Source organism: Puma concolor, chromosome A2 (genome assembly GCF_028749965.1).
Source record: "Puma concolor isolate L17-30 chromosome A2, mPumCon1.1.hap2, whole genome shotgun sequence".
Lineage (NCBI taxonomy): Eukaryota > Metazoa > Chordata > Mammalia > Carnivora > Felidae > Puma > Puma concolor.
Genome location: NC_141668.1, coordinates 57,686,057 through 57,830,235, shown reverse-complemented (window position 1 = coordinate 57,830,235; position 144,179 = coordinate 57,686,057). Strand labels below are relative to the sequence as shown.

General features: G+C 37.2%; 2 protein-coding genes across 7 annotated transcripts; both read right to left on the bottom strand.

Annotated features, from left to right (window-relative positions):
- Positions 1 to 45,113: 45,113 nt before the first annotated feature.
- POLR1F (RNA polymerase I subunit F) lies at positions 45,114 to 77,136 on the bottom strand. The gene is made up of 5 exons (XM_025929677.2): positions 76,837 to 77,136; positions 51,178 to 51,319; positions 48,035 to 48,243; positions 46,171 to 47,153; positions 45,114 to 46,139 (listed from the first exon to the last, which is right to left on the bottom strand). The coding sequence occupies exons 1-4, from the start codon at positions 77,088 to 77,090 to the stop codon at positions 46,757 to 46,759; spliced, it is 1,002 nt and encodes a 333-aa protein (XP_025785462.1). The 5' UTR covers positions 77,091 to 77,136; the 3' UTR covers positions 45,114 to 46,139; positions 46,171 to 46,756.
- Positions 77,137 to 89,051: 11,915 nt separating this feature from the next.
- Positions 89,052 to 141,701, bottom strand: TMEM196 (transmembrane protein 196). 6 transcript variants are annotated; one of them, XM_086694718.1, is made up of 5 exons: positions 141,415 to 141,701; positions 100,500 to 100,556; positions 96,207 to 96,461; positions 94,968 to 95,041; positions 89,052 to 91,805 (listed from the first exon to the last, which is right to left on the bottom strand). In XM_086694718.1, exons 3-5 carry the CDS (start codon positions 96,459 to 96,461, stop codon positions 91,799 to 91,801), a joined length of 336 nt encoding a protein of 111 aa, XP_086550844.1. In that variant the 5' UTR covers positions 100,500 to 100,556; positions 141,415 to 141,701; the 3' UTR covers positions 89,052 to 91,798. The 6 variants fall into 6 exon arrangements, with proteins under 6 accessions (XP_086550844.1, XP_086550814.1, XP_086550822.1 ...); XM_086694688.1 differs by lacking the exon at positions 141,415 to 141,701 and adding an exon at positions 141,129 to 141,363; XM_086694696.1 differs by lacking the exon at positions 141,415 to 141,701 and adding an exon at positions 141,135 to 141,363.
- Between the last annotated feature and the right edge of the window lie 2,478 nt (positions 141,702 to 144,179).

Sequence of the window (144,179 nt, the reverse complement as noted above, 5' to 3'; positions counted from 1 at the left end):
GTACTTTGGAGAAATATCTGTTCATGTATTCTGCCCATTTTTATTTGGATTATTTTCTTTTTTGGTGTTGAGTTGTATAAGTTTTTTTTCTTTAATTTTGGATATTAACCCCTTACCATATTCATCATTTGCAAATATCATCTCCTATTTGATAGGTTGTCTTTTTATTTTGCTGGTTGTTTCATTTGCTGTGCACAAGCTGTTAATTTTGATGTAGTCCCAGTAGTTTATTTTTGCTTTTGTTTCCCTTGCCTCAGGAAACATATCAAGAAAGGTGTCTATATGGCTGATGCCAGAGAAATTGCTGATCTCTTTTCTATGATTTTTTTTTTTAATTTTTTTTTTCAACGTTTATTTATTTTTGGGACAGAGAGAGACAGAGCATGAACAGGGGAGGGGCAGAGAGAGAGGGAGACACAGAATCGGAAACAGGCTCCAGGCTCTGAGCCATCAGCCCAGAGCCCGACGCGGGGCTCGAACTCACGGACCGCGAGATCATGACCTGGCTGAAGTCGGACGCTTAACCGACTGCGCCACCCAGGCGCCCCTTTTCTATGATTTTTATGGTTTCAGGTCTCACATTTGGGTTTTTAATCCATTTTGAGTTTACTTTTGTATATGGTGTAAGAAAGTGATATAGTTTCATTGCTTTGCATATAGTTGTCCAGTTTTTCCAGCATCATTTGTTGAAGAGACTGCCTTCCCTATTGCATCTTCTTAGCTCTTTGTAGTAGATTAATTGACCATATAAGTGTGGGTTTATGTATGGGATCTCTATTGTATTCTAATGACGTATAAGTCTATTTTTATTCCAGTTCCATACTATTTTAATTACTACAGCTTTGTAATAGATCTTAAAAACTGAGATTGAGTTACTTCCAACTTTGTTCTTCTTTTTCAAGATTGCTTTGACTGTTCAGGGTCTTTTGTGGTTCCATACAAATTTTAAGATTATTTTTTCTACTTCTGTGGAAAAGACTGTTGGTAATTTTTTAAGTGTTTGTTTATTTTGAGAGAGAGTACATGCAGAAGGAAGGAGAGAGAGTGAGAGGAGAGAGAGAGTCCCAAGCAGGCTCCGCATGGTCAGTGCAGGGCCTGATGCAGGGCTTGATCCCACAGACCGTGAGATCATGACTTGAGCCTAAATCAAAGTCGTACACTTAATCAACTGAGCCACCCAGGTGCCCCAAGACTGTTGGTATTTTGATAGCGACTGCATTAAGTCTATGGATTACTTTGGGTAGCATGAACATTTTAACAATATTCTCCCACTCCATGGGAATGGAATATCTTTCCATTTGTTTGTGTCATCTTCAAATTCTTTCATAAATGTTTCATAGTTTTCAGAGTGTAGTCCTTTCAATTCCTTGCTTAAGTTCATACTTAGGCATTTTGGGTGCAATTTTAAATGGGATTGTTTTCTTAATTTCTTTTTCTGCTACTTCATTATTAGTGTATAGAAAAACAACAAATTTATGTGCATGGATTTTGTGTCCTGCAACCTTACTGTATTCATTTATCAGTTCTAGTAATTGTTTGGTTGACCATATATAGTATAAAGTCATCTGCAAATAGTGAAAGTTTTACATCTTCCTTACCAATTGTGGTGTCTTTTATTTCTTTCTGTTGTCTGAAATCTGTGGCTAGGACTTAAGGTACTTACTATACTGAATAAAAGTGGTGAAAGTAGACATCCTTGTTTTCTTCCTGATCTTAAGGGAAAAGCTCTTGCTTTTCACCATTGAGTATGAAGTTAACTGTGGGTTTTTCATATATGACCCTTATTATGTTGAGGTGTGTTGCCTGTAAACCTACTTTGCTGAGGGTTTTTACCATGAATTGATGATGTGTGTTGTCACATGTTCTCTTGCATATATTGAAATGATGATAGGGTTTTTATTCTCTCTCTTTTTGACGTGACCTATCACATTGATTGATTTGTGAATATTGAACCATCTCAGGAATAAATCCTACTTAATCATGGTGAATGATTTTTTAATGTATTGTGAATTCAGTTTGCTAATATTTTGTTGAGGATTTTTGCATTTATGTTCTTAGCGATATTGGACTGCAGTTCTCTTTTTTTTGTAGTGCATTTATCTAGTTTTGTATCAGATAAATGCAGCCCTCACAGAATGATTTGGAAGCTTTCTTTCCTCTTCTACATTTTGGAATAATTTGAGAAAAATGGCTTAACTCTTCTTTAAATGTTTGGTACAATTCACTTGTAAAGCTGTCTGGTCCTGGACTTTTGTTTATTGGGAATTTTAAAATTTTGACTCAATTTCATTGCCAATAATCAGTCTATTCTATTTCTGTTTCTATTTATTCCTGAATCACTTTTGGGAGGTTATATGTTTCTAGGAATTTATCCATTTCTGCTAGATTTTCTAATTTGTTGGCATGTAATTTTTCATAATATTCTCTATTATCCTTTGTATTTCTGTAATGTTGTTATGTCTCCTCTTTCATTTCTGATTGTATTTATTTCAGTCATTTTTTTTGGATGAGTTTGGCTAGTTGTTTATCAATTTTGTTGATCCTTTCAAAGGACCAGTTCCCGGTTTCATTGATGCATTCTATTGATGATTTTTTTTTTTTTTTTGCTTCTATTTCATTTGTTTCTGCTCTAATCTTTATCATTTTCTTCATGCTACAGTTTTGGTTTTGGTTTTGTTTGTTCTTCTTATTTATCTCCTTTAGGTGTAATGTTAGGTTGTTTATTTGAGATTTTTTTGCTTCTTGATGTAGGCCTGTATTGCTATAAACTTCCCTTTTAAAACTGCTTTTGCTGCATCCCAAAAATTTTGGACCATTCGGTTTTCATTTTCATTTGTGTCTTTCATCTATATTTGTACTTTTAATTTCCTCTTGATGTCTTAGATGACCCAGTCCTAGTTTGGTAACATGTTATTTAACCTCCATGTATTTGTGTTCTTTCCAGATTTTTTCTTGTGGTGGATTTCTAGTTCATAGTGCTGTGGTTGGAAAAGATGCATGGTGTGATTATATTTTTTAATTTTTTGAGACTTCTTTTGTGGCCTAACATGTGATCTGTTCTGCAGAATGTGCCCTGTGGACTTAAAAATAATGTGCATTCTGACATTTTAGGGTGGAATGTTTTGACTTTATCTGTTAGATCCATTTGGTCCAATTTTCATGCAAAACCACTGTTCCCTTGTTGATTTTCTGTTTGGATGATCTATCCATTGATGTTAGTGAAGTGTTAAAGTCCCCTACTATTATTGTATTACTATTGACTACTTCCTTTATGTTTGTTATTAGTTGCTTTATGTATTCAGATGCTTCCATGTTGGGCGCATAAACATTTATAATTCTTGGGGCGCCTGGTGGGCTCAGTTGGTTAAGTGTTCGACTTCAGCTTAGGTCATGATCTCACAGTCCCTGGGTTCAAGCCCCGCATTGGGCTCTGTGCTGACAGCTTAGAGTCTGGAGCTTGCTTCACATTCTGTGTCTCTCTCTCTCTCTCTCTCTCTGCCCCTCTCCCACTTTTGCTCTGTCTCTATCTCTCAAAAATAAACATTAAAAATTATTTAAAAAGATTTATAAGTCATACATCTTTTTGGATTCTTCCCTCAATGATTATACAGTGTCCTTTGTTTCTTGTTACTATCTTTGTATTAAAGTCTATTTTGTCCCATATGAATGCTACCCATGCTTTCTTTTCACTTCATTTGCATAATAAATGCTTTCCATCCCTTTACTTTTAGTCTGATTGTGTTTTTTGGTCTGAAATGAGTCTCATGGAGTCAATATATGGATGGGTCTTGCTTTTTTAAACATTCCATCACCCTTTGTCTTTTGATTGGAGCATTTAGACTATTTTCACTCAAAGTAGTTATTGACAGGTATGTACTTATAGCCATTATTTTGCTTGTTTTATGATTGTTTTATACTTGTCTCTGTTCCTTATTTCTCCTGGTCTCTTCTCTCACAGTTGCTAGTTTTCTTTAGAGGTATACTTGTACACTTTCTCTTTATTTTTTGCGTATCTATTATTGGTTTTTGATTTATGGTTGCTATTAGGTTTATATGTCTTATGCATATAGTGGTCTGTATTAAGTAGATGGTTGCTTAAATTTGAACCTATTGTAGAAGTACTAAATTTTTATTCTTCTCCCCCCATGTTTTAGGTAACACATTCTTTTATTTTGTGAATCCCTTGACTGATTTTTATAGATGGACTTATTCTTACTGCTTTTGTGTTGCCTATTTTTCTTACTCCAGCCATAGTCTTTCCTTTCCACGCACAGAATCCCTTTTAACATTACTTGTAAGGCTTGTCTGGTGGCCATGAATTCCTTTAACTTTTGTATGTATGAGAAACTCTTTATTTATTCTTCTATTCTGAATGACAGCCTTGCTGCATAGAGTATTTTCGTTTGCAGGTTTTTTTTTTTTTTCTTTCAGCACTTTTAATATATCATTCACTCCATTTTGGCCTGCAGTTTATCCTTGGGTTGATTTTGTTTGGGGAATCTTGAGCCTCCTGAATGTGGATTCCTGTATCCTTCCCTAGATTCAGGAAGTTTTCAGCTATTATGTTTTTAGATAAATTCTATGCCTCCTTTTCCCTCTCTTCTCCTTCTGGGATCCTTATAATGCAAATGTTACTATGTTTGATGGTGGCACTGAGATCCCTTAATCTATTCTCATTTTTATTAATGTTTCTTCTTTCTCCTCTTCAGCTTGTTTTCCATTACTGTTCTCCAGGTCTCTGATCAATTCTTCTGCTTTCTCTAGTCTACTATTTATTCTCATTTATTTTTAACTTCATTTATTGAGTTCTTCATCTCTCTTTTTTATGTTTTCTATCTCTTTTCAGGGTCTAGCTGAGATCTTCCACTTTTGTCAAGTTCAGTGAGTTTCTTTATGACCATTACTTTAAATTCTCTATCGGTTATATTACTTATCTTTGTTTCATTTAGCTCTGCTGCTGTGATTTTGTCCTGTGTTTTCATTTGGGACATATTCCTCTGTCTCCTCATTTTGTCTCTCTGTGTCTGTTTCTCTGTGTTAGGAAAGTCAGCTATGTCTTCTCTTGAAAGCAGTGGCCTTATGAAAAAGAGGTCCTGGAGTAACCTGCAGAGCAATGTCCCCTGTTCACCATAATCTGGCACTTAAGGGGTACATCTCCTTTATGTGTTGTGTGCACACTAGTGTTGTTGCTTAGCCATGCTTTCCTTCAGTCCAGTTGTCTGCAACGGCTCTTTTTGCCTATTGTAGGCAGAGTTTTGTCCCTGTGTTGTTATTGGGCCAGTCTTGGCTGCCTTGGGCTTGAGTTGGGTGAGACCAAGAATTTGCTAGAGATGTGGTTTCACAGAATTGCAGGGTACTCTCCCTCTGTTGTCCTTGAGAAACCTTCAATGGTGGACATTGCCTACAATAAACCAGATGTCTGCCCCCAGTGCACTGATGAAGTTCAGTGGAACTGGTGTGTGTGTGGTTATCTTCCCCTTTTCTTGGGGCAGGAGTTACTTTGGAGTGGTTCTGACTCCTTTTGGTGCTGCTTGTACACTGCCATGCTTATGGTGTTGCTTTGGATAAACACCTGCAGAAGGCATGTTGGAGGGCGTGGGTTCACAGAACACGGGGGCAAACCAAGCAGTGTTAGCAAGGATTGCTCTGGGCTCTTTGTGAAAGGGACCTGGAGCAGCTTTAGTGAACTTCTGAGGACAGGTGGGAGGAGGTGGTTCCACAGAAAAGTGGTGGGCAGGGGCATGGTGTTAGCCAACTAGGTGGAGAGTGGACACACTATGCTGGTTCCTATAGGTGTCTGTGTATCTAGGCTGGAGGGCAGGGTAGGGAAATGGCACCTTCCAGTTCTTTGGTTCTTGGAGAAGTGTCCCAAAGATCCCTGCCCCTCCTGCCCATGCTCTAAGATTAGTGAACAAATCTCCCTCCCATATACGCCTGAGTTTTCAGACTCCTGCTTCTGTGCTGTATCTCAGTAGGGATGTTGTTAATACTGTCTCTCTCTTTAAGGGTGGAGACTCAGTTTTCTATTGCTCTACAGCTCTCCCAGAGCCAAGCCCACTGATTTTTAAAGTTCCTGGTGTTAAACACCTCTAATTATAAGAACTCACTAAATTGAGCCCCTCTGGTTTTCAAAGGCAAATATGAGGACTTATCTTCCCAGTGTGGGTCACCTGTGCCTGGGGTGACTGGTGTGGGGTTTGCTCCTTTCCCTTCTCTCTGCCTGTGGTTTTCCTCCCTCCCATGGACAATCTCACAGGTCAGTTTAGTTCCTGACAGTATATCTGTCCAATTTACCCTTTCCATGCGGCCTCTTCTCTACATCTCTGCATTTCTTAGCTGTGGAGTCTGTTCTACCAGTCTTTAGGTCATTTTCTGGGTTTATTTATACAGATGTGAGTGTTATCTAAGTGTATCAATGGGACAAAGTAAGCTTAGGGTCCTCCCACTCCGCCATTTTCCCCAGAAGTCTCTAACACAAAAGTTTTAATATTTCTAGGATAAAAAACTAGGAATTGGATTACTGAGTCATATTTTGAATGCATTTTTAAGTTTAGAGGAAACTGACCATCTGTTTTCTAGAGTAGCTATACATTTTTTATTTTTACCAGCAATCTATGAGATATTTAGTTGTTCTGAATCCTTCCTAGCATTGTCAATTTGTTTTATTTTACATTGTTTGTTTATTTTAGCTATTCTAATAGGTGTGTTTTAGCAGCTCATTGTGCACAAAATTGCGTTTCCCCACACTAATACAATGTTGAATATCTTTTTCATATGCTAATTTGCCATTCCTCTATCTCCTTTGGTGAAATGTCTGTTCAAAATATTTGCCCCTTTCCCTTTTTAATGGATTTTTTAAAAATTTTGTTGAGTTTGAGAGTTCCTTATATATTTAGGATATAAATCCTTTGGTGGTTATATAATTTGAAAATAGAACCAATCTTCCTTATTTGCAGATTCTATGTCTGCACATTTGATTACTTGCCAAAATTTATTTGTATCTCTCATATCACTACATACCATCTTGCTATGGTCATTCACAGACATGCACAGAATGGTCAAAATTTTTAATTGCCTGATATGCATGTTCCCAGCTGAATTCGAACATGGCCAGATCCTTCCTTCTTATTTCAGCTATAAAAAAAGGGTTTCTATCTTGGTTTATTTAGTGCCACGTTTTAACATTTTCTCTCTTTTGTTGGTAATTTCACCATTTAGAATAGCCCCCATTCATTATGATGAAGTCTATCTAATGTTCCTTAGCATAAGAAAGTTGTGATGTGTGTTATGGAGAAAATATGTATGTTAGATAAAATTCACTCTAGAATGAGTTACAGTGCCATTGGCCATGAGTTTAGTGTTAATGACTCAAAAATATTTATTGAATAAGATGTCTTTAAAGAGAAACATACATAGAATAAGGGTATATATTAATCGGTCAATGAAAATATTGTGACCAGAGACTCATAGCAAACTAACTCTGTATTTCCTCTAGGAATAATTTGTTTAGTATTCATTAATTCAGTGTTCATAGTACTTTATAGAGAAAACGACTGTGAATAATGATAATCACCTGTACTTTCTTCCAGTTTGTAGTTTGTCTTGTCATTCTGCCATTAGTATCTTTCACGAAGCAAAAGTTTTAAATTTTTATAAAATTTAATTTACATTGTTTTCTTTATGGATCATATTTATACATATATTTAAAGTTTAAAACCAAAGACAAAGACAAAATCTTAAAAGTAACTGAAGAGAAATTTAAAAAAACAAAATTTCACCTGTAGATAATGACAATAATTACAATGGTCTTCTCATCAAAAACCATGCAAGCAGGAAAAATTGGTGCGAAATAAAGTGTTAAGAGAAAAAACACCACCAACCTAGGACTCTGTATCCAGCAAGGTTGTCTTCAAAAGTGCAGAAGATATAAAGAATTTCTCAAACAAAAATTGAGAGGATTCATCAAAAACAGACCCATTCTGTAAGACAGGTTGTAAGGAGTTGTTCAGGAAATAGAAAAATTATATAGGACAAACACTGAATTTGCATAAGAAAGAACATTGAAGAAGAAATAAGTGAGTAATATAAAATGTTTTATATTTGATTGGAGCAGTAACTACTTTCTTAAATAAGAATATTTTTTGATGTTTATTTTTGAAACAGAGAGAGAGAGAGAGAGAGAGTGCAAGAGTGGAGGAGGGACAGAGTATCCAAAGTGGACTCTGTGCCAACAGCAGCCTGATGCAGGGCTCAGACTCCTGAACCATGAGATCATGACCCAAGCTGAAGTCTGCTGCTCATCTGACTGAGCCACCCAAGGGCCCCTCTTAAATAAGAATATTAATAATATACTGGCTGGTTAGAGCATAAGTCAGAAGATTAACAAAACATCTAAAGGAATGAGAGCAAACTAGGACTACCTGCATGACACAAGAAGTATAGTTACTTGACAGCAGACATAGATTAGTTAACAATTTACATTGCAAATACTACCGAAATCACTGATTTTATTTAAAAGGTATAATTGATACTTTAAGATAAGATATAGAGGTTTCATATGAAATAATTAAAACTGGACAAGGTAGAAGATATAAATTTAAAAAAGGAACAAATGCAGTGAATAAACAGATGATCTAAGTATGCCAACTAAAAGGGGCATATTGTCAGAGTGAATAAACAACAAGAACCAAATGCTATCTATAAGAAACAATGATAAAGATATATTTTCTTCTCTATATGCAGTGGAAATACCAATCAGAAGAAACTGAGAGTGGATATATTAATATCAAAAAAAACTTCGGAGCAAAGAAAATGATCAGAGCCAAAAAGGGAGTTCGTATATTGACCAAAGCATCAATTCACCAAGAAAGTATAGCAAGCCTAAATATGTATGTAACAAACAATAGAGCTACAAAACATGTGAAGTCAAAATTGATAGAACTAAAAAGGAAAACAGACAAATCCCTATTTATAACTGGAGTTTTCGACACCCCTCCCTCAATAATTAATAGCACAACTAGACAGACATCAGCAAGATTAGAGGCACTCAACAATATCCTCAACCGACAGAGATTAATAACATTTATAGAACACTCTCCCCAACAAGACAATACATTTTTTTTCAAGTGGCCATGGCACATGTATCAAGATAAACAATAGCATGAGATAGAAAAAAATACAGATAGGTTTCAAGAAAAGGAAAGGAGAAAGGTACATCATGCTACTACTAATCAGAAGAAAATGAAAGTAGCTGTGCTAATTTTAGACAGCACAGAGAGACTTCAGAACAAGGTCAGTCATCAGGAATAAAGAAGGATATTAAATAAAGGAGTCAATGCCCTAAAAAGAGATAACAATCCTAAACATGTGCACCAAACAAAAGATCTTCAGTATAAATGAAGGAAACTGAAAGGAGAAATAAATAAATCCACTGTTATAGTTGGAAGTTTCAATATCCCTCCATCACCAACAGATAAATCAAAGGCAGAAAATCAATATAAATTTAGATGTCCTAAACAACACTATCGATCAACTTGATCTAATTGACATTTATAAAATATTCCATCAAACAACAACAGAATACACATTCTTCTCAAAATCACATGAACCTTCACAAAGATAGACCACATGATGGACCATTAAACAACTATGAATAATCAACAGTTCAAAAGGAAGCCTCAAGAAAAGTCAAAAATAGAAAAAATATTTGACATCTAGTAATGGATAAAGAAGATGTGTGTGTATATATAATACACCATATACAATGGAATATTAATCAGTAATCAAAAAGAATGAAATCTTGCCATTTGCAGCAATGTGGATGGAACTAGAATGTATTATGCTAAGAAATAAGTCAATCAGAGAAAGACAAATATCTTATGATTTCACTGATATATAGAATTTAAGAAAACAGATGAACACAGGGGAAAGGAAAAAAAAATGGAATAAGATAAAGAGAGAGAGGGAGGCAAACCATAAGAACTGTTAAATACCGAGAACAAACTGAGGGTTGCTGGAGGGAAGGTGGTGGGGGATGGGCTAAATGGGTGATGGGCATTAAAGAGGGCACTTGTTGGGATGAGCACTTGGTGTTATATGTAAGTGATGAATCACTAAACTCTATTCCTGAAACCAATACTACACTATATGTTAACTAACTTGAATTTAAATTAAAAAAAAAAGAATACTTTGAATTAATGAAGTAGAAAATATGACCTTATAAAATGGGTGGGATGCAGTGAACACAGTGCTTGTAGGGAAATTTATAGCATTAATCACTTATACCCCAAAAGAAGAAAGATCTAAAATCAATCTAAGCATCCACCTCAGAAAGGTAAAGAAAGAAGAATGATTTAAGACTAAATTAAACAGAAGAAAATAAAGAACAAAAATTCGAGCAGAAATCAATGAAATTGACAAATAAAAAGAGAAAAATCAATGAAAACAAAAGCTGATTCCTTAATATAATCAATAAAATTAGTAAACCTCTAATGAAGAAAAAAAAGACCCAAATTATCAATATTAGAAATAAAAGAATGGTCATTACTATTGATCTCATGGGTATTAAAATTATAATAAAGAAATACTATGAACAACTCTACAAATTTGTCGACAAATTTGTAGTTTAAGTGAATAGTTTAAATGAACAAATTACTTGAAAAACACAAACTAAGGAAACTCACTCAAGGAGAGATAACTGTAATAGCCCTAAACATATTTCTGAAAATTAATAATTAATAACCTTCAAAAGGAAAACACCAAAGCCACTTTGCTTCACTGGTGGATTTTATCAAACATTTAAGGAGCAAAAAGTACTAATTTTCCATAATATTTTCAGAAAAAAAAAGCAGAGGACAAACTTCTTAATTTATTCTATGAGGCCAATATTACCGTATTTCAAAAACCACATAAAGACATTAAATGATAGAAAAACTACAGACTGATGTATCTCATGAACATAGAAATAAAAATATTCAACCAAACATTATCAAATTGAATTCAGTAATATAGAAAAATTATACACCATGACCAAATGGGATTTATTAAACATATGCAAGATTGTCTCAACATTCAAAATTCAATTAATGTAGTCTGCCTTATCGAAAGGCTGAATAAAAACTATAGCATATTAATTGATGGAGGGCAAAGCATTTGAAAACATCTGCTGATTCATGATAAAAACTTCCAACAAACTAAGAGTAGAGGAATTTTCCTAACTTAGTAAAAATATCTAATACCTTTTTGAAACAGGCTTGAAAGAGGTTTATTCTATAAAAATCTAACACCATAGTTACTGGTAAAAGACTGGATGCTTTTGCCCTAAGAGTTGGAAAAAGACAAGGATGTCATTTCATACCATTTATATTCAACATCACACTAGAATCCCTATTTAATGCAATAAGGGAAGAAAGGGAAATACAAATATGCATATTAAAATGCATATTAAATGGAAATACAAAGTATGCATATTAAAAGGAACAAAGAAAAAATGGTTTTTTTTTCAACGTTTATTTATTTTTTTTGGGACAGAGAGAGACAGAGCATGAACGGGGGAGGGGCAGAGAGAGAGGGAGACACAGAATCGGAAACAGGCTCCAGGGTCTGAGCCATCAGCCCAGAGCCGGACGCGGGGCTCGAACTCACGGACCGCGAGATCGTGACCTGGCTGAAGTCGGACGCTTAACCGACTGCGCCACCCAGGCGCCCCGAGAAAAAATGTTTTTAATGCACATGAAATCATGGTCTGTGTAGGAAAACCAATGAACTTACACAGTAATTCCTATGACAAATGAGTGAATACAGAATACAAAGTCAATATACAAAAGTCACAGAATACAGAGTCAATATACAAAAGTCAATTTCTTATTTATATACCATCAATTAACAAATGGAAGTGAAAATTAAATATTATATTTATACAGCACCAAAAATGAAACACTTAGGTATAAATCTATCAAATTATGAATAGCATCTGCATGCAGAAACCACAAACCACTGAAGGAAGAAACTGAAGATCTAAATAAATTGAGAGATATTTTATGTTTACAGATTTGAAAATGCAATGTAACTAGGATGTGAATCTTCTCAACTTGATCTTTAGAATTAATGGAATCCCAACAAAATTCTCAGCACATTATTTTGAAGATGTGGACAATCTTTTACTAAAGTCTTTGTGGAAAGGCAAATGACCTAGAATAGTGAATACAGTATTGAAAAACAAGAACAAAGTTTGCAAACTCACACTACTCAATTTTGTGACATATGGCAAAGCTCCAGAAATTAAGACAACAAGGTATCATTGAAAGAATAGATACATAGATGGAAGATAATGGAACATAACAGAGAGCCCCAAAGAGATGCATGCCTATTGAGTCAACTGATTTTTGGCCAAGGTGTAAGGCAATTCAAAGGGGGAAAAATAATTTTTTCAACAAATGGTGCTGAAGTAATTAGATGTTCATAAGTAAAAATAATACATACCTAATCACAGACTTTACACCTTACATAAAATTAACTCAAAATAGAACATAGAAGCATCAAATACAAAATTATGATTCCTATAGGAGAAATTAAAGGAAAAACTATTTGAGTTTCAATTTGGTGATGAAATTTCAGATGTATTACCAAAAACATCATGAAAGAGAAAGTGTTGGATTTTTTAAAGCTAAAATTTCTACTTTTTGATAAACACTTGAGAATGAAAATAAAAGCCACAGATTGAGAAAAAAAAATATTTGCAAAACATATATGTAATCAAGGAATTTTATCTGTATGCAAAGGCAAACAACAAAATTCCAAAACCTTAAAACTCAACAATAAGGAAATAAAACCTCTCAATTAACAAATTGGCCAAAATAAAAGCAGACACCTCTCCAAATATATATATACAAATGGCAGCTAAGCGCATGAAAAAATGCTAAATTTATTTATCATACGACTGGAAGTTTGTACCCTTCAACCACCATGGTAACTACACTGAATAATACTGTGTTATATATTTGAAAGTTGTTAAGAGAGTAAGTCTTAAAAGTTCTCATCACAAGAAGAAAGAATTCTATGTGTGATGTTAGATGTTAACCAGCCTTATTGTGGTAATTATTTTGGAATATATCTAAATATCAACCATTAAGTTGTACATCTAAATCTAATACAATATGTCAATTCTATCTCAGTAAAAAAATGATGCTCAACATCATTTGTCAGTAGGGAAATTACAAATTAAAACAAGATGAGATACCACTACATAACTATTAGAATGACTAAAACACAACAAAACAAAAACCCGACGTCACTAACTGCTGGAGAGGATGCAAAGCAACAGGAACTCTTATTCACTGCTGATGTGAATGTAAATTCATATAGCTATTTGGGAAGACAGTTTGGAAGTTTCTTGCAAAATTAAAAATAGTCTTATCATAAAACCCAGCAATTGCTTTCCTGGGTATTTACTCAGCTGGTTTGAAATGTTGTAGCAGCATAATTGCCAAAAATGGAAGCAACCAAGGTGTCCTTTAAAGGGTGAAAGGATAAACAAACTGATGTATCCATACAGGGGTGAATATTAAATGTATGTTGCTAAATGAAAGAAACCAGGGTATGTATTATCTAATTCCAGTTATGTGGCTTTCAAGAAAAGGCAAAATTATAGAGATGGCATAAAGATCTGAGGTTTAGTGGTAGGGGGAGGGTTGAATACAACACTCACTGGGGACTGTATCTATTTTATATGATACCATAATGATGGATACATGAAACTATGTATTTGTGGAAACTCAAAGAACTTTACAGCAAAAATGGAGAACTTCATGCATATTTGTTTAAAAATTCATTTGGGAGTTCAGAGGGGTCCTAAGGTAGAATGCAGAATGTGACAAAACGATCTAAGTATTACAAATACATGAAACAGCTTCATGGAAGGGAGTGGAGGGAAAAGTGCTGACCTATGTGACTTTGACAGTGAGATGAGCCTGTAACATTACATACAAATGAAGCTACACATAAGCACAATACTCTGGTTGATAAAGTTGTTTTCCATAGGAATGTCAGTTAACAACTCTGAAAATACTATATATGCTATATATGTATGCAGAAATTGAACAATTAAATGTACAGTGATTCAGGTTTCTTGTTGGAGAGGGAGGGTATAAAGCAAGGGAGAGGGTTAGAATCATGGTGATAGGTTACAGTTGGAGACATGAGTAAGAACCCATGTTTACCCTAATATAGTACAGACGTAAGTATTTGTAGACACATACACCTCTGTGGGTTACTATACAACACATGTGTCTCCTGGATGTGTCACCTGAGAAGGCCTAAATGGAACAACAGCTCAGCAGCAGTGAGCACACCTGGCACCCAGGTCCTGGTTTCTAATACCATTCTGTAATGAGTAAAAGAAATGAAAGCACTCCCAATGGCCAAAGCTAGAATAATTTAACAAGAAAATAATTAAAGGAATATAGAATTACAAACTGAAGTATTAAATCAATCTCCGTAAGTCCATATTGTCATAATTAATGATTGAGTAAGTAAATAAATAGAGAATAGATTTCCTCTGCAGAAGAATTCCAAATAAGAATTATACCCTTTTTTTTTGAAAAAAAATTTTTTTCAATGTTTATTTATTTTTGAGATAGGGAGAGACAGAGCATGAACGGGGGAGGGTCAGAGAGAGAGGGAGACACAGAATCTGAAACAGGCTCCAGGCTCTGAGCTGTCAGCACAGAGCCCGACGCGGGGCTCAACTCATGGACTGCGAGATGATGACCTGAGCCAAAGTCGGATGCTTAACCGACTGAGCCACCCAGGCGCCCCAAGAATTACACCTTTAAAGATGTGGAGCAATTAGAAAAGTACTAATCGAAAGGGACACATGCACCCTGATGTTTATAGCAGCATTATCTACAATGACCACATTATGGAAACAGCCCACGTGCATGGATGGATGAATGGATAAAGAAGGTGTTGTATATATATACAACGGAATTTTACTCAGCCCTAAAGACGAATGCAATCTTGCCATTTGCAACAACATGAATGAAGCTGGAAAGTATTATGCTAAATGAAATGAGTCAGAGAAAGACAAATACCATATGATTTCACTAGTGGAATTTTTGAAAAAAATATTTATTTTTGAGGGAGAGAGTGACAGAGGGAGAGTGGTGGGAGGACAGAAAGAGGAAACAATCTGAATCAGGCTCCAGGTTCCGAGCTGGCAGCACAGAGCCTGACATGGGGCTTGAACTCACGAACTGCAACATCATGACCTGAGCCGAAGTCTGACGCTTAACTGACTGAGCCATGCAGGCACCCCTCAGGTGGAATTTAGGAAACAAAACAAATGAGCAAAGGAACAAAAAGGAGAGAGACACAGTGAGAAACAGACTCTTAACTAGAAAGAACAAACTGATGGTTTCCAAAGGAGAAGTGGGTGAGGGGATGGGTTAAATAGGTGATGGGGATTACTGAGTGCACTTGTGATGTGCTCCATTTGTTGTATGGAAGTGTTGAATCGCTATACTGTACACCTGAAACTAATATTATACTATGCTAACTAATTGGAATTTAAATAAAAGATTTAAAAAAAGAGGTGGAGTATAACTCCCTATTCTTTAAATGTGAGCTGTATGTAATTTAGACTTCCGTCTTAAGAGAAAAGTTGGAAAGCAGGAGCAGGCTGGGGTGAGAGAGAGAGAGAGGGAGAGAGAGAGAGAGGGAGAGAGAAATCCCTTTACAGTGGAGAACCTTGAAAAACACCATGTCAGTCAGGTGATGAAGGTCAATATCAACAGTGGTGAGTGGTGTTGATAGTATGTCCCCTTGACATGTTAAGAACAGTACTTTACCCCTTCTTCACAAAAAATCCATAATTCTGGTCTAATCATGAGAAACATATCGGAAAAGTCCTGAGGAATATTTTAGAAAATACCTGACTAGTACTGCTCAAAACTGTCAATGTCATTAAAAATAAGGAAACTGTAAAAAAAACTTCACAATCAAGAGGAGACTAATGGACATGATGATTATCCCGAATGGAATACTGGAACAGAAAAAGGGTGTTAGGTAAAAACTAAGAAAATCTGAATAAAGTATGGATTTTTAGTTAATAATAATATGTCACTACTGGTTCGTTAATTGTGACAAATGTGCCATACTAATGTCAAGTGTTAATTGTAGTAGAGAGTGGATTTGGGTACACTGGAAGGCTCTATTATCTTTACAACTTTGCTGTAAGTCTGAATCTGTTCTAAAATAAAATGTTCATTAATTTAAAAAAATGGGGACACCTGGATGACTTAATCAGTAAAGCATCCAGCTCTTGATTTCAACTCAGGTCATGATCTCCTGGTTTATGGGTTCATCAGGTATGTCTCTGACAGTACACAGAGCCTGCTTGGAATTCTCTTTATCCTTTCTCTGCCCCTTCCTCCACGCACACACGCACTTTCTCCCCCCGCCCCCCCCCATATCTATCTATCTATATCTATCTATCTATCTATCTATATCTATCTATCTATCTATCTATCTATCTATCTATATCTGTCTCTCTCTCCCCCAAAATAAATAAACTTTAAAAAAATTAAAAACTTTTTAAATCAACTGGCCATATTTATGTGAGTCTATTTCTGGTCTCTTATTTTTCATTGATTTTGCATCTACCCCTTTGATACAATAGTCTGATTATTGTCATGATATATTAAATATTTAAATGGGGTAGTGTCAGTTCTCTAACAATTTTTTTTCCTTTTCTATTTTTTTTTCTATTTACTTTATCTTATCACACAGAGTTTAGAATCTGTCTATAGTTTCAAAACTATTATACTAGGATTTTGATTGGGTTTACATCAAACTATAAGTCAATTTGGAAACGTAAGAATTTTATTTTTTTAATGTTTATTTACTTTTGAGAGACAGCACAAGCAGGGGAGGGGCAGAGAGAGAGGGAGACACAGAATCCAAAGCAGGCTCCAGGCTCTGAGTTGTCAGCACAGAGCCCATCGCGGGGCTTGAACCCATGAACAACAAGATCATGGCCTGAGCTGAAGTCAGATGCCTAAGCAATTGAGCTGCCCAGGTGCCCCAAGAGTTTAATTTTTAATTCTTCATTACTAGTGTATAGAAGTATGATTGAATATTTTTGTGTTAGCCTTATATCCTTTAACATAGTAAACTAAAATATTATTTGCTTTTTGGATAAATATCTAGGGATTTTCAGGGTGCCTGGGTGGCTCAGTTGGTTGAGTCCAACTCTTGATTTTGACTCAGGTTATGATCCCAGAGTCATGGATCAAGCCCCAAGTCAGACTCTGTGCTGAGCATGAAACCTGCTTAAGATTCTCTCTCTCTCTCTCTCTCTCTCTCTCTCTCTCTCTCTCTCTCTCTCTCCTCTCTCTCCTCTCTTCTCTCTTCTCTCTTCTCTCTCCCTGTGCCCCTCCCATGCCTGCCCTTTGTCTCTCTCCTTATCTCTCTCTCTCTTAAAATATAAAATCAATCAATCAGTTTAGGGAATTTTGGTGTCAATCATGATATTTCAAATAGGGACCATTTTATTTCTTGCTTTCTAATTTGGATTCCTTTTATTTCTCTTTCTTGCATATCATTGCACTGATAAGGACTTCTAGTACTATATTGATTAGGAGTGGTCGGAATGAACATTTTTGACTTGCCACAAACCTAGGAGGAAACCATTCTTTCATTGTTACATAGGATGTTAGCTGTGGATGTTTTCTGGATTCCATTAATCAGAAGAAAAGAAGTTCTTGTTTGTTTGCTGAGAATTTTTTTTTTAATAATCAACGGATGTTGAATCTTGCCAAATGAATTTTCTGCAACAATATGATCTTGTAGCTTTTCTTAGTTTGTTAATATGATGAATTACATTGTTTATTTTAGGAATATTGAAATTGCCTTGCATTTCTAGTACTAAGCCCACTTGATCATGGTGATTAGACTTTTTATATATTAATTTAATTTGTTTACATTTTGTTGAGGGTTTTGTGTCTGTTCACAATAAATATTAATTGGTAGTTTCATTTTCTTGTATTTTCTCTAGTTTGGAGTAAATCTAGCTTCATGAAATGAACCAGAAAGTGCTCCCTCTTCTTTTCTCTGGAAGAGATTGTGTAAAATAGCATTATTTGTTCTTTAAATGTTTGGTAGCATTTGTTAGTTTGAAGCATTGAGTTCCTACCTGCTTTCCGTGCCCTGTAGTTTCAATGTGACTCCAGTTTCAGAGTGCTACCCAATAGCCAATAGGAGACCTGAGTGGTAGTCTAAACTGAGTGTTTAGTTTTTAAAGACTTTGGTATATATTTTAGAGTTGGATCCATGCTTGTGTAGCTAGAGAGTAAGAGAAAAAGCTAACACACAACTTTAGGGTATTGCCTTCTTAAGTTTCTTCCTCTCTGTACACTGCCATATGTTTGGGATTTTTAGAGGTCCCTCTTACTGGTCCTCCTTATAAAAAAACTGTGGCTTTAGTTTCCCTACTCTGCCAAGCATTCCTGAAAGTGTCTTCCACCAGAGCCAAATGGTGAGAAGGTAAAGAGTAAAAATAAAGCAATGGACATTCTCCCCATGCTCTTTGAGACCACAGTTCTGGTCAAAGGAAAAAAATTCCTCTGCCACCACCTTGGAAGAGGTGCTTGGAAGTCAGCTCTTTGGATTGTCAGCTGTAGGAAGTCAATCCTACTTTTTGGATTGACGAGAAATAGAAATTTTCTCTTGCAACTCTGTCTGCTTGCAATGCACAATGCTTGGTTTCAGGACTCTTTCAAGTGTAGACCAGAAGATAACCAGGGAAAAAGGAATGACCAAATTCATTATTGGTTCAATGGTACATTACTTTCTGCTTTGCTTCCCTAATCTACCCGCTGCTACTACTCTCCAGAGTCCTCAAATAGTTGTTCTATGTATTCATCCAGGGTTTTTAATTAAATTCAAATAGGGTGGATCTTGCATATTCAGTCTTGACCATAACCAGAACCACCTCTAAAAACTTAAAATATAATTATTTTTAATTTAACAGCATTTTAGTTAGAATATGTTCCTGAAGGGTTGAGGTGTACTTTATGAGCTAGTTTCCTGCCTTACCCCCACCCCATATGATAATCTTAAGGATAGAAGAGAATGAAATAGAGAAAATGCAAGTGATAATTAATTTCTCATGTGTTAAGGATATTAAATTACGTTAAATTTTCTCATGTATTAAGGACTTGGTAGTGAAACATTAATAAATAAAATAGTGATAAGTTCATTGAACTATGATTTGCAGGTGGAAAGACTAATCCAAACAAAATTAAATTAAATGAAGAAATTAAGAAATAAATACTTCAAGTCTCCAAGTGAGAATGAGGAGAATAGAGAGCTCTCATCAAATATATTAGTGTTTGTGTTTCTTTTGTCCTTTATAAATATTTTTCTTTTTAATTTTTTATTTAATTTTATCTTCCTAGAGCAATTTTAAGTCCACAGAAAAATCAGAGGGAAGTTACAGAGATTTCCCATTTATTGCCTGCCTCTTCACATGAGTAGCCTCCCACGTTATCAACATCCCTGCTAAAGTGGTACATTTGTTAAAATTGATGAACATACGTTAACACATCATTATCATCCAAAGTACAGAGTTTACCTTAAGGAGTAGTCTTGGTATTGTGCATTCTGTGGATTGAGACAAATGCATAATAACATGTATCCATCATTATAGTATCATACAGAGTATTTTCACTGGCCTAAAAGTCCTTTGTGCTCTGCCTATTCCTTCCTCCCTGTGTGTTCCCACCCCTTTGCACCTACTGATCTTATTACCATCTCCATAGGTTTTCCTTTTCCAAAGTGTCATATAGTTTGAATCACATAATATTTAGCTTTTCAGATTGGATACTTTCATTTAGTGATAGGCATTTAAGTTCCCCCCCCCTCCCCCGCCCATGTCTTCTCATGTCTTGATAGCTCATCTCTTTTTAGCACTGAAAATAAAGACATCTTGGTTTCTTGCAAGTTTTGGCAATTATGAATAAAGCTACTATAAATATCCACGTGCGGGTTTTTGTGTGGATATAATGTTCAATTCCTTTGGGTAAATACCAAAGAGCATGAATACTGTACTGTATTGTAAAAGTATGTTTAGTTTAATAAGAAATTTTCTTTTCTAATACATGTATTCCATGCTTTAAGTTTCCCTTTAATAATTCGTTTCACTGCATCCCACTAATTTTGACAAGCTGTTTTTGTTTTCATTTGGTTCAAGATATTTTTCAATGTCTCCTGAAATTTCTATGGCCCATGGGTTATTTATAAGTGTGTTGTTTAATATATGTTTCCATATATTTTGGGATTTTTCAGTTATCTTTCTGTTACTGATTTATAGTTTAATTCCATAGTGGTCTGAGAGCAGACATTATATGATTTCTATTCTTTTAAATTGTTATGGTGTATTTTATGGCCCAGATTGTGGTCTAGCTTGGTGAATTTTCCTATGTAACCCTGGTAAAAATGTGTATTTTGATGTTGGATGAAATAGTCTGTAGATGTCCATTGTATACAGCTGATTGATAGTGTTGTTGAGTTCAACTATGTCCTTGTTGATTTTCTGACTGTTGGGTCTGTCCCTTTCTAATAAGGTATGTTGAAGTCTCCAACTATAATAGTGAATTCATCTATTTCTCTTCGCAGTTCGATCAGTTTTTGCTTCACATATTTTATGCGCTGTGGTTAGGCACATACACATTAAGTTATATCTTCTTGGAGGAGTGACCTCTTTTTCATGTAATGTCCTTCTTTATCCCTGATAATATTCCTTGTTTAGAGTCTGCTTTGCCTAAAATTGATTTAGCTGCTTCTGCTTTTTTTTTTAATTGAAGTGTAGCTGACAATGTTACATTGGTTTCAGGTGTATGACAGTGATTCAACAAGTTTGTACATTATGCCATGCTCACGGTAAGTGTAACTGTTATCTGTCACCATACAAGGTATTATAATATCACTGACTATATTCCCTATGCTGTGTCTTTTATTTCTGTGACTTATGTATTCCATAACTAGAAGGCTGTATCGCCCACTTGCTTCCACCCATCTTGCCTATCCTCCACACCCCCAGGCATCCAGTTATATTTAATTAATATGTGTCTTTATATCTAAGGTGGGTTTCTTACAGACAGTTAGTTGGGTCTTGTGTTTTCATCCAGTTGTACCATCTCTTTTTTACATTTAGACCATTGAAGTTCAAAGTGATTAGTGATATAGTGTATTTATATTGACCATATTTGTTACTGGTTTCTATTTGTTTGCCCTTATTCTTTGTCCCTATTTTTGTCTTCTATTTCTGCCTTTGGTGCTCATAACTGAGATTTTTATATGATTCCATTTTTTCTCCTTTCTTAGCCTATCAGTTAGAATTCTTTCCTTCTTTTTTTAGTGGTTACTCTAGAGTTTGCAATATACATTTACAACTAAATATAGTACACTTCAAGAAACAGTATATACTATTTCATGAATAGTATGAATGCCTTATAACAAAATAATTCTGAATTCTACTTTTTATTCCTCGTATCACTGTTTTTATTCATTTTACCTATATAAAGCATACTTAAGTGTGTATATATACATAAACAATAACAAAATATTAGCAACAATGTATTTGATTAGGTATGCTCATGTATTACATATGTGTAAAATACTTATATATACTTACAAGTTTTATATATATATATATATATACACACACACACACACACACACACACACACACACAGGTGTGTGTGTGTGTGTATATGTGTGTGTGTATAACATAAGCATTCCTAATCAAGTACATTGTTGCCACAATTATTCTGTGGTTTTTAAAAAACTTTTTATTTAAATTCTAGTTAACATACAGTGTAATGTTAGTTTCAGGTATATAATAGTATACAATATAGTGATTAGATACTTCCATACATCACCCGGTGCTCACCACAAGCACATTTCTTAGTCCCAATCAGCTATTTCACCCATTCCCCACTCACCCACCATCCCCCTCATTTTGTTGTCTGTAGTTAAGAGTCTGCTTTTTGGTTTGCTTCTCTTTTTCCACTTGATCATTTGTTTTGTTTCTTAAATTCCATATTTGGTTAAAATCGTATGGTATTTCTCTGATTGACTTATTTTGCTTACTGTAATAATCAAATACATTGTTGCCATTATTATTTTGAACAAACTCTTGTCAGATCGATTAAGAATAGGTAAGTGCTCTTTATGTATATGTGAGTGTTTGGCCTATATTACTTTCCTTCTCCTCTGAAGAACTTCTTTTAACATTTCTTGCAAGGCAGGTCAACTGGAAATAAATTCCCCCAATTTTTGTTTGTCTGAGAAAGTCTTTTTGTCTCTCTCCTTCACCTTTGAAAGATAATTTCACAGAGTATAGAATTCTAATTTGGTGGTTTTATTCTCTCAACGTTTCGTTTCAAATATTACCCTCCACTCTCTTCTTATTTGCATGGTTTCTGAGGAGAAATTAATGATATTCTTATATTTGGTCCTCTATAGGTAAGGTTTTTTTGTTTTTTTTTTTTTCACCCCCTCTGGATTCCTTTAATTTTCTGTCATTTGAGAATGATATGCCTAGGTGTTGATTTTGGCAATTATCCTGTTTTCTGTTCTGTTATCATCCTGGATCTTTGGCTTGGTGTCTGGTATTAATTTGCATAAATTCTCAATCATTACTGTTTCAAATATGTCTTTTGTTTCTTTCTTCTGTGATTTCCATTATGCATACACTACCTTTTGTAGTTGTCCCATAGTCCTTGGATACTAAGTTCTGTTTTTTTCAGTCTTTGTACTTTTTGCCTCTCAGGTTTGGAGGTTTCTACTGAGATATCCTCAGGTTGAGATTCTTTCCTTAGCGGTGCCTAGCCTCTAATGAGCCCATCAAAGGCAACCTTCATTTCTATTATAGTATTTTTGATCTCAGCTTTTCTTTTTGGTTGTTTGTTTGGAGTTCTGTCTCTGTGCTCACATTGCCCATCTGTTTTCATATGCTGTCTACTTTATCCATTGAAAAGTCTGAGCATATTAACATAGTTTTTTTTTTAATTCCCAGTTGGGTATTTCTAACAGCCCTGGTATATCTGATTCTGATGCTTTGTCTCTTAAACTGTATGTTTTACCTTTTAGCAGGCCATGTAATTTTTTCTTGATATCTAGGCATGACGTACCAGGTAAAAGGAACTACTGTAAATATGTCTTTAGTAATGTGGTGATAGATATGGGGAGGAAGGGAAGCATTCTGTAGCCTTATGATCAGCTCTCTGTTTTAGTGAGCCTGGGCCTCTGAACTGTAAACCTTCTAATGTTTTCAGGGTTTTTCTTTTCTCTCCCTAGGTGGGACAGGATGACTAGAGTGGGCTGGAGTTAGGTATATTCCTTCTCTTACATGGAAGACTAGAGCTAATTGTTGGTTAGTTTCCTTCCTATGAGTCAGTTAGGCTCTGATTATATCCCAGCAGGTTAGGGTCTCCTTAACTAGTTGCCCCTGAAGGCAGGCCTTATTAAGAAGAACAATGTGCTCTGGCCTCTTTCAAAATGGTTTCTTTCCCTTTCTGATGTCAAAAGAACAGTGGGTTTTTCATGGATGTTTACTATGGGAACATGGTCAAGCTTCTGGAGATCTTACAATATTGTGGAATCCTCCCTATGACTCCCTCCCCCTGGAGTTTTTAACTTTTAGATTTGCCCACCCTGAGCCTCCAGCAGTTCGTCAATTAGAGTTTAGGTTTTCCTCCCTGAGCACTGGTTCTTCGGGGTGGTTTCCACTTAGGAGTCTCTGCTCCGGAAAGCTGTGGCTCACTGTATTCACTTGTCAGCCTCTATGATTTGGGGGCAGGAGTTTGCCCTGTGTCCTCTCCTCTCATATGGATCCAAGAAGAATTGGTGAGTTTTTAGCCTTTTCAGCTTTTTACTTATTGTTAGGATGGAGTGGCCCCTTATATGTAGAACCTGAAATTGGAAGTCCTCCCATATGTTTATTGATTTTTAAGATTCTTTTGATTATTTAAAATTCACATAATTTAAGTACATTTATGAGGAGTCAATTAATTAGAAGGATATTATGAAAAAGTAATTATATTGTAGATCTATGAACTGGAGTGGATTTCAAGGGACCATCTGCCATATGAATGATTATTTCCAATATACTAAAAGATTCAAGTATGGAGAAGTGAAGGAAAATAGGAGGAGGGGCAGAGAAATTGATATGATGAAAAAGAGTATCAATGGAAAGATAAGAGAAAATGAGAGGAGTTAAGAGACAAGAACAGTAAGAAAGGTGTTCTTTTTGTATCCTGGGAATTGTGAAATCAGAACGTTAATTTAAAATCTCTACAGAAGCAAAAAATTAAAAAAGTAATGGAATATATTCTTTCTAGCCCAAATAGGAGAAATTAAAGATCCCTATTCATGTTCCTTCATCTTCACTCGCTCATAGTGTTGGGAGGTCCCAAGCAGACTTCTCTTTCCTTGGCCTCATGCTGTTCATAAAACTGCTGACCTCATTACCTTTGAGAAAAATTATATGATGCCCTATTCATTTTGTTTCAGATCTTAAAAAATGATAAAAAAAACACATTTGACTTTGAATGAATAAAATCACTTCTTCTAGATGATTATCAGTTCAGTTATATTTATCATTGTGGTTTTACCCAATGTTTCATGTGGTTTTGTCCATCTTATGCTGTTATAATCAGTTTTATTTCTATCCTAATTTTTACATATCCAAGTTATTTTAGTGATTACTGTCATCCACTTAACAGTAATTAAGTACTATTATTGACTTATTAGATTATTTTAATCTTGCATAAATCTATCTGGTCCTTGGTTATTTCTGTTCTTCTCTGAATAACCTAATAACAAATAACAATTTGTTAAATTTGTTAACTATATCTGTATCTTTGATATATAGCATTATAACTTTTACCATAATAGCATGGCTTTTGCTTATAATAATTATAATTTAATAAAGTAATTTTAATGTGGTAACTCCTTGAAAGCTTTTAAGGTCTTTTTCGTATTGACTTTTAGAGTTGGGCATAATTTGCATTAGAAAAAAAAATATATATATGTGTGTGTGTGTGTGTGTGTATGTATATATATATATATATATATATATATATATATATATATATATTATTGCCAAAATGTAGGTCAAAATATCTTCCTCTCCCACATTCATCATATCATAGATTTGCTACCTGAAAAACAAAAATTTAGGACTAATATTTAATAATGTTACTGACTATATTACAATGTAGTAATAAAAAGTGAGGATAATGTTTACTGTAAACACTGTTTCATCTTACAAAATAATTCCTTCATTTTTACTTCAGACATCATACAGTATTTCTCTGATATCATTTACTAATCTAATAGATGACCAGTTGATGATTAAAACTATTGTTAGACCTCCCCTTGGCCCTCCCATACATGTGTTTTATCTGTTTTTTGGTTTTGGTTTTTAAAAAACTGACCTAAATCTTGCTACTGGTTGAAGAGTTTCTTAGGATCTTTGAGAAACTTATTAAATGTTTATAAAAATGTTATAGTAACTTTAAGATTTACCCCAGAAATCTTAGACATTTTGTGAGAAAGTTAACATAGTAATTTCCTAAAGGTGAGTCTCCACCCTAAGAGAACGTTAACTGATCTGCATTATTTGGCCGTCACAGTGAACAAAATTTGATTGTAGTCACACAGTCCAGAGCATGCCATTGCTTTTCAAAAGATTTTCTTTACCTCAAAAATTCCTCTCTAGGGAATGGAAGAATATGGATACCACCTGTTAATCATATTTGTAGCCCTCTGTATACTTAACATAAAACTTGCAATTAGTACCTTTAATACACTATTTTTAACGTGTTAAAAATAAAAATTACAAAATCTTTTCTCTCATTGGAGTTTTCCATCTACTTTAGTTAGTTTGTTACAAAATGGGGAAAGAAAGGGGAAAAAGATATTTACAAGGGAAGTTGTTATACTTTCAAATTACTGAAGAAATTAAGACCCATTCACATCTAGATGAGAGTTATTAAAAGCCTACATGTTTCCCCCAAATAGTGAGTATGCTACACACTCACAAATATGACTTCACAGTGCCCAAATATGGCAGGATAGTCACTAAACTTGACTCAAATGAGGAAGAAGGAGGAAAAGCTGACAGTCATATCAGTTGTGGATACCTATTAGAAATCCGAGCAACTTTTTACTATAAACAATATTTTAAAGACTGCTTAAACAATGCAACAAGTTTACTTACTTGACCTAAGTCAAATCCTTACAATAACCAGTCTCTAACAATAGTAAAGGGCTCTTTGGTTGCAAGAACCAAATTTGAACCTCATAAGGGTGCAAATTAAAAGGATGTTTATCATAAAGAGGAGAATATTCTCATGGCAACCAACAGCAGGAAATGGAGGTAGGCCTTACATGAAGTAGAAATTTGGCTGGCAGCCAGTCTCTCAAACGCTACCCTTCTGGGAGTAATCTGTCTTCTCACAGAAAACCACCTCTTTGTAATGTCCTAATTTTTGCTTTTCAGTAATTGTATCTTGCACCAGAATCCACCTGATTATTTTTCTGACATTATTTCTACTCTCGATGAATTTACAGCTCCAGTCTCCACTGAATATGCTGATTTAGTCTCTATTTCTATATTCCACAGTCTTCAGAAAGATACATTGATTTCAGTTTGGATCATTGTCCATCCCTGATCGAATCAACATGGCTAGAAAACAAAGGCTTGCCCTTAGTGGAATTGTGGGCCAGACCTGACTGGGTTAAAGAGGGTGCACATGGGAAGAGAGGAACTTCATTTCTAGTTATACTTTTTTTTTGAGAGAGAGAGAGAGAGAGAGGCGGGGGAGAGAGAGCATGTGCGTGTGTGTGCAAGAACGTGGGGAAGGGCAGAGGTAGAGATAATCTTAAGCGGGCTCCACGCCTAGCATGGATCCCCATATGGGGCCCGATCTCACGACTGTGAGATCATGACCTGAGCTGAAATCAAGAGTTGGACACTTACCCACTGAGTCACTCAGGTGCCCCCCTTTCTAGTTATACTTAAGGTGCATTTCTCTTATCACTTATTTGCAATAGGATATTAAGTTGCATATTCACCTCCTTATTCTGTTAAGTCATCTAGTTTCAATGCAAGCTATCAGACTAGGTATTTTCACAGACTTTTAAGTATTATACATGTCTGTGCTTTCAAAGAAAGCATAGGCAATCATTTAAATTCACTGGAAGATAAAATACCAAAAAAAATAACATCTGGAAGCTACTACATCAATATTAAACATAAGGAATGCTATTTGATCTTATTATGATATACAAGTTAAAAACCTATGAATATTTCTTTTGTAATTTGAAACTAAAACAGGTAAGGCATATTTAATGTGACACTTAATATTTTAAATATACTTTCCAATTACAGGTCTTCATTTATCCTTGATATCATTGATATTCAAATAATTATTAAGCAAACACCATTAACTGCTTCAAAGTAATTTCTTTAGATTATTGGCCAAGATTAAGTGATGTCAAAGATGCAAAGATGTAAAAGGAAAAATTGTCTCTGAACTCATCCTGTGTCATCTTCAACTTGCTCACTCTGCTATAGCCACATAGGTATCCTGGGGCTGGAAAACTTTCAGAAATATGAAACCCAGGATACTTTTCCTATCTTTAGGCCTCTTCAGTGACTATGCCCCAACTCTGAAATTCTCTACTTCTGGATTCCCTCATCTTTAGATTCTAATTTCACCTTCTAATGATACTTTAATTCACTATCCTATTTAAAATTGCAATTATAATTGTTTTTTAAATTTCATTGATTGTTTTCCTCATCTCTAGTTGGTTCTTTATCTCTTTGTTAAGTGTCTCACTAGTGCCCTCTACTCTTTGCTCAAGTCCAGTGAGTATATTATGACCATTACTTTAAATTCTCTATCAGGCATATTACTTATCTCAGTTTCACTTAGGTCTCTTGATATGGTTTTGTCCTGTTCTTTCATTTGGGACATATTTATTTGTCTCTTCATTTTGTCTAATTCTGTGTGCTTCTGTGTGTTATGAAACTATGCTAGATCTCTTGCTCTCAAAAGTAGTGGCCTTACGAAAAAGAGGTCCTATAGTACCCTGAAATGCAATGTCCACCTGTTTACCAGAAACTGGGGCTTCGGGAGTGTCTCCTAGATGTATTGTGGGTGCCCTGTTGTGTCTGAGTCATTTTTCCTTCAGTCCAGTTGTCCGCAGTGGCTCACTTTGCTTTTGTGGGGAGGGTTTTGTCCCTGTTGTGTTGGTGGGCCAGTCTGGGGCCACTTTAGGCTTGAGGTGAGATAGACCAAGCATTTCCCAGAGATGGAGTAGCACAGAACTGCATGGTGCTTTCCATGTGTTGTCCCCTGAGAAGCTTCATTGGTGGGCAGGACCTGGAATCAGATCAGCCCACTGCTGGAAACACATTCTGACTGGTTTGTGTAGTTACCTTTCCTTCATGTGCCTCCTCCAGGGCAGGAGTCATGTTGGAGTAGTGGAAGCTACTTGGGGCTGTTTGCACACTGACAGGCTTGGGGACCTGGCTTGAGTGGACTCTGGCCAAGAACAGTATCGGAGGGGGGCAGATCTGCAAAGTGTGTGGGTATGCAACACACTGATTTGTATATCCATTTGCAAGCCGGTCCTCAGTGAGAGGAGACCCACTGCTGCCAGGACCCAGGACCCACAAATACAGGTCAGCAGTCAGGGTTGTGGTAGGATTTGAGTTGTCCTCTGGGAGAGGGCACACGTGGTGCTGAGACTGAGGCAGGCCTGGGTGAAAGGGGTGGATCCCCAAGCCCCAGAGGACAGGGCAGAATGTAAGCAAGTTAGACAGTGAATGTCCACAGTGCTGCTTCCTCCAGGTGGCCCTGTGTTTATATGAGGGAGCTGGGAGTAAAATGGCACCTTCTAGCTCCTTTGTTTTTGGAGGAGTCTCCCAGGATCTCTGTCCTTCCGGGGCACACTCTGACATGAGTAAATCATTCTCCATTGTGCCCCAACTGTTTTTCAAACTGCTGCTTCCACGCTATATCTCCATGGGCTGTTTGTTCTGCTGTCTCTTTAAGGGCAGGGTCTCAGCTTTCTCTGGCCCTCTGGGCTTTCCAGAGCCAAGCCCACTGATTTTTAAAATTCCAAGCTTTAAGTCCTGCTAGTTGTAAAAAAAAAAACAAAAAACAAAAAACAAAAAAAACAAAAAAAAAAAACAAAAAAAAACAAAAAAAAAACCCATGAAATTCGGCCTCTCTGGTTTTCAAAGCCAAATGTTAAAGGGATCTAGCTTCCTTCTGTGGGCTTCCTGGTATGATAATGTTTCTTTCTCTCCCTTCTCTGTGCCTCAGGGTCCCTCCCTCCCTTAGACAGTCCCAAGGTCCTTTTTGCTCCCCACTGTGTCTCTGCCCTTCCTACCCTCTTCCATGTGGCCTTTTGTCTACATTTACTTGTGGAGTTTATTCTACCAGTCTTGGGGCATTTGCTGCATTATTTATACTGATGTGAATGTTATCTAGTTGTATCCCTGGGACAAGGTGAGCTTAGGGTCCTCCTACTCCATCATCTTCCCAGCAATGACTTCATTTGTTTTTTGAATGTGTCAGCAGTACGGGTTTTCCATATTTTGAAATAATTTGAACTCAAATGTAGAGACAGTTAACAAATGAACCCAGATCTAGGTGTGTGTACTTATTCTTTCTTCCCCCATCACATGCGTGTTGGTAAAATATACAGAATCTCCAACATTCAGCTGGATGAAAACAATACCTCTCTGGACTTGTCTTTAATCTGACTACACCCACAAAGGCACTTTGGCAGTCCCCTTTATTTTTTCATTTGTTTTTCTTGTGGTGTGCCAGCACCACAAGCCACAGCCTCAAGGGCAATGAATACAGAATCAAACAAATGAATGGGAAGAATAGAATAAACGCACTGTCCCAGGGATGGCTATAATTAATGAGTGATTTTAAAAATAAATAGTTTCTTTCTCTTTTAAAAGAATTTTTTTTGAAAGGACGAAATGAATGGGCCATGTATTTCATAGATAAAATACAAACTTCGAGTACTGTATCGTAATAAATTTGTAAATAAATTTGTAAATGTCTCTGCTAATCCTTCCACCACTTATGACCCCTTGTGATGACTAGGATGTTACTTTTGAGTTATAAAAACAGAACCTACATCGTCTCAAAGCTAAATGTTCCCAACTTGACTGATTCATTTAGCAATAGCCTGAGCCATCTGTTGGTAGATTCAGATACTAATAATACATGGGTTAGGATCATTCTATGACTCTTGAATGTTGTTATTTCTATCCCATGCCTTTTTCACTGAACAAAAGATGTCATTCAGTCAGGAACTCTGTGGGGAAAGAAACAATACAAAAAGAAAATTTTACCATTTCAAAATGCTTATTAAGATAAAAATATTATGTCTATTGGGTACCAGATATAGAAGTCACCTTTTGGGATATCTGCCAGATAACAGTGATCCCCTTTTGGGAGGACTTGTTTGTACAAGTCTTCACAAGTTGTAATAAATTCTCACAAGTCAGGATGGCAGGCAGCCATGTTAGTACTCCCAGCAGTGGACACCAGCTCCCACCTGGGCCAGATTCTTTCCCCTGAGAATTTGCTATTGGGACTGAGGGCCAAGAATCACTCTCTGTATGGTTGGGGCTGTAAAATGTTTGTAGAGAAGGTCTGTGAGTGATCAAAACTCTTGGTACTGTGCAGTAACTTCGAATCTTTCTTGAGGTCCAGCTTCATACTTGTCTTGGAATTCCTACACCAATGCTGAATTCATATAACAACTCTCACTTTTCTTTAAGCTTAAGTAAATTATAGTAGGCTTCATTTACTTGGGAATAATTATAAATGATGGGCTTATGGGGAGAGAAATCTATATATTGCTTGTGAAGTTCTTGTGAATTCTTGTGAATTTTTTGCTGCAACAGAGCCTGTCAAGGTGGAAAATGTTAATTTGATGGGACAAGACAATGTGGGTCTGAAAAACAAAGCAAGAGAAAACATGTTGTTATTGGCATAGAGCTCTACAGAGAAGAGCAAAGCTGAATTGTATCATATTAAAGTAGACTTAAGTGCTTTTCTCTCCTAAGGGTAGATTACTTGGACCCTTAAAAAGAACATTAAAAAAGAACAAACAAAAATTCTGCCCATTGGATCTCCTGGACTGAAAGAATACACTTGGCTCCATGGCTATCTTTTATATCTCTATAATAATTCAGCTTCAGTAGTTAGAAGTTACAAGGAATGGAATTAGAGTGTAATTTTTTCACTCATTCGACAAATCTGTATTTAGTGCCTCCTGTGTGATCAGCAGTGTACTATCTGAAATTCAGGGGCAATGTTTCTGCTCTCCTGGAAAGGGAGAGGGAGAAGAGAGAGAGATTTCTTGGTTTGTGGGCTGCAGACGTTCAAGAAGATGTTTCTGACTTTAGGTTGACTGGTTGTAGGCATTCAGATTATTATAACTTCTCTCCATCTCTTTGGCTCTGTTGTCCTGTTTTCCTGAAAATAGGTTAATTCCACATGATCGTCAAAATAGTTACCATCACCTTTAGAACCTAATAGCTAGGAATCTGTATTACTCAGCTCCACCACAAACAGGCACTTAAGCACAGTTAAACATGCAAGGATTTTGTTAGGGAAAATGCCTGAGAGAAAGAGAGAATTGGAGGGAACTGGGGAAGACAGGGTAAGCTGTCAAACCGCAATGCAAGTCTGACAGAGAAGGAAATAGAGAGGTAAGGAAGGTTAGGTAGAGATGTTCTAGGTTGCTGTGTATTCTAAAGGTGGCTCATAGAAGGGCAATTAGGGAGTCCTCAAGTCAAAGCCAGTTGTTAGGGAAGTCCTGTGCCTCCCAGGAATGACTGTCTTACATTCATGCTACCATGTCATCAGTGCCGGTAGTAGAGAGCATGGCCTTGTGTAAATGTATGGATTTCAGAGTGCAGCAGCTAGGGCAGTTAGCTAATAAAGCTCCCTGTTTGGGAGGTCTGTGAGATGTCTATTCCCAAGGAGGTTGAATGATCTCCAAGATAAGAAAACAAGCTTCTCTCCTACAGTTTCAAAATTAGTACTCCCAAAGCTCACTGGTCATTTGCTTCATCAGTTGGTTATTTTGTAAACCATAATTGCTGGGATGGGGTCACATGGAGCCCCAATATTGGGTCCCATGATTTCATAACCCCATGTTAATCCATAGAGGAGAGGAGAGGTGTTTTCTAAGAGGGATATGATACAGAAAAATTAGTAGATCTCCACTAGTATCTGTGAATGTATATATGTGTGCATATAATGACCAAGACGTTAGCACTTTATTTGACATTTAGTTTTAAAATAAGACAAATGACATAAACAGTAAGCAACTTGAAGAAAAGTTTTCTAAAGGTGAATCCATAAAATAAAAAATATTAGTTAAGTTTGATACTAAAGTTGAGATCATGGGTGCTATAATATGAAAATATCCCTGTATACATCTGTATATATTATATCAAACTGTAGTGATATATAGTATATGTATAAAATATATAAAGGATATAAATTTGCCTTACCTTTTGAGAAGAAGTGATGTCAAGAGACAGTTTTCCACAGGTCTCTTGCATTTTTGCACGTCTTGTGACCAAGAGTCACTCAGCTTCTGGTCCAGACTAACTTTTCAAAGTTAGATATAGCTAAAGCCATGGAAAGTAAAAAGCGTCTTCCTTCATGTCAGAGGCCATGTTGGTTTGCTGTCTACTGTAATAATAACATCTCCCTCTGGGGCAAAGGTTGGGCAAGTGTGCCTGCAGCCATTATAAATGCTTAGAGTCCCTAAGCATAGGGTTTCTTAGCTGTAACACAAGCTTGCCTCAGGCACAACATCTATCACAGGCCCTCAGCATTGTCCTCAGGGGACTGGCAGGGCAAAAGGAACTGACAAAACAAGAAGCTCAAGCTTCTTGGTGTGCCATGAATAATAAAAGTCCCATGTTCCTCACCTGAGAGTCTCATGTTATGCCAGCATTCCATGAAACTATGGCAAACCAACTTGTTAGCTTGCAAGTAGGTTGAAATGTCACTCCTCACTGTTCTTAACAGATTCAAGTAAAGGAATGAGATTCCAGGTATGTAATAAACTATTTGAGATATGCAGCAGTACACATGACATTTAGGGTTTTAAACTGAAAGAAATCTTTAGATCATCCAGTCCCCAACAGAATGTTATCATTGTGCATCAAAAAGAACACACACTGGAGAGGTAAGCAAAATTGTTCAAAGTAACAAATTGATAAGAATCCGTTAAATTCACAATCACGTTGGCTTTATTCCACCACCCCCCCCCCTCCATGGGTTAGCCACTGTCATTTAACATGCCAGTATTAAAAGTAATAAATAAAAAATTGGGTATAAATATCTGAGAACACTAGGCACTGAGGACTGTATTCTTTCAGGATTCATATGCATGAATAGTAACAGACAAAATATATCTTGTGATGCCTATAAGAATCTTCTTTAACTGGTGATCTGGCCTACAGTCTGTCAGAAAGACATTAGAATTAACAAAATACAGTGGGATGCAGAATTAGCAGGAATTTCTTTCATGTATTAGACACACTGTGTTTAGATTTCTTTCCTTCCTAATCTCATAAATCTCTAGGTAATTTTATTTACTAACACACTAATTTTAAATTATGGATCATGGTCCTCTTTCATGGATCTATTACCTTGTATTTTCAACTGTTTACAAGACAAAAATGGGTAAGGTATTTCATTCGTCCTGGTTTTCCTTTGGGTCAGTATGTACCAGAGCATTTTCTATTTATGTCAAGTGAATGTGGAACTAGTTACCTACAACTATACACACTGCAGCTTATTTGCTATTGAACTCTTGGCTGCAAATTGGTATTTGCTGATTCTGCTTCTATTCTTAATTATTTGAATTTTATAACTTACTAAATATTTACCCTACTATAAAATTTTAAAATTCAAGTTACCAAAATAATGTAAGTAAGTGGGAACAGGTTTATCAGTCTAATGCCCGAGGAAAGGCAACCGGGCTTTAAGATGATCCAGTGTACTAAATATTTATATGAAAGAAGACAAAACATAATATGAAGTTATTTACTGCTGCCAGGACAGAGGTTTGAGAGAGAAAACAGTTTAGACCAAATATTTGAACATCTTTGTTTTTAGTAAGGAGAGCCAATAACACACAGAGTTCAACATTTATCACATTTTCCATGAATTACTCGAAAGAAATGCCAAAAAACATCAGATCATGTACAGAGGTATCCATTACATTTTAGTTTTGTTCTCACTGAACGGTATATTAAGACTATTTTTAAAGTGATTTGTGTACTTGCAAAAAGATATATTTTCTTTTCAGTGCCTAAAGTATATTTTTAAAAAACTGACCATTGGGCTCCAAAGAAAATCTCAATTTCCAAAAGTAGAAATCAGAGCTTAACTTTGAAGGCCACAGTGCAAAAAACAGCTAGAAACTTAGGGAGGGGGGAAGAAAAAAACTAACAATAAACATCATCAACACAGAAACTCTTAGAAATTTTAACAATACCCGTCTACATAAATCTTGGATCAAATAATTCAGAGATATGTAGGTGTTAACGAACAGTAAGAACAGTACATATGTATCATCTCAGATACATAATGAGAGTGAAATCACAGGAAGATTTTAGGGTCAGATGCTTCCATTAAAAAAAGGATAAAGTTTGAAATTAAATAGGAACTAAGAATCTAAGGACCCAAGAAAACAAAAAGTAGACTGAAACTCAGGATTTAGAAAAGACAAAACAGAAACTGGCAAATTTGGTAAATAAAACCAGTGGTAATTTAAGAAGGCAAATAACACAAGACTTTGGCATATCTTGCCTCACAGAAGGCTAGTGTATAAAATTATTTTTTAAATCTTCCATCAAGACTTTTATTTTTCTGAAAGTGTGGTGAAGTTTTGGTATCCTGTGGATTTTTTTTTTTAATTGAAGTATAATTAACATATAGTGCTATATTAGTTTCAGGTATACAATATAATGGTTTAACAATTCTATACATTACTCAGTGCTCATCATGATAAGAGTATTCTTAATCCCATTTATGTATTTCACTTATCCCCTCACCCACTAACTCTCTGACAGCCACCAGTTCTCTGTATTTAAGAGTCTAATTTTTTTGTTTGTCCCTTTTTTTTCTGTTTGTTATTTTGTTTCCTAAATTCCACACGAGTGAAATCATATGGTGTTTTCCCTAGTGTTTTATTTCACTTAGCATCATACCCTTTATGTTGTTGGAAATGGCAAGATCTCATTGTTTTTTAAGGATGAGTATAATTCTAATGTATGTACATACCACTTCTTTATCCATTCATATATTATTGGACACTTGGGTTGCTTCCATATTTTGGTTACTGTAAATAATACTGTAATAAACGTAGGGGTGCATATATCTTTTCATATTAGTGTTTTCTTTGGATAAATACATAATAGTAGAATTACTGGATCATATGGCAATTCTATTTTTAATTATTTGAGAAATTTCCATACAGTTTCCACAGTGGCTGCACCAGTTTGCATTCCCACAATAGTGCACCAGGCTTTCTTTGTCTCCACATTCTCACCAACATTTGTTCCTTGTTTTTTATTTTCACCATTATGACCAGTGTAATACCTCACTGTGGTTTTGATTTCCATTTCCCAGATGACTAGTGATGTTTTAGCATCTTTCCATGAGTCTGTTGGCCAGCAATCTATGTGTTTGGAAAAATGTCTATTCAGGTCCTCTGCCCATTTTTTAATCAGATTTTTTTTTTCTTAGCATTGAGTGAGTTCTTTAAATATTTTGGATATTAACTCCGTATCTGTTATATTATTTGCAAATAGCTCCTCCCATGCATTAGCTTGCCTTTTTGTTTCATTGATGGCTTCTTTCACTGTGCAAAAGCCTTTCATTTTCACGTAGTCCCACTAGTTCAATTTTGCTTTGTTTCCCTTGCCTGAAGAGACATCCCTAGAAAAATGTTGATATGGCCAACATCAAAAATCACTGACTGTGTTTTCTTACAGGAGTTTTACGGCTTTAGGTCTCACATTTGAGTCATTTTTGTGTATGGTTTAAGAAAGTGGTTCAGTTTCATTTGTTCGTATGTAGCTCTCCAGTTTTCTCAGCACTGTTTGTTGAAGAGACGGTCTTTTCCTCATTGTATACTCTTGGCTTCTTTGACACATATTACTTGACCATGTAAGCATGAGGTTATTACTGGGCTCCCTGTTCTGCTCTGTTGATCTAAATGTATATTTTTATGCCAGCACTATACTGTTTTAATACACCTTCGTATATCTTGAAATCTGGGATTTTGACAACTCCAGGTTCTTCTTTCTCAAGATTTCTTTGGCTGTACAGAGTCTTTTGTTGTTTTATACAAATCTTAGGATTATTTGTTGTAGCTCTCTGAAAAATGTTGCATTTTGTTAGGGATTGCATTAAATCTGTAGATTGTTCTGGGTAGTATGGACATTTTAAAAGGTGAAAGATTTATACGATCTGAAGAGAAACCAGAGTATTATGGACATTTTAACAATACTGGTCCTTCCAATCCATGAGCATGGAATAGCTTGTGTCATCTTCAATTGCTTTTATGAAAATTTTATAGTTTTTGGAGTACAACTCTTTCACCTCCTGGGTTAAGTTTATTCCTAGATATTGTATTATTTTGGTGCAATTGTAAATGAGATTTTAATTCCTCTTTCTGCTACTTCACTAGTGGTGTATAGACATGCAACAGATTTCTGTATATTAATTTTGTATCCTGTGACTTTACGGAATGAATTTATCAATTCTGGTAGTTTTTCACTAGATATTTAGAATTTTCTATATAATGTATCATATAATCTGCAAGTGGTGAAAGTTTTACTTCTTCCTTGCCAGTTTGGATGCCTTTTCTTCTTATCTGAAGCTGTGGCTAGGATTTCCAGTACTGTGTTGAACAGAAATGGTTTAAGTGTACATTCTTATCTTGTTCTTGATCTTAGAGGAAAAGCTCTCAGGTTTTCACCATTCAGTATGAGGGTAGCTATATGTTTTTCATATATGGCCTTTATTACATTGAGGTTTGTTCTCTCTAAACTTACACTGTTGAGAGTTCTTATTAATGGATGTTGCATTTGTCAAATGATTTTTCAGCATCTATTGAGATAATAATATCGTATTTATCCTTCCTTTCCTTTTTTTTTTAAGTTTTTATTTTGAAAGGGGGAGGGGGAGGGAGGGAGGGACAGAGGGTAGAAGAGAGAGATTCCCAAGCAGGCTCTGCACTGTCAGCACAGAGCCTAATAATGTGGAGCTCGAACTTGGAAAACCACAAGATGATGACTTGAGCTGAAGTCAGATGCTTAACTGACTGAACCACCCAGGTGCCCCTATCCTTTCCTAATGTGATGTATCACATTGACTGATTTGCAATCCTGGAATAAATCCCTCTTGATTGTGGTGAATGACTTTTTTTTTTTAATGTACTGTTGGATTTGGTTTGCTAATACTTTGTTGAGTACTTTTGATTTTGGTTATCAGAAATATTAGCCTTTTTTTTTTTTGAGGTGTCTTTTTCTAGTTTTGGTATCATGGTATTTATTATTGGCTTCATAGAATGAATTTGGAAGCTTTCCTTCCTCCTTTATTTTTTGGGGTGGGTTTAGAATAGGTATTAACTCTTCTTTAAATGTTTGATACATTTCACCTGAGAAGCCATATGGTCCTGGACTTTTGCTTTTTTGGGAATTTTTTGATTACTGATTCACTTTCATTGCTAGTAGTCCGTCTATTCAAATTTTTTTTATTCCTCATTGTTTTGGAAAGTTAAATGTTTCTAAGAATGTATCCATTTCTTCTAGGTTGTCCAATTTCTTGGCATATAATTTTTCATAATAGTCTTATAATCCTTTGCATTTCTTTGGTGTCAGTTACTATTTCTTCTCCTTCACTTCTGAATTTGAGTCCTCTCTCCTCTTTTTGGATAAGTCTGGCCAAAGGTTTGTTAATTTTGTTGATCTTTTCAGAGAAGGAGCTCCTGCTGTCATTGATCTTTCTACTGTTTTTTTAAGTTTCTGTGCCATTTATTTCTGCTTTAATCTTTATTATTTCCTCCCTTCTACTGGCTTTGGGCTTTGTTTATTCTTTACCTCTCTCTCTCATAGGTATAAGGTTAGGTTGTTGGGTCTTTTTCTTGAGGTAGGCCTATGTTCTAAACTTGCCTCTTAGAACCACTTTTGCTGCATACCAAAGGTTTTAAACAGCTGTGTTTTCATTTTCATTTGTCTTCATGTATTTTTTTTTCATTTCCTCTTTGATTTTGCAGTTGACTCATTCATTATTTAGTAGCATGTTATTTAAACTCCATGCTATTTGTGTTCTTTGCAGATTATTTTCTTGTGATTGAACTCTAGTTTCATGCCACTGTGGTCAGAAAAGGTGCATGTTATCATTTGAATCTTTTAAAAATTTGCTGAGATTTGTGATCTAACATGGAACCTATTCTGGAGAATGTTTCATGTGCACTTGAAAAAAAATGTGTATTCTGTTGTTTTATTTTTTAATGTTTATTCATTCTGAGAGAGAGAGATGATGAGTAGAGGATGGGCAAAGAGAGAGGAGAGAGAATCCCAAGTAGGCTCTGTGCTGACAGCAAGGAGCCCAGCATGGGGCATCCCACAAACTGTGAGATCATGACCTGAACCAAAATTAAGAGTTGGACACTTAATAGATTGAGTACCCCTCTACTGTTTTAAGAATGTAATGTTCTGAATATATCTGTTAAATTCATCTGGTCCAGTCGGCATTCAAAGCTGCTGTTACCCTGTTGATTTTCTGTTTAGATCATATGTTTGTTGATTTAAGTGTGGTGTTAAAGTCCCCTATTATTATTGTATTAATGATTAGTTCCTTTTATTTGTTACTGTTTTATTTGCTTGGGTCATCCCATATTAAGTGCATATTTACAATTATTATACCTTCCTGTTGTGTTGTCCTCTTTATTATATTGTGTCCATTGTCTTTTATTACAGTCTTTGTTTTAAAGTCTATTTTGTCTAAGTATTGCCACTCTGGCTTTCTTTTGACATCCATTTGTATGATAGATGCTTTTCCATTCCCTCTTTGAATCTGCAGGTGTCTTTAGGAATAAAATGAGTTTGCTGTAGGCAGCAAGTAGATGGGTCTTACTTTTTAGTACATTGTGTCATTTTATTACCTGTTTTGTGGTGGTTTCTGAAGATTTTCTCTGAAACTTTCTTATGTTTCTTTCATGGTTTGCTGGTTTGCTCTAGTGATATATTTGGATTTCTTTATTCTTTGCATGTGTTAGTGGTTTTGATATATGGTTACCATTATATGTGTATATAACCTCTTCTGTATATAGCAATCTATATTAAGTTGATGGTCATTTAAGTTTAAACCCATTCTTTACTCCCCACCTATTAGATACATGTTGTCATATTCCACATTCTTTTATTTTGAGACTTCCTTAACTGATTTTTTATAGAAATAAGAATTTTTACTGCTCGTGTTCCTGCCTTCATGCTGTCATTTTTGGTCTTTGCTTTCCACTCACAGTCCCCTTTAGTATTTCTTGGAGGGCTGGTTTAGTGGTCTTGAATGCCGTTAGTTTTTGTCTGAGAAACTCTTTATGTCTCCTTGTATTCTGAATGATGGCCTTGCTGGCTAGCATATTCTTGGCTCCAGATTTCTTCCTTTCAGCACTCTGAATATATCGTGCTAGTCCTTTATAGCTTGAAGTGTCTGCTGAAACATCCAATGATAGCCTTATGGGGTGTCTGTTGTATGTAACTCAGTCCAGTGAGTATCCTTAGGATCATTGCTTAAATACTCCCTCAGGCACGTTACTTCTATCTGTTTCACTTTGATTGCTGGCTGTGGCTTTATCCCATTCTTTCACTTGGGACACATTTCTCGGTCTTCTCACTTTGCCTAAGTCTCTGTGCCTGGTTTTGTGTGTTAAGAAAGTCAGCTATGTCTCCTGTTCTTGAGGGTAATGGCCTTATGAAGAAGAGGTCCTACAGTGTCCTGCTGTGTAGTGTCTCCTGTTCCCCAGGGCCTGGTGCTTCTAAGTGTCTCCAACGTGTGCTGTGTGTGCTCTGCTGTTTTTTCTCGGCTGCTTTATTTGTCCTGCCAGTCTGCAGAGGCTGTCTTTGCCTGTTGTGGGCAGTGTTTGGTCTCTGGCCTGAATGTGGTACATTGTAACTAGGTGGACTCTGGTCTGCCAACAGAACTGAGGTCCTGCAAAACTCTTGGGTCAGGAAATGTGGTGTTGGCAGAGGTTTGGGCCAGTCCTCTGGGGGAGGGGGCCTGCCCTGCTGGGACTGAGGCATGTGTGATTGGGAAGGGCAGTTCAACCAGACCATGGGAAGGCGGGGCTTGGTGTAATCAAGTTTGGTAGCAAGTGTTGGTGCTGTGCTGGTTCCCGTAAGTGGCCTGCACTTATACTGAGTGGTAGGTAGGAGAGGGAAATGGCACCTGCCAGTTTATTCTCAGAGGGATCTATTAATGCCTCTCTGGGGCACACTGTGATATAAGCAAATAAACTCCCTACTGTGTGCCCCAGGTACTCTTTGGATCACTGTTTCCACACTGTAGGTCTGTGGACTGTCTGTCCTGCCTTCTCTCCAAGAGCAGTACACTGCCCTCTGGGCTCTGTCCAAGTAAAGCCACTGACCTTTAAAACTCCAGGCTTTTTTTTTTTTTTTTAATTTTTTTTTCAACGTTTTATTTTATTTTTGGGACAGAGAGAGACAGAGCATGAACGGGGGAGGGGCAGAGAGAGAGGGAGACACAGAATCGGAAACAGGCTCCAGGCTCTGAGCCATCAGCCCAGAGCCTGACGCGGGGCTCGAACTCACGGACCGCGAGATCGTGACCTGGCTGAAGTCGGACGCTCAACCGACTGCGCCACCCAGGCGCCCCAAGAACTCCAGGCTTTAAGCCCTGCCTATTGCAAGAAGTCAGGAAATTCAGCCCCTTAGAGGCTTTCCAAACGAATTGCTATGCGGCTTCCTCTTCTTGGTGTACTCCCCTGTATGCTAGTCTGTCTCCCCCACCCCCTTCCCTGTGACTGTAACTCCCTCCCCACTGCAACGGCCACGATCCATTTCTCTTCCAAACCACATCTCTGTATGTCCTTATTTGCTACCTTCTTCGGTGAGGCCTCTTGTCTACCTTTAGTTATGGAGCTTGTTTTACCAGTTGTCAGGTCAGTTTCTGGGGTATTTATGATGATGTGATAGTTACCTAGTTGTATTCTTGGCAAGAGGTGAGCCTGGGGTCCTTTCTCTACTGCCATCTGCTCTCCTGGATTCCTTTTCTTTTTCTTTGCGCATGTGTTACAGGTTTTCAATTTTGGTTACCATTAGGTTCATAGATATCTTAGGTGTATAGCGGTCTATATTAAGTTAATGGCTAGCTTAAGTTTTAACTCATTCTAAAAGCATTTTTACTTTGATTCTCACATTTTAGTACATGATATCATACTTTTCATCCTCTTATTTTAAATTTCTTTAATTTTTGTTGGTCTGGGAAACTCTCTCTCTGTCTATTCCAATACATAACCTTGCTGAATAGTGTGTTTTTGGTTGCAGATTTTTTTCTTTTCAGTACTTGGAACATTTCATGGCACTCCCTAGCGTCTAGAGTTTCTGCTGAAAACTTATTGCTAACTTTATGGGCTTCCCTTTGTATGTAACTTTCTCATACTGCTTTAAAATTCTCTTTTATCAGTACTTTTTGCCATTTTAATTACTGTCTTGGTGTGTACCTCTGATTGGGGTTCTCTGTGACTCCTGGATCCAGATGTCTGCTTTCGTCTCCAGATTAGGGAAGTTTTCAGCTATTATTTCTTCAAATTTTACTGCCTATATCTCTCTCTCTTTTTCTGAGATCTCTATAACGCAAATGTATTAGGCTTGATGATGTTGCCAAGACCCCTTCATCTCATTTTTTTTTTCTTTTTGTTTAGCTTGGTTGCTTTCCATTACTCTCTCTTCCGTATCACTGATCCATTCTGATTCCTGTAGTCTACTATTGATTTATTCTTTCTAGTGTGTGTGTGTGTGTGTATACACATCCATCTATCCATCCACCCATCTATCATCCATCTATCTATTCACTTCTGAGAGACAGAAAAAGCAAGTGGAGGAGGGGCAAAGAGAGAGGGAGAAAGAGAATCCCAATGCTGTCAGCACAGAGCCCAAGGCAGGGCTCACACTCATGAACTGTGAGATCATGACCTGAACCAGTATCAAGAGTTGGATGCTTAAGTGACTGAGCCACCCTGGCACCCCTGGTCTATTTTTAATTTCAGTTATTGAGTTCATCATCTCTGGTTCCTTTTTGTGTTTTCTATCTCTTTGTCAAAGCTCTCAATGAGATCCTCCACTCTCACATCAAGTCCACTGAGTGGCTTTTTGACTATTAGGTCAAATTCTCTATTGGGAATTACTGTCTCCAATTAATTTAGCCCTTTGGCTGTGATTTTGCACTGTTTTTTCATTTGGATCATAGTCTCCTTTTGTCTGGTTTTAAGAATTAGGGAAGTGAGCTATGTCTCCTGCTCTTGAAAGTAGTGGCCTTAGGAAGAAGAGTTCCAGGTATGCCCTATAGTGCAATATCTCCCATTCACCAGGACCAGGTGCTTCAGAGCTATTTCCTATGTGGGCTGTTTGTGCTGTACTGTTGTTGGTGACACATGTTCGCCTTCAGTCTAGTCAGTTGCAAGAGGCTACTTTGCCTGTTGGGGGTGCAATGGGCAGGGTTTGGACCCTGTACTGTTAAGGGGCCGGTGTGGGGGTCACCATGGTCCTAGAGTTGGGTCGTATCAGTGGTCAGACCAGATGCCTACCCTCAGCTCATCTACCAGGGCTGTAGTCCATGCATAGGCAAAGCATTCTCACTTGCTTATTCCCTTGGAGGCTTCTGTTGATAGGTCGAGGCTTGTGGTGAGGCCCAGTGCCTGCTCCCAGTCCTTCTGCTGAGGCTGCAATTCCACTGATGAGCAGGGCATTCTCTGTGCTGCCAGCTGTAAGAGCTGCTGGGTATGTGGGCACACTGGGGTGTGTGGTTATTTTCCCCTATCCCCAGGGCAGGAGTCACTTTGGAGTGGTGCCAGTTCCTACTGGGGCTGCTTGCAGGGTGTATTGGGACAGGAGCTACTTTGGAGACACCTGCCAAATGGGGTGAGTTGGATGGGGAAAATATGCAGAACATGCAGATGGAGCATGAGATCTTAGCAAGATAGTGTGTGTGTGGGTTCTAACAAGTGTTTGCTATCTGACCTGGGGGTGGGGAGAAATGGTACCTGTCAAATATTTTGTTCTTAGAGGAGTCTTCTAAAGGTCCCTGCCTCTCCAGCACACCTTGAGATTAGCAAATAAATCTTCGCATTTATCCTACGCACTTTTTACACTGCTGTTTCTGTGCTGTATCTCAGCCATGTTAGGGGCCTTTAAGGGCAGGGACTCCGTTTCCTATGGCCCTCAGGCTCTCCTGGAGTTAACTATGCTGATTTTTAAAGTATTCCATGTTATGCCCTGATGATTGTAAAACTCACAAAGTGCCACTGGCTTTCAAAGACACATGTTAAGGGGACTCGTCTTCCTTGTGCAGGTCCCTGGTGCCTCATGTGAGGTCTGATACTCTTGATTCTCCATGCTTGTAGGGGTCTCTCCCATTACTGGTAAAGTCTCACCAAGGGCTTGATTCCCAACCATGTTTCCACCTCTTCTATCCTTTTAGATGTGGCCTCTTCTCTATGATTAACAGTAGGAAGTCTATTCTGCTAGATTTCTGGTCATTTTCTGAATTAGCTACACTGATGTGGTTATCTTGGTGTGTGTGTTGGGAAAGTTGAGCTTATGATCTTCCACCGTCTTCCTAGAAGTCCGTGTCTATTTTTTTCTTCCATGTTTATTTATTATTAAGAGACACAGCATGAGCAGGGGAGGGGCAGAGAGAGAGGGAGACACAGAATCGGAAGCAGGCTCCAGGCTCTGAGCTGTCAGCCCAGAGCCCAATGCGGGGCTTGAACTGACAAACCGCAAGATCATGACCTGAGCTGAAGTTGGACGCCCCGCCCCATGTCTATTTTTAATTTTGAGAAACCTTCATAAAATTTCCACAATGGCTGCACCAGTTTGCATTCCCAAAATAGTGCACCAGGGTTCCCTTTTCTCCACATTCTCACCAACACTTGTTGGTGTCTTTTTTTGTTTCTTGTCTTTTTTATTCTAACCAGTGTAAGGTGATGTCTCATGGTTTTGATTTGCATTTCCCTGATGATTACTGATGTTGAGCATCTTTTCATGTGTCTGTTGGCCATCTATATGTCTCCTTTGGAAAAATGTCTATTCAGGTCTGCCCATTTTTTATTTATATATTTTGGATATTAACTCCTAATTAGATATAGCACTTGCAAATACCTTCTCCCATGCAGTAGCTTGCCTTGTTTTATTGATGGTTTCCTTTGCTTTACAAAAGCCTTTCATTTTCCTGTAGTCTGACTGGTTTTATTTTGCTTATTTCCCTTGCCTGAGGAGGCATCCCTAGAAAACTGTTGCTATGAACAATATCAAAAATCAGTGCCTGTGTTTTCTTCCAGAAATTTTATGGTTTTAGGTCCCAAATTTAGGTCTTTACTAAACCATCTTGAATTTTTGTATGGTATAAGACAGTGAGGACTTCAGTACTATGTTGAATAGAAGTGGTGAAAGGGGACATCCTTGTTCCTGATCTTAGAGGGGAAAAAACCTCAATCTTTCACCAATGAGTATGATGTTAGCTGTGGGTTTTTCATAGATGGTCTTTATTATGTTGAGGTATGTAGCCTCTAAACCTACAATGTTAAAAGAGTTTTTATTATGAAGTGATTTTTCTGCCTCCCCTGAGAAGATCATATGGTTTTTATCCTTTCTCTTAATGTGATGTATAATGTGACTGACTTGCATATATTGGAACACACTTACATCCCTGGAATAAATCCCTTGATTGTGGTGAATGATTTGTTGTAATGTATTAGATTTTTTTTTTTTGACAATATTTTGTTGAGAATTACCCTGACACCAAAATCATATAAAGACACTACCAAAAACAAACAAAAAAAAACTATAGACCAGTATCTCTGATGACCCTAAATGCAAAAATCCTAAACAAAATAGCTTCACCTACAATTTTTAATCTTCTAGCCAGAAAATGAAAAAAAGCTAGATATAACATTATTTAACACACTATACCAAAAATATAATTTCACCAATACAAAACTGAGATAATTTACATTCTTTGTACATCTTCAAAATCTTGTATTTTATACTGATAGGTCAATTTGCATTAGCCATATTTTAAGGGCTCAATACCCACACTAAACTGTAGAAAAAGAAATTGGCCTGGTCCATTGTCTGGTCTTCTTAATTAAGAACAAGAGTGTGAACGTATGTTACTCTCCAAACTCTGTATTCTATTACTATAGATTTGGATCAAGATACACTTTCTGCAGAATTTATATATTAGTAAAATTTAATAGTGTGAGACCAGTACTACATCTGATATTAGATAAACGGCAACAAAATGGTTGCCACTTGAAATTCATTTCAACCATTCATCCATTTACATTCAGTAGACACTCTTGTTTTTAGTACTTCCCAGAATTACTGCCTTCCTGTATTTTACTTATATATATTGTGCATGTGTGCATCTGTTTCTCCTATGACACTACATAAGGGAAGGGACTACAATCATTATACATCTGTTCCTTAGTAGAATGTTTTACACACAGCAAAGTGGTCAGGTACTGTTAAATCAATGAATGTGGCCATGCATTGATTATCAGCCTGAACCAGCTTGTCATTTCATCAGTGTTTTCCAGTAGTTAAGACACAGTCCACATTTCGCAGTGCAATTTTCTCTTAAGAATCGTTTTAATACCTTAACCCAATTATAAAGTAGTTGAGAAATTTCCTACTAGTAAGAATGGCATTTACAGCTGAGGCACACATAAACAAGTACAAGAGAAGAGCCCTCTACATCAACCTCTTATACAAAAAAAAACCAAAAACAGAAACAAAAACAAAAACCAACATACATCTGGAAGGGAAGAACAGTGAACAATGTTTGTTTCCTACCACTGTCAATAGTGGCATGGTTCTAATGAGCTCTCGAGACTTCAGAGCTCCTTTGGCAAACCATTCTAAATTGAACCATAGAAATCTCGTAGTAGCCAGAGAAGAGAAAATCTAAAAATCTCATATAATATTATGACTGAAGGTCAAACCTACTAAAAAATACACAAGCTCAAAACCATTCGGTAATGATACAAATAACACTCTATTACAAAGTCCTTTGCCAGTCTTCAGATGACAGAAGTAATTTTATGTAGCATGTAAAAACTGGAAAAATGCAAGACTTGAGAGAGGTCTTATCCTCTTATTCTGTATACAATAAAATGGCAGTTTGATAATATTGGTATTTCCAAAAGTAATTACCACTTTAATAATTTTAGCACCAAAAATTCCTACTAATGAAATGTTTCCTGTTTTGCAGACTACTGGAATACACAAGCATTTCATATGATTCCCACATTTATTCGTCTACTATATGTAAATCTTCAAAAAACTGAGTAAAATGCACTAAAGGAATTACTTTTCCCTTTTCTTTTTAGATGAGTGTTCCAAAAGTGGGGTAAATTCAGCTTCCTCACTGTGTTTTCTTTTCTTTTTTCTCTTTTTATGGTCACTCTGATAACCACTGGAGTCACTACCTTGGAAAACAGGATCCTGGTCCTCCTGGTGCCTTTTCTTCTTCTTCTTCTTTGGCTCTTCGTTCTGGAAGCCATTCGTATTATTAATCTGCAGGTTTGTCTCTTCTTTCACAGTGACATCTGCAAAATCTGCTAGTTCTCTGTTATCACTCTCCACTTCATATGGCTCTGGGTCTGTCTTCTTTTTCTTTTTCTTCTTCAGAGGTTTTTCTACAATTTCTTCAGTGCCAGTTTCTGTTACTTCTTCAGAAACTGTAGAGCACTTGGTTTGTAAACTAAAATAACAGTTAAAAAAAAATTACAGAGCAATAAACAAAAATAATAAAATGAGATCAAGAATATACCAAATGTTAATCTTTCTTCTAAATAATGACAGTAGTACAAGATACAGAAGTATGGCATAAATATCTATAAATATTCTATTCTATTATCCCTCAGCTCATTAAAATGTCTTGGAAAAGTTAAAATTTTTCCAAAGTCCTTCCAGACTGTTTTCATACATAAAAATGACATAAAAAATTTTTTATCAAAATGTACCTTATAAATTTTGTTTTGATTCAAAAAAATTTGCTCACTGTGCATGAAACATCACAATACTCAGGCTTAGTAGCCAAACAACTGACGAGCGATAAAAAATACACGTGTACTGTCTACCAAAATTAATGGAATTTCCCATCTATGAATCCTTGTTTCAAACTATTCATTTTTTTCAAAGTTGTGAGTTAACACTAAAAAAAAAACAAAACAAAAAACCAAGGATCAGTGAAGTAGCCCTCTCTACTGGATGCAGAGTCCCATCCAGTAGCACTAGCTACATCTAACTAAGTAATTTCAATGAGCTAACAGAAAAATACAGAAATTATCTACCTGGCATAGTGACATTAAGCTTTCAGCAGTTTCAAGCTCAAGGATCAACTTTTTAAAAAATTAACCAAACTAGAAAATAGGAAGATTGAGTTAGTAAACTACAGACCCATTAGCTAGAAGTGCAGACCTTTGGAATATTCAATATGCTGTCAAAGCACTTAAGATTCCAATTTACATTGACTTTATGGCATATTCTAAATTACTTTCCGAAAGAGGGGCTTATGTTCTCTAAATTCAGAATTAAACAGAAATGACTACCAAAATTAAAATAATGTGATGAGGAACTGACCTAGAGGTATTTAATTTTCCCCGAATGCAGAATACTCCAGCAGCATCTGAGTCCAAACGAAATACTTCAAATTCTAGTTCATCACCCACATTTATCTCTAGGATCTGCCACTGCTCAGCTGGCATCTGCTCAGGTTTAGGGATGGAGGCATTGAAACACCCATGTACTAAACAGCCAATGTGGCTAGAAGACACTTTATTAACTGTACCCTGGGAAGAAAGAAAAAAAAGAGAAAAAGCATCAAGCTATCTAAAGAGTTTAAAAGGTAAATAAAACTTTATAAGCTTCAAAATGATCTTAGAAAACATTGAAATAATGGAATAATTTCATATGGAAAAAGATTTTCAATTAAAATTTACATGCTATACTAAACCATTTTAAAACACTGTAGAGTTTTTAGAAGGCTGGAACTTTGGTAAACTGCATGCATATCAATTGCCTAACTGGATAAACAACTCTTACCACCTCTAAAAAAAAAAAAAAAACCAAAACAACCTACCTCAGTTCCTGCTACAGGACTCCCTGGGGAGATTATAACCATATTGAAACCAAGCAGAAAATACTGTTTGATACAAGGCAGGAAGCATATGTTTTTTTATAACTAGGATCCACATTATATTTCCATAAACAGTCTGAATTTCAAAGCTTAAAAAGCATTGTTGGAAGGCATGGTCACTTAAGTGCCTGACTTCGGCTCAGGTCATGATTTCAAGGTTTGTGGGTTCCAGCCCCGCATCAGGCTCTGCTGATAACTGGGAGTCTGGAGCCTGCTTTGGATTCTGTGTCTCCATCTCTCCCTACCCTTCCCCCATTCACATTCTGTTTCTCTCAGAAATAAACATAAAAAAAAAAATTATTTAACAATTAACTTTGGTAGGATATAATAATCACTGTATTTGAAGACAACTTATCCTTCATCAGTAGATCTTGAGCATGGCTACTCTGAATCACAAAAACATTTTTAGAAGCTTTAAAGCTAAAAAGTATGAAGTTTATAAACAGAACTACTAAACCTCTGTAACACAAAAGTCCAGTTAAAAATGGGCAAAGCACTTAAACAGGCCTTTGTTATTGAAACACAAGAAAAATCTCACGAAGGAAAACGCAAATTAAGGAGAACCTAGTATTATCCATCAGTTTAATTAAAAGACTAACAAAACCAGATGCTGGCAAGGACAGAGCAACAGTTTTGAATATTTAATTTTATGAAAAACAGGCTAATTCCTCAAACACCTACCCTCTGACTTTCAATACAGCTTCCAGTTCCTACCTAGGAGAAATGAAAATACACATTCACACAGCTTCATTCATAATAGCTCCAGACTGGAAACCAAAATGTCCATCAATGAAGATGAACAATCAAATTGTAATACACTCATATAACCGAATTCTATGAACAAAAAGGAATAAAACTATCAATACACCATCAAACAGCATGGATGAAGTGTAAAAACATGTTGAACAAAAGAGGTCAGATTTTCATCAGAGTATATAATGAAAATTTCCACTAATATAAAATGAGAAGCTTAAGCAAAACTAATGTATGATAAACAGAAGCAGAATAGTGGTTGGATCTAGAAGAGAGGATTGACCAGGAAAGGGCATGATGGTCATTCTCAAATAAAATGGTATATATGCACTTGTCAGAATTCATTGAACTGAACACTATGATCTATGCATTTTGTTATATATAATTTAGATTATTTTATTGTATGTAAAGTATACCATGTTTAAAATTAAAAACTGGAAAAAACTGCCCAGATGTATTTGAAGACTGGATCTCATTGTGGGGAATAGAGTAAAAGGAATAATTTTATTCTTAGTTTCATACTTTCTGTACAGTATGTTATTTCCATGTTTATATCTATGGTAACTTACACGAAGCAGATGAGTTAAGTGTCGGAATTTTTTTAAGTACAAATCTGCCAACTTTAATAGTATGGAGGCTAGCTGTATAACCCAACTTTGGCAGGCCCATGATACTATTTCTACCAGTTTAACCGACACTGTAAAAATTTTTTTAAATTAGAAATGCCTTGTAGAATTTGTCAGTGAAATTTGATCAGTATATTCATTAACAATAAAGGTTAATCTTATAAGAACCATTAATAAAAAATTTTATAGGAAGTGCTTAAAGAAAAAAACATACATACATATGTATGAATACACACACACACACACACACCAACAAATACACTCAAAACTGCTGGTAGAAGACAGTCAATTTCACATCCATCTGTATATCTAGATTGTCTTAAAAAACCTTCCCAACAGGGCCTTCTTTACCATGGCACCTGATGGGTGCCCTAACCTCATTGTTCATTCACTTTCATTACCTGCCTGGTCCCACAACTATTTGAATTTTCAACTCCTATTTGAAACACTACTACACGGTTTGAATCTTTTAAATATTTTTTTAATGTTTATTTGAGACAGAGAGGGGGAGAGAGAGAGTGCGTGCGCATGACAGGGGAGGGGCAGAGAGAGACAGAGAGAAGCAGAATCTGAAGCAGGCCCCAGGCTCTGACCTGTCAGCACAGTCTGACATGGGACTCGAACTCACAAACTGTGAGATCATGACCTGAGCTGCATTAGGAAGCTCAACTGAAGAGCCATCCAGGAGCCCCTAGCCCCTGTTTAAATCCTTATAAAGAAACTATTGGTATATAATTGAGAAGAAACTAGTGATTTTTTTTTATCACTTAAGATCGTTCTGGTGCTATACAAAGAAGAGAATAAATTGTATAACACACATACTCTGCATATACAGGTGAGTTCTAGAAGAATGGAGTTTAAAAACTTACCAAGGTTGAATTGACTTTTTTTCTTTGAAAATAATTTTTAGGGGTGTCTAGGTGGCTTAGTCAGTTAAGCATCTGACTTGGGCTCACGGCATGATCTCACAGTTCATCAGTTAGAGCTCCATGTTGGGCTCTCTGCTGTCAGCGCAGAGCCTGCTTTAGATCCTCTGCCCCCCTCTGCCCCTCCCCTGCTTTCTCTTTCAAAAATAAACATTTTAAAAAATAACTTTTAGCTACCCACAAAAGCAAGCCATTTACTTCTCGAGGTGTATAGTCTTAAAAATCTTCCAAATTATATCATTATACAACTATACAAAGAAAGCTTTAAATATATATACATACCATAAGCTTTTGCCCTGGTTCAGGGCAGAAAATAACAAAATCTGCTTCAATGTTAAGATGAATGTGTCCTTGATCATCATAAATATCTCCCAGTTCACCTACCACTTTGATGTTATCATATGCAATGGGGACACCTAAAAGGCTGTTAAAAAAAAAAAGAAAAAATGATATGTTTTATCCTCTTTCAAAATAGTCCAATGTCCTGATTAAACTGGCTGAGTCCAAAAATTATACATCTATCTCTTAAATATAAGCACACATGCCAAAATACAATAGCATTATCATTAGTCCATAATGACTTGAGTAATTCAACTTGACCAAAAGCTTCCAATATACTAAATTTAAAAGGATTATTCAACATAAGTACCCAGAAACAAAATGTTCAATTATGCACGAGCAGGTTGACCTTTCTTCTCTAATAGCTATGCACTGGAATTATAGTCATTCTCCAATGAGAGAAAGAAAAAAAAAATGAGAGAAAAATGTCTCTAATTTCTGAGTATAACTGAATGAAGGCAATTTTGGTATTACCCACCATTACTAGATTTCTGTACTAGACAGCCCATAGCAAGATCAGTATTAAAGGTGAAGGCCCTGAATATTAAAGCCAATGAGTTACGGGAGAAAAATCCTCAAATTGTAACTGTTAATAGTAAACAGAAATGTTATTAAATACAACTACATATTTCATTTATTAGGAACTGAGTGGCTCAAGCAGTAAGGCTCTAACTCCTGACTTTGGCTCAGGTCATGATCTCAAAGTGAAGAAATCAAGCTCCACATCAGGCTCCCACTGGGCATGAAGCCTGCTTAAGATTCTCTTTCCCAATCCCTCTGTCCCTACTCTGCTTGTGCACTTGTGTATATGCATGCATGCACACGCTCATTCTCTCTCTCTCAAAAACAAAACTGATTTTGCCAATTTAGTCTACATAGTATGAAAGGATTAGGGGACAACTACTATTTCAAAAGGTCATTTCCAAGTACTTAAGGAATTTTAACTACTAAAGAGGCAAACCTGGTGACTTCACTAGCACACCCACTACTTACTCATGAAAACTTCACTGACTCCCCAGGAAAGGCTTAAATCACTCCTCTTCCACTCCTAGAAGACTCCATGGCACAGCATCGCATCCTAAGTGTGCTTGATCTCGGTTTACTGACTCTAGCTCTGTGTATGTTTGCATTCCACACACTACTCAAAAACCCTTGAGAAGACAGAACACTTTGTAGAACTCTACTAAATTCCTAAAAGTATTCACATAGTATAAGAGAAAGAATTTACCCCAATAGCTGTTGCTTAATAAAACAGCCAGGAGCCACTGGAAAGGAACTTTAGTAACTATCAAATCAAGAAGATCCTAAATTTAGAGATTTACTCCAGAAAGCCCTTTTTGAACTGTTAATTTCTCAATGTGTTTTCCCAAGCAGGAACTACACCATCACAGAAACCCAGAAGTCCACCAGACTTGTCAATGAGGGAACAAACCTATTTATAAATAGCTGGACACAAAATCTAATTCTAAATATATATATGTATACATATACACATACATAAATACATACATATCAGCATAAAATCATGTTTGCATGGTTTCAATATACATAAAAATTTCCAGGAAGGACACCTGGATCAATCTGTTGGTTAAGCGTCCAACTCTTGGTTTTCACTCAGGTCATGATCTTCCGGTTCTTGAGTTCAAGCCAAGAGTCGGGCTCTACACTGCTGTAGACCCTACCTGGGATTCTCTCTCTGCCCCTTCCTGCTCGCTCACTCTCTCACTCAAAATAAAATTAAAATTCAAGGGTAGATTATTAAGTATGGAAGTATTAAGTATTACTGAGAAGTACTCCTTACTTCAGAAAAGCATTTTGCCATTGGAGACACTGTATGTGTTCTCTGAGTTGTCAATTCCAAACCCCTGCATCAATCTACCTTTCTAGACACATTCATGATTCTAGGTATCAGTGCATATGTCATCCATCTATTTCAGTCTTCCCAGGTAGTCATGCTTGGGTATTCTCACACGGAAGTATATTGTATTGTATTGTATTGTATTGTATTGTATTGTATTGTATTGTATTGTATTGTATTACAGCACTTACAGATTTTTGTTTTTTTTCCAAATGTGTAAGTAGCTTGTATTACCTTTAAGTTTCAATTCACAATAAAGATGTGTTTTCATGATAGTAAAGGTAGTACTGCAAAATATTTCCCATAAGAAAGAGGTATTGGGTTATGTAGGGTTCAAAATTGGTAACTAGGGAATGTAACCATAGAGCCCTAAACCCAAATAGATTTGTGTAAATCCATCAAACCCGAGAAACCCTTTATTGACATCAAACTGTTTTCCAAATAAAATACTCAAACAGTGATTACTAAATATAGGTTTTATCTACTTTTGTCTTGAGAAAGTAAATTTGGATTTGTTCATAAAGATGTTTTATGCTTATTGAAAGACTGTACCGTCAAGTGGGACTGACCTTGAGAGGGAGTGCCTCCACGGGCACAGAGAAGGGAAAGGAGAGGACCCTGCCCCAGGCACTCCAGGTTGAGAGGTTGCCCTGAGAAGACAAATCCCTGTAACATTTGGCTTTGAAAACCAGAGGTCCAGAAGCTTCTCCAGTTTCGTCCCCTCCCCACCTCCACAATCAGAAGGGCTTCACACCTTGAACTCCGAAAATCAACAGGCTCAACAGATTAAGAGGCAGGAGGGTAACAGAAAACTGAGTCTCTGCCCTTAAAGTACAGCACAACAAACAGCTCCACTTAGATACAGCACAGAAGCAACAGTTTGAAAAATGCCGTGGGTGTACAGGAAAGAGATTTAATGGTCTCAGAGCATGTGCTGGAGAGGCAGGGAAATCTGAAAGATTTCTCCAAGAACAAAAGAACTGATGGGTGCTATTTCCCTCCCCCACTCCCCATTCCCAGCCTAAATACACGGACACCTGTGGGAACAAGCACACTGCAATGATCACCTAACCTGCGAAAAGTGCACCCCAGCCACATACTTCCGTGAATACACTCCCTTCAACCCTCTGCCTGGGCAGAAGTTTTCCCAGGCTGCTTCAGCTCCATTCCACAGCAGCCCAGTGCAGACCCTGCGGGCACGATGTGCAGCACACCCAGCCCCCATGTTCTCCTGTAGACCTTGGATGAGCCTATCCCAAGCAGTGCGGCAAGCCTTGTGGTGTGCAAGCAGCCCCAATAGGGGCGAGCACCACTCCAAAGTGACTCTTGCCGCTGAGAGAAGGAAAGTAACAGCACACCTCAGTCCAACTACAGCCCCAGCAGTAGGCTGGTCAGACACCTGGCTGAACTGCAGGCCTAGCCCACCAACAAGTTTCTCTAGTGACAACATGCAGAAAGCACCCTTGAGTTTGGAGCTACCATAGCTCTGGCAAATGCCTGTTCTGGTTCACTTTAAACCCAAGGTAGCCCCAGACTGGTCCACTAAAAACACAAGGACCAAACCTTGCCCACAACAGCAAAGAGACCCATTGCAGATAACTGGAATGAAGGAAAACATGGCTCAGCCACAAAATTGGGGCACATGCAAAACACAAAGGAGACACCCCTGAAGCGCCAGGTTATGGTAAATAGGAGACACTGCACTGCAGGGCATTACAAGACCTCTTGTTCATAAAGGCACTGCTTTCAAGAGCACGTGACTTCCCTAACACTCAGAAAAAGACAAAATGAGAAGGAATATGTCCCAAATGAAAAAAAAAAAAAAAAAAAAAGGACAAATTCAAAAGAAGAGAGCTAAACAAAAGGGAGATAAGTAATATACCTAATAAAGAAAGTAATGATCATAAAGATAATCACTGGATTTGAAATGAGTGGAGAGCATCAGTCCTAATCATAGTCCTTATCTTACACTCAAAGGAGCTAGAAACAAAGGTAAAAAACATAAAAAAGAGAAGAAGTGTTGAAGCTGAAGGACTCTGAACCCCAAGAGTTTGGGAGGAAAAGAGACAGCCGGCTTCCAGGGACCCACTGGGACAACCTGAGGGGCCGTAGGTGTGTGACTGCAAACTGGGAGAGAGAAAAGGAACAGAGAGGAGGGATCCCCTTCTGTGGAGAGACAAAAGGAAGAGAAAAAGAGAAAAGGAAGCATAGGCCTGTATCTGGACAAGCGAAAAACTTCAGTCCAGGAGAGATAAAGATCAATCTAACTGTGGGCTTTCTCTGGTCTGGGGACGGCTGCACCTGGATCACGTACCTGGGGAGGAGGGGAGCCAGCCCCAGGTTCGGTGGCTAGGTCAGGGGTGCAGTCCACAGAAGGAGAAAGCGATTCCCTCCCTGGAGTGCTGTGGGACAGGACAAAGCATGCCTGTGCCTGCCAGCCAGGGACCACATATCGGGAGGCATGGAGCCGCTCTTCCCCAGTACGGGGCATGCGGAGCTAGGCACAGGAGTCAGTGGAGTGGACAAACTGCCTCATTTGCACCCGTGGCACAATGAGGATGGCTCGAACAGAGTGGTCTGGGACACCCGGTCCGCGAGAGACTGGGGGTCGCCATTTTTCTCCCCACCACCACCAAGGTGGGGCCTCAAGGACCGGACAGTAGGGCCCAGCAGGGCCCACGGTGGAGGCAGGATCTGCCTATACCAAACCACGCCCCTCTGCACCTGGTAACTGCATAGCTACAGGAGAAGGATTGACAGTGAGGAAACAGACGCCCTACCTCCAGACAGGCACTGCTGCATTGCCTGATTAATTCTCAATTCTTATTATATATATTCTTCCTTCCTTTTCTCATTCTTATCTTTGGTTGTTAGTTTAAGCAGACATATTTAATCCATTCTCTTAATACGTGTTCCACACCTCCTTCTTTATTCTCCATTCTCTCTGCATTAAGCCTTATAGTTTCTCTGTCTGCATACCTTTCTTTTCTTTTTTCTTTTTCCCCATCCCCTTCTCTATTTCCCTTTCTTTCTCTTTGGATTAAGCCATATAGTTTCTCTGGTCAATTTTTATTCTTTCTTTGTCCCTGCCCCTGTCATTTCTCTCTTTGTACAGGATAAGGCCTCTTCCATCAGTACTGCACCCACCCTGTTTACTTGTAGCTGGTGTTTCTGGGTTTTTTTGGTTGTTTGCCTGTTTTTTTTTTTTCTATTTTTTTGCTTATTTGTTTTCCTTTCCAGGGCTACTTGAACAAACAAATCAAAGCACACCTGGTGGAGGGTCCAAAACATCACTACAAGTAGGGAGATAAAGTAACCAGAGTCACAACAACAGAGAGCAAGTAACACTCTCCAAAAAACACTTCCTGAAGGGCCAGGTCCTGGACAGTGTATGACCTCTCTTTAATATAGTAGTGCTCACAGGCGCAGGGCACATAACAAGCTTTTAAAACACATAAGAGACAGAAAACTAGGCAAAATGACGAAACAGAAGAATTCACAAAAGAAATTCCAGGAAAGGTAAAAGCTAAAGAAGTGATCAAAAGAGTTGTAAACAATATAATGGAACAAGAATTTAGAATAATAGTCGTAAGATTAATCGCTGGGCTTGAAAAAAGCATAGAGGACAGCAGAGAATCTACTGCCCAAGAGATCAAGGAACTAAAAATTAGTAGTGATGCATTAAAAAATGCTATAGATGAGGTGCAAAATAAAATAGAGGCAGTCATAGCGAGGACTGAAGAGGCAGAGGGGAGAATGGGTGAAATATAAGATAAAATTATGGAAAAAGAGGAAGCTGAGAAAATGATAAAAAAATTCTGGATCACGAGGGGAGAATTAGAGAACTAAGTGATTCCATGAAACGGAACAATATCCATATCATAGTAGTTCCAGAAGAAGGAGAAAGAAAGGGGCCGAAGGTATACTTGAACAAATCATAGCTAAGAACCTCCCCAGTCTGGGGAAGGCACAGAGAACTCCCTTCAGAGGTAACTTGAATTGGTCTTCTGAATGACATATCATAGTGAAACTGGAAAAATACAAGGATAAAGAGAGAATTCTGAAAGCAGCTAGGGATACACGGGCCTCAACATACAAGGATAGACACATACGGGTATTAGCAGCTCTATCTACTGAAACGTGGCAGACCAGAAAGGAGTGGCAGGAAATTTTCAATGTAATGAACAGGAAAAATATGCAGCCAAGAATCCTTTATCCAGCAAGCCTGTCATTCAGAATAGAAGGAGAGATAAAGATTTTCCCAAACAAAAACTGAAAGAATTCATCACCAATAAACCAGCCCTATAAGAGATCCTAAGGAGGATTCTGTGAGTGAAATGTTGCAAAGACCACAAAGGACAAGAGACATTACTACAAGTATGAAACCTACAGATAACCTACACAAGGACTGTAAACCCGTATCTTTCAATAATAATACTGCATGTAAATGGACTAAATGGTCCAATCAAAAGACACAGGGTATCAGAATGGATTAAAAAAACAAGACTCATCTATTTGCTGTCTACTAGAGACCCATTTTAGACCCAAGGACACCTTCAGATTAAAAGTGAGGAGATGGAGAACCATCTATCATGCTACTAGAAGTCAAAAGAAAGCTGGAGTAGCCATACTTGTATCAGACAAACTAGATTTTAAACTAAAGGCTGTAACAAGAGATGAAGAAGGGCATTATGTAATAATTATGGGGTCTATCCATCAAGAAGAGCTAACAATTATAAACGTCTATGCACCGGATTTGGAAACACCCAAATATATGAAACAATTAATCACAAATATATTTAGACAGATATATTTAGAAATTGTCATCCTAAAGGAGCAGAATATACATTCTTCTCGAGTGCACATGGAACATTCTCCAAGACAGATCACATTTGAATCACCAAACAGCCCTCAATAAATATGAAAGAACTGAGATCATATCATGCACACTTTCAGATCACAATGCTATGAAACCTGAAATCAACCATAGGAAAAAGTTTGGAAAACCTCCAAATGCATGGAGGTTAAAGAATATCCTACTAAGGAATGAAAGGGTCAACCAGGCAATTAAAGAAGAAATTTAAAAATACGTGGAAACAAATGAAAATGAAAACACAACAATCCAAACCCTTTGGGATGCAGCAAAGGCAGTCCTAAGAGGAAAATACATTGCAATCCAGGCCTATTTCGAGAAAAAAGAAATATCCCAAATACAAAATCTAACAGCACACCTAAGGAACTAGAAGCAGAACAGCAAAGACACTCCAAACTTAGCAGAAGAAGAGAAATAATAAAGATCAGAAGAGAAACAAATACAGAATCAAAAAAAAAAAAAACCCAAAATAAAACAAAACAGATCAATGACACTAAGAGTTTTGTTTGTTTTTTGTTTTGTTTTGTTTTGTTTTTTAATTTTTTTTTTCAACGTTTATTTATTTTTGGGACAGAGAGAGACAGAGCATGAACGGGGGAGGGGCAGAGAGAGAGGGAGACACAGAATCGGAAACAGGCTCCAGGCTCTGAGCCATCAGCCCAGAGCCTGACATGGGGCTCGAACTCACGGACCGCGAGATCGTGACCTGGCTGAAGTCGGACGCTTAACCAACTGCACCACCCAGGCGCCCCTGTTTTGTTTTTTTTTTTAAATAAAATTGATAAACCTCTAGACAGGCTTCTCAAAAAAAAAAAAAAAAAAAAGACAGAGGACCCAAATAGAAAAAATCATGAATGAAAGTGTATTTATTATAACCAATCCCTCAGAAATACAAGAAATTATCAGAGAATACTATGAAATATTACATGCCAACAAACTGGACAACCTGGAAGAAATGGACAAATTCCTACATACTCATACACTACCAAAACTAAAATGGGAAGAAATAGAAAATTGGAACAGACCCATAACTAGTAATGAAATTGAATCAGTTATAAAAATCTCCCAGCAAAGAAGAGTCCTGGGCCAGATGGCTTCCCATGGGGAATTCTACCAGACATTTAAAGCAGAGTTAATACCTATCCATCTCAAGGAATTCCAAAAAATAGAAAAGGAAGGAAAACTTCTGGACCTATTCTACGAAGCCAGCATTACCTTGATTCCCAAACCAGACAGAGACACCACAAAAAAGGAGAATTAGAGGCCAATATCCCTGATGAACATGGATGCAAAAATTCTCAACAAGATACTAGCAAATAGAATTCAACAACATATAAAAAGGATTATTCACCACTATGAAGTGGGATTCATTCCTGGGCTGCAGGGCTGGTTCAATATTCACAAATCAGTGTGATACATGACATTCATAAAAGAAAGGATAAGAACCATATGATCATGTCAATGGATGCAGAAAAAAACCATTTTGACAAAACACAGCATCCTTTCTTAATAAAAACCTTCAAGAAAGTTGGGATAGAAGGAACATATTTAAACATCATAAAAGCCATTTATGAAAAGCCCACAGCTAATATCATCCTCAATGGTGAAAAACTAAGAGCTTTCCCCCAGAGATCAGGAACACGACAGGGATGTCCACTCTCACTGCTGTTGTTTAACATAGTGTGGTAAGTCCTAGCATCAGCAATCAGACAACAAAATGAAATAAAAGGGATCAAAACTGGCAAAGAAGTCAAACTTTTACTTTTCACAGATGACATGATATTCTACATGGAAAACCCGAAAGACTCCACCAAAACACTGCTAGAACTGATACAGGAATTCAAAAAAGTCACAGGGTACAAAATCAACGTATGGAAATCAGCTGCATTTTTATACACCAATAAGAAGCAACAGAAAGAGAAATCAAGAAACTGATCCCATTTACAAATGCACCAAGAACCATAAAATACCTAGGAATAAACCTAACCAAAGATGTAAAAGATCTGTATGTTGAAAACTGTAGAAAGCTTGTGAAGGAAACTGAATAAGACACAAAGAAATGGAAAAACATTCCATGCTCACGGACTGAAAGAATAAATATTGTTAAAAGGTCAGTAATACCCAAAGCAATTTACACATTCAATGCAATCCCAATAAAAATTGCACTGGTATTCTTCTCAAAGCTAGAACAAACAATCCTAAAATTTGTATGGAACCAAAAAAGACCCTGAATAGCCAAAGTAAACCTGAAGGAGACAACCAAAGCAGGAGGCATCACAATCCCAGACTTTAGCCTCTACTATGAAGCTGTAATCATCAAGACAGTATGGTATTGGCACAAGAAAAAGATACAGAGACCAATGGAATAGAATACAGAACCCAGATTGGACCCACAAAAGTATGGCCAACTAATCTTTGACAAAGCAGCAAAGAGGATCCAATGGAAAAAAGATGGTCTCTTTAGCACATAGTGCTGGGAGAACTGGACAGCAATGTGCAGAAGAATGAAACTAGACTACCTGCTTACACCATACACAAAAATAAACTCAAAATGGATCAAAGACCTAAATATGCGACAGGAAATCATCAAAACCCTGGAGGAGAAGGCAGGCAACAACCTCTCTGACCTCAGTCACAGCAGTTTCTTACTCAAGACATCTCCAAAGGCAAGGTAATGAATTAAAAGCAAAAATGAACTATTGGGACCTCATCAAGATAAAAAGCTTCTGCACTGCAAAGAAAACAACAAAACTAAAAGGCAGTTGACAGAATGGGAAAAGATATTTGCAAATGACATATTGGATAAAGGGCTAGTATCCAAAATCTATAAAGAACTCGCCAAACTCCACACCTGAAAAATAAATAATCCAGTGAAGAAGTGGGCAGAACACATGAATAGACACTTTTCCAAAGAAGACATCCAGAAGGCCAACAGACACATGAAACGATGCTCAATGTCACTCATCACCAGGAAAATACAAATCAAAGCCACACTGAGATACCACCTCACACTGGTCAGAGTGGCTAAAATCAACAAATCAGGAAACTACAGATGCTGCCGAGGATGTGGAGAAATGGGAACCCTCTTGCACTGTTGGTAGGAATGCAAACTGGTGCAGCTGCTCTGGAAAACAGTGTGGAGGTTCCTCAACAAAAATAAAAATAGCACTACCCTATGACCCAGCAATAGCACTGCTAAGAATTTACCCAAGGGATACAGGAGTGCTGATGCATCGGGGCACATGTACCCCAATGTTTATAGCAGCACTTTCAACAATAGCCAAATTATGGAAAGAACCCAAATGTCCATCAACTGATGAATGGATAAAGAAGATGTGGTTTATATACACAATGGAATACTACTTAGCAATGACAAGGAATGAAATCATGCCATTTGCAGCAACATGGATGGAACTGGAAGTATTATGCTAAGTGAAATAAGTCAGAGAAAGACAGATACCATATGTTTTCACTCAAATGTGGATCTTGAGAAACTCAACAGAAGACCATGGGGGAAGGGAAGGGGAAAAAAATAGTTACAAACAGAGAGGGAGGGAGGCAAACCATAAGAAACTCTTAATTACAGAGAATAAACTGAGGGTTGATGGGAGGTGGGGAGAGGGGAAAGTAGGTGATGGGCATTGAGGAGGGCACTTGTTGGGATGAGCACTGGGTGTTGCATGTAAGCCAATTTGACAATAAATTATATTTCAAAAACCATAAAAAAACAATTAGACATGAAGAACTCAGTAACTAAAATTAAAAATACACTACAGGGAATAAATAACAGCTAGAGAAAATAGAATGGGTCAGTGATCTACAGGAAAGCATGATGGAAAGCCATCAAGATGGAACAAGAGTGAAATGGATAATAAAAACTGCAAATAGATTAAAGGAACTCAGGACACTATCAAGCATAATAACATTTGCATTATAAGGATCCCAGAAGGAGAAGTGAGACACAGGGAGCAAAAAGAAGAAGTAATAGCTGAAAACTTTCTGAATCTGGGGAAGGAAACAGACAACCAGATCCAGGAGGCAGAGAGAGCCCGTAACAAAAGAAAACCAAAGATGTCCATACCAAGACACACAGTAATTAAAATGGCAAAAAGTAATGATAAAGAGAGAATTTAAAAAGCAGCAAGAGAAAAGAAAAGTTATACACAAGAAACTTCATAAGGCTAACAGAGGGTTTTTCAGCAGAAACCCTTTAGACCAGAAGGGAGTGGCTTGATACATTAAAAGTGCTGTTAAGAGAAAACCTGCAACAAGGATACTCTATCCAGCAAGGCTATCATTCAGAATAAAAGGAGAGATAAAGACTTTCCCAACCTAAGTGAAAGAAATTCATCACCACTAAACATAATAACAAACATAAAGGAAGTAATCAATAGTAATATAATAATACGATAATAGTAGAGGTCTTTAACACCCCACCTCCATTATCCAAACAGAAAATCAACAAGAAAGCAGTGGCTCTGAATGACACATTAGAACAGATACATCTTTTGGATCTATTCAGAACATTCAATCCTGTAACAGGGAATACACATTCTTTTCAAATGCACACGGAGAGTTCTCCAAAAGAGATGTTAGCCCACAAAACAAGTCTCAACAAATTAAAAAAGACTGAAGTCATATTATGAATCTTTTCCAACCTTAGTGCTATCAAAGTAGAAATCAACCACAAGAAAAAACCTAAAAAGAACACAAATGCATGGAAACTACATAAGAGGCTACTAAACTGTGAATGGGTCAGCCAAGAAATCAAAGAAATCAAAAAATACATAAAGATCAATTAAAATGAAAATACAATGGTCCAAAATGTTTTTGGATGCTGTAAAAGGTGTTCTAAGAGAGAAGTTTATAGAAATACAGGCCTACCTCAAGAAACAAGAAAAAAATCTCAAACAACCTAATCTTAAACCCAAAGGAGCTAGAAAAAAAAACAAACAAAACCCCAAACTGGTAGCAGGAAGGAAATAATAAAGTTTAGAGCATAAACAAACAAAAGAGAAATTAAAAAAAAAAAAATGGAACCGATGAAACCGAGACCTGGTTCATTAATAGGATCAACAAAATTGATAAACCTTTAGCCACACTCATCAAGAGAGAGACAAAAAGAGAACTCAAAATCAGAATTGAAAGGGAAACCCAACATCACAGAAATACAAAAGATTTTAAGAGATTACTTACAACTGTATGCCAACAAATTAGATAACCTAGAAGAAATAGGTAACCTCCTAGAAACATATAACTGCCCAAAACTCAAGAAGTAGAAAATTTGAACAGATTGATTACCAGCAATGAAATTGAATGAATAATCTAAAAAACTCCCAACAAACGAAAGTCCAGGACCAAATGGCTTCTCAGGTGAATTCTATCAAACATTTAAAGAAGACAAAAATGCAAAATCCCTCAACAAAATATTAGCAAAGTGAATACATCAATACTTTTAAAAAATTTATTCACCATGATCAAAAGATTCAGTATTTACAAGTCAGTGTGATAACCCCATCAAAAAGAGGAAGGATAAAAATGCTATCATTTCAAATAATGCAGAAAAGGCATTTAACAAAGTGCTACATCCATGCATGAGGAAAAACCCAAACAAAGTAGGTTAGAGGGAACATACCTTAACATAACAAAGGCCATATAAGAAAAACCCACAGCTAACATCATACTTAATGGTGAAAAACCAAGAACTTTCCCACTAAGATCAGGAACAAGACAAAGATGTCTGCTATCACTACTTTGTTCTGGAAGTGCTAGCCATAGCAATCAGACAATGAAAAGAAATAAAAGGCATCCAAATTGGTAAGGAAGAGGCAAAAATTTCACCATTTGTACATGATACTATATACAGAAAACCTGAAACACTCCACCAAAAACCTACTAGAACTAATAAATGAATTCAGTAAGGTCACAGTATACAAAATCAATATATAGAATCTGTTTTGTTTCCATACACTAATAATGAAGTAACATAAAGACATTAAGAAAACAATCCCACTTATGATTGCACCATAAATAATGAATAAACTAGGAATAAACTTAACCAAGGAGATGAAATACCTGTACTCTGAAGACTATAAAACATTGATGAAAGGGGAGCCTGGGTGGTTCAATCGGTTAAGTGTCCAACTTTGGCTCAGGTCATAATCTCACAGTTTGTGAGTTTGAGCCCTGCATTGGGCTCTGTGCTGACAGCTAAGAGCCTGGAGCTTGCTTCGGATTCTGTCTCCCTCTCTCTCTGCCCCACTCCTGCTTGCACTTTGTTTCTATCAAAAATAAACATTAAAAAAAAAATTTTTTTTAATAAAAACATTGATGAAAGAAATTGAAGCCAACACAAGTGGAAAGACATTCCACGCTCACAGACTGAAAGAATCAATATTGTTAAAATGTCCATAGTATCCAAAGCAATCTATAAATTTAATGCAATCCCTATCAAAATCCCAACAGAATTTTTTTTTTCAACGTTTATTTATTTTTGGGACAGAGAGAGACAGAGCATGAACAGGGGAGGGGCAGAGAGAGAGGGAGACACAGAATCAGAAACAGGCTCCAGGCTCTGAGCTATCAGCCCAGAGCCCGATGCGGGGCTTGAACTCACGGACCGCGAGATCGTGACCTGGCTGAAGTCGGACGCTTAACCGACTGCGCCACCCATGCGCCCCCCAACAGAATTTTTTTACAGAACTATAACAAACAATTCTAAAATTTCTATGTAATCACAAATGACCCCAAACAGCCAAAGCAATCTTGAAAAAGAAAAACACAACTGGAGGTACCACAATCCTAGATTTCAAGTTATACTACAAAACTACAGTAATCAAAACAGTATGGTAGTGGCACAAAAAAACACACACCCATAAGATCAAAGGAACAGAATAGATACCCTAGAAACAAACCCATGATAATATGGTCAATTAATCTTAAATAAAGGAGGCAAAAATATACAATGGGGAAAAAAACAGTCTCTTCAACAAATGGTGTTGGGAAAACCAGACAACTACATGTGAAACAATGAAATTAGTCCACTTTCTTAAACCATACACACAAACTCAAAATGGACTAAGGACCAAAATGTGAGACTTGAAACCATAAAAATCCTAGAGAAGTGCACAGGGAGTCATTTTTCCGGCATCAACCCTAGCAACATTTTTCTTGATATGTCTCCCAAGGCAAGGCAAACAAAAGCAAAAATAAACTACTGAGACTACATCAAACTCAAAAGCTTCTGCATTCTATATTGTTTATTTCTGCTCTGATCTTTATTATTTCTCTTCTTCTGCTGGGTTTAGGCTGTCTTTGCTGTTCTGCTTCTATTTCCTTTAGGTGTGCTGTTAGATTTTGTATTTGGGATTTTTCTTGTTTCTTGAGATAGGCTTGGATTGCAATGTATTTTCCTCTCAGGACTGCCTTCGCTGCATCCCAAAGCGTTTGGATTGTTGTATTTTCATTTTCATTTGTTTCCATATATTTTTTAATTTCTTCTCTAATTGCCTGGTTGACCCACTCATTCTTTAGTAGGGTGTTCTTTAACCTCCATGCTTTTGGAGGTTTTCCAGACTTTTTCCTGTGGTTGATTTCAAGCTTCATAGCATTGTGGTCTTAAAGTATGCATGATATGATCTCAATTCTTGTATAATTATGAAGGGCTGTTTTGTGACCCAGTATGCGATCTATCTTGGAGAATGTTCCATGTGCACTCGAGAGGAAAGTATAGTCTGTTGCTTTGGGATGCAGAGTTCTAAATATATCTGTCAAGTCCATCTGATCCAATGTATCATTCAGGGCCCTTGTTTCTTTATTGACCGTGTGTCTAGATGATCTATCCATTGTTGTAAGTGGGGTGTTAAAGTCCCCTGCAATGACCACATTCTTATCAATAAGGTTGCTTATGTTTGTAATTGTTTTATATATTTGGAGGCTCCCATATTCGGCATATAGACATTTATAATTGTTAGCTCTTCCTGATGGATAGACCCTGTAATTATTATATAATGTCCTGCTTCATCTCTTGTTACAGCCTTTAATTTAAAGTCTAGTTTGTCTGATATAGGTATGGCTACTCCAGCTCTCTTTTGACTTCCAGTGACATGATAAATAGTTCTCCATCCCCTCACTTTCAATCTGAAGGTGTCCTCAGGTCTAAAATGAGTCTCCTGTAGACAGCAAATAGATGGGTCTTGTTTTTTTTATCCATTCTGATACCCTATGTCTTTTGGTTGGTGCATTTAGTCCATTTACATTCAGTGTTATTATAGAAAGATAAGAGTTTAGAGTCATTGTGATGTCTGTAGGTTTCATGCTTGTAGTGATGTCTCTGTTACTTTGTCTCACAGGATCCCCCTTAGGATCTCTTGTAGGGCTGGTTTAGTGGTGAGGAATTCCTTTAGTTTTTGTTTGTTTGGGAAGACCTTTATCTCTCCTTCTATTCTATATGACATTTGCTGGACAAAGGATTCTCGGCTGCATATTTTTTCTGTTCATGACATTGAAGATTTCCTGCCATTCCTTTCTGGCCTGCCAAGAAGTTTCAGTAGAGAGATCCGTCAGGAGTCTTATTGGTCTCCCCTTATATGTTAGAGCATGTTTATCCCTAGCTGCTTTCAGAATTTTCTCTTTACCCTTGCATTTTGCCAGTTTCATTATGATATGTCATGCAGAAGATCGATTCAAGTTACGTCTGAAGGGAGCTCTCTGTGCCTCTTGGATTTCAGTGCCTTTTTCCTCCCCCAGATCAGGGAAGTTCTCAGCTATTATTTCTTCAAGTACACCTTCAGCACCTTTCCCTCTGTCTTCCTCCTCTGGAATACCAATTATGCGTAGATTATTTCTCTTTAGTGCATCACTTAGTTCTCTAATTTTCCCCTCATACTACTGGATTTTTTTATCTCTCTTTTTCTCAGCTTCCTCTTTCCATAATTTTATCTTCTAGTTCACCTATTCTCTCCTCTGCCTCTTCAATCCGAGCTGTGGTTGTCTCCATTTTATTTTGCAGCTGACTTATAGCATTTTTTAGCTCCTCCTGTCTGTTCCTTAGTCGCTTGATCTCTGCAGCAATAGATTCTCTGCTGTCCTCTCTAAAAAAACTGTAGAGCAGATCAATGAAACCAGAGTTGGTTTTTTGAAAAAATAAACAAAATTGATAAACCTCTAGCCAGGCTTCTCAAAAAGAAAAGAAAGATGACCCAAATAGATAAAATCATGAATGAAAATGGAATTATTACAACCAACCCCTCAGAGATACAAGCAATTATCAGGGAATACTATGAAAAATTATATGCTAACAAACTGGACAACCTGGAAGAAATGGACAAATTCCTAAACACCCACACGCTTCCAAAACTCAACCAGGCGGAAATAGAAAGCTTGAACAGACCCATAACCAGCGAAGAAATTGAATCAGTCATCAAAAATCTCCCAACAAATAAGACTCCAGGACCAGATGGCTTCCCAGGGGAGTTCTACCAGACGTTTAAAGCAGAGATAATACCTATCCTTCTCAAGCGATTCCAAGAAATAGAAAGGGAAGGAAAACTTCCAGACTCATTCTATGAAGCCAGTATTACTTTGATTCCTAAACCAGACAGAGACCCAGTAAAAAAAGGGAACTACAGACCAATATCCCTGATGAATATGGATGCAAAAATTCTCAATAAGATACTAGCAAATCGAATTCAACAGCATATAAAAAGAATTATTCACCATGATCAAGTGGGATTCATTCCTGGGATGCAGGGCTGGTTCAACATTCGCAAATCAATCAAAGTGATACATCACATTAATAAAAGAAAAGATAAGAACCATATGATCCTGTCAATCGATGCAGAAAAAGCATTTGACAAAATTCAGCAACCTTTCTTAACAATAACCCTCAAGAAAGTCGGGATAGAAGGAACATACTTAAAGATCATAAAAGCCATTTATGAAAAGCCCACAGCTAACATCATCCTCAACGGGGAAAAACTGAGAGCTTTTTCCCTGAGATCAGGAACACGACAGGGATGTCCACTCTCACCGCTGTTGTTTAACATAGGGTTGGAAGTTCTAGCATCAGCAGTCAGACAACAAAAGGAAATCAAAGGCATCAAAATTGGCAAAGATGAAGTCAAGCTTTCACTTTTTGCAGATGACATGGTATTATACATGGAAAACCCGACAGACTCCACCAAAAGTCTGCTAGAACTGATACATGAATTCAGCAAAGTTGCAGGATACAAAATCAATGTACAGAAATCAGTTGCATTCTTATACACTAATAATGAAGCAACAGAAAGACAAATAAAGAAACTGATCCCATTCACAATTGCACCAAGAAGCATAAAATACCTAGGAATAAATCTAACCAAAGATGTAAAAGATCTGTATGCTGAAAACTATAGAAAGCTTATGAAGGACATTGAAGAAGTTATAAAGAAATGGAAAAACATTCCGTGCTCATGGGTTGGAAGAATAAATACTGTCAAAATGTCAATACTACCCAAAGCTATCTACACATTCAATGCAATCCCAATCAAAATTGCACCAGCATTCTTCTTGAAGCTAGAACAAGCAATTCTAAAATTCATATGGAACCACAAAAGGCCCCGAATAGCCAAAGTAATTTTGAAGAAGAAGACCAAAGCAGGAGGCATCACAATCCCAGACTTTAGCCTCTACTACAAAGCTGTAATCATTAAGACAGCATGATATTGGCACAAAAACAGACACATAGACCAATGGAATAGAATAGAAACCCCAGAACTAGACCCACAAACGTATGACCAACTAATCTTTGACAAAGCAGGAAAGAATATCCAATGGAAAAAAGACAGTCTCTTTAACAAATGGTGCTGGGAGAACTGGACAGCAACATGCAGAAGAATGAAACTAGACCACTTTCTCACACCATTCACAAAAATAAACTCAAAATGGATAAAGGACCTGAATGTGAGATAGGAAACCATCAAAACCCTAGAGGAGAAAGCAGGAAAAGACCTCTCTGACCTCAGCCATAGCAATTTCTTACTTGACACATCCCCAAAGGCAAGGGAATTAAAAGCAAAAATGAACTATTGGGACCTCATGAAGATAAAAAGCTTCTGCACAGCAAAGGAAACAATCAACAAAACTAAAAGGCAACCAACGGAATGGGAAAATATTTGCAAATGACATATCAGACAAAGGGCTAGTATCCAAAATCTATAAAGAGCTCACACCCGAAAAACAAATAATCCAGTAAAGAAATGGGCAGAAAACATGAATAGACACTTCTCTAAAGAAGACATCTGGATGGCCAACAGGCACATGAAAAGATGCTCAACGTCACTCCTCATCAGGGAAATACAAATCAAAACCACACTCAGGTATCACCTCACGCCAGTCAGAGTGGCCAAAATGAACAAATCAGGAGACTATAGATGCTGGAGAGGATGTGGAGAAACAGAAACCCTCTTGCACTGTTGGTGGGAATGCAAACTGGTGCAGCCACTCTGGAAAACTGTGGAGGTTCCTCAAAAATTTAAAAATAGACCTACCCTATGACCCAGAAGTAGCACTGCTAGGAATTTACCCAAGGGATACAGGAGTACTGATGCATAGGGACACTTGTACCCCAATGTTTATAGCAGCACTCTCAACAACAGCCAAATTATGGAAAGAGCCTAATGTCCATCAACTGATGAATGGATAAAGAAATGGGGGTTTATATACACAATGGAGTACTACGTGGCAATGAGAAAGAATGAAATATGGCCCTTTTTAGCAACGTGGATGGAACTGGAAAGTGTGATGCTAAGTAAAATAAGCCATACAGAGAAAGACAGATACCATATGTGTTCACTCTTATGTGGATCCTGAGAAACTAACAGGAACCCATGGAGGAGGGGAAGGAAAAAAAAAAAAAAAAAAGAGGTTAGAGGGGGAGAGAGCCAAAGCATAATAGACTCTTAAAAACTGAGAATAAACTGAGGGCTGATGGGGGGTGGTAGGGAGGGGAGGGTGGGTGATGTGTATTGAAGAGGGCATCTTTTGGGATGAACACTGGGTGTTGTATGGAAACCAATTTGACAATAAATTTCATATATTAAAAAAAAAAAAAGCTTCTCCAGAGCAAGGGAAACAATCAACAAAACTAAAGACAATCTATGGAATGGGAAAAGTTATTTGCTAATGGCATACCAGATGAAGGGTTCATATCCAAAATACATAAAGAATTTATATAACTTTACATAAAAGACAAATAATCCAATTAAAAAATGGGAAGAAGGTATGAAGAGACATTTTTCCAAAGAAGATACAGAGATGGCCAACAGACACATAAAAATATGCTCAACATCACTCATCATCAAGGAGATGCAAATTAAACCAACAGTAGCATATCACTTCACACTTGTCATCCCAACGGCCATAATAAAAAATATAGGAAACAAGTGTTGGGAAGGATGTGGAAGAAAAGGAACCCTCACACACCTTTGTTAGAAATCAAACTGGTGCAGCCACTGTGGAAAACAGTATGGAAATTGCTTAAAAATTTAAAAACAGAATTACCACATGATTTAGTATTTCTACCAATGGGTGTTTACCCAAAGAATACAAAAACAGTAATGTGAAAAGATACATGCACCCATGTGTTTACTGCATCATGACTGATGACAGCCAAATTACGCAAGTAGTCTGAGTGTTCACCAATAGGTGAACTGTTAAAGAAGTGGTATATGTACTCAATGGAGTATTATTCAGCCATGAAAAAGAATGAAATCTTGCCACTTGCAACAACATGGATAGATTTAGAGAGGATAATGGTAAGTGAAATAAGTTAGAGAGAGACAAATACCATATGATTTCACTCATATGCAGAATTTGAGAAACAAATGAACAAAGAAGAAAAGAGACAGACCAAAAAACAGACTCAACTACTGAGAACTGACGGTTACCACAGGGGAGGTAGGTGAAGGGGATGGGTGAAATAGATAAAGGGAATTAAGAGTGAACTTATCAGGATGAGTATTTAGTAATATGTAGACCTCTCAAATCACTATGGTAAACCTGAAACTAATATTGCTTACTATTTAGTTTTCACTAGAAAGTAGTTTCTAAGCATTAAGAATTCTAACAAACGTCATTAAGACTACTGGAAATAAGGAAGCACCCTGTGCGCAAGGAAAATAAGATATGTGTTTTTGTTAAGAAAATTCTGAGAAATGGGAATACATTTTTGTTGAGGGAAAAGAAAGGAATTTGACCTAAAATGACACTGGTTTAGAAAGGGAAAACTGCAGAAAATATGAATGTTTAAAAAAAAAAAAAAGTTGTAGAAAGTCTGTGAAAAAGGAATCTTTGCTAAAGAATGTGTGGTCAGGACAAAGACTGGAATTAATGAGTTTTAAAAATATACTGGTTCATGATTGGAGTTTGGTTTTTCTCTCTGTTGAAATGAGGATTATCCTGGAATATTGGTCTGTTTTTGACAGAAAAAATTACAAGGTTTTTCCTTTATCTGCCCTGAAAATACAAAGTTTGCTATCAGGTCTTTACTTAATAAATTTAAATCTCATCAATACTAAAAGAGCTAAGTTTTGCTAACTACGTAACCTTCTGTATATGCCTTTAGAATCTCTTATTGCCACCTAGGTTAAATAAGTTTTAAGTTTTTAATGATTTGTGTTTTTTCTTAAGAGTGTGCTTTAAAAAAATATTTTTAATCATTTATTCATTTTTGAGAGAGACAGAGAGAGAGAGAGAGAGAGAGAGCGAGCATGAGAGGGGGAGGGGCAGAGAGAGAGGGAGACACAGAATCCAAAGCAGGCTCCAGGCTCTGAGCTGTGAACAGAGCCCAACACAGGGCTAGACCTCATGAACCGTGAGACCGTGACCTGAGCCAAAGTTGGACGCTTAACCAACTGAGCCACCCGGCACCCCTGTTTATTTATTTTTGAGAGAGAGAGAGAGAGAGAGAGAGAGAGCATGGGCAAGGGAGGGGTAGAGAGAGAGGGAGACACGGAATCCAAAGCACGGTCCAGGCTCTTAGCTGTCAGCACAGAGCCTGACGCAGGGCTTGAGCTCAGGAACCTGACGGAGATCATAACCTGAGCCAAAGTCAGACACTTAACCAACTGAGCCACCCAGGCGCACCATTCAGCATGTGCTTTAAAACTTTGATATTTTTAACAAATTTCCCAAAATTCAAATTCTAAATTAAGTCTTTTTAACTAATCAGGCTTATTTATTATGGTATGTTAAACTACATGGGAAGCATTGTCAGAAACCTTTTAAGGTTCTGCTGCATAAGTGAATGCCATGAAATCCCAAAATCCCGATAATCATTACTTGTAATTCTAAGTATTGAAGTATTGTCTATCCCAGAAGTAACCAAATTTCCTTATCAACTATAATGTTCATTACACTATAATGAACTCTCATCACATCTTTAACCATGCTCATTTTTGAGTCCTTTGTTATTTACAGTTACTGTTCTGATTTGTACTCCTACAAATGTGTTTCATCTTCAAGGACATTCATAGAGAGGACTCTCAACAAACACAGGTTTGTGATACCCTTAAGATAATAAAACTAAGCCAAATAAGAATTTCTGGGAACAGGAAAACCATACTCAAACTGAACAAGAATAACATGACTAAAGGAATCAAGGAAGATTATTACAGTTTTTATGACTCGTTTGAAACATCACTGATTATCTAATGTTTGCTCTTCGGGATTTTAAAAACATTTTATCTTTTCCCCCCTACCTTATCCCTCCTGAATTCACAAACTCTTGGTGAGTATTCTTACCCTCATGGCACTTATTTGCATAAATTCAGTAAGAATTTCTTGTAACAGGTCACCATTAGAGAAACTGATTCTATTACCATGGCTTTGACTAGAATGTCACATTTGAGAAAGACATGCAGACTCAGATATGACCAGAAAGCTAAGGAACTAGGGTTGACATTATGGTGCCAAGAAAGCCCCCTAGAATAACTGGCCTGGCTGGTACCATGCTTACAAGGTTCCTGGAGCCTTACGAGGTTAAGTAAGGAAGGTCACTTCCTGGCAGGCTCAGGAACCTCAGGATATTTGGGGGACCCCGAAAAGCGAGGGAGTATTTCATTTCTTTAGTTATTACAAGCGAGTCTGATGGCAAGTATTTGGTTTGGCTCTTTGCCTTGAAAGGCTTTCAAAAGCTCGATCTGAAATTCCTTATGAAAAAAGAGTTCCAGCAAAGCAGATCTGAGAGAACATGTAAGGCCAGTTACTATTCTTGCTGTACTTACAAAAATATTTGGGCCAAATTTGTGAAAAATGGACTTGTTTCACAAACATATTAGTCTTATTTTGGTTATTGTTGATGGAAATGAGGGTGATTTTGGAGAGAAAAAACTATGTTTCAGTAACATACCTCTATGGGTGTAAGATTCTAGTTGTAATTGTCCTTGCATGTTTCTTGTTTACCATACTAGCTGGATCCTGACTTCTAATGATTTCCTTGATTATTTGGATAATTTTCTGCCTGACTACTTACACACTATAGGCCTGACTGAAAGCCATGAGACAACTGTTTAACTGAACTGACCTGATTTACTTCATTATGAAATGTGTAATAAGAAGCGAAGACTACACATTAGAGTTCCAAAAAAATGGCTCTATGAAGGATAAAGGGCTCAATGTAATAGCAGGGGCTACCTATAACTGGATGAAAGACAGTTTCACCCCTTGAATCCTGATCTATGCCCCTTTTCAGCAGGAAGTAGCTGGAGTCGTCCCTGTCACTCAAGAGTGAGGAATGATGAAAAGTCAGGTTGCTATGGAGACCAAACAGCTACTGTATTGTTGCTAAATGAAGATTTGCCATGTCTACTCACTTTGAAACATCTGTCCTACTGCCCCAGCCTGGCACTGCTGATGTCCCTCTGTCCCTGTTGCCTCAGGAAGCATCTCCCTCTTGTGAGCCATAACTTAAGGTCAAATTCACAATCACTTCGAGGCTGGGTCTTTGGAGAGGATCTCTTCTGCTGATACCTTCACTTCATGACTCACCTCTTTACCAAGTCACTGGGGAACTACTAAATGTTTTCTTTTATAGGTATATTAACCTCATGTGGCCATTTATATTACTGCTGTGACATAGGTATGCAAGCCAACTAACTCTCAACATCTTGCTCTTGGGCCATCATGGAAGAATGTCACGTAAAGACTGCACGGGCCATAAACATGTTGCGGGTAAAGCATACCAATGCTGACAATACTGACTCCATGTTGGACCCTCCATCCTGTTCACGATCAGGCCATCACCTCCCTCAGGGCTACATGTCCCGGGCCCCCTGGAGGTTTAGGTATGCCCTGACCAGAATATGGGAAGGCTTGTTGTGATCTTCCCTAAAGTTGTTTAGATAACTAGTAGAGGTAATGTACTTTCCTCCCCCATCATTTGGAGTACATGTGGTGCCACAGGGTCTGTTAAGTGTTAAACCCTGTGACCTCACCACAGTGCCCTCTGCACATCCCTTCACACTCTATAAAATCTGTGGACTGAGGTCTAGACTTTGTGAAGAACAGCTGTGCAGCTACTTGGATCATCACCTGCCCAATCCCCCGGGTCAGTAAGTTACCCTGAATAAAACTCTGTGTAAACTGTATGGAGTCACCTGCTTCGTTTTCTAATCTCAAAGTGCCTTCTTAGTTTAGGGGATACTTTATTGTGCATCCTCCACCTTCCAACACTTTCTTTTCCTTGTTTCTTACAAAAAGAGAAGCAAGTCCTCCTGCTTCTATAGGATGGCCCCGAAATCTGTAAATCTAACTATACATAAGTGGTTGACTGACATTACAATTGTTGGTATGTTCCATGTTCTGTCCCTACTTAGAAATACACAGTTAATGTGTGCTGCTTTATCAGCACTGAGTAAGCCAGAGTCTTAACCACAGCCCACAAGTAATGGTGGGGGTGGGGGAGGAGGGTGTAGAGTGCGCAGTCTTGATCTGCTCAGAGTGCAACCTGCTCCACATAGTCACACTGTATCGTTTGGTTACAAAAATTATCGTTCAACTGGTTCCTTGTATCTCTGGTATAAGGGCTCTGACGGGAGACACTTCAGGTGGCTTCCCCCTAGCCTGTCAAGTGGAGGCACTGATTGGTTACAGTAAGTGGTAAAATACATCAAACAGTTGCCTCTTCCCAGATTTTATGACCATATTTATATCCTTAAGTCTCTCAAACCCATACTCTCTTATCATTTTTCTCTTGGACAACTGTAACAGTCTCTTAGTTGGTCTCCATGTCTACAGTCTCACCTTCCTTAAGCCATCAGCTAATGCTACCAAGTGTGGTTTCTTGAACTGTGTGTCTGATTATGTCCTGGAGATCACAGATTCATACTACTCTCTCCAGACTGCACCAAGTTTCGGAGTTGGAGGGCACACTGAAAGGATGAAGTGCTAAGTCTGCTTAAGCAAACAGAAAAAGGTTAAAAAACAAAAACCTAGTAGACAGGAGGAAAAAAGCAAAATGGTCATCCTGAGTTGTCCCCCAAGCTGTCTTTGCCCTCCTCTCTCCAACTGCACACAATGTCCTTCCCCTAAAATAAACCTTACTCCAATTATATAGTACTTACAATTCTCTGACTGAACCAGTCTATTTTATATCTACTATCCATTTGTTTATGCCACACCTTTTCCCTTGAATACTACCATCACAAAGAATCTTTCTCCTATTAAGTTGTTCTCAAAAAAGGTCCTAATATCAAATTCACTACTCTTTCAGTATAACTTACTTTGTTTCTGGCAAATTTTAACACTTCATTGGATTTACCTGGCTTACATTTGTATCTTTACTAGAGATTACAGTTTCTTCAAACAGGGATCTTGTTTTTTTGTTTTTGTTTTTTTTTTAATCCCAAATCCCTTATGTACAAAATAGGCACAAAAGTGGGTGTAGGTGTTTGGAGTAAGCTGTACATTCTAGACCTGCTTGATTCCTTAGCCTGTCCAGGATCCCTTGAGAAAGTGAACACTTTGGGTACTTTGCCCAAGAAAACTGAAAGGAAATTTCCCAGAGGGGAGGAGGGAGGGTCATGAAATTCCTTAAGAGCAACAAGGAATCCCTAGGGATTCCACTCACCCTAGTTTTAGAACCCTTGCTTTCGAGACAAAGTAGTCTTTAGTAGTATTAACGTACATATGCCCCCTCCCTCTGACCCTCCACTCTCGCAACTCCAAGAGTCTCCAAGTTTCTATTGAATATATTAACTTAACTGCACCACAAAGTTTTTTTTCACTCCAATTAAGACTTAATAAACTGCTCTTAAAAACAAAACAGAAATATTGCTTCTCTCATCCGTGATCAGGCCCACGAGAAGAGAACCCAAGGAAAATACCAGGGCCAAAATAAAAACCAGAACCTTTGTCACGGTTTACAAACAAAAGACTGTACTAATATGTACCATTTTCTACAGAATGAGAGACAATATGTTGAAGTAATGCATTCGAAACTCCCACTGTCAAATGGGAAAACACAGAACTGGCGTACCGGGTCTCCAGACCCCTGATCTATTCTTACCCACACACGCCAGTTCTTAAACAAGCTTCCCCACCGGCTCCGCCCGCACAATTCACGTCACCTTCACGCCTCCCTTCTTGTCCATGAAACGGTAAGAACAGATCCCGACTAGGGACACACTGGAAATTTCGGCTAGTTGGAAACTCCATAACGTCTCGAGTATAAGCTCGAGTGGCCGGCGCGTTCTCTCCCATTCACCCCTTTTCTGCGACGCCATCAGCACGTCCACCAGCAACCCCCCCCCCCTCCCCGCGCCTAAAAGAAAGGGGAGCAAGCTACGTTATGGCGTTATCCGCTCCGCGGAGGAAAAGACGGAGAGACTGATACCTCTCGGAGTAGCGCAGGAGTTCCGCATCGAGCTGTTCTCGGATACCGGTGCGTTTCCTGTTAAGGTAGCGCGGCGAAAGCGCGATGTGTCTTCGGTGCGGCCCCGCCACCAGGCAGGAGTAGCGGCTATTCACCAGCGCACACGCGGCAGCGTAGGTTGGCAGCTCTAGGCAGGGCAGGACGCCGGCCGGTCCCGCCACTGGTCCCTCAGAGGCCGCCTTCGGCGGCGGAGCCTCTGAACAACCCGCAGCCATGCGGCCTGTCAGGTTTCCCGCGGCGCGCGCCGCTGACGCAGGCAAAACCGCCTATCTCCGGACGCTGGGTTTCTCCGTCATCCGCCAGCTGGCACGCCCCTAGGAAATTTCTCTCCTTCAGATGCATTACGCACTTCTGACCAGCAGAGGGCAACCGCTCTTTCGACTGGGTAGCTAGGAGCCTGAGCGAATTGGAACGTGCTCCAAGGCAGGGCTGGCAAACCTACGTTTTCGCGAACGTCCTCGGTAGAGTTAGTATGTAGGTGTAACAGGGATTCACGCTTTGATAATTTCCCGTAATAACGTGGTTTGGTAAATTTTACAAGCGTGGTCAGTACAGTAATAAATTTTAATGTATTTAGGGAGTATATTTTCTGCAGGAAATTCAATCCTAAAAAGCAGCCCAGATGCCTCAAATACAATACATCTGAAAATAAAACCATCATCTCTCTCATCCCGCTTCTCTCTTCATTCTGTAATAACTAACTCAGGAAATCTTACCACCATTTTCCAAATGGCTCAGTCCAGCTGTCAACCTTGGAGCCTCTCTTGTACCCTCAAATATCATCAAATCAGCCCCAAGGCTTGTGGGGTCCAAAGTGGAAACATCAGTCTATTGGGATACTTCTCTCCGCTCTCGCTTCCAAAACTACAGAAGTGCCTGTGGATGGTCAAGAGGACACTCAGAGCACCTTCTCCGAAACGAAAATGTAACCATGACTTGTCCCCATGCATGCCCCATTTTTCTAAGGATAATACAGATTCCTTAATATGGCTCTTAAGTTACTTACAAGACCATATTAGGATCTGCTGTCAGCCCAGGAGTTAGATTTATCACACTTCCCATTTTACATTATCTGCTAGTCACCACCCATATTCATTCACTTTTAGCTTGCTCCCTCTCTTTTTCTCGGTTTCTGCTACCTGGTGGGAATACAGTAGTTTCTCTCATATGGGAAAACTCTAGCTTAGATTCTGCACTCTGTTCCTCTGCAGTTTATTACCACCCTACCTCTCCCTGCCCCCACATAAGGATTAGTTAGGTCCCCCATCTTTGTAAATTACTACCTTCAAGCACTTGTTTTTATGTTAATTTTATGTCAGTTGCCTGTTGGCCTTCCTTCAAAGACTCCAAGCTCACTAAGGCACGAACCATGATAACTGTCTTCTTCACCACTGCAACTCCCCTATGACTCAAAATAGCCAAAGCGTAGGAAATAAATATGGGGTAGTTTTATAACCCTTTGCATGCTCGTAAGACATTTGCTTGTTTGATTTTGAAAATTGTTTTCTAGGGGCGCCTGGGTGGCTCAGTCCATTGAGCGTCCGACTTCGCTCAGGCCATGATCTCGCGGCTCATGGGTTCGAGCCCCGCATTGGCTCTGTGCTGACAGCTCAGAGCTGGAGCCTGCTTCTGATTCTGCGTCTCCCTCTCTCTCTGCCCCAACCCACTCGCATTCTGTCTCTGTCTCTCTCAAAAATAAATAAATATTTTAAAAAATTAAAAAAAAAAAGTTTTCTACTTTTTAGTTTTTTTTTTTTTTTAAGTCCTATCTTGATTGTTGGTTGCTATCCACAATCTGCATGATTTGAAAGAGGGAGAAGGTGATCTAGCCTACACAAAAATGTTCACCATTATGGAGTTACTTTAGCAAATCCACCTGTTTCACCTACCATGCAGGGAGGAAGGAAACAAGTACAATGAGATTCCCCCCACCTATCTCCCATCTCACACAAATCCACAAACTTCGTTTGATCAAGGGCCTATAGATAGACTGTACCTTTGTCTTTGGTCTAAAATTTGATCAAAGTGACATGGGAAGTCAGGCATTGGTGTTCCCTGTTTCATGAAAAGCCCTGTCAAGTCAAAGTCATCAAACATGTGCTAAGAAAACCCCTTTTCTATAAGGAGAAGAGAGAAGGTTAGATGTGACTTTGACTCTATGTCCACTGACCCCAAAGAAAAAGAGAAAAATGTCCCTGCAACTATCTTTTTTACCATTGACCTCTTCTTCTCTAACACATGCACACACTCTATATTATGTTAGTTTCTATTCCTCAAAATCAGTGAATCCCTGGAGCAATATAAATGTGCAATAGTTGGTAGTTTGCTGAAATAAATTACAATGTAATTTGTGGCATATGCTCTGATTTTTATAGAAAATATGCACATTTATATGATTAGAAAAGAATCTGGAGGGGCGCCTGGGTGGCGCAGTCGGTTAAGCGTCCGACTTCAGCCAGGTCACGATCTCGCGGTCCGTGAGTTCGAGCCCCGCGTCGGGCTCTGGGCTGATGGCTCGGAGCCTGGAGCCTGTTTCCGATTCTGTGTCTCCCTCTCTCTCTGCCCCTCCCCCGTTCATGCTCTGTCTCTCTCTGTCCCAAAAATAAATAAACGTTGAAAAAAAAAAAATTTAAAAAAAGAAAAGAATCTGGATGTATAAATTCTGTGTTAGTTATCTGGAGGGTGAATTGCTTTTTAAAATTGTGTGAATTTTCACATATTATTGTAATGAGTATGCATTGTTTTATATCTTTAAAAAGTACAAAATCAAGAAGGTTCCAATTGTTGACGATTTTGGTTGTTACAAGATATACTCAATTTTTAAACAGTTTAATATAGTGCAACGCAAGGAGCCTTGGGTGACAAAGTTACACTGAGTCTGAGTCCTGGCTCTGCCGCTTACTAGATGTGTGGCATTGGGCAAGTTCTTTTTTTTTTTTTTTTTTTTTAATAAAAATCTGAAATTGTTAGAGTAGACTTTACTGAAGAAATGGAATTAGTAAGTTTGAACTATGTGTAAAGGTTTACATAAGGTAGTTTCATATAAAGGGCAATTCAGATAAAAATGCCTTTGCATCAGTTGGCTTTTGCTGCATAACAAACCATCCTCAAATTGGGTGGCTTTAATAACAATCACTAATTCAGTTCAACATTCTGTGAGTACAAATATGGGCTGGGCTCAGCTGGACTCACTCAAGCGTCTGTAGTCAGCGGTGGGTGGTCCATGTGTCTCATCCTCCAACGGGCTAGAGTAGCCTTGTTTGCCTGGCAGCTGTGTACTTTTTGGAGCAAGAGAGAGTGAAGGAGTGCACCAGAGAAAACATGGCCTCTTGCACAATGCATGAAATACTTATGATCTCAAGTACTTTGTCCTTTGCCTAAGAAAGGATCCAGGGCTACTTCTATCATATACCAGGTGTGCACGGGAAGTCCCTAAAAGTGCCCCTGCTTGTCATACAGTAATAACAGTCCTGACAAGAAGAGTTTCATCTCCCTTATGCATTAATTTTATGAAATCATTAGCATGAATGATGATTTCATCAACATCACCACGATCATCATCACCACAGCTAAACTTTATGATAAAACTGCCGGGCACTGTGGTTAAGTGCCTTAAACTAATCACCAACACAGGATCTTTATGCACTTATTACCATTATTAACTATTTTTACAGATGAGGAGACTACAATCTAGGGAAGATTTTAAAATGTTGGCCCCATGAAGGTTGCAATCCTGTCTGTATTGTTAAAAGCTGAAGGCCTACTGCCTAGCACATATTTCTTGAGTGAGCAAATGAATGAGTTTTCCAAGGATACACAGCTGCTAATCAAGGAAGCTAACCCAGGCATGACTCATTCCAGGCAAAACTCACACTTTGAATCCCTAAAAATCCTCACTTTTCCTATACACAGGGCCAAAGATGATAAAGGAAGAAATCTTAAGAGTCAAGAAAATGGTGGCTGATTTTAGTTGGCCTCTGCCTAAAAACAAACGGTGAAGTGGGAATCAGATCAAACTGGTAAATAATACCTTTTTAACAGGCTTGGCAAGATGTCAAAGAAGCACCACTTTGGGCCAAAGTGTGAGTGCTAGCCGTCTTGCAGACAGTAATTCAGACAATGTGGCACAGCGGGTAGGAAGGGTAGGAACCAGGTGCAAGAGTCTGCTGGTTTGGGTCTCAGTCCTGCCTCATTCACCCTGGACAACATGTCTACTCTTTTTAAACTTCAACTTCCCAGTCTGCAGTGTAGGAGTATAATGATAGGGAGAAGCTGCAAGGAGCAAATGAGATAATGACAGTGTGATACTGAACATGGTGACTGGCCTATAGTAAGTGCTTAATAATATAGGCATGTTGGAGTCCATGAGCGACACTTCAGGTATAATATGCCTGGTGCAGCCTGATTAAGGCTGTAAAGCTGACTTTGTGAACAGGAGCTATGACTTCTTTGGATGAAGAGTGAGGCAGAGCCCTGGATCTAAGAGGAAAATTCATGTAACAGTATGAATAAACTGGAGAATAACTTGGCCCCATCTCCATGAATGAATTTTGTTTGTTTTGCTTTGGTGTTGCTAGCATGATTAGTTTCAGCTCCTCATCAATGTACTTACCCCTTTAAACAATTTATATACATAAACATTTGATTCAGCTTACAACAGAGTTCAAGATAATATCCTCTTAAAATATTTTACTGATAAAATTCACTGTAGATATGAACTATGTTTACTGAGATACCAATTTGCAATTTCCTTTGTCAGTAGGAAGAATAAAATAGCTTCAGTACAAACACACTGTTTGAAATAAAAATGTGTTTTGGGAAATAAGTTTTTAGTAGTTAAATAAATTGAAAACTACAGTACTTTGGGGGAAAATGCATGTTTAAAATTTGCCTAATGGGTTTTGGAAATGAAACAAACCTAAGGGGCGCCGGGGTGGCGCAGTTGGTTAAGCGTCCGACTTCAGCCAGGTCACGATCTCGCGGTCCGTGAGTTCGAGCCCCGCGTCAGGCTCTGGGCTGATGGCTCAGAGCCTGGAGCCTGTTTCCGATTCTGTGTCTCCCTCTCTCTCTGCCCCTCCCCCGTTCATGCTCTGTCTCTCTCTGTCCCAAAAATAAATAAACGTTAAAAAAAAATTAAAAAAAAAGAAACAACCCTAAGTCTGAACCTATACTAATAGAGCAATTAGCTGTTGGTTGATGTCCAATTAGCTATTCTTGTAATTCACAAAATGTGTCAGCAGATGGCATATGTGAGCTTTAAATTTGTAAAGTTTCGCGTTAGCCTAAAGTACTGCAAGAATGGCAAGAATCAAGGCAAATATTCATTGGTGGCTTGTTTTTAACCTACAATCCTTAAAAAAGGAACTGGCATAAATTTTTAACTCTGAAAGCTCTTCCTATTTGCTTATTAGATTGCTTAACTGACGGATTGTGCACTGTGCTTACACTGAGGGAAAAAAAGAAGACATTGTATTTTATTGAATTTGCTAGATTTTATATTTTGCAAACTATAGCTATTGCTGAAAATACATAAAAATGAAGTAATTCAGATGTGTCTGTCTGTAAGTTAAGACACAACTGCTTTAATAACGTTTTGTTTTATTGGTAGTGAAACCATACCCCAGAGGATTAATGAGGTTGAAACTAGCAGTTTAAAGCTTGTTTTTCAGAGAACTAATTTCCCCTAACAAGCTACTGTGTTTTTTCAGACCCTACTAACAAATTCATTAGCTGTCTCTGCAGAAACCTGGACCCAAGGTCAACTGATATGGCTCCTTACCTTGATATAAGGAGTCCAAGTCCCCATCCAGTTGATAGCGGCTCTCGGCTCTTGGAGCATGCCCATAGTCCTTTCTCCTTGTCCTAAAACAATCTCCTGACATCAGAGGCTGAATCCTGCCTCCTTGCTGTCAAGTCTCCACCCCAAAGTGAACATGGGATATATGTTACATATATGTCTGCTCAGTGCACATACCCCATCTTTCTTCATGAATAGTCATAAGTTTTCCTGCCCTTTTCATTAATATGTAATCTCAATCCCCATGATTATAAAAACCTCGTTCTTTTCCCCTTCAGGGGGGTGGATTTAAGACTTGTCCTCTGGTCTCCTGGTTTGGCTGCCTCTTGAATAAACCCCCTCCTTGCTACACACCTGATGTCTCAGTGATTGGCATTGCTGTGCATCCATCAGGAAGATGGATTTGGGTTTGGTTCCAATGGCCCTGCCTGTCATCAGCATCACCTGATATATGGTTGGAAATACAAATTCTTAGGCCTCACCTTAGGCTTACTGCATTAGAGCTCTGGGGATGTAGCTCAGTAATCTGTTTACCAGGCCCTACAGGTGATTGTAATACCTGCTGAAGTTTAAGAACCAGTGCCTTGAACAAAATTTGAATTATGGGAGAGACTCTGGACTGATCATTTTTATTCAGATATAATTGACATAAATGCAGTAATAATTAACAATGTAGTTGATTATTTCTTTCATGTGATTTAGTGTTCACACACAGTAAAGTTCGCAAAATAAGGAACATAAAATAGTACACAATTTGCATAGACTCAGAGACAGAATGCTGTTGCTTAATTGTCACACATTTCCTATACTGAATGAAAATTTGTTTATGTTCCCTACTAGACTGTACTAAAAGGGATAAATTATGGTAAATTGTGTGTTGGAACTTACCTAAACTAACAAAATTAAGTCAAAATATGATTATTTCCAAGGAGTAGAGAACGATCTTCAGGAAGGAAGGAAAATAATTACCTATAAAGGGAATTTGTATTAACACGTGTGCATGTTCCGTGCTCTCTCAGGCATAGTTAATTCCCTGCAATTTTGTTACTGCAATAAGAGTCGCAACTATTTAATTTAACCACAAACAGGATTGCCTGGGTGGTTCAGTCGGTTAAGCAGCCCACTTTGGCTCAGGTCATGATCCCGTGGTTCACGAGTTTGAACCCAGCATGGAGCTATATGCTGACAGGGCAGAGCCTGGAGCCTGCTTCAGATCTTGTGTTTCCATCCCTCTCTGCCCTCCCCTGCTCCCACTCTGTCTCCCTCTCTCTTTCTCTCTCTCAAAATTAAATTAATTAATTAGTTACAAATATACACAGGCCACGTTTTCATTTGTAAATAAGAGAAGTTATGCAAAAATTGTTTATCACTGTGATAATTTTATTATAAATACTGTTTTGCCTCAAATACCTTCCTACATGAAAATGTTTTTATTAATTTTTGCGTTAATTCAGAATTTCTCAACGAACACATAAACTACGGGTTCCCATGAAGAGGCAGTGTTTATTCAACTTCTGCAGTCTAAACGCAACCTGTCTTCTTGTCCATAAGGCATAAACACAATTTTTACAGTTTTAATAAATGGATTATTTATAAATCACATTAGATTCTCACTCTCTAACAATGGAATTATTTGTGTCTTTCTCACTTGTGTGGTAACCAGATACAATAATGTTCAAACATCCTCCCTGATCTTTATGCTTGGATTTTACCTCTTGGCTGTAGTTGAGATTCTCTGATTATTACCTAAGAATATGTATTATATTTGTGTATTATAATTCAATAGATAGATCTAGATATATACATATATAATTTAAAATATGGACTTTGATAAAAATCATACTAATTTTCAGCTCTACTTACCTGAGGTTGCAAGTATCTATCTAGGTATCAATTATTAACAGGAAGGCAACTACATACCATTTGGATGAAAGATTCTAGTTAAAAAGGATTGGTTTAAACAGTAAAATGAGGATTATACTTTCTAGCTCCATCCATGTTGTTGCAAATAACAAGACTTCGTTCTTTTTTATGACTGAATAATATCCCACTATATATATATATACATATATATATATATAGTGTATGTGTGTGTATATATATATATATTTCATATCTTCTTTATCCAATCATCTATTTTTTACAGATATTTATTTTTAGATATTTTTTTAGATATTTATTTATTCTTGAGAGAGAGATCACAAGCAGGGCAGGGGCAGAGAGAGAGGGAGACACAGTATGTGAAGCAGGCTCTAGGCTCTAAGCTGTCAGCATAGAGCCCGATGCAGGGCTCAAACCCACAAGAGGTGAAATCATGACCTGAGCCAAAGTCGGACGTTTAACTGACCTAGCCACCTAGGCGCCCCTATCCATTCATCTGTTGATGCATACTTGGGTTGCTTCCATCATTTGGCTATTGTAAATAATACTTCTATAAACATGGGATTCACGTATCCCTTTGAATTAGTGTTTTTGTTTTTTTTTTTTTTTTGGGTAAATACCCAATAGCACAATTAAATTAACTCCAAGATTCACACTGAAAGGGGCATTTCTGGCTGAGAAGGGCCAGTGACTAATGAAAGCAACCCCTTGTGTCTCACTTGCCCTTGATTCCTGCTGTCATGCACCATATCAGCGCTAGAGTCACACCTACAGTGTTCCTTGAATGAAACCTCTTTTTCCAATTCTTTGGCACAAGGGAATAGGTTAAGCTAGAGATTTAAAAGAAGAAAAAGATACTGCAAGAAAAGAACATATCTGATATATGACGGCAAAATTTTGTTCAGGACAAAATTAATTTTCTCTGGAGCTTACTGACAATCCCCCAATGAAACCCAGGAAAGGAATAATCTTGCCTCAGTTTCTCACTTCTAGCTCCTTGCCTATCTCCAATGATCTCATACATTTTCCAACCTTTGTATATTCAAGGTATGGAGAGCTCACGTTTTCTGTTTACTTATCTGGGATCCTTCTTCTGAATTCCGTTTCCTACTGGAGCACATGTCTGTTTACCAGGTGACTAGCATTTTTGTTGAAGCCGCTTCTGTCACCACTAGCTGCTGCTGGCTGGATTTCACTAGCTGATTCAGAAGTAGGGAGTCCTGTTAAACAAACCTGGGTGCCTTGAGTAAAGCGAGGAGCTTTCGTAGTCAAACTTGACAACTACAGAAATAAGGTTTCAGGTCCAAGTGCAGGAACTAAAAACTGAAATCAAAGCACTGTCACAAAACCAGAAATTTGGATCTGAAATCAAAAGAAGCAGAACAAATAAAGGGCAGTGGATCCCAGGGGTTGGAGTTGTGGTTTGTTTTATGGACTTAAGGGTGTACAAATTGCATTATTTGGTTGAATAGCTTTAAGATTCATGGGTACAACCAGAAATGACCTTATCTTTCAGGTGAAATATAAATGTCTTACCGCTTTATCCATATTTCATATTAAATAAGTTATATTAATATGATAGAGGAGGGGCGCCTGGGTGGCGCAGTTGGTTGAGCGTCCGACTTCAGCCAGGTCACGATCTCGCGGTCCGTGAGTTCGAGCCCCGCGTCGGGCTCTGGGCTGATGGCTCGGAGCCTGGAGCCTGTTTCCGATTCTGTGTCTCCCTCTCTCTCTGCCCCTCCCCCGTTCATGCTCTGTCTCTCTCTGTCCCCAAAATAAATAAATGTTGAAAAAAAAATTAAAAAAAAAATATGATAGAGGAATATTCACATTTAGAGCCAATGTACATTATATAGCACTTGACCAAAGGCTACCTTTCACCTGCTGCACTACCATCCTTTCTTTTGATAGATAGCAATAGGCTAATATCACAATGATTTATGATGACTTAAAAAATATCCTCTCCAACAGTTTTTTTTATTATAAAAGAACTAGAGCCTTTTAAAATTAAATTAAATTTAAAAATGTATTTTGTCTCAGAGATTTGATGCAGAAGTGATTAATAAAATAAATAGAAAAGACACAGAGGTCCAGATCTCAAAAGACTTTTTAGATAGTATTGAGGGGGAGTGAACATCTAGACAGCATAGGGTCCTTAGAGTGTATTTATATGAATAAAACCTTCCTTGGCTGGTTTACAATTAGGGACAGAGCAAGGGACGATAGAGCCCCCCACAAAGGAATCTGCTGCTTTTCTTTCCAGAGCAATGATCTTGGAGAGCCCAAGGGACATCTTCCCGTCCTCCATCGGGATGCCGTGAAATGGCATTTGAGGACCTCTTAGTGAGTAGGTGAGGACAAATATCTTGATTAATTAATACAAGGAGAAGTCATGAGTCCTGATTCCTTGAGGCTAATCAAACACTTGCACATTTGACAAGATCTTAGGATTTTCTGTGGGGCTTCAGACAACTTCTAGAGTCTCTCTGGCAATTTTCAGTAACAAAATACATAATGGCTTTTGGGGTGGGGCTTGTAACCTATTGTGTGGCTAAGAGAGTAGAGCCCTTGGGTGTTAATGAAGAAAAACTCTGAAATCAAAAGTCCCTAGTTGATGTGAAGGAAAGTAAAGATGGATCCTAGTTCTTAAAGATTTCCAGTTAAATGAAGGCTATATGCCTATAACTAGTTAATGTAGAAAATATCAAACTATTAACATTTTAAATACATTTGTTCAGATGTATGGTTTGACTTTTTACAATATGTTCCTGTATATTTACATTCCTGGTAAAAGACCTTTTGTATTCAGTAAATAATTTTCATGGAAAAAAAGAGGAAAAAAAAAACCCTTTTGTATAATTTTACTAGGCATCCACATTTCCAGAAATTTCTGAATTGGTTTCCTCTGCTCTGAGTAACTCACAACCTGTGATTTATGGTTTTGGAATAACTGAATTTCTTGGCTGTCATATACTTTGAATTAAAAAATATCACATATGTTTCCAGAAAATGATTTAAGGGAGACAAGAGTGAAGTGATGCCAAGTTCTGAAACTTTATTTGGAAACTGTGTTCTAACCAAATGGTACTTAAGATGCTCTCTCTGAATTTCTAGAACGTGTTTGCTAAATCATCTTTGAAAATGTAGCCTTGGACATACGGTTTCTGAACATGCCACTTTTGAGCTAAGTCAGTAAAAAAGTGGAGGGCAGCATATTTTTCTCACCTTCCCAAGCATAAGAAATGCAGAATTTTTCATTGACGCATGGTAATAGGCTGAATAAATTTCTTCAAAAATGGAAGTTACACATCTCATTTTACCTGTTAAACATAAAATATTTAGTTATTTAGTGGAATCTTTCATAAACAGATTTAAACATGAAATCTCTATAGCAACTTTTAGACTTTATAATGGGCTTGGCCTACTATATATATGTGTGTGTGTGTGTGTGTGTACTGTATATATACTGTATATATATATACACACACATACATACATACATATATACTGTATATATATGGCAGTTTTTTTCAGTCCATGGATTTAACTGGTCCATCAACTTCAAATTCCATGGAGACTTTACTGATTCTTTTCACATATTTTATTGTAATGATAATTGGCTGACTGAGGGTTGGGGACAGTTCCCCTCTGTGTGCTTTTGATTAGCATTGTCCAATAGAACTTTCTGAGAAATATTCTATAACTGTTGTTCATATGTGGCTATTCAAGCACTTTGAATGTGGTTAGTTCAACTGAGAAACTGAACATTTAATTTTGTTTTGATTAATTTATACATATATTTAATCACACGTGCTTAGATTAGTGGCTACTTTATTAGATAATATAGGTAGACCTTAGAACAGTGAACTTATGATCCTGAGCAATTCAAGTCTACATTTGTAAGTAGCATTAACATTGGCTGCTCTGGATTGTATTAAAGGGTTTTCCTCACTGGTTCTAAATTAGGGGGCAATATTACCTGCCAAAGAGGCGAAAATTTGTTAGGACATTTTTGGTTATTACAGCTGGGGTATCCTCTTGACATTTAGTGGATGGGGACCAGAGATGCTTAATGACCTGAAATGCAAAGGACAGTCTGTACAATGAATTACTGTCTACCCCAAATGCCAGTAGCAACCTTTTGACAGAGACAGGTCAGCGGAGTTCTCTGAATATTGTGGTTTCATTTGTGAGATCCCCTACAACTTCAGTCCTATTTATAGCTAAATCTGTCTCTTATAATGTGTATCTTATTAACTCCTGCCTCCTCCAAACCTCACTTTCTTATGTGCATCTTGTCCTGTATCTTCAACCACTCCCTCTCTATATTTCAACAGACTTCAGTGTCTCCTATCTCATAAAATAGCTTTTCTGAATACCGTATCCACTACTGGGACTCTTGCTGCCTCTTCGTGCACAGCATCCTGTCCCCTGCCAATCTCAGAACCTATTGGGAGAAACTACTTTTTCATGATGAAAAGAAAGTTCACACCATATGTAGTTTCAAAGCACACCATTTTATTACATAGACATATCCATACAGTCATCATACCATGTTCCACTTCTAAACGATTGTATATATATGTGTGTATGTGTGTTTATACATATATGCACATATATGTTTAAAATTTTCCAGAGTCCACTTTTATTCTTTTATGCTTCTAATAACTGCATCTTTTTGTAGCTAGTCTCTATAGCACACCACCACACTAGTTTCACATATTTTTTTCCTAACTTACTTTCTCCCAAGGGTAGGCTCATACTAAAACTGTAATGCAGTCACTAAAAATGTTCTAGTTCATAGCTCAATTTATTGTGAAAATTAAATTTTCAGCTACTTAAACAATGTCTTCCTCACTTCCCCTGTTTAATTCAGAAAGAATCGCTATAAATCACAAATAAATCCCTCTAAATAACTGAGCCCTGAAAATACTGGGTTAAAATAACTACATTTAAAGACATATCTATACTTGGTTATATACACTGTAGACTATGTGGATAATTGTAATGATAGCATCTCTTCGTAACTCTATATCAAAGCAATGAGATGCTTACTTTTGTCCTTTGATGGGTGATTTCATAGATTATTTCAAAAGGCATTAAAACATCTTACTGATGTATTATAACTCTGTATTATACAAACACGTCTACAAAGAAATGCCACCTAAAATTAGAGTCAGTGGTTATTCCTTCAGTACAAAACTACATCCTTGTGTAAATTCAGTAGAGCCAGATATATACAAAATATCTGCATTGTATAGTTTATATTTTCAGTGACAATGATTATGCCTGTTTGTGGCATCAATAGAACAGTGATAATGTTGATTCACTATTGAGGTTGCATTTATGGGCAACTTTTGTAATGTGCTGGATAAAGAAGTTATTCATATGAGTTAGAAGACTTCAAACACTACACCAACCATAGTTCAGTTATTTCTTTTGATTATATACAGCCAGAATTTTCTTATGAGTTGACTTAAATGGGGCAGGTGATGATCATGTTGCTCTAAAACTAAAATACCTTCAGATTTCCATTAACTGGAATTATTATTTTGTTATAATTAAAACCCATATTTTGTTTCTAAATTATAACAAGTTCTCATCCTGAACATTAAAGGTTGACTTTACCTATGGCTCAATAAGTAACTCATAAAAATGACTTGAAAACTGACTAGCTTTGGGGACAAAATAAAAGTATACAATACAGTGAGAATTACATATTTTAAAATATTACATTTTTAAAATCTATTACCAGAGGTTTTATTCTCATAAATATGTCAAAGACTATGCTATTTTCTTGCCTATTCATTTTGTCATAGATTTCTATTTTAACATTCCATTATGGAAGATTTAAATCTAGCTATATAAATGTAGGCCTATTTCCTTCTACAAAGAACTCTTTCAGGTTCTTTGAATAAATGTATTTTTAAAAATGGTCTTTATTGTTTCATGTAAATTATAAAGTTAAAAAAAACTAAATTAAGTTCTACCAAAGCTAATTATAACTTTACCTTTTGGGCATACATCATTGGGGTTGTAAGGTGTTGAAATATAAGTATCATGAATAATCACAAGTCATTATGTTTATATTTATAAGGTGGAAGTATGTGATTTAAAGTTGTTATGTTTATAAATCAGTATTGATCATTGTTATTACATAAATACCCTAAAAGTAAAATAGCCAAATAAGTAATCTATCTTTATACTACCCTATTCAGATATCTCAACTCCATAAATGTCAGTCACAATGAAATTTACACACAGCAGACATAATAAAAAGAATAAAAATGAATAAATTTAGTAGAAATCAAATGTGTGATTTTGTGGGCATATAAAAGCCTTGAAAAATTGCTTTCCCATATCTTTGGGGATAGAATCTTGATAATATCCCAACAAGTATTATAATTTCTTTTTGACTACCTATTTACATTCATGAGTGCTATAAATATATGCTGTATATATTTTCTATATTTACAGTATATGTACACACACACACTTTATTTTATTCTTAGGCTCATTCATGAACATGCAGATCAATCTGCACGGTATAATGAAAGCATATTTATTTTTCTTAAATGATATTCATTTATAATTTTTCACTCTTGTGCAAAAATGCAAAAATATCATACAGATTAGCATTGTCTCTCTCTAAAAAAATTCTTGTTTATGTTTTTGGTTTTTTTTATCATTTACAAATAAATTATGAAATATAGTTCATTCACAAATTGGAAATAATTATAATGTTTTTACAACAAGGCATTGCTGAGGTTTTGAATTGTGGTATTCTTGAAGCCATTGTCTTTCAAAACAAAGACATCAGTAGGTTATTGTTACTTCTTGATATTTGTACTTTTGATTATTTATATGAAATATATCATTACAAATCTAACACTCATGCTAGTCAAATAGTGGTTTTGTAGAATATGAATCTGCTTATTCCTCTTTTTTTTTTTTCCTGAAAAGTCTTTAGAACAATCTGGAAATTCTGCTAAAATTACTGCATTACTGAAGGCTTCACCCAATAAAAAAGCTGGAGAAATAAATGAGGCAAAACTGTGGGAGAATAATTACAGTGGGTGCTCAAGAGAGATAACAGCAAATGCAAGAACTGTTGTAATTTTATCTCCTAGTCCTTTGGTATTTCCTTTCCTCATGAAAATCCTAAAAAATGTTCAGTTCTTTAAAACATTGATTATACTCTTCCATTAAATATCAGTTGTGGTCCTCCATTGCTCATGTTGTCTGTCATTTCCTGTTAGAAAAAATAAGATGAATTAGTTAAAGTTTACTTCCAGAGTAAGATACTGATTTGGTTAATGAATTTCCAAAACAAATTTCAAGCCACTGAACAACTTGTTGAGTTTTGGGGAAGGACAAGGATTGATATTGTTGTTGCATTTGAGAAAATGAAATTTCATGGCATCTTGGAGCACATGAAAATGCTGAAATGATAGTCTGTTAGACCAAAGTCTTCTACACACAAAAACAGTTTAATCTGTCCCTAGTGCCCTGAGTCTCTCCTTTTGTTCCTCAACTTTATTTTGGAAATACCTCACCTAGAAACTAGATGATTAAGCCTATGCACATTGCATATTGCATAGGCTTCTCTGCTGAGCATATCAACAAAGTGCCAACATAATCTAGGGGTTACCTTATTCTATAGAAAAATGGGTGGGGGCGCCTGGGTGGCGCAGTCGGTTAAGCGTCCGACTTCAGCCAGGTCACGATCTCGCGGTCCGGGAGTTCGAGCCCCGCGTCAGGCTCTGGGCTGATGGCTCAGAGCCTGGAGCCTGTTTCCGATTCTGTGTCTCCCTCTCTCTCTGCCCCTCCCCCGTTCATGCTCTGTCTCTCTCTGTCCCAAAAATAAATAAAAAACGTTGAAAAAAAAAATTTAAAAAAAAAAAAAGAAAAATGGGTGGCCTTTTAGGCCCACAAGGCGATCATTGCTTATATGTAATGGTGGGTTACTAATAAATCACAATAATTGGTTTTCATGACACTATCAATGCTACAGTGAAAAAAAAAACAACCAACCAAACAGTAAAACCTCAACATGTTTTTTAAGGGATCAATTACTAAGATGTTAATAAGGAAAACTACATGGAAGGCAAACGAAATTTAGATATAATGGATGAACTAACATAAGTTCCATTTGCAATTTTAGAAAATGTTAATTTTAAAAAAATTTAGATGTTTTGAACTCATGTTTATTGAACAGTAAAATCTTCCCTAAACATTAAAGAAATATGAGGAGATATGAAGCCCATTCCCATTTATAATATTAGTATACCATATTATAAAGAATATTTAGGCAAAAAATATCTAAAAGAATTTTACACTTTAACAAGCCTATTTGCAAAATATATAGTAAATAAAATTCAAATCAAAATTATTTGCTCATTTATCTCAAGCCCATCAGTTTATATCTAATTGCTATTTGGGTGAATTGAAATTCACCATTTAAATTCACCTTTTAAGTACATTAAAAGTTAATGTACTTGCTTTTGTAAACTTTAGAAATTCTTCCAAATATTTATTTGAAAAGTAAAAAGGTATCCATGCCTTATTCTGAATCTCTTCTCTTTGAAAATTCAATATAGGAGATGAAGTAGAATAAAGATTCATGCTTCTTGTATTGGGTGGTTTGGAAAGTTACTTAGGAGGATCCAGGAAGGACCGGAAGGTAGGAATTGACCTGGTTTTTAGAACTTTGCTTTTGAAAATTTTGTTGTCTTTTAAAGATTTGGTAGAGTTCCTTCCAAGAAAATTCTGAGAAAGATGACAATATGCATTGGAGACTTAACCTCTTCTTACATCAAGATTTGTCTCTCTTTGCAAAGTGCCTGGCTCCTTCCAGGCCCTAGGGAGTTGTCTTATACCTGGGTATACAATGTGCCTCCTCAGTAAGGTGCCAAGGAATTACAAAGTAATAAGCCTAGAAACTCAAACTCTTTGGAGGTAAAGACTGAGGGAAAGTGAAGGTCCTTCGGTGCCAGCAACCTGCTTTGGTGGCCTGGCGATGGTTCAGTCTATCTGAGTGGTTGGCTTTGCTAGAAATGTACATGGTACAAGTAAGTGTGGAAATGTGGTGGAATTGTTGCCCTGAGGTTAAGTTTATAGATAAGAAGCCTGATTTGAGGCTTCATTCATGAACTCACTGTGGGTGGCGAGATAAGATAGAAATGATTCTTAAAAAATGATCTGTAACAGAATTTACTCATTCAGCTTTCTCTATTCCTTCTATTAGTACAAAAACAATTTCCTAATGAATTTATAGAAGTAAGATTCTTAGGTACTTGTTCTCTTAAAGTGAATTTGCATTCAAAAAGTTGATTCAGGGGCACCTAAGTCAGTTAAAGGGCCAAATCCTGGTTTTGGTTCAGGTCATGATCTCATGGTTTGTGAGATCAAGTTCTGTGTCAGACTCCATGCTGACAGCACAGAGCCTGCTTGGAATTCTCTCTCTCCCACTCTCTCTGCCCCTCCCCTGCTCAGGTATGCACATTCTCTCTCTAAAAATAAATCAAATTTAAAAAAATTGGCTTAAAACCCATAAAAATTAATCTAATGTATAATATTTTATTTCAGAGTGAAGAAAAAACCCAGTGTTCAAAAATCTTACAAAAGAAAGGAGTTTTTTCTAACTAAATTCATACTAGTATGGACAAAGTAAAATCACTGATAAGAGAATACAGCATAAATTAGGTTTTAAATGTATTAGCATCTTCAGTTTATTTGCAAATAGGCATGTCCAACTTAACACAAAGAATATATTCTAAATTTGGGCAGGATCAAATGGGACTATTTGCAAATGGATAAACTTTCTGCAATGGGGCCAAAGTATCTGTCTAGCTTTCTACATTTCCAATTATATTGCTTAATCAAGGCAAGAATGGTGGGTGACTAAGTTATTTTTAGCAACCAAAAATACAGGAAATAAATTTGAAATGTATCACATCAGATAATTTTATGAAAAGATGGCTTTCATATAGCATTTTTACTATATTTGTGTCAAACTTAGGTTACCTGCTCATGTAGTTTTGGCACAAGGGAGATACAGTTTGTCTTTATCAGAGTCACCTATTATTAAAAACAAAACTCTGGTCTGTGAATGATGGTATTGAGTCAGAATCATGATGTAGCAGAAAATAAAGAAGTCATGAATCATCCAAACAGAAATGTGTTTGGATGCTTATAGGAGGCTGAATATTTTAAATACTCAACCAAGTTTCAAGCTGCAAGACTCTGCCATGTAGGTTCATGTTGTGTCCTCAAAGTAGTTCTCATGAAAGCAATACTTTGAGGAACAACAGACATTACAGCAGACTGATCTGCTGACATCATGGCTTCCTAGAAGAGGCGTTGCTTCCTGCAGTGACATTACAACATGGTAACTCCCTAAAAATCAGCGTACCTTGTAGGTAACTCTGGTGTCGGGGGCACCACCGGGCAGCTGGGCAAGTCGGTTATTTCAATAGCCCTCAATCTCTAATATAAATATAACAATCATATAATAAATATTGCACATATACACAAAACAAACTAAAGCACACTAGTATACAAATAGAGAACAAAAGAGCCACTATCCAAATATATAATGATAATCTATTTTTAACAACCCATTTCTTTAAATTACCAGTCCTGCTATTTGTACTATAAAATTCTTTTCAAGAACATGTGTACATCTGTTTAAAATTGATTTTTCCATGGAACAATTTAAGAATGAATATCCAATATCTACTCCCCTTATTTGAATGTATTGACTGCATACAAAATGGAAATGCATAAAACTATAGAACAAATATTTTTTTCTTCAAGATAACATTATAAAGGAATATGCAGTAGTAACTCTTGCTACTCTTTCTTCTATCCTGTGATCATGCAGTTTTATTTCCATGATACCAAGTGAAATATGATGTGGCCATTATCTTAGCAAGTTTATTTTACAGATCTTTTATCTTTTCCTTCAGAGGTCGAGTAACAGGAACTGAATTAAGAAATATGTGCAAAATGTAACAGAAACACAGCTCACTATTTGTGCTTTAAGCAATAAGTGTTGTTTCCGGTATAAATGGGTTTCATGAAACAATTATGCAAGAATATTACTTAAAATACAGGCAAAGCTACCCAAATATGCATGAAGTTTAGATGAGAATTTAGTGAAGCTTTATGTGGATTGTAATATGGGCACTGATAGGCACGGCTTTTTGTGGCCTTATTAAAAGGTCCTTTTATGCTCGAAAATCTAATTTACATAATCAAATGCATCTACTTACAAGCACAAGAGGTGAGCTAGAAAGGGGAATTCATCAGATTTCTGAAACTGGCATTATTGAGTTGCAAGTGTATTTAGTTTATGTGCTTTTCCTCAGTACAATACATACAAATCCATATTTATAAGGCATTCAATATTTTATGAAATGCTATTTTAGGAACGGTGTTTTTATATAGATAGCTATGAGATTGAAAATAGGTGTACCCAAAATATCAGAGAAAAAAATAATAAAAATTTTCTACTCCTAGTCCAATAGGGCCAAACTTTTATAAAATCCCAATTCCTCAAATTCTCATCTAAGCTGCAAATTGGTTCACCAAGGTTTGACGACAGTCTTCATCCCACGCTCGCAGTGAGCAGAAAAGGTACAAAACTCACTTTCTCGGCCATTTCATGAGAGTGGTGCAGCGAATGCTCCCTTTCAGAGAACATCCTCCTCTGCTCGTAGCTGGCTAGTCGACACGTGAGCCAGGAAGACAGGGTGCAGCCACCAATCCCAATGCACGCGAGAGACATGGAGGCGAGATGCAGAGGATAGAGGGAAGAGGTCTTCTTTGTCACTGCCCGCAGGAACTGGAAGTTCAGGATGCCCCCAATGAGTCCACAGATGCAGCAGGCAGAAAAAAGGATCATCTGATAGGAAGAAGGAAGAGAGTGTCAAAGATGAGGAAGCAAAGCCAACCTAACACAGCGCCCCATCCTGCCGCACCTCCCGGAAGACTGAGCTACAATAAAGAGAAAGTGCTTTGGGTCTTAGAGGACGAGAGCCATAGTTTCACCAAGTTCCCATGCAACCCAACTCAGGGAAGAGAGTGCAGACCAGTGTTTCAGAATTAATAGCTGACTGTGTAAAGGCCGGGGATACATCTTTTTGAAAACCCTGAAGTAAGCAAAATTTGTCTTCAAGGTAGATTCAGATTTAAATATTTACTATCTATCATGTGCTAGGAACTTGAGCAGATATCATCTCAATTAACCCACCCAGCAAACCCCTGAGAGAAATTGTGATATATACTTAGGAAAATGGTGAACAGGCAAAACTCAAGGTTAGGTAGGGACTGAATCCAGATTTTCTGACTCTAAATCCAGTTTCACTATGTTAATCCCCCTAAAATATCCAAATATCTTCTCATTGAATTGTCATTAGTTCCAACCAACTTCAAATGTTTATACTGCTCTAGCTAAGTGAGCTTAGAGAATATAGTTAACCTGTTTTCTTCATTTATATGAGTTTTATCGTGTATCTGTTTCCCCCATAGGATAGGTTAGGGACTACCTGTGAACTGGTCCTTTATACTACAAATCTTTTTTAAATCTGTGGCACCACAATGAAGAATACACAATATACATTCCAAAAATACTATCTGGTTGTTTTGGGGAAACACAGGATGTGGCTTTACTTTTGATCTCATTATTGGTTTGATTTGGGTCTCTATAAAGAGAGCTGGTGGGGGTGGATGGTATTCAACCTAAATGTTACATAAATATGTAACTGAATATTGAATATTCCAAAAGCTTCAACGTGGGTTTTTTGTTTTTGTTTTTTTTTTTTTTGTATTTGTATTCTCTAAGTTCCCCTATGGGCTTCCTTTATACTTCAGCGTGTGATACTAATATAATTATTTAAACTTATTTCCATTTTTGTCCAGAACACGGTCTCTACTCCAGTTGCCTCTCTTGCCAATCATATAGCTTGTTCATTCCCGCCTCAGTGATATTTCCCATTTCCTGGAAATTAGTTTGCTTTTTTCTTGGATTGGTAGATGGAAGACTCAAATCTAGCCTTACCTTCTTCAGAAAGCCTTCCTGGATTTACTGACTTCCTTTGGCATAATTCCATAGGACAAACAATTATTTAACTTAATTTAGCATTTAATTTTACGTTATTAGGAATCGTTTGCTGTCGACAATTAGTTGACTTTAGTGAGCATTTATTGAGTACCTGGCATCTGTTAGGCCCTGAGTGAGGCAGCTGTTGGCATTACAAAAAATAATAGCTCATAGTTGTTGTCCTTGAGTACACAGCAGTCTTGTGTGAGAGAAGATCCAACATTTCAACATGGCATAGCAGATATTAAGAAAGAGGGATGAATTGGTTGCTCTTAGAGTAGGTGGAGGAGAATTTAGCATAACCAAGGGTTTCAGACAAGGCTTCCTGATAACATGTCATCTAAACTAAGTGCATGCCACTCCCAGAAAAGGGTAAGGCCATGGATGTATGAAATAGCATAATGAAATAGGATGGTGGGCAGAAAGAATACCAAGTAGTTTGTTTTGTTTCTCTCACTTAATTCAGCATCCTAATTGTGTCCGTCTCACAGTATTTATTACCAAGCCTAAAAATCCAATGATGGGTGACTGTATCTTTTTATAGTTAATTAAATATAATACTGAATATCAATTACCAAATAACTGAATCATCCAAAGTGGGAAACTGTAGCTCCTAGTTTCACATAGAATCAATATACTACCTTTTAAAGGATATTCAGATGGCATGCAGTTTCTTGGGAAATACTTTGGTGTTTACATATTCTCAGAAAACATGGAAAGATGTGACATTCTAGCCTTCAAATGATGAACTACTATTAATTAAGAAAGTTAATGACAAATTATTTGGCTATCATAAGAACACAATGTATCTCTCCTAATATTATTCTTATTCATTCTTTAAAGGCTTGCTACTTCATTTAACATATGCAAACAGAACATTCTCACCTAGGTATTAAAATGTTAAAATCTATACCCACATTTAAAACCATATACGAGGTTTGAATTTCACCAGACTACAGAATTTAGACTCTAGAGATACTTGGAGTGGAGAAATTACCATGCACTTTGAAGGGTGAGAATCCTTGATAGCTAAATGTCATCAATGGGAATATCAGAGGGTGAAAGAAGTTAAAGTGAATGGTAGTTTCTAAAAAGTTTAGCACTTATGATTTTTTTCTTTTATAACTCTTAAGAGAATTAGAAAGACAGAAAAAAGACACTAGTGCCTTTAAAAAAATTTCTTCCCTCCCCTTCTCCTATGACTGAATATTTGTGTCCCTCTAAATACAAATGTTGAAGCCTAAACCCCAATACTATGGTATTTGCAGATGGGATTTTTGGAAGACAATTAGGTCAGGAGAATAGAGCCCTCATAAATGGGGTCAGTGCCTTTATAAGAGAGACTTTTAGAGAGCTCTCTTTTTCCTTTTGCCACATGAGATCACAGTCAAAAATTTGCAACCTGGAAGAGAACCTTACCAGAACCCAACTACACAGGGACCCTAATCGAGGTCCAGCCTCTAGCACTGTGCGAAATGAATTTCGGTTGTTGATAAGCCACCCAGTATATCCTTCTTTGTTAATAGCCCAAATGGATGAAGACATCTCCCCTGCCTTCCCTTACCCCTCTTCCTTTTCTCCTTCTCTGCCTCTCCCTGTTTTCCCCTCCCTCTCTCATTCTTTCCTTGCCTTTCCTTCCTCCCTCCCTCCCTCCCTTCCTTCCTTCCTTCCTTCCTCTCCCTCTCTCTCCCTCTCTCTCTCTTTCTTCTAAGTTCTAAGAAATTATTCTTATATGGCTATAAAGACAGTAGTAAAATAAAAGCATACAAAGAATGAAGGCCAAATCTAAAAAGTGATGGAAGAATCATAGATGAAAATTAAGAGCCTCCAAAAATTTGTATGTAAAGGTTTCCCTTTATATGATTTTTAAAAATTATACCTCGTATGTCTAAAGCAATGGGTGCTTCATTTTTTTTTGTCACAGTAGATATTTTCATAAAAAAATATATGATTGAAAAAGTAGTTAAACAAAAATAGCTGTAATACTCCTATCCCTGTCCTCCTCAGATAACTGGCCTCCCCCTGGAAAACTCTTTTTAGGCTCAAAGCCTGCTTTGTAAGGTCCAAGCATAGTATTAATTTTTCCAACTTAGAAAGGTCTATGATCTTTCCTATTGCACATGATAAAATAAACAACACTGTTTCTTTCTTTTGAACTCTCAAAAAAACATCATGGAGGGATATGGGGAATCCACACTTCAGCATATAGAAATTGTACTCCAGCCATTATCAGAGTTAACTGGGTGAATGTCTTACAACCCGGAAAGTCGTGATAGTACCGTAAAACATCTGAAAACACTTACAATTACATTCACAGTAATAAAATAAAATTAAATAAAAAAAAATCATTGGGAATTAACTGTAACTATAACAACACAGCTGTTTTGCTGCATTGCAAAATTAACTTCACAGTCAAAGCCAGTAATCTGTAGGCCCAGTTCCACATTTAAACAGTTAAATTTCCCATGAACTCAAGCCATGTCTTTTTTAGCTTACTGAAGAATTCATGTGTGTCTGGGAGTCTATAAACTGGAAAAGTGGAGATTGTCAACCACAGCAGTTATTATGGGTTGCATATTCATGCATTTAAAGAGTATATCAAAGCTTTTCTTTCTTTTTCTTTTGTCATAGTCTGTAATAATCTTGATGGGTTTTGTTTTGTTTTTTGTTGTTGGTTTTTTTTTTTTTGCAAATGAAAAAGCCAGTATTTATTTGTCAGTCTTCTTTTCATCCTAAATGAGTAACATTCACTATGTGAAAGTTGGCTTCTCATCATTTCCATTTTTGGGTTCCAACATTTCAAATACGTCAATGCACGATACAAACAAGGCAGAAACTTACGACAAGTCCAGATTTTTTTTTGGCGCACAATATTCCACATATGCCACAAAGAAGAAACTGAAAAGGAAAAGAATAACAATTATTCCACATTCAAAGATAAGAAGACCTCTAGTTTTTAGCTTATAGCTCACTCATGACACTTGTTCCAGGGAAGCTTGAAAATGTTATATTCCCATCAAAAGCTGGAAAGAAAAATGCCTCATTCTAGAATAGTAAGAGATAAAAATGCAAACTTTAATGAAAATTTGTTCTTTGTAAGGTTGATATAAGTAATTGTGGGACTTGAGCAAACCAGAATCAGTTTTACACCAGGCAAAATTAGGAAGTAAATAAATTTAGAGTTTTGTTATTCCTGTTTTCTTTCACTGTCTTCTTATCCCTTTCTATTTTCTCAGGGAGAGAAGTGGTATGATACATTCATTCATAATAGATTTCTAAGCAATTAGAAATCAATGAGCTTTACTACAGGTAGTGAATCTCACACAAACAAAAAATAAGGCATCAGACAGGGAGATGTTTTTCTTTAGAGACATTCTTTGTATCTCTCAAACTATGTCAGTAAAATGGTAACTTCCTTCCTCATTCTATCAGAAATACTGTCCTTGTGAGTATGTTGGAAGAACTCAAGGAGAATATTGGTGGCATGTAATTTCTTGTAAATGAGCATATTGGTGACATAATTGCTGCATGAAATCGTCTACCAGTGACACACTATTAGATATTTTGGTTATTGGAAAACAGCAAATCGTTTAAATTGTTTAAAAATATTTAGAGCCATTTCAAGGTATATTTATACATACATCTGGCTAGAAGCAAACCATATAAATAAAATAATACATTCATTAATAAATAATAAGCCTGCTAAGGGCTTTCAGACTAGCAAAGAAAGCTTTGAATGCTGTTAAGATTTTCCTTCTGATTTTCTTTTACATTTTTCTATCTCAAGCCTGAACTAATAACATAAGTGGTTTTAAATGAGTGTTTCACACAGGGGTAGATTTTTAAATATACACATAAAAATATTCTACTAATTATCTGAAATCAATCATATGCTTGTGAGAAACACCAACAAAATTTGATAAAGAAATAATGAGTAAGGGAAGTTTCCCTTTTCAGGGAACTTTCTATATAGGGGAACAAAGTGATTATAAAGCAGGCAATGATGCAGCAAGACAGATCAGGGAACACAAGGATATGCTATAATTTGCTTCTTACATAATCTTTCAAATTAATGGGAAAAAGATCAAGATCCAATGGGATTGGGATAGTTCATTAACTGTCCTTAACATCATACACCAAAATGTCTAGGAAATGGTTTGAATATTTAAGTGTATAAAAAAAGTATAGTAACATTTAACAAAGTTAAGTATTTATATAATTTTGGAGGAGAGGGAAAGATTCACTAAACACAACAGCAAAGTCACAGACCAAAAGGGAAAAGACTTATAAATATTAATACATAAAATTATATTTTTGATAGTAAAAAAATAACATATCTTTCAAAGGCATAAAACAGATTGGGATTATATTTAGAAAGCATATGAAAGACAAAGGGTTAATATACTATATAAATTGAGCTAATAAAATAATTTTAATACCATAAAATCATGAGAAGATAAAAGCTCAGAACTTCATAAAACTTAAATACTTGTATACTTTTCAGAAATTTTAAAAAGCTACTTTTGAGTAACCATTTGTCACCCCCCTTTGTGTCCTGGGTCTAGATGAACTTGTCCTCATGTGGACTCTTTCTAAGTGATGACCCCATCTCACGTCTATCAAGGCTGGCTCAAGCCATTCCAGATTTGGACTAGTTCTGTACCTCTCAGTGCTTCCAAGCTTCAGGTCAAAGCCTCAACATGCCCTTTTCCTTGCTTGCCTGACTAACCCATTACTCACCCTGAAAGTCCATTCACCCAGAACTCATTCTTGAAATAATTTGAAAGCAGTGGAGTTTTGTGTTCCTTGGATCTCTTCTGAAATCTGTAAACATTGCCATTATTTATTCACAACCAAGCCTGAGGGGACCTCAGGAGCTTAGGCAGAGCTCTCCATCCCAGCAACTTGGTTAGAAGATCTGGGTGGCACGAGTGCCTGGGTGGTTCAGTGGGTTAAGTGTCAGACTTCGGCTCCGGTCCTTATCTCACAGTTCCTGAGTTTGAGCCCCGCATCAAGGTCTGTGCTGACAGCTCAGAGCCTGGAGCCTGCTTTGGATTCTGTGTCTCCCTTTCTCTCTGCCCCTCCCACATTCACAATTGGTCTATCTCTTTCTATCTCAAAAATAAAACATTAAAAAAAATTTTTTAAAGAAGATCCAGGTGGCAATAAAATCGCTTCCTTCTATCATCCACTAAGAAAAGGAAGTTCAGGGCTGGGGAGGGGAAAGGTAGAGTTATGAGGTGAGCCAAACAATATTTTCCACTCTCAATCAGGGGTGGAGTGTAAATACTTCTCAATAGTCACATCTGTCAGGGTATCCAAAATTCACATTCCCTGGAGGAAACCTGGAATCTGAGGAAAAAAACTAACCCATGTAATGGGCAGTATATAAAAATCATGGAATTTCTGAGGAGGATTTAAAGGATTTTAGCTGAAATTTAGCCATCACAGTTTATAAAGAAGTATAAAGGAAGCACAAAAAAAGCAGTATATGATCTTTTATTTCACTGGCTATCTGAACCCCAAGTCAGAGCACTGGAAAGGATCTTAAAAGATGACTTAATTCAGCCCTTGCAGTTTGCATGTCGGGGAAGTAGAGGTCTAGACAGGCTTAGCAACTTGCTCAATGTCACTCATCAAGGTCGCAAATCACACATGTAATATTCTTACTTCTTTAAGTTAATTTCTAAAAATGTAATGGAATGCTTTTCAAAAGGATTTTTCAGTGCTAGTACAGTGTACATTATGTCCAACCAGAAGTGTTCAATGAACATTTGGTCATCTATAATGCTTGTTTCCCCCTGCCATGGTTAATTTTTGGTGTAATAAAAATGATCGCAAGATGAATCAATTGTATTACTGTCCAAAGTTAAGTGTACCTTATTATACAGAGAATTTGTTATTTTTCAAAATACTGTTTGTGCTCAATAGAACTTTTTTAAGAATGCAAAGCACTTGCCTGACATGAAACAAGTGAAAAATAGTTTTATTTAAAAAAGTAAAAATGATGGCTGGAAACATATCTAAATTAGATATGAAATTTTATGTGAGAAAATATAATTTTATTTCTGAGAAGATGGGCTGTTTAAATCCAGGGAGAATCATGTGCTTTGCTCTTACTATAAAGTTACATAAATGAAGTGATCTACTGATAGGAAGTGCCACTATGTAAAGAAACCAGTTAGCCCTCCAAAGGGAATTCATTTGATTCCAATTTAGATTACATTTAATAGATAACTAGAGTTGCGACTCACTGTAGGATAAAATGGAGCAATTATGGAAATAGCATCCTATATTTTGAGTGGACTTTCTTAATGGAATGCCCATGGAGGCTTGTGCTTTTGCTTAAGACGTAGAAAGAACAACGATGCCATTTCCACTTAAACAATAAGAGAAAGCAGAAAACTATAGATTGATAACTTTGAAAGCCCATCACAATGTCGAGGTCCAGGGAAGTGGAATAACTGCAGTTAAAGAGGTAGAAGGCCCTCGAAGAAAACTCTGGATACACAAACTGTGCCATTTGTTACAGAGATAGGAGGAGGGGACATGGATTGTCACGTAAGTAGGTGTGGGGAGAGGGAGGTTGGTGGTGCCAAGTTCTGTTCTGTCCTTAGGCCTTCTTTCTTATGAAGCAAATGCTTTAAGCCCCTGGCAAAGGGGTAGCAAAGCCTATCATTTCCAGGGTATATGCAAATGTGGATGGCAACTGTAACTACAGGAAAAGTAGAAAAAGATATCTGCACCAAAGATAACTAACAGCCTAAAAGAATATTAAGATAAAAATACAAGATTTTGAAAAAAAGAACATTTGAACTTTGAGCTGTATGTATAGTCAAACTCCATTCCCACAAGAGATTACAAAAAAGACAGGAGCATTTGGGCAAAAGTACTGTGGTGGGCTGAATTATGGCTCTCCAAAGATATGTGTGTCCTACTCCCCAGAATCTACGCATGTTACCTTGTATGTTAAAAAAAAAAAAAAAAAAGCCTTTGCAGATGTGATTAAATGAAGAATCTGAAGATGAGGAGATTATTGCGGATTGTCCAGGTGGGCCCTAAATGTAATCCCAAGAGTCATTTAGGAGGAAGACAAGAAGGTCAAAAGAGAAAGAAGGCTTGAAGAAGACACAAAGAGACACAGAGAAAGAGATCTGAAGAGGCCATACTGCTGGCTTTGAAAGGTGAGGAAGAGGGCCCTGAGGCCAGGATGTAGGCAGCCTCTGTGAGCTGGAAACCGATTCTCCCAGTGGCCTCCAGAAGGAATCTAATCCCATAGACCTATTTTAGATTTCTGACCTCCAGAACTGAAAGAGAATAGATTTCAGTTGCTTTAAGCCCCTAAGTTTGTGGCAATTTTTTCAGCAGCACTAGGAAACTAATACAGGCTCCAAAATATTATTCCACGTGAGACATCCTATAAGAATTACTAGCCGTTGTTTAGGAAAACAAACAGGGAAAGACATGAGATAAGAAAGGAATGTAGTAGAAAAAGCACAAAAAAAAAACCCCAGTAAATCTTTTAGGTTGAAAAGTATTGGTTGGAAAAATTAATATCTGTTTACAATGAGTATCCCAGGTGATTTGGGTGTAAGAGATGGTGAGGTGGGGGTAAAGATGTAAGTAGTGGTTCTAAAACTCTTTTATCATTTATCAGAATAACAGAGGAACTAACGAGTTTTAGATATTGACAGATAAGTACAACTTTAAATTTGTGCATTACAATATAGCAACTGAGAAAATAAAAATAAAGAGAAAAATACAATTTGACAATAAAGATTGAACCAGTAGATGTCAGGGAAATTTTTTTAAAAGTGAAAGGAAATAAAGTGAAACTATAAAATAAGTTGGTATAAATAATTTCAATAGTGTAAGCAATCAGACTAAATGTGAATGTGTCCAATTTTCCTAATAAGAGGGAAAATAGAAGGGAAAAAAACAGTCTACGAGGTAAAGAAGGAAAGGGGTTGTTCAAAGATCCCTAAAATGAATAAATGATTGAAAACTTCTTTATTCCTTCTGCTTTTCTCCGTCTCTGTTTCTCTCTCAGCATTGACCTAAATGCTGGTTAATGAATTCCTTATTAGTATTTCTTTCTGTCCAAAAAGTTTATTTTACTTTTAACAGTAAAAAAGTCTACTGTAGAATTTCTCAATTTTATTTTTTTTTTAAATTTTTTTTTCAACGTTTATTATTTTTTTGGGACAGAGAGAGACAGAGCATGAACGGGGGAGGGGCAGAGAGAGAGGGAGACACAGAATCGGAAACAGGCTCCAGGCTCTGAGCCATCAGCCCAGAGCCTGACGCGGGGCTCGAACTCATGGACGGCGAGATCGTGACCTGGCTGAAGTCGGACGCTTAACCGACTGCGCCACCCAGGCGCCCCTAGAATTTCTCAATTTTAAACTACATAATGGAAAATGTTGAAACCATGGTTGTAATGGAAGCAGACAAAAACAATGGCCAGAACAAGCAAGTATTGGGTGATGAGATTATGAAAGATGGCCAATCTTGTTCTAAGACAGCTTATTATAGTTTTTGCAGCGTAACACTTAACCACCTCAGATGAAACAATTTTCACTGAAATTTATTAGCCATTACAGAGATATACATACTATAAAGTAGAAATGACACTACTTTTTCCCCCTTAGGGTAGTGAGCTGAACCAAAAATTGAACTTAATACTTTGATACCATTAGTGATTTATGCAGTTTTGCCAAAATTGACATTTCTTTAGAATATATAGAAAAATTGCCAGGAAAACAGACATTAAATGTTGGGGGGATGGATTTAAAAGAAATCTATTTCTGGTTAAATAGTGTATTTCTCCTTGTACATGGATCAAAAATTTGATAATTTACTTTTCTACCACCAGTTCTTGAATATTTTTATTCTACTTCAATCACCTATTAAAGCATGATAACTGGAGTTCTTCAAGGATTATTTTGTAATTTAGCACACAAAATGCTAGTGTGCCAACATAGTGCATATTTTTCCTGATACTGTGACGATATGATTGTGATTTTCTTACATGATACTCTGGCTAGACCCATCAGGATGAGTGGTTTTATTCTCAGTTAAATATAATGAATCATAAACCACCGCATATTAAAATAGATGCAGCTTCAATGACCACCATATTTCATTTTTACTCAGAAAAAAATTTTTACTTGTACATATTCATAATAGTGGCTGAAATAAAGCTTTTGTGTTGCAAAGCATTTTGATACTCTCTCAATTCTCTAGCAAAAAATGTATTGAAAAAGGGAATTTTGCTTCATGATGGGCAAGTCAATGAAGAAAAGAAATTATGAAGCAAAGAAACAGTTTTGAACTGCATGCTACATAAAAATGGAATTGAATGTGCTGTTTCATTTGCCATTACTGGTACTGTTGGGGTGAGGGAATCATCTATTTTTATATCCAACCTTGCCATAACTCCTCAGACAAAGCTCTGCTGTTGCGATCAAGTTTCTGGATAATATGATGGAATTTCAAACTGAATGAATGAATTAGCAGATGGATGGATGAATGTATCACAGTATTAATCAAATTTAGCGAATTCCAAGACACATAACTGGGTGCAATTAGTCTTTTCACTGAATCAAATCCAATTAACTTCTTTTTTGTTTTTCTGGAACACTCATGATTGGTCAGATTAGGGCAATTCTCTTCTCAATGGTGGCATTTGAAAATAATTGGGATGGCGTTGACCTTTTAAATGTCACAATCATAGCTTTGTGGGTTTCAAAAGTTTCCTTCTCAAACCTCAGATGTCCTTGAGATGTCAGCATCAGCGGACCTTTTTCCACACAAAAGTCACTGAAAAAGATATTACCTTGACACTGAGTGGTAATTGCTAGTAGATCCTTTTTAAATGTGAGAAGTAACTTCCCAAACTAGAAAGGGTTGTATTCTTTTTAAATTTTGTATTGATGTATAATTGACATATAACATTATATTAGTTTGTGCTCTTAATTATGTTGGACAGAACACGATTTGGGAAAGGGCCCAGGAGTATATATTCCAGCTGTTGACTTATTTTCTCTCAATAGACACAGTGTAGGTGTTTCCCCTTGGTGAAACTAGAAATTGAGCAGTGTGTCAACACTCTCAGCTGAATGTTATTACCTACTATTGGCTAGTCTGTTCTGTAAATGACTCTGAGTGATTATAGGGCAATCTCCCCTTTAAATATCCTTTTTTTAAAATGTTTTTTTTTTTAATTTATTTTTGAGAGAGAGAGAGAAAGAGAGAGAGAGAGAATGGGGGAGGGTCACAGAGAGAGGGAGACTGAGGATCCAAAACGGGCTCTGCACTGATAGCAGCGAGCCTGATGTGGGACTCTAACTCAGGAACTATGGGATCATGACCTGAGCTGAAACCAAGAGTTGGAGGCTAAATGACTGAACCACCAAGGCATCCTCCCACCCACCCTCACCCCGCCACCTTTAAATACTCTTTATGCAGACAGCATCTCTTGATGCACACACTATTCCAGTAAGATTCTCAAATTTACTCCTGGAAGAAATTGGATACTTTTCATTTAGACAAGATCAAATAATGTAAAAAACAGTCAGCGGATATCACAGAAAAGCTTCAGGACATTAAAAAATCAGAATATAATTTTTTTAACCATGGGATCAAGTGGTTTGTTACTTTGGAGTTCTTTCAAGCCCTCAGGGTACTATAGCTGGCAAGCCTTTCTGTCTGAAAACAGAGATTCTAAAGGAAGGAGAGTAGTTCCTCATTTTATGATTAGAAGAAATGGCCTGTCCTGGAAGGACTATGATCAGAGGTGGGTAACTACCATCTTCGTGTGTTCCCTTAGAGAATACTATGGTAGGCAGAGAAGGATCCCTAAAAACGACTTCATCCAACTTTAAACCTTAGGTCACAATGACAGCAATCCTGACCTTAGGGATCCTCCTTGAAATCTTTTGTAGGATCTCAAAGTGAAGGGATCTCTTCCCATTTGAGGACATATGTTTCACACGGTAATTCCATCTGAATATGTATCCATCCAGTTTCATGTCATAAGATTTGCCCTAACACTGTTAAGATTTAGGCAGAGAATAAAAGCTGCCCATGCTATCTCCCTTTTTGTTCTGCCAGGATAATCTTTGACAATACACTTTTGGCTGCTTTAATGATTTGACCTACTTTGGCTCAAATGATCTTAGATATAAACACTGACAAGAATTTTTTAAACAATGGCATCTGTAAACCATTTTTAACAGAGTGACATGGGGATACTTGTCATAAATGCAGAGTTATGGGCCCCCACTGAATCAATTTTTGGTGGCATGGGATCGAAGACTCTGCATCTTGGATAAATTCCAGGGTAACTGCTTTGCTCCTTATAGTTTGAGAACCTTGGCTATAGAACCGAGGACTGATTTAGTTCTCTGGTTTGACTTAGGTGAGCTGGCCCTGCCAAGAACTGGCTGGATGTGGGACCTTAGCATGGCAGTAGTAGCCCTGAAGGGAGCAGCAACGGATGGATGTCTAATATCAGACTTCGAAGACTCCCTAGGCTTATATGATGAACCAAGCTTATTCTCTTTCCTGAAGGATTTAATAGAGAGTATTTGTCTCTTAATTCCCAGGTATTAAGACAGTTATCAGAAGCCTTACAGCAGAAGTAAAGGGGTTTTGTTCAGGCATATCTCCATCAACCATGGTGGGTGGGGTGGGGAAGGAAATTGATGTTGCTTTCTTGGGATCTTATCTTAGACATTCTGTGCCTTTGCAAGGCAAGTTTTAAGTGGCTTATCTTTGCCAGGTACATTTCCCCCATCAAAGAAGGGAGGCTGTTAGGGTCTTCAAGCGCCGCCCCCCCCCCCCCATTTTCCCTTGATGATAAATCACTTCTGGTGATCAGAACACCCAGACTGAAGCAAAGGTGGGGCTATTAGTGCTCCATATAGAGCCTCTAAGAAATGGCAGAACTGTTTCTTTAAAGGGTATTAACAAAAGGAAAGTTTTCTTGCCCAACTTTTTCTGTTCATTGTTTTCTGTCTACTCTCTTTTTTAAAAAATTTTTTTAATGTTTATTTTTGAGAGATAAAGACAGAGCATGAGTGGGGAAGGGGCAGAGAGAGAGAGGGAGGCACAGAATCCGAAACCGGCTCCAGACTCGGAGCTGTGGGCAGAGAGCCTGACATGGGGCTCGAACTCGGAAACAACGAGATCATGACCTGAGCCGAAGTCGGTAGCTCAGCCGACCGAGCCACCCAGGTGCCCCTCTGTCTACTCTCTTTTAAGAGAAGCTGGAATCCTGATTAGGGTCTTGCAAAATAAGTACAGAGAAGAATTTTACTCCCACTCTGTGGTTCAGCATTACAGTTTATATTATTTAGCCAGGTTTCTGTGTCTGCTACAGTTCTCATAATGAATATTTTGGATCAGGTAGGAAATTATAGTTTTCTTTCTAAATATATTTATGCCAGAGCCTGTCAGTATACATAATTGGACTGTGAAAACCATTAGGTTGGAAAGAGTAAACTAGAATAAGATGTTTCCAAACTCCATGGGTAATCAAAGTTGCGGAGCACTATTTATAACACACCTGAAATTTACTAAGGGTGAAGTATCTTTTGTCTCCATTTACCAATTTAGTTAACTTCAAACTGGTTTCAAATGATGGCAAATGTGCATTATATCTTTCCTATAACTTGTTTCAGTTTTATTGCCAGAGAGCCCTAAAACCTTGACAAGGTAAATAGACTTGTAAGTCAATCCTCCAAAGAGATCATTAACAAATGTACAAAATTGAGAACTGATCAAAAATTTCTCATTGCCTTAAAACATCTAAAATAAGATCTTTAAAGAACTTGAATTAGGCTGTTAAGACTATCAGATTCTGGGAAGTGAATCTGGAGAGTGAGGTTTTTGAGGACTAAAGTCTGGAAGAAATCATTGTAATTGAAGTGCAATAATGGTGTAGAAGATTTATAAACTTAAGTTAACAAAGGACCCAGGGAAGATGCCGAGTTTCTGAATTGTTTCAGAATAGCTCTGAATGGTGGTTTCTGAGTCTCAATGATTTATGTTATTGATGTGATGGCTTTCAGCTTTCTTTGGATAAAGAAGATTAGCCTAAGATAATTTTGAGCCCTCCTTCCAGCCTCCCACGGATTCATTTCTTCATTGCTCAATAACTATATTATCCTGGTGAAATTGTATAGACACTTACCTGTCTTTGTAGTATTATAACGTGATAGTACAGTGAATAGAAAATAAGTTAAACATTCGGTAGAGCCAGACAAGAGGTGCTGGCTCTTAAGCAAAAAGATGAAGCCTGACAGATTTTCTATTTCCTGGAGTTAAGGTGTGTTTTTACTGAAAAACCCACAAAGATTACAGGAAGAAATAATAATGTAGCAAAAAGAAATAATTTTGGAACATCAAAAGACACACTTGGGTAATGGGTTTTGGAGAAAATATTAAACACTGCACTCTCCATCAATATCCTTCAGCACAAAGATTATTTGCCTTACTGGAAGAAAGTTTACAAGATATCTTAGCAGATGGACCTTTACCCTCATCTTCCAGTCCTTTTAGTTTGGTTCCTGTTAAAGGACCCCACATGGCAACACTTTCTCAAGTATTCTGTTGGGATAAATTCTCAAATTTCCAAAGTTTACTTTTTCAAAAGTTCACAACACTTACTATTTGGGTTCTCTCTTCCAATATTTCTGGGAAGTCTAAAAAAACAGTCTTTAATATTTCCACTTTGTGGGTAGAAGAATTAAGAAGCCAAAAAAAATCATACAGCAAGTCAGTGGCAGGAGTTCAACCAGAGCTGAACATTGGGGTTTCCAATTCATTGCTTATTGTGCATTATACCCCATTTCATGTTAGCTCTAAGTATATTAGAAACACTTGTCAAAAATATTCTTTTTTAAAGTTTATTTACGTTTATTTACTTTGAAAGAGAGAGAGTGAGAGAGCGAGTGAACTGGGAGTGGCAGACAGAGAGAGTTCCAAGCAGGCTCCACACTGCCAGCGCAGTGCCTGATGTGGGGCTCAAACTCACAAATTGGGAGATCATGACCTGAGCTGAACTCCAGTCGGAGGCTTAACAGACTGAACCACCCAGGCACCCCCAAAGATAGCCTTTTTAATACACAAGTCATAAAATGTTCCTAATGAAAAGCCTGTGAGAGAAATCTCCCTGGTGGGAAGGACAGGTATACAAGAATGACTATCACCTTAGTTTTAACTTTCCTCTGGAATCTGTTTTCTTGTTTTTATTAAAAAAAATTTTTTTTTTACATTTATTTATTTTTGATAGAGTCAGAGCACAAGTGGGGAGGGGCAGAGTGAGAAGGAGACACAGAATCTGAAGCGGGCTCCAAGATGTCAGCACAGAGCCCCACGCAGGGTTTGAACTCACAAATCGCGAAATCATGACCTGAGCGGAAGTCAGACGCTTAATCAACTAAGCCACCCAGGTACCCGTTTTCTCTTTTTCCTATAGTCACTATCATATTTGGCCTCAGGTTCCCAGCTGTACCTCGAGCCCAGTGTGGCTAAAACCTAAAGTAAGGTAAACCTCTATCTCCTCAAGACAACTAAAACAAGCTGACATTTACAAAAGGACTTGCTAAAAAACCAAGAGGTACAAGAGCAAAACTGACAGAGAAATTGTAAGATGCAGGGCAATGGTCCCCTCCTGATGCATATCTCATCTAATATGCATGCCTGTGCCATCCCACATCCCGTCTGAAGGACCCAGGATTGCGGATTCTAAGAGGATGCCAAACCTAAGAAACAATGTGTAAGGGGCCACTCCGGGTTCTTCTGCTCCCAGTTAAAATTACTTTTTTGAGTATTATGTGAGTTGATTTGATAAAAAATGGTGATTCTTTTGCATTTCATTCTCTTTTCTATCCAGATTTTTTTTTTGATGAAATAACTCAGAGAACCTTTATTTTTATTTATTTTAAAGTGCTAAGACCATAAAAATGCCTGTCTATGAGATTACCTGATTCAAACATAAGTGCTTCTGGTTCTGCAGGACGTGTGTACTCATAGGGTGAAATGAGGACTAGCCAAAATTCTCTTCATTGCTGTATCTGGGAAACGGGGGCAGTTTAAAATGTTGCTGATTATTTCTGTATTTAAATGTTATAATGAAGAATAAAGGATAGGAGTTATATGGAGTGAGATTTTCACTCATGACCAAGTACATTTTTCTCATGTCCACAAAGTAGCTTGGACTTCCTCACAACATTAATGAGGTCCCTTTGGAAATGTATGGACAGTGACTGAGTGACCACCTCTTAGGGTGCAGAGAACAAGTTGATAGAAGTCTGATGAGGGACTGAAGTAGGATTCTATGAAATATACTGACATTCTGAATGAGATTAATTTACCACATGACTACAAGATCACTTTAAAAAAAAAATTGGCACCCAGGGACAAAAGTGGCTCTGTGCAGTCTCTCTCTCTGATGAAACAGAAGACATTTCAGGCTCCTCTGTGTCCTGGGCTATTTATCGTAGTGACCATAAATTAGCCAAGACAATGTATAAATGTATGGTTAATTGACACCACTGAATATAGAATGCTGGTTAACGGTTTACTGTAACTGCAGAAACAGCCATGCTATTTTTACCTTTCTTTTTATTTAAGGTTAATAATAGATGACTCTTTATGGTTCCTAGTGTATAAAATTATAACTGGCATCCACATACAGATTTTCTGGTTTAGGCCACTTTCCAAAACATCAGTTAATTTATGTTCTTTAGAGCACTGCGGGAGTTAGGGGACTTTATCACTCCGCCTAGAACCTCAGCAGGAAGGAACTATGGCCAGAACTAGATTTAGAACTCAGGAGTGACATAATCAAGATGGTGCCATAGGTTGTTCCTTACTTTGCTCCCCCTCACGAGAAGAACAACTAACAACTGTTCAAGGACACCACTGGAAAAAACCCTGGAACGTGGGGTTGGGACTGAAGCACCCCCTGTACCACAAAGACCAAGGCACACGGCCCTCGAAGAGGAAGAGAAGCAGCTACTCACTGACCACCTTGCCCCTTCCCCAGGCCAGCACCTTACCGTGCAGTGAGGTCTCCCCTGAGCCTCTTGCCCCTCCAGTGAGAAAAGAGAACCCGAGAGGGACAACCACCCCTACCAGCATTGTAGGTCATTCTGTGGGAGCCCCTACTCTGGCTTCACACCATGGTGACTGCAGGGGAATCTACAAAACTCAAACACTGGGGAAGCGACTGTGACAGAGAAGGCAGGGTAGGGACTTGCAACCACCAGCACACAGATAGATCTCAGCAGACCGAGTTCACACCCTCAGTGCCCAAGGAGTAATCCCAACCAGCAGCTCTGTACGTCTCTAGAACTGAGTGAGGGGTACACTCTGATCGGGGAACTCAGCAGGGGGCATATATGCCTGATTCAGACATTCAGTCGAGGAGTTTTCCTGGCCTGAGAGCCTAGTTTGCGCAGGCCCAGGCAAAGAGTTGAATCAGAGCACTGCCTGCTGTGGAGAGTGTCTTCTGGCCCCATCTGACCAGAAGGGCTGGTAACAACAGAGCACTGGTAAAGCTCGGGGGCCCTGAAGCAGAGAGTGGGCAGGCAGAGCTGACCACCCCAGAGCAAAGCCAGTACCAGGTGTGGAGCCCAAAGTTAGTGGAAGAAAGGAAGTAATAGAGATTAGAACAGAAGTGCATGCAGTCGAGAACAGAAAAGCAATAGAAAAGATGAACCAAACCAAGTGTCGGTTCTTTGAAAAGATAAACAAAATAGACAAACCCTTAGCTAGGCTAACCAAGGAAAAAAGAGAAAGCACCCAAACCAACAAATTATAAATGAAAAGAAGAGACATTACAACTGATATCTAAAAAGACCCCAGGGGCACCTAGGTGGCTCAATCCGCTAAGTGACTGACCCTTGATTTTGGCTCAGGTCATGATCCCTGGTTTCTGAGATCGAGCTCCACGTCATTAGGGAAATGCAAATTAAAACCGTAACCAGATATCACCTCATGCCTGTTAGAATAGCCCATTATCAAAAAGATAAGAGATAACATTTATTGAGCACTTGCCAGGCTCTGGGCTAAACATTTTACATACATCACCTAATTTAATTCACATCTTCAGCTGAAAAAAACTGATCCTCACACAATTTTTTCATACCACACAGCTGGCATTTGGCAGAACTGGTATTCAAACACTGGCCTTTCAAACTTTAGAGGATGAACTAACTTCATATTTTCCAATAATAATTTTACCCCAATTTTTTCAGTATTCAGTGCTGTATATTTCCAGTGCTGTGTTTTAAAGGATGCTCCAGGACAAAGATCCAAATAAGCCCTAAGTTTTCTCTTTGACAGGTGGATATTTTGGTAGTGTGGTAATAGAAATCCAAGGTAATTTGCCATAATGACGATCAGATCTTGGAGGGTTATGGTGCAAATGGGAAGGGATGAAATAAATTCAGATCCACAGGTAATTACTAAATTGTGATAAGGGAGCTTTTCCCCCAAAGGCTACTGGTTTCTAGTCTCTAAAGAGGTATTTTCCTACCACTTGGTGGCAGTAGCTACCAATTAATTCACAGTGTTGTTTTTCAAGTGAACTTAAGTAGTGGTCTTTAATTCCTATTTGGGAGCAGTTTTCTCCTTTCAGTTCATTGACCTTTTCATGTAATACATTTATTTTCCAATAAATATATTTATTGTTATTATTATTAATTATTGTCTTGGACATCATTCAGTTCCTTGGACTTCCCTTTAGAATGAAGATCATACATAATGAAAATAGAAAATTTCCAGTTTCCTCCATTCAACCTTACAGCTTCAGAGGTGTTCACTGTGTAGCTGACCAAAATAGGCTAATGACAGAGCTCAGAAATAACAGACAGGATGGCTTATCAAACCATAAATAGAAGGGAACATATAATCAATCAGTATTAACTTAGTATGTGTTCATAATAATAAAGAAACTTCAAGCATGTTTTCTCAGTCCTAATGTACAGTTCACTTTACAGAAGAATAAAGTGAGGTTCAGAGAAGTATAAGTGATCTTATCCAACCTACACTTGAATGGAGTACACAGCTAACAAATGGCAGACGCAGAATTCAAATCCAGATCAGTCTGACACAAAAGCATGTGCATTCTCCACTGTCTCATGCTGCCTTTCTGACAATGGTATTATTATTCTACAGGAGAAAGCCGTCACAAAAGACTTCTAATTTGGGGGCTCAAAAGGGAGTATCAAAATTCTAAGGATGTTCCACTCTCCAACGTAGAGAAAAGAAGAAATGAGTTTATGGTGATACAGAATGCATTTTGTTCAGTTTTAAAGTCAGGTAGAAAGTTGGAACCATCTACTAAATGAGCTAAGGCAAACCTTCTTTGGGGAGGTGTAGACAATACCAGTCTTAAATAATTCTATGGAAATATCTGAAAGCAAAAGACAGGATTAAGGTACTAAAATTTAGGACTTAAATGTACATTTTGTTTTAGGATATGTTAGGCCATGATGAAATCCTTATAACACTATTTTAACAAAACAGCAGAATACAACACTATGCATATTTTTTTCTTATATTGTAAAAATTACTATTTTCATACATGTAAAGCTAAGGCAATAATATCACCATGTAAATAGTGATTACCTCTGAGTGGTGGGATCACTGGTCATTTTAACATCATTTTTGCAATTTTGTATTTTCCCAGTTCTCTGAGGTAAACTTATATAAAATAACAGGATGTTTCATTTAATCTTTCCATAACTCTGTTCTGATCACATCACATCATATCATATTGGTCTATGGCTTTAGCATTTAGAAGAGTTAATGAATATAACAAGATGGAAAATAAGTCAGCTGAGGCAACCTTCTTAAAAGTGAAGGAAGACCTACTCATAAAATATGCTATGGAAAGAGCTCATCAAAATATTTTCCTTGCTGGCTTTTAAATTCCCACCATGTGAATGCTTTATTTGAATTAAGTCACACAATCCCCAAAAGGCATCCATTTAAAATCCATCCTTTAACTTGGGTGGCTTTTACACACACACAAAAATGATATCTATGTGGGAAAAACACGATTTTCCTATTTTATGTGTATGTGAGAACCTTTGATAATAATCCAATGCAATGCTAAACGTCTTGGAAATTACTGTTTCAGTGAAAGGGAAGGTCAAGGCTTTTTGTGAGTTAGTCTTATATTCATTAACAGCTCCTCCAGATTCCTCTCTACCATTAAGCGTCTTTCTTCCAAATACACAACATTCACAAACACTTCTGCTTACTGGGGCTAAGCTCAGTCTGTGGAAACTAGAATGTTAGTGATTCATAATGTGCCCAACATCAATATATTATTTGCATTTCTTACTTGATAATAATCTTTACAGTTTAGGATCAGTCTCTTCCATTAAGAGAGGCAGGCTTTTTCACCTTTAAATAATTCTGATTGCCACAAATTTCTTTCTTTCAGTAAGCCTGAAGCCATTGTCCCTGTGATATACACCCATTGCCCACATTTTATGACAAATACACCGTCAACCCTGTGTGTTCTCTAGGCAAACATGCCCTGGTTTCTCAGTCATCTTCGTGATTGCTCTCTCGTAAATGTTCTGTTGTCTTTCTCTCTGTGTCTCTTTAAGGGAAAAAAAAAAAAAAAAGTCAGCCATGGAATTGCCTGGTAAGCAAATCGATAAATTGGCAGACCTTCTTCTTTTAGTCAGGAGATTTCTTTCTAGTAAATTTCCAGTTCATTGATGTTCCTAATCATTATTACGTCTGGCTTATAACACTTGCCCTCCCTAGAGGTATTTGTATCTCACAAGAATTAACACATATCTATCTTTACCTATGGAGATTTTCTGTCTGGTGGGAGGTAGTTTTAAGCAGTGGCCCTCTGCTGTTCTTTGTCAATTCCAGGCCATTTTCTACTCTCAAAAAGTACAACAGCGAGTAAAATATATTGGCTCTACAATGTTTAGAAGTCTATAAACAAACACCATACATTATCCAATTCCTTTCCTTTACAAATAGTTCTATAATTTATGGAACTCAATAGAAATGACATCATTCCCTCAGAAATAAAGTGAGGCTTGCACAATTTGTAACCAAAATGCAGCTTTAGAATCTATGAATGAGAAACAATCATGTTTTATATCTTTTTGTTTTTTATTTACTGATTTTAATTACTTAATTGATTGATTTTAATATTTATTTATTTGTTTTGAGAGAGAGAGAGAGAGCACACATGAACAGGAGAGGGGAAGAGGGAGGAGGCAGAGAATCCCAAGCAGGCTCTGCTCTCTCAGCCCAAAGCCCAACATGGGGCTTGAACTCAGGAACCATGACATCATGATCTGAGCCAAAATCAAGAGTCAGAAGCTTAACTGAATGAGTGACCCAGGTGCCTTGTATTATGTCTTTTTAAAATATGTTTTTTAGGCGTGCCTCAGTGGCTCAATGAGTTGAGCATCTGACTCTGACTCTTGATTTTGGCTCAGGTCATGATCTCAAGGGTGCAGAATGGAGCCCCAAGTGGTGCTCTACACTGAGCATGGAGCCTGCTTAGGATTCTCTCTCTCTCTCTCTCTCTCTCTCTCTCTCTCTCTCTGCCTCCCTCTGCCCCTCTCCCCCGTTCAAGGGTGCTCTCACTCTATAAATAAATAAATAAATAAATAAATAAATAAATAAATATTAAATAAATAAATAAATAATTTTTTGAAGATTACGATTTCCCAATGTGCATTTCCTCGAATAGTGTTTTGTTTCCAAAGTTATCTGTGAGGAGTAGCTATAACAGTCAGAACATGCTGAGGACAATAGTCAAAACTGTAATACAATTTTAAGTTTTACCCTGATTTCTTGGGAAACAATAAGGAAAGCATCTGCTTAGATGAAGAAGATATCATGGTTATATTGTTTTTTGATGCAGAAATAGAAAGTAGGTTGGCATGATTTTTCTACCATTAAATGACATGAAGAGGAAACACATATATTGGGAGAGAAAATAATCCCTTTGCCCTTACAAGATATAGCATGATGGTCATACAAATGAGATTATAAACAGGAAGAAGGTATCTGCAACAGCTTTCCATATTGTACTGCTGGGTCCTCTGAATCATTAGAGGAGCTATATGTATGTGTCAGGACATTTCTTGCTCTAGGAAAAGCTTGGTTGATGGGTATTGTCCACTAGGGCCTGGAATATAGAATCAGCACTATTCTTTACAGCCAGAGCTTAAAACAAATGGATGGAATAGAGCATAATGACTAAGAGTACAGACTTTGGAGTAAAGAAAACATGGGCTTTAAATCTGGCTATGCCACAAAGTAGTGGGACTCATAGCAACTATTTAAATTATCTGAATCTGAACTTCCCCGTCTATAAAATGGGCATACTACTACAAATATCCTCAAACTTATCTTACAGTGCTATTAAAAGGATTGATGAGACAATATTTATGATGTATTTGGTATAATTTTTATGACCCAATAAACCATAAGTAAGTGGAGTTATTAACAAAATTATATAATATTTTTTAGTATCTGATGAGTACAGACTAGTGTCTGAATTCCTGAGAGGAATTATACAAAATATTTCAGATACTGATTCTTTGTTTATTTTCCTCATTCACAGAATCTTGCATTATGGAAAAACTGTGTATATTTGCTCATGTTTCCTCCTTCATGGAGGTGGATTGTCCCATATGAAATCAATATTTACTCAGGAATGTGGACACTATTATTCTCTCCAACTTCCAGCTGTGATATGCTGAGCAGCAATTAACAAGATTTTAAGGCTTATAAATGGATTACCTTTTAGAAAGTAATTATCAAATGTATTAATTTCTACTTGATACCAATGAAGTCTTCTAAGTGTTGCCAATAATACTTGCCCTGAATGTGATATTTCAAAACAAAATGTCATTTCCAAAGTGGGTCCATGTTCTAAGAGATCAGAGAATAACACAGGATGTTGGTCATCATGAAAGCTTTGTCTGTTTTTAGCTTAGCCTACAATCATTTTACAATTCAGTGTGTTCACAGCCGGATGCATGGAAGTCAACAAAAGAGATCCAGCAGGGTACTATACTCACAAGTGAATTTCAAGTCTGCTTCCATTCATCACTTTCCTGTTTCTATCACTCTTACTACTATTTTCTTAAAACTCAGAGGCACTTTTGATTCCCCTCCCCTTTCTGTATCACTCCTATCAATCCAATTACTGTGAGCCATTAATTCTACATCCACAGTGAATCTCTTATTTCATCCAAGCCATCAACAGCCCTCCCCTGGATTATCTATGAGCTTTCTAGAGTGGGTCTCTCTCTGCCTTCTGTTTTTCTAATGTCATTTGAAGTTCATCCTAAGCATGATTTTTAATACCTCACTTCTTCATACACTTTTTTTTAATGACTCAACAAATATCTTGGCCTGCCATCAGACCCTAAATGGATGGTTTCAATCCAATTTGCAAACTAGTCTCCTGCTGATATCCTACAGCCAAAGGGACTTAGTAATCATTGCACACACTCAGCTTATCATCTTTCCCTAAATCCACTTCTCTATTTGCAAAACTTTGTTCTTATTCTTACCTATTCGTCAGAGTCCATCTTAAGTTTTCTGACCAGATGTGATTTCATCTTTTTTTCCGATTTCTCATAGTACCAAATGTACATCTTTTTATTTTGACTCTAGTCATTTTTATGTTTATTACCTGTATCACTAGACATGAAGCTTTTTAAGGAAGAGACTATTTTTTCATATTTATAACTACCACCAGTACCCTACTCCCAACCAGAATATTTAGAATGCTCCCTGGTGTATGTATAGTACATACTTATTAAATTGTTGGAATGGAAGAGGAAGGTCTTTGGTCATGGTACTTATCAGTCAATAGGTTCTCAATAATTCCTTGTTGTGTAAAGTAATACGTGCAGTTTTTATTCCCATAATTCATAAAATTGCTCAACGATTATCAATGACACCCTACTGATTATTTCTTTATTTTGAAATAGTCTCCTAACAGGATTCCACGGGACTCAGCTCTCCCCTATTTTTTAAAAATGGTATTTATTTATTTTTGAGAGTGAGATAGAGAGTGAGCAGCAGACAGGCAGAAGAGAGAGGGAGCCAGAATCCCAAGCAGGCTCCACACTGTCAGTGCGGAGCCCTGTGTGGGCCTGAACTCAGGAACCGTGAGAATCATCACCTGAGCCAAAACCAAGAGTCAGATGCTTAACTAACTGAGCCACTCGGGTCCTCCTATCTCTCTCTTTTTTTACATGTTTATTCATTTTTGAGAGAGAGAGAAAGAGGGCATGAACTTGGGAGGTGCAGAGAGAGAGAGAGAGAGAGATGGAGACAGAGATTCCGAAGTGGGCTCTTCACTGACAGCAGCAAGCCCAGCTGAGAGCTTGAATTCACAAACCCAACTGTGAGAACATGCCCTGAACAGAAGTCAGACACTCTAGTGACTGAGCCACCCAGGCACGCCGGCACTCAACTCTCCTTATTTTCCCATTCTTTTCCGTCTATCAGTCCTCAGTCTCTGTTACTGGGTTCTCTTTTCCCTATCTTATTATAAGCTGGTATTCCTGAAGTGTCAGTCTCTTCTCATCTAAACTTTTTGCAGCTTTAACTATTACTTCTCTGCCAACAACTTCTCACATGTATAGATTGAGAACTGGCCTCTATCTGAAACAGTTCCAACCATATTTTTTACAAAGATGCCCTCCCAAAATTTCAAACTACACATTTTTATCTTTCTGTATTCACTTCTACAGTATCAGTGATCTTATGTGGTGGTTGAATGCCATTATTTTGGTCTTCAGAATTTATTTACCCATCTTCTAGCAATTATACCTCATTTTTCTGCTGAGGAAGGCATCTATCCCTCACTCTCAGTCATGGGTTTCTCACTCCACAAAGCTCTATAAACCAACTTTAATGAATTAGGATGTTCTGTCCCCTTTGTCATAGTGATTGCTTCAGAAATGACCACAAGATACAAGTAAGGCCAATCAGAGGGAAAAGAATGAATTCTAGAAATTTTATTTCATCATTCAGAGAAACAGACTGTCTTTTCCACTGCCCTATGTATGGTGATGATATGACCTGAGAAATACTAGGGGGTACACTGTAAAAACTAAGAATGACATCAACCAGGGGTGCCTGTGTGCCTCAGTCAGTTAAGCTTCCAACTCTTAGTTTTGGCTCAAGTCATGATCTGAGGGTCATGAGATCGAGCCCTGTGTCAGGCCACACTGGGAATGGAGTCTGCTTGGGATTCTCTCTCTCCCTCTTTCTCTTCCCCACCCCCACTCATCTCTCTCTCTCTCTTGCTCGCTCGCTCTCTCTTGCTCTCTTTCAAAAAAAAAAAAAAAAAAAAGAATGAATTCAACCAGAAGAATAGACACTAAGATGCTTCATAAAAATACTTTACCCTTCAGAGTGCCCAAATCATTCCCTGAAAATATTGTGAAAATATTCTCTTGAAAATCCTGTCATCATCCCCCTGGAGATATCCTTCTCCAAAATTTCTCACTTCTGGAAATAACACAGCCATCCACTGAGTTCTCATTCTTGACATCTGGGACTCCTTATTGACACCTGTTTCATACCCTCAGGTATGTCAGTGAACCACACAGTATTCGGTGTGTCCTCAGAAATATATCTGCTCTGTTCACTCTCATTGTTTCCACTCTATTCCAAACCTCATCAGTGTAAGAGCAAAAGCTTCCAAATTGTTCTTTCCATCCTTACCTTCATCAAACCCACTCTTATCTGAACTTGCTATGTCCACATTTTAACTCTTTCAATTTTATCCCATTGCCTTTAAGAAAAAAATCAAAATTTTGACATGGTCAATAAAGTGTTTCATAATCTGCCTTCTTCTACAGTCTCAGCCTTCACTGATTTCTCTCTTAACTTCTTGGAACTCATCAAATTCTTTCCCCCTCAGGGACTTGACATCTGATATTTCCATAGCCTGAAATAGTCCCATTCTTCTCTGACTGGCTAACTATTATTCCTGAATTAAATATCACCTAAATATTATTGCATAAATATTACTTCCTCATGAAAGCCCCCCCCCTTAACTTTCTGGACTAAGTTTCCATTTTAAACTCTTATAGCATCCTGACTTTTCCCTTTATAGCGTTATAACTAAATGCTTAGTTGTATATTTATTTGTTTAATGTTTGTATCCCTACCATAGATTGTGTCTTGAAGGCAGGAACATTATCTTCTTGTTCTTTATAGTATCACCAGAATATAATACAGAGTGTATCATAAGTTGATGGATGAATATTTCATGAATAAATGCATCAAAGAGGCACAACTTGTCTAAACTTAATTTGTTTTCGTGCCCTACAAACATGCCTCTGTTTTTGCTTTTCTGAGCTCAGTATACTTTTACTCTCTTTAACCTGGGCAGAAAGTCAGGCTTAATTTCAAATCTCTTCTACTGCATTTTTCATAGCCTGTTTCTCACCAGATTCTTGTTGAATCTGCCTCCATAAAGTTTCTCACATATGCCCTTTAATATCCATTTGAATTCAAGTTAGTTTTCTTCTGATTCTAAATTTTAACCTGAAAGATGTACATAATCCCCATGGCTCTAATTCTTCACACTGCTGCCTAGGTGATTATTCCTAAAATACAATGGCTCATGTTACTCCTGTCTTTCAAAACCTTTAAAACATTCTTAGTGCCTGTCCATTTTTTTTAAGTTTTTTTGTTTTTTATTTTTATTTTTATTTTTATTTTATTTTGAGAGAGACAGAGACAGCATGCCTGGGGGAGGAGCAGAGAGAGAGGGAGAGAGAGAATCCCAAGCAGGCTCTGCACAGTTAGAACAGAGGCCAACGTGGGGCTTGAACTTAGGAAACCTTGAGACCATGACCTGAGCTGAGACTGAGCCGGAGACTTAACTGACCGAGCCACACAGACGCCCATTACCTGTTCATTTCTTTAAAGACATATAGTTCAAATTCCATAGCATACTACTCAAGTTCCTCACAGTTAGGTCAGACCTACCGCTTTACACTTTCTTTTTCTGCACACTGTGTGTTCTGAAACCAATGTTCTCTTTTCCATTCTCAAGCTTTCCATGCATCATGTCTCCGCCAACTTGGAATGCCCTTCTTTCCTCACTTCCCATCAAGCCCTCCCTACTTTATTTTTCCAGACTTGCCACCAAAGTCACATCCTCCATGAAGTCATCTGTCTCCCTTTTTACTTTCCTTTTTGCATCCACAGGATGTTCATACACTACATTCTGTATTTAACTACATTTATTTGGATTTAGGAGGAGGCACTATAATTTAGTGATAGAATGTCTTCTCCAGAGTCATATGGCTGAATTTGAATCATGGTTTCATCATTTTCAATTTGTGCAACTTTGAGAAAGTTACTTAAATGATTTGCCACAGCTTTCTCTTTAATTGGATGCATAAGAGAACATACTTCATAGAATTGCTGTAAATAATTAGATAAAATAATTGGTGCAAAGCACTTAGAAGAATTCAAGTGCTCGATATCTGTTATTGTTTGCATACATATGTGTCACCAGCTATAAAGCTCTTGGATCCAAAGCACAGATAATTATCTCTCTCCAAATTCTCAGCAAAGTGCTTCATTTAAACTAAGACCAGTAATTATCTGTCAAATTGATTAATTGCAAAGTTCTAGGTTCCTGTATACCTTAAGGCTTTGTATTACCATAACTGCTTTAATAAGATCCTGTTAAAGGTCCTATTGAAGGAGCAAATATTCAGGAAAGCAAGGAAAAGGGAGGGAAAATTATTAGAATTTTTAAAAGGGAGTAAATTATGTGAAAACATTATCAATAATATTGTAATTGCAACTCTAAACAGGAGAATACACAAAGGAATCTTGTACAAACAAGCTGAAGACTTATGAGAAATGACAGTAGAGTTTGATATGTGTTGTTACCAAAGTGCAGCTTTTGATGGAATTGTTTTCTGTAGTCATGGGCTAAAAGGCTATGACCATGCACGACTGAGAAAAATGTTCTGTACTTTATAACAGAACCCCTAGGCTCCCATTCAGTCTTCCTTTGTCATTTGACTATATTAGACAAGTCAACTGAATTCTCTGGGGCTTGATCTTTAAAAGGAGAGAGTTGGACTGTATAGGATTCATAAGTTCCTCCCTGCTCTGATATTCTCTGATTCCTAATCTAAGTGGTCCTGTTTTTACCCCACTCATTTTTAGCAGACATTTCTCCAGTATTTATGAGGTATTTCTTGAGTATCTACCATGGCACTATCACAGCTCTCTGACACTGAATATATCATTTATAATAAATGTTATTCTTCATTCATTTTATATAAATGAGGAGACTAATACTAATATCACATGATTATGGAATTAAAAGAAACAATCCAGTGAAAGTGCTCGCCTTGTTATGGTATGTGGCAGGTGCCAATAAATGTTTATATTCTCCTTCTAATTGCAAAATTTGTTTCTTACACATCAAGATCCAGTATAAATATTGTTTATTTGTGAAGTCCTTTCAATCCCTGCATGTACTCCTTGTCAGAACCTAACAAAATATATTATATTCAAGTCTATTATAACACTGATGCACTGATAATATTTTATGGTAATTATTCACTGCATATCTGTCACTCCCGAAGGCTCTGAACTCCTAATCACGTATTACATATTTTTTACCTTTAAAACTTTGGCACTAACACAGGACCTCATACTTACAAAAAGTTCAATGAAAACTCATTGACGAATGGATAAATGAATGACTGAATTTCCAGTTAGTAGGAGAGGTGGGGAAAAGCCTCTCCTCTCTCAAAACACTTTTGGTATTTGCCAAATGATACCTGAAATCCCCTTAATTAAAAGTCAGACAAAGATTTGGATTTTACCATTTAAAAAAGAAAGGCTGAAAGGCTTATGTCGTGGGGGAAGGTAACTTGGGTGTCCATTTTGGGAAATACTGTACCAGAACACTTAGCATACTGTTTCTACAGGCCAACTAAGTCAATTTAGCCTTCTAGTCCACTAATAGCTCAAATAGTCTTAAAGGTTTTCCTCATCTATAGTTCACGTCTTAGGTAAACAAAGCATGAAGATTTTCCTGATGAGCTAATTACTTCTTTTGATAAGAAAAATGTTTCTAGATTAGAGAAATTAGAAATCCAACATAAGGTACAGATTCGAGTCATATACACAACGTCGCATTTTCTGATAGTCACATTAAAAAAGAAAAAGATGAAAAGTTGAATATAATTTATTCAACTCAATATATTCACGCTGCTATCATTTCTACATGAAGTCAACATTGAAAAGTTTGAAATATGTTGCAGTCCTTTTTGCCATACTCAGTCCTTGAAATCCAAATGTGTATTTTATACTTTTAGCACATCTCAACTCAGATCAGCTACATTTAAAGTGTTCAATAGCCATATGTGGCTAATGACTACTCTAGTTGTACAAATCTAGATGACACCTGATTTTAATTACAGTCACAAGCCAAAGAAAAAAGTTCCCCCCACAAATATCACCCAGGAGATACGATGCTTTCCAAAACGAGTTCATTTCAGTTATGTGTGAGCTCTAGAGACAATTTAATTTCTATTGGCCTGGTTTCCCTGATAATTCAATGGGTGATGTCTGCCAAATTTGTATTTTTTAACTTATCAGATACTTTCCCCTTGATATTTCCTAAACTCCTTATGTACCCCTCTAAGACTATTTTGAAGGTCTGAAGACGTAAGATGTTTGGTGATACCCCTTGGCTACAGCAAAATCATGAGTTAAAGTTATACCTCTTTCTCCAAAACAAAAACAAAAACAAAAACAAAAACAAAAACAAAAACAAAACAAAACCTGTTCCTTTGAGGAAATCATTTACTTTATAAGTGACTGGGGTATAAATAAGAATACTTATTATCTTTTATAATGATATTTTAATTTATTAACATTGCAGTGGAAAACTCAGCTTACCCTAACACTAGTAAATACACTCTGCTGTATCTATAGCCAAGGATACATTTGTGAAAAAGTGCACCTTTTTTAAATGTGGCCCTTTTAAAGTCATCTATCTTTATAAAATATTTTGACAATTTTTAAGACAGTATTGGATAAAGGCACAATGCATATACACATATTTGTTCCTAGCCACTTTAGGCCAATTGTATACTAAATCTGACTCTTAATTTTGATTTCTTTATGTTTGAATTAAGAAGAAAACCCTCAGACAGAAAATATTCAGAATTATATGACTTTGACATTCCTTATCCAAGCTCTTTGAATGTGTATAGATTGATAAATGAGCTTTGGAATCTCTTTTTTAGAGGCTTCTTGAAAGCAATTCACTTACTTACCTAAATTGATCACTAGCTCTTGTGGGTTTGGAAAATTTGCTAACCTCTAAAAATTCACTACAATTTCCCTGTTGCTTTGGAAAAGCACCACAGAGAACATGCCATAATTTCTGTAAAAAGCTGTTTTCTTGAAACCCCCAACTGGGGGGAGACCTCTAAAATGTGTTAAAATACTTACATCTTCGTGATAGTTTAGCAATGCCAATAATTTGAGATCATACCTGTTCAGTTTGAGAGAGTAAACAAATAACTGCATTTTCCTTTCGGTTCAGCATTTATCTTAAGGATTACTCAATATTTTGAGGCATCTATGAAAACTGGGTTAGACTAAGTATTAGATGAACTGCCCTCTTGTCCTGGTTCTATAGTTAGCCAGCAGTGTTAACTCTCAGGGCTTTAGTTTACTTATCTATAAAAGGATGAATTTGGAATAAATTACTTCTATGTCTCTATACAGTTTATGTTGTGTGACTTAATTATACTTCTCAACTGATAGGGAGAGGAAACATTTTAATGGCATTCTCTTCTTTACCCCTATAGCCATGACAGACCTTAGATGAGACAGAGAACACAGAAGCCATCAAGGCTCCTCTCACCATTTGCCATTCAGTGTGATAAACTACATCTTCAGTCATATTCATCTTGCTCTTCTTTTTTTTAAATACACAAAAATACAATGTATCAACACAAGACCTGCACTTCATCTCTACATTAAATCACCCTTCGTCTACTCAGACTTTCTCTCCCTTTCTACCTACTCCATTATTTACCTCAGCACATAGAAGTGTTCCAAAATCTCCCTTAAAATCAAAAACCTTCCTTGACTCCAAATCCTTTCACATTAATTGCTCTCTCTCTCTACACAGACCCCTTCACCACCACTACACCACTACACTTACTATTTCTGTATTCTTGCTTCCCATTATTTCTTTAGCATACTTCACACTGGAGTATGTGTCCTTTACTTCAACTGCTTTTGCTAAGGTCACCAATGACTTCCATGTTACAGTCCGCATCTTACAAGGAAGCTCTCTCCTTTGGGCTTCTCTAACACCACACTTTCTTGGTTTTCCATACATTTCTCTGGTCACAACTTCTCAGTCTCTCTTTCTTACCTTCATATTAATATCCAGCTTCTGAATTTCAGAGGAACTAAAGGCTTTGTTTTGGGTAATTTCAACCAGTAACATGGCTTTAAATACCTTTAAATGGGGGTGCCTGGGTGGCTCAGTCGGTTAAGCGTCCGACTTCAGCTGAGGTCACGATCTCACAGTCCGTGAGTTCGAGCCCCGCGTCGGGCTCTGGGCTGATGGCTCAGAGCCTGGAGCCTGCTTCTGATTCTGTGTCTCCCTCTCTCTCTGCCCCTCCCCTGTTCATGCTCTGTCTCAAAAATAAATAAACGTTAAAAAAAATTAAAAAAAATAATATTATAAATACCTTTAAATGTATTTAATGTATTTATAGACTGTTCCCATGTTTAGATTTCACCACAGTCCTATGTTCTGAACTCTAGTCCCATCTAATAGTCCACAGCATGTCTCTGTCTCACAGGTACCTCTAACAGATCACAAATAAATTCTTGATCTGTTCACATCCTACACAATTATATCCTACACACACACACACACACACACACACACACAGTTTTCCCTTTTCTAATCATCTAATTCTCAAAAGAGTAAATGGGATCCTACCAGTTGCTCAGTCCCCAAATCTGAGACTTGTTCTTTTGTTTTTTAATTATTACTATTATTTCTTTTATTTTAGATAGATAGAGAAAGAGAGAGAAAGTGAAAGCAGGAGAGACGGGCAGAGGGAGAGGGAGAGAGACAAAGAGAGAGAAAGAGAGAGATTGGAGCTCAGGCAGGCTCAATGCTCAGCATGGAGCCCCACACAGGGCTTGATCTCATGACCCTGGGATCATGACCTGAACTGAAATCAAGAGTCAGACACTCAACCGGCTAAGCCACCCAGGCGCCCCATCATTCTTAATGCTTTATTCAACAATGACATCTAATCAAACACTAAGTCTTGTCAACTCTGTATCTCAAATATCTGTGCTTCCTCCATTTTATTTCAATATTTCACTGTCATCCATGTAACCATAATATCATAAATGTCAGTAGCATCCTAACTAGACTTGTAACTTCTTGTCTGACTCAAATATATTTTATAAACTGAAGCCCCAAATGAGCTTCTTTAAATGCAAATATAATCTTCTCACTTTTATGTTTAAATCCTTTCCATTATTTTTAATAGTCTCCTATTATAATTAAGGAAAAATCAAGACATTGCAAATTGTGTATAAAGCCTTAAGTGATTTTTTCCTTTTTGCCTCTTTACCTCACTGAGTGCATTCTATCTCCTTCTGCTCATTTGCCATAAATCCAGTCACCCTGGCCTTCTTTCAGTTTTTCAAATACATCAAACTTTTCCTATTTGAGGGTCTTTATCCATTCTGTTCCCTCTAGTTGGAACAGTGTTCTTCCCCTGTTTCATCCGGGTAATGCCTCATCATCCTTCAGAAAATACTGCTTCCTTGAGATGTTTTAGATGTTTGTGCGTTATTTGTTCATTGTATATATAATATATATATATATATATATATATATATATATATATATATAATATATCTCTATCTATATGTCTCTATCTATCTATCTATCAGCTTCAGAAGATCAGGAATCATGATTATTGTATTCACTGCTAGATCCTCAGAACCTAACTCAGACTGTAAAATGCTGTAGCTGTAGAATCAATATTTGTTGACAAAATCTTATAGGAAAGAGAACTAAGGAGAATAAGCATCTGGCATGAGAATTGGAATGGGAACCTGACTCTTCTGATTTGTTTTAGCTCTTTCTCCATGCTACATTGTCATTCCTCTTCTTGACTCATCCCAACCCAGTGGGATGAGCTCAGGCCCATTAAATGTCTTTACCATTGATCTCAACATGGAATGGTCCCCATCTCCATATCCCTAACCCCTAGGGGTCCTTGCCCCTGAGCTATGCTATCCCACAATCCAGCTCCCTGGGATTTGTCTGCCTTTATTAGATTTACAAATCTCCTTAATGACCTCTGCTTTCCCCTCTCCCAATTCTTTTGCATTTTTAGCATAATGTTCATCTTTAAAATAAGTCACTTTTCCACTTTCCTATTTATATTTCTTTCTTTTCTTAGTCCATGGAAAACCCTGCTAATTATGCAGTGTTATTTTTTTCCCTTAAGCTAGAACTAATTTCTTATTTTCCACCCCAAAACAGAGCACTGAAAAAAGCAAAGCACATAGATCCATATACCATGTTTCTTTCACTCCAGAAAATTATGAAGTTTTCAATATTTCAAAAATTCAACTGGAAAAGGATAAGTGTACATTTTTATCAAGAAAGTCATGACCTCTCACAAATATGATCACCTTTACAAAAAATAAAATACCAAAGGAATAAAATGTACAACAGATATGTTGTTGTGCTGAACAGTTCTCCATTAGCATCAGGCCATCTTGGTGGCTTAGCAGGTAGCATGGGGCAAGAGGCAACTACAGTGAAAAAATAAATTGAACCAAAAGCACTCGAGGGAGACATGGAAAGAAAACCCCCACAGTGATAAAAAGGGATGCACAGCAGGCAGTGAGGTAAACCTTTTTCAGAGACTGTAAGGTAACTGAATGAAACCAACAATCACAAGAATGAATTTCAGAAGAAATCATCAAACATAGCACGTAGCTGATTGGCATGTCAAACTTTTCTAGATGAATCCAAGCCCAAAAACCTCAGAAACTTCTGACTGCCCCTGGACCCAAATCCCTCAATGTATAGAAAGAATCAGCCTTGATTCTCACAACACCATTCCCTCACATCTCCCTTTCAGTGTTCATGGAACTCAGTCTTTCTTGTATTTAATGCATTATACATTGTGTTCTATTCCAATTCTGCTTTGTGATAGTTTTTCTTTTAAAAAATAATCTGTTGACTATTTTGAATATGCTGAGTAAATAAGGCTTTTGATGTTAGAGCTGTTTCTTCTCCAAAAGTAGCAAGAAAATTATAAATTTTGGTAGGAGGGACTGAATTTGCAGTACTACACATTTAGGTGTCAATCACCCAAATAATTGTTAGGTATAGTCATTACTCATGTTAATCCTTAAAATGGAACAAAATAAAACTATCTCATATATAGCAGTAACAAAATCGAAGAGTTTATCTTCTGAGTCCAAATTTTTGTTATTTTAGCCATTACAACAAATAAATGAATTTCAAAATTCAAACACATAAAAATTTAAGATAATTATTTCTGGAGGGAAGTACAAGAAGTTGTCATCAATATTGAACACCCAGGTATGGAAACATTGTCAATAACATTCTGTTTATTAAAGCAGCTTAAACTTTATATATATATATATATATATATATATATATATATATATATATATAATATAGGGCCTCTCTATGACCTATGTCGTGATGACAATTTAGTAAGTATTTGTATATAGCTTAAGGTAATTTTACATTAATGTGGGCTATCCTAGTTTGCATAATTTTTGTTTATATTTTTATGTTTAAGATTTCTTCATGTCATTTTCGAGTAAGATTAACATAGATGCTGTAATGTATTTGGACAATACTCAAATATAATGTCCATAACTTGATACATGTGGAAAACACAACAAAATTTAAAATGTAGAAGATACATTTGGTGAAGATGAAACAACAACAACAAAAAATACTTCCTTGGGTACGTGCCAGCTTTGAGTCTGTGATTTGTGACCTGTTCTCACAGAATTGAAAATAGCCAGGGACTCCAGGGGACTAGAGGGTAGAAGTTATGTTCTTCCCAAGAATTGTCAACACCATAGAAGAATGTCCACCCAACATGCCTGGCAGTTTCTGAAACCCAGCCAGTTATGGAAATAAGTTGCAGCTCATAGAGGATCACAGCATTGTGAACTTGTACCCAAGTCGGGTTACTAGCAGCCTAAACGCAGCATATAGTGCATATCAGTGACAATTATCAACTTCCTTGTATGAATTTCTTATCTTTTAATCTCCCCTGCATACGCATATGAGCACATGCATGTGTTCACACACACACACACACACACACACATGCACACACACACACATGCACACATTATCTCTTCAGGTGATTTAGATCACTAAATCCTAAATCTGCTAGGTACTCATTCCTTAGGTGAAGAAACTCATCCTGCTGAGATAAATGGTCTAACACAGCAGTTGGAATTCTTAGGCAATGCAGCATATTCGAAATATAAGCTGCCAGTGTTACTATTATTAATGTGACTGTTATTATTATTAATTCTTCAGAGCAAACAATGTAGGAAAATAGTCAGCAGGAAACAAGTGGAGAAAGAGGTAAGAATTCCAACAGCCTAGCCAAAAATAATGACAAACTCAAATACATGATCTCTATTTGGGAGAACACACAAAAATTATCCCAATGTTGACCTAGATAATATTCCTGGGACCCTGGAAAATGAACTCTAAATCACAACTATTAATGTTTGAAATTGGTTATGAAAAGCACGTATTTTCTAAGAGAGGGTATATGACCTAAATGTTACCAAGCATTGAGTCCAAGATCAATTTCATCAATGGCCTTACAAAAAGCTACCCTTCAGAAATGTATAAAAATAAAATTTCTATTAACACAAAAATAGAAACCACGTACAGAAAATTGATTTTCCAGACATACAGCAATAGCATGCAGTCATTGTTGTGGGCTCATCATAGTTATTAAATACTTAACATGTATCAAGCCCTTTATATAAGTATTCGTTTTAATTTTTTGAACTCCATAAGATAGGTATTAGTATTGCTATTTTACAGATAACTTAGCTGATAGCTCAGGGAGATAATGTGACTTACTCAAACTTAAGCTAACAAATGTTAGAGCTAGAATGTGAACCCAAGTCTTAATGCCTCCAAATCTATTTTCATTTCTTAATGTAATGCTGATGTTTCCAATTAAATAAGTGAACTCTTATATGTCAGGCAGCTGTAAGAATTATTGAACATCTTACAAATGCACCATCAACAGGAAAGCCACTTGACGTGGGTTTACGTTTGTGATGGTAGATTTACACTTCCCTCAAGTCTCAAGAGTTCCCTCACATCTTTCTTCTGATACAGGATACATGTCTTGGAATCAAGAGCTGGTGTTTTGCCTTGGAATGAGCACCAATGCCCGGTCCAACTGCTTTGGCCTCATGATCATCAAGTTCTAACCAGCAAAGCTCGCCAAATTTAGTTAGGAATCAAAGGCAGATTAGTCTTACCATTCTTTCAGGACCCTTTTAAAGCTGGTCTTATCGTATCTGGATGAGCTACATCTTCACTTGCCAGTTATTATGTGAACATCTCTTTGCTTTAACAAGTCTAGTCTCCTCAACCCTCCACAAACTCTCCATTTTATCGTCCCTTTCATGACTTTACACATGTTAATAGTTCTGCTTAGCACATCTTCTTTTTCTCCTCTGCCCACTGGAAACCTGCCCAATCTCCAAGGCCTGGATAAAGAGCTCCCCCCACGAGGGAGTCAACCCTGATCCCTCACTGATAACTCACATTTTGAACTACGTTTAAATATGGTTTGTATATTCCTGACTTGCTTTCATAATATGTAATGATCATTTGAGATGCATAATTTCAGTTTACTTTTTAAGGCTAAAGCCTAAGCTCTAAAGGTAAGAACGATTTGGTCTAATATTTCACATTCTTCTGGGAATATGGAAGTTGTGCTTGTTCATCAGTTGACTATGTCAGTCTCTTCTGGGAAACAGGTACAAACAGTGATGGGGACTTGATCTTTATGCCATTCTGCCTGACTCATATATTCAGGGATGGGAGCAAATAATGAGATCAGACTTCAGTGAATGACTTTTTCATGACAATTTCCCATGTTCCACACAATGCAATAGAAAAAGTGCAGATTTTAAAATGAGACTGTCCATCTTTAAATACTAACTCAGCTGATTAAATAAAAGTGGATTCTAGGTCCTTTTCCCTACATAAATTTTATATAATACTACATTCTTTACAACGTTGTTAATATTAGAAAAAATAATGTATATAAAAACATCTGGAACACAGTTAACTATTAATAAATCATATCTTGTATTACTTCTACAAGACAAATAGCTCAAGGCACCCTGTCTCCCAAAATGGTCTTCTTAGCCACTAATATTTTCTTTTTTTGTCTTGACCACATAATTTTGTCCAATATTTAATAATAAATCATGAACTAATGGAGCTAAGAATTTCTTCTCAGGAATCTTGATACTGGTGCTAAAAACCATGAGCCCTAATTAATAAGAATCATTGTTGAAATCTAGGTATTTCATTGATGCATTTATTAATACTACAACATGTAATAAATATTGCTTCAAAAGCAAAACCATAAAAACCTCCAAGATACTATGTATCTTTTTTTAAGTTTATTTATTTTGAGAGAGGCAGAGTGCAAGCAAGGGAGGGGCAGAAAGAGGGGGGACAGAGAATCTGAAGCAAGGTCTGCTCTGACAGTGCAGAGGCCGATGCAGGGCTCGGACTCATGAAATATGAGATCATGACTTAAGCCAAAATCAGATGCTTAACCTGAGCCACTCAGGTGTCCCAATACTATGTGTCTTTATTAGAAGTATTAATTTGTACTTTTATTTTGACTAATGATAAGAACGTATATAGTTTTATATGTTTTCAAGGACTTTGATTTATGGCATAAATAATGGTTCCTACATCCTCACTGTTTGACTTGTCTGACTTAGATAATTGTCTAATTTATCTTATTACTGAATATTTTTATGATAGAATTTTTACCATTCTCTTTACCCCCAAAAGAAAAACAGAGAGAGAGAGAGAGAGAGAGAGAGAGAGAGAGAGAGAGAAGTGCCTTACTGCTGTTTCCCCATTCAGTTTTAAGCTGAATATTTTACATGACCTGTCTAATGCAGATATTTTGGTACATTTTTGTAGTTGATAATGTACCTTGTGAATTAAATCAAAAGGTAACTAGACACATACCACATACGAAAAAAAACAAAAGGTGAGTCAAACTAAAATTGATCAACGGTGTTGAAGAAATGTTGAGACCCAGTGTAGTACTGGTGTTATCTAGGTCCCAGGCAGTCCTAGGATAGTATAAGGGCAGTTGAAGAAAGAAGCAATTTATGCTCACTGAGCACTTATTCTATGCCAATGTTGGTATTGACGGTAATCCATGAAACTGGTACCGGCATTTCTCTCCTTGACTTCATAGAGAAACAGAAGTTATCCAGTGCCACAGTTATAGTGAGTAGGATATATGAATCCAACCTGTCATTCAATTTGACTATAGTATATATAGCTTGGATCTGCATTCACAAGAAAAGTTGCATGGTTTTCGATATAATAGAAAAAAGTACTCATACAATTTCTTCTGTCTCCTAGAAATATACTCAATGAAAATATATACTGCCACCCACTTATTCTGGAATTGTCCATTTAGCATGTTGAAATAAACATCTACCTGCAGAGTGACCACCTGGTAATTTTACTAAATTACTAAGACAGTAAAGTCAAATATTATTTAAGACTCTGAGCTTATTTATTTATAGAATGTCATTTGAATGAATAAGTTTATATATATATATATATATATATATATATATATAGTGTAGTAGTAAAATGAAAGTCTGTTTACTTCATAAGTAAATGACCCAACATTATTTGAACATAAAATTTTTGGGGTTTTTCCCCCTCCAGTAGTTGTGTACACACACTTTCACCAAAATCTATTCTAGTTCTTATAGAACTTTAAAGACAAAGCATTTCAGTTTGGATGGGTGGGTTATGCCACCAACCAATAAAATTAAATATTATCTGAGGGCTAATATAGAAAGTTAAATCTCTTGGCCACATTTGAAGCATGTATTGGATGATCTGGTTAATAACCATGTCAATACAAGAAAACCAACTTGAACACTTTAGGCAAAATCATCCAAATGAAAGGGTTTGACTTTATTCAAATCATGTTTGTATCAAGGAAACTGTCCACAAAAAGGTGACTGATGCAATTATTATCAATTATCCCCTAATATTCCTATGCCAAAGTCTTCAAGATAGTTATACCCTCAGATCAGGGCCAAAATCCTGAGACATAATTTGTCACAGGCCCTAGATAAAAATTTAAGCACATGTCACTTTATGAGGATGAAATATAGACTAAAGCAAAATACTTCATCAGATAATGACAAAAGTCACCATTTTTCTTCTATTATACCATTATCAATCAATACCAGAAATAGAATTTTATTTATGTTTCATTTGACACATAGTATGGTTCCTTGAATAATAACTACACTTCCTAGTAGTTTGACTTATCCAACTTCTTTAATTGCCAATATCTAATGGCCCTAACCCCAGTAGATAAAAGTGGCACTTGACAATAATCGTATACATCAAATAAGGAAGAGATTCTTTGCCTGGGCTTTACAGAGTCCATGAATGGGCTTCACTACATCCAAAACTTAATCAAAATTGATCTACATGTTCAAACAATACTATTTATATGTGGAGCAATGCCTGTGAGATTACACACTAAATTTATAATGGTGGCTAATTTTGATGAGTTGAAAGAGAATATCAGCTTTGATTCTTTTTTTAACCCTTTGATATGAGAATATGTATGAATTACTTGTGTAATTAAAATTAATTCCAAAGTTTGTTTTAAATGTATGTAATTTTTATGAAGGTGGGGCAGAGCTTTCATCTCATGCTCAGATATAAAAATCTCTTATGTTATATATTTTGAAGCTGGAGAAAATTGATATATTATCTGATTAGAGACACATTAGCTTCAAATTTTGTGCATTTGAAGTAACTTCAAATGTTTCAGATTTATTTCTCCTTATTGTTTTATTTTTCCTTAAATGAATTGGATAGATTTAAAAATTAAAAATAACACTTTGAGGCAGATATCATTTTATATATAGCACCTCCCTTACATTGCTAATGTAGGATTAATTTCAACACAAACTTCCAATTGGCTGAGTTGTTGCAATGGTAAATCAGGAGTCCACATAACAGGTGGCCTTGATTATGCTATAAATTTCACCCACCTAATCAAGTGGTTGTCCAGAAATCAAGTATTGTCCAGAAAAATAAGCAAAGTCATTCAAACTTTTAATTATTTTAAGGTAAATATTTTTTTGAATATTTAAAAGACTGTGGGCTAAACAAGGCTTAGAAAAGTTTCTTTTAATACTTTTGATTTATAGAATGAGTATTAGATATAGATGGATGGAATTTAGCATGCTATATCTCAAATACAACTTAGCACTAGATGTTGTTCTGGACACAACCATCTGAATCCCTACATTTTCAAGTGCCAACCTAGAGCAGCAAAATAAAATTCTCTTGGAACCATGAATCTGTGTAGTACTAAATACAGTCCATTTCCATTACAGATTCATTATTGATGGGGAAATGTAACTATCATACAGCAACTTGGAAACATAGCTTTGTCTATTGAACTCCGTCAATAAATTGTACACGTCAATTATATTTCACATGACTTTGTTTTCCAAAGCAGTTTACTCAAGAGTTCATTCATTGTTATCTAGCAGTAATGTCTTCTTTCAACAAGGTTACTATATCAGCTATAACAAATGAACAGGAAGAAGCAAAAATCCTATAAGGGATTTATAACTTTCTTTCTGTATAGCGAAATAATTTTTTTTCCTGCTTATTGGCCACATCTTTAAACCGATGACAGGAACCTGATCACCCTTTGCTTCATTATAAAACAGTGACTAGAAATATAAGCATATATCCCCTGGGTTTCTAAGATTTTTATTTTACTATTTAATTTTTAAATCACATTTTGCAAAATTTGCATATTTGGGTTCAAAGATCAAAATAGTTGCCTGAATTCTTACTGTACTAGACTAGATAAAAAGCTTATGTCAGAGTCCATATATAAAAAAAATGATTCCTTCACAGTACAGTTTTATTTCTATTGATTTCTAAAATTTAATTCAGACATCTTGTAATAATGACAATAATGTATTGAAAAAAACTTCATGGCACCAATCAAACCACACTCTGATTATAGACTGTGGTTATTGTGACAGGTTAATTATTGTAAAATCCCAGCTAGTGTTTATAATTAACACATATTTTTAATTCATAAAATACCAAAGAGATTAACAATTTTTTTAATCTAGTTTTTCTCTGCTTCTCCTTGAATCTCTTTGGGAAGTATGAATTGGTATTATTATTATTATTATTATTAAAAATATGAGGCAATAAGTCTATTACCTTAGACTGACACACAGCCTTGCATCATGGTCTGGCCCCAACCACTCTTTCCGTCCTCATCGTCGTTTCACACATAAGCCCCAGAAAAGTAGAAGAGCCTATTCTTTCTGGAACATAACACATCCCATCCCAGTTCGTGCCTTCATCCATGCTGTCTGAAAGGCTTTCCTTTCTTATGCCCTTCTGCCAGTTTGTGCACCCAGTATTAGTGGCTTGCATTTATTCAGTGCTCACTACACACCATATATTTACTAAGAGCATTATTTCATTTATGCCTTTTAACAGGCCTGTTTTACAGAATATGAGAACTGTGGATGTTATCTTGATAATAAATGACAGATCCGCACCCAAGCAGACTTTGGAGTCCACTCTGTGATGCATTACTTAACACTGTGATACATAAATTACAAGTCCCAATAAACTTCCAAGATCAAGAGAAAAGTAATTGTTATCCCATGGATATTTCACTGACCACCCCATACTCTCACCCTTATATCTGCCCCTATATCTCTCTGAGGTCAAACTTTAATTTCTCACCACTGATAAAGTTAGTGATATACTCATCTTGTCTGATTTACTAGTTATTCTGACTTATCTTAATAATCTTTGTATTAAATAGTAAAATGCACATGGTTAGCCCTCTATAAATACTGGTTATATGAATTCATCATTGACAGAAATAAGAGATAATTGAGATTATATCACAAATGACCTCTGAAAAGCAATTTAAAAAATCAATTTAGGAAGTCTATAATTTAATAAATAATGATCAAAACTGAGTATTTCTTCATAAATTTGATTTTTTAACTTGAGGTTATAAAAGTGATCCCAAAAGGGACTTGTTGGGGCATCCCTGTTTCAATCCATTCATTCAATCACATGTATTTTTTAAAAATTTTATTGAATCAGACAATAGAATTTAGAACTGTTGTTTGAGCACCCTAGGTGAATTTTGGTTACTCTAAAGAGCCAGTTAAAGATGGAAATAATTCTTTATGATGACTACATGTATATTATATATAAATAATTATTTTATTTGCTTTTTACGGGGCAGATTCAAAACTTTCATTTTTGGTAACAAATACATATGTTGCCTCATTTAGATAATGGTACGTTGTCTGGGAAGAGAAAAAAAGAATCTATTTTCCTTATGTGATGCCAAGCAAATGTAACCATTCTTTTAATTCTTAAAGATAAAGTGGATACTTTAATTCTACTTAGAGACAACCTATGTTTATTCATCCAATTTCTCAAAATTAAGAGGGGAAGTGATTTGAAGAGTATTTGAGGATTCTCCTTCATAAGTCATCAAAAGGTCACATTTTGCCCCATTTGTTTTAAATGTTGATATTATATCCAATTTTGATAGTTGTCTGATAGAAGTTTTAAAGTCTGACTAATTCTGTTTAAATAGTGATAACTACAACTCTCAAAATAATCACTATTACATATAAGATGTAAAGTTCTCAAATTTAAGATTTGCCTTTTAGCCTTTCATACTTAAGTTTAAAATGTATATTGATAAAATTTACATAATAAAGAAAAAGTTAATTATTTGGAGATGATAGTAACTTACTGAATTCAGAACAAGGATTTTTGGAAACATTCAGTGGTAGAATTGAGTACCATTTTTACTTTTCCTTTTAACTTCTGCAGTTTAAAAACATTTGCTTCACTTTGAAAAATTAAAATATAAAAACTAATTTTCCACAGCACAATTGTACTAGTTTTAGGAATGCTGGAAGGTCTCTCAAATCTGAATTACTTTGAAACGATTTTTCTTAAACAAATAGTCTTTTTTCTTCTTCATTGACTTAAAACAAAAATACTCAAGCCATGATTGTTAATTACACCTACTGATCATCAGTGACAGAACAACATCCTATTAAATTATCTTGAAAACTGGAATCAAGCTAGAAACCAAGAAGGATATAGCTTCTATATACTCAAAGGAGAAGAAAAAAAATGATTTTTCACAATCAGGGCCACACTAGGAATAGTGCTGAGTTATTTTATTGGTCTTTGGTGGAAGGAAAGAGTCTCTAAAGCTTTCCTGGAGATTCCACCCACAGTAAACAAGAAGGTCATTGGGTCTGACATCTGACCTAGAGGAAATTATGACATTCTCTCTGAGCATTAGGTACTCTTTAAGCCGAGTTATTCTCCAATTAGAATGTAGTTACATATCCTACCATTTATTGTTTAACTTATTGCTTAGAACTTACAGAAGAGTTTTTAGATGTGAAGTATCAGAAAGCTAGCAAAGAAAAATTAAGAGCAGTGTTTTCTGGGATAAAATATTCCTTTTACACGCATACCACATTTCTCTTTCTGTTTTATCAGTGTTGTCTTTAGTCGGACACTGTTGCCCAGAAATACATGCATCAATCTACCCTTGCTTGTTCCTGATACAAGAAATGATGTAACACTTTCATTTTGATATTCCTTGTAAAAGAAACAGGCTAAGTGAGTCTGCCCTTGACAGGTGTGACTCCCTAATCAGCACTATTAGGCAGCCTTTTGCAGATTCAGCCAGGGGAAACTGCTGAACCCCCCTAACCACCACCACCACTTTAAACAAAGCCATTTAATTTGGTCTTAAGCAAGGTGAGGGGGGAAAAGCCAATTAGTAAATAAAGGGACAAACATAAAGAGGAATAATCTGCCAACAAGAACCTACATGCAAGCCAGAGATTTATGATTTTCTTCCCCAGGGAGGGAGTGACTAACGCACGCACACTGACCATCACCGTAAAGAGGTAAAGAGAGAGTGAAATGGCTCAACGTACACACACCCCGCTCCATACCGGGGACGAGTCTCCGAGCTGCGGCTTGTGCTCTCGGAGGGCCAGGCTGAAGCTGACCGCCCCCACGGCCACGCTGGACACCCCCAGCCCTATCTCCAGTACAGAGAGCACCAAGAGGCTCCCAATAATCTGGCCGCTGGTGCACATCCTTCCTCGGTCATCATTCCTTCCAGATCAGAGAGGGAAACCAACCATCCACCTTCTTTCTTCCACTATCCTCTTTACCCCTTCCGCCCCCTACCAGACCCCAAAACTTTTCTTTCTTCACCAGCGAAGCATTCTCCACAAGGACTAGATTTCCAGAACCGGAGACCCTCTTCCCTGACCGGGCCAGAGGCAAGAGTCGCTCCGCCCCCTGGCACGTTCTGACAGCGATCGTCGGATTTTCCCGGGTTCGGTGGTCGGGGTCAGGAGAGGAGAGTGTACCCGCAGAAGGGCTTTCAGGAAGGAGCCAGAAACCTGGCGGAGCCAGGAGGAAAGGAGCCCTGCTCGAGAGGCGCTGTCCAGAGTTCTGCCGCGTCCCAAGTCTCCGCAGGAAACCTGCTTCCTTCGTAGCCTCCCAGACCCTTCAGGCTTCCCTTTCTTTCCTTGCCAAGGAGATGAGCCTTGCTTCCCAGAGATCCAAAGCGGAACTGTTCAGAGCTTCTCTCTCCCTCTCGCTCTCGTCTCCTCTCCTTTGTTTTCGTGGTAACACAAAGTGCTTCTGCGAGTCCCTCGGTCCCCAGGCTGAGCGGGCGGATATATTCAGCACCACGCTCCTCGTAGTTGCTGTGTCGCCAGAAAAAGCGACCTTGTCTGATGGCCTTTTTCCGTCTGGGTTTCTTCTCCCTCCTCGTCGTCCTCTTCCTCCCCCTGCCTCTTGCTCTGATTCTCTTTCATTTCAGTGACCTCATTGGGATTTGAGAGGTTGATGGAGGAGGGAAAAGCCTGATCTATTTGTGGGTCTAGAACCAATACTCTTGGCTGGCTCCTGATCGGCCCCCCCTGGGGACCCTAACCACAATGATCCTCGCGATCCCTGCCTTCGCATCTCCCCTGCTTGCTCCCTTCTGGGTTTGTATCCAGATGGAAGGGGAGGGATGCCTACGTCAACGCGGAGCTCATTCTGTGTAAAACTTTCTTTTGCGTATACACGGGGTAGAGTGGGGGCACAGTGGGCAAAGAAATAGAAAGGCAGAGAGAGCCGAAGGGATGGAGAAAGGCCAGACTCCTAAATTCACTAGGACCCCTATGGACTTTCACCCAGGAATTCCACACTCTAAAGAGCTAGACTCAAGCCTGCTCATAGGGAGCGTCAACTCTCCTTTGTTTCCACAAGTCCCTTGCGTGTTGGTAGCGGAGGTGTGGAGACGCAATGGGCCGAACACACTTTAGTGGGGATGTTGGTGGTCCTTATTCTTCAGCAGACCCTTGCTCTTATCCAGTAGCACTGCTATCCGTTTGGGATGCGTCGCCAGATTTGAGCATGACTAGGACCCTGTGTTCACACTGAAATTCAAGACGTGTACATTTAAGTATTACGTTGGAAAGGGCATTATTAAAAACAAAAATCTGGCTCTTTGAACAACTGACAGTTGTCAGAGTCATCAGGGCAGGAGCCAACCCTAGCTTAGGTGTTTCTGTGTTATAATCTGATGCACATGGTGTTCTAGAAGTATGGAAATCACTGTGTCTGTTTCCCATTTTCATATCTCTGATTTTACTTCACGAAAAATCACAAGGCATCTCATCAGGGAGACTCAGGAAACAGAGAGATGAGAAGGTGTTTTGGGGTGTGGGCCATCTTTCTCAAAAACTGAGTTTCACAGTTGGAGATAGATTGGAGGAAAATAAAAGAAAGGAGAGGGGCTTCTGGGTGACTCAGTCTGTTAAGCATCAGACTTTGGCTCAGGTCATGATCTCAGAGTTCCTGGGCCCAAACTCCATGTCGTGCTCTGTGCTGACAGGTCAGAGCCTGGAGCCTGCTTCAAAATCTGTGTCTCCCTCTCTCTTTGCCTCTCTCCCACTTGCATTCTGTCTCTCTGTCTCTCAAAAATAAATAAGCATTAAAAAATTAAAAAAAAAAAAAAAGAGGAGGATTGAGTGAGGATATACTAGACCAAACCAGGGCATCTTGTCCTCTGCATACATGCAGACTAATGCAATGTAGGCATCTCTCTGATTAGAAGTTTCTTTTTTTAAAGCCCTAATGCTGAGATCACTAAAGCTGAGTGATACATATTGTATAGCCTAAGTGTCAATTTCAGTTTTCTCTTAAATTTGATTTGGGGCTTATTTAATCATTTAAACTAAACTATTAAATTATCAAACGATTATAATTTACTTTCTTTATGATGTGTTTATATTCTACATTTAAAAAGAATTGAGTCCTCTCACCTTAAAAAATATAAAAGCAGGAAGGAAGAATTATAAGTTATTAGGCCTTTAATAGTCCTCAGTTATTGTGATATTTGGAAAACAACTCAAACATTTATGTTGATTAATTAGTGAATTCATTTTCCACGTCTTGAAAACCCAGTCCACCAAACAGCCCGTTGTTAGAATACTTCAAGTATTTTTTGGTTTTAATGAGGCACAGTTTATTTTATTTAAATATTGTAGAAATCATCTAGATGATCCAATTTATATGTAGAAATAATGAAGTATCTAGGTTGCCTAGCTTTGGTTTGTCTTTAGTCACTTCTTTTCTTTTCTTTTCTTTTAAATTCTCCCCCCATTTGAAAGAGAATAACAAACTAGAGTAACTGTTCAAATAGATTGGTCAATGCAGACATACAGGAAGGAGTGTGACTTAAGGAAGGGAAATTAATTTTGTAGAGGACATACAAGTAGTGTTAACAATAGATAGACTTCAGAAAGAGAAAGAAATAAGTAAATCATATATTATGGTTGTATTATTTCTGAATGCGATGCCTAGAAATATGTTCACTTAAATGTCCCCACAGCTTAATCATATGCCTGAATATAATCAATCTTGATTGATCCTAGATAACTGGTGCATAACTCATAACTTTTAAAAATCAAATGTATACA

What these genes read in the sequence shown, in the direction of transcription:
- POLR1F (XM_025929677.2), bottom strand. Translation starts at nt 77,090, where the DNA reads ATGGCTGCGGGTTGTTCAGAGGCTCCGCCGCCGAAGGCGGCCTCTGAG. An exon ending in AACCAGGGCAAAAGCTTATG is followed by an intron (nt 48,244 to 51,177) that starts GTATGTATATAT and finishes CTTTCTTCCCAG; the next exon opens with GGTACAGTTAATAAAGTGTC. An exon ending in GGAAAATTAAATACCTCTAG is followed by an intron (nt 47,154 to 48,034) that starts GTCAGTTCCTCA and finishes CTGTTATTTTAG; the next exon opens with TTTACAAACCAAGTGCTCTA.
- TMEM196 (XM_086694688.1), bottom strand. Translation starts at nt 141,293, where the DNA reads ATGTGCACCAGCGGCCAGATTATTGGGAGCCTCTTGGTGCTCTCTGTA. An exon ending in CGGTATGGAGCGGGGTGTGT is followed by an intron (nt 100,557 to 141,128) that starts GTACGTTGAGCC and finishes TTTCCTTTTCAG; the next exon opens with TTTCTTCTTTGTGGCATATG. An exon ending in CTCATGAAATGGCCGAGAAA is followed by an intron (nt 95,042 to 96,206) that starts GTGAGTTTTGTA and finishes TATTTATATTAG; the next exon opens with AGATTGAGGGCTATTGAAAT.